The 128,490-nt window shown below is 34.1% G+C and overlaps 1 protein-coding gene and 1 long non-coding RNA gene across 6 annotated transcripts; one reads left to right on the top strand and one right to left on the bottom strand.

Annotated features, from left to right (window-relative positions):
• Positions 1-19,835: 19,835 nt before the first annotated feature.
• On the bottom strand, positions 19,836-123,941 carry Teh1 (tipE homolog 1 phospholipid transfer protein). Of its 5 annotated transcripts, none has more exons than XR_013001430.1 (5): positions 121,191-123,941; positions 118,450-118,783; positions 65,286-65,372; positions 61,266-64,738; positions 59,528-59,622 (listed from the first exon to the last, which is right to left on the bottom strand). XR_013001430.1 is itself a non-coding variant. In XM_076374323.1 (4 exons), the coding sequence occupies exons 1-4, from the start codon at positions 121,735-121,737 to the stop codon at positions 59,497-59,499; spliced, it is 1,059 nt and encodes a 352-aa protein (XP_076230438.1). In that variant the 5' UTR covers positions 121,738-123,941; the 3' UTR covers positions 59,362-59,496. The 5 variants fall into 5 exon arrangements, 3 of the variants coding, with proteins under 3 accessions (XP_031841912.1, XP_076230437.1, XP_076230438.1); XR_013001431.1 differs by having other exon boundaries at positions 59,550-59,622; positions 61,266-61,317; XM_076374323.1 differs by lacking the exon at positions 65,286-65,372 and having other exon boundaries at positions 59,362-59,622; positions 61,266-61,317.
• LOC143174188 (uncharacterized) lies at positions 50,658-51,803 on the top strand. The gene is made up of 3 exons (XR_012997924.1): positions 50,658-50,867; positions 51,019-51,198; positions 51,286-51,803. It is a non-coding gene; the product is annotated as an uncharacterized LOC143174188 (long non-coding RNA).
• Positions 123,942-128,490: the final 4,549 nt, after the last annotated feature.

Here is a 128,490-nt window from a genome sequence, read left to right as displayed (position 1 = left end):
GTCATAGAAGTCTAGCAAGGAAATTAATGATCCTCGAATTACGATGCACCAAACATAGTCACGAAATGCTATCCAGTGCATTCAGGTACAAAGTTCGCCGGGCATGTGCCTTAGGAATTTCGTGGATTAACATTCGTCGCGCATCGAGGATACCGCGTTCCTTGAGTTTTTCACCTCATCGTCGAGTAACGTTTCAACACCTTGGCGGAGGATTAATGACTCCGCTGCATTTCACCGCGGTTCCCTTTCATCCTCACACGATCCATCGTTAACATGATCCAGTGCTCCAACTACATTGCAGTGGCTTGTAAAAATATTCCTTGCCTTTTTAATCTGAAGCATTCTTAGAAACGGCCAAAAGTATCATAAAAAATATTGTAAAATGTGTAGCTTAACATTGGGTTTACGGACATTTCTTGTACGGTTTATCCTATTGATCCTAGACAAATTTATGTTCGCCCATTCGGATTTTGGAATGTAGATGTTTAACAATTGATAATTGAGACGTATACTGGTGTAATTGTATCAATCAAAGTCAACGTTAGCGTTTAGTAAATAATGTTTATAAAATTCGATATGCGTCAAATTAACACCTTCCGTAAATCTAGTGTTAAGATACTTACGTATTTTACGGAACACCTTTGTTTCCTAACTGAAGATTAGGTCGGTTACTTGGGTGAGGTCTGAGTTAGTATTTATTTAATATTATAAGACATTATTAATATTTTATTATTGTTACCATGATTATTACTATTATTATTGACATTTTATTTCTTAAAAACAGAAGTAGTTCTTACGTTCGACTTACTCGTCCCAAATCAAAAACTAATCGACAATGAAACGACTTAGAATAATTTCATAATTACAGACCAGGTGCGCGAGCGCTCAGAAATATCGCTAATTTTTATGATGATCGTCATAAAACATTTGGATGCCACGTGTGACGCAGCGACAAGCTGCAACCTTAAAAAAACCGTAACCGTAAAGACCAAACAAATAGTTATAAGTTATGATGATGACGAAACGAAGAGTTAGACTTTTGACAGTTTCGCACTCTAAGATACAAAATAGACACACCTATGACCAATAACAAAACACAACTCTCCAGCACCTAAAAATGCAACTAGCTTGAAGTGCGCGTATGTTTCTTCATTTTTTTTACAGTTCTTATCAACTTACGTGGAATTAGATTTTCCAGAGGTACACTAGCTGTTCTTCTTCCAGATGTCCAGAATTATTAGTGAGAAATCATAAGCTTCCGGTGAGCTCCTCGCAATTAAGTTGGCTCGCGACAAGGACTGTAAGAACCGGAACATCAACAGGCTAGTCGTGACAGCAATAAAAGCTGTGGAGCTCTCTTTTATCGCGCGGAGGAGGCTACTCGACGTGTTGGGCGATGCGCAAGGCGGAACTCGAAGCCCACGGGGTCAATTTCATCGGTCTGGCCAATTGCATAGGAGAAATTAGCTAACTTGATTAGCGGGTCAATACAAAGAGAGTCTCCACGGGAACGGTTGACAATTTTGCATGATGATCGCTTTATTTCAGTGCAAAACAGTTCTTGGTTCTTGGGCCTGGAAATTGAAGTGTAAAAGTGACAACTTTCTACATAACACGTTTTTAATATTTTCTATAAACAACAATAAATAATTCTAAAGACACATCAGCAAGCGATTTTAACAGTGATAAAATTTGAATTCTAACTATTTTGTTACTTTAAGTTATTCTATATTTAAAATGATAAAAATGTTGCGTTCTCATTGCTTAAAAATGAAATACATACTTATTTTCCGTTAATTTAAAGATATGATTATAAATGTATTTATTTGTATTTGTCTAATGTATTTATTTCATTCTAACTTTCTGCACACTTCATTTCGTATAATGCTTCGATCGGAAATTCTTTTAGCTACATAGCATGGTTCAAGGAGAGATTTAAAATGATTCTACCGTGTTTTTCATCAGCCCTTTTTCCAGAGTTATCGAGGTCACTTTCAGTTTTTTACAAGTACACCTACAATTTTTATACACCCATCTTTGGGGAGATACTGAGACGAATTCGACAAGCATCGTAAAAAATATTTTCATCTGAATCTGAAGAGACTGAAGAAAACTCTTAGTTGGAAGAGTTTTGCAAGATTCTTAAAAATTATTCAAGAGGAATAGCAAGCCACACAGTTGTACTCTTTTTAGAGCTGTTGACAGATTAGTATTAATCATTATTCACTTGATCCCGCGCGTACTGTTTGTAAACATTTCATTCTGTACTTTGAGACACGTTTAATGACATCGACCGTGAACTGTTCGTAGCGTTTCGTGATCTGCGTGTACCGAAGGTGACCTTGACAACTCTGGAAAAAAGGAGTTAACAAAAAATTTGGTACAATCATCTTAAAGCTCTTCTTGAACCATTTTAGCTAAGAAAATTTCCGATCGAACCGCTAGCAGCAGAATAATCTGAGCTGATCACGCTTCATGGTCTACCCTGTATAAGATGGTCCCGCTGTATTAGATTTTCGATTTTGGCCTACGACAAAGATTGCTCAGCACTACCCTATTGTATTCCCGCGGACTCGCGGCCAACCAGGGGCCACGGTGTCGCTTCTTCTCCGTTTTTCGCGTTCCCCGGCCTGCTGGGATCGATAATTCATGCACGCTCGGCGCGATGGTCCGCTGTGAGTCTTCCCTCGCCCTTAAAAAACTGGAGCGCCAGTCGAACGCTGCGCGACAGCGGAAAATCTGAAATCGATATTCGCCGACATGGCCCGCGAAACTCGTTTATTTGTGACCGCGGCCGAACCTTATCCGCGAGATCAAAGTGGAAGAAAGATTTCTGATAGCGCGGAAGCCTAGACCCCTTTGAATCACCTTTCCAATTGGTCCGACCGGCTTCGCTCCTTTATCCACCGATATTTCTGCTTCTCCCACTCGTTCTTTTTTTTACGTCGAATACCCGATCACAGAGAACACCGATCGAAAGCAGACGCCAGCGAATCGTTCAGGTATTATTTGAAATACGAGTTAGATGAAGGCGGAGATCCCTTTGGAAGAAAGAATACGTTTGAAAATATTCTATTGTTCCAAAATTTATTGTCAGTTGTGATATACAGACTTTGTGAGAGAAAATGAAAGGAAAACTAATGTGATTTTTCGAAGATACTGAATAATTTTTTATTGTATACTTTTGAATGTTCTTCGTTTTAATAGAAACTAGTGTTTCTTTGTAATGTATTTGTGTAACGTAATTATACTTTATATGTAGTCACAAAGAATATGAATTGAAAACAAGATTGAGTTACAGTTTTTGAAGTATAGTTTACATAGCAACGAAAATCTTTTTCGAAGAAATAATGCATTTAGTAATATTTTATCATTCGAAAATGTATGATCAATTGTAATATTAAAAATGTGTAAAATGAACTAAAAAATAATGCAATGCTTCAGATTTATTGAACAATTTTAATATTGCATACCAACAACGCACTGTTTTATTTCATCAAAAGCTATTGTTGTTTTGTACCTTGTTATATTGTAGTATGTGTTTCATGTTACTCATACTGTAATAATGCTTCGTCTTTTTATTAAATAATTAGCTTTCCACGACAAAATAGAGAGTTCTGTCGTGGATGAGGACGTAAAATACTTTGAAACTAAAACTGGTGAAACTTTTGAGCGTCAGTATATTTCAGCTATAATTTTGCCTTCACTTTGTCGAACTTCATTCTACCGTAACAGTCGTAAGCGCACTACATGTTTCATTCATTAGTAAGAACAGGTATATAAATTTTGAACACTAAAAAGTTAATTAAAATTTGAAAGCGTTTAGCACCTAGTGGAACTTTTATTAAGTGGAAATTTTATTATTAATTTTAATTTAGTTTTAATTAAAATTAAAACGAAATGTCTTACATCACGAATTTAATAAATTTTTCTGTAAATTTGAAAATATTAGGGAAACAGCCAATTTATTATTGTAATATATATCATGTTTCATCTCTAGTACTACCCCACGAGTAATTGTATATTCGTGTTAGACATAACTCGCATTTGAATTACGTACAAGCCACATTGACTTTCGGCACGTGACGTGACTGGAAACACGTTACAAATATAATGCGCATTGAATTTACCATTGGATCCATTGTGTGCGCTGAATATATAGCGTTTCGGACAGCTTCATAATTAAAATTAATTTTTCATAAATTACCTGAGAATTTATTGTCGATCTAATATCGGTATTACTTTCATTTTCATAAATACATGAATATTTAGTTAATACTAACTTTGTTCGTGAATAAGTATTCTTAAAATATATATAAAATTTAAAAAATTTTTGTAGATTATACAATATAAATATTTATTAAATCTGTTAATATCAATTTCTAGTTACATTAATATGCTACGCAATTATAGTATATTATCAATTAATAATTTTCTTAATTTTCTTTCTACAAAAATATCGTACACATTATTATTGAAATTTCTCATAGAAATTTTCTTAATAATTTCAAATTGATTTATAAATTATGAAATTCGTACATTCATACGTATATTTTTTAAGCTAAATGTATTTAGCTATTGTACACATAAAAGTGAAATAACTGTATGCTTTCTCGATATTCTGTAGACATTGAATGCATACGACAGTTCAAATCATTCCATTCTAAGCCAAACACAGTAATACCTGTCGCAAAAGGGACCGTGATAAATAGCAGGCTATCTTTGAGCTTGCATTTCCATATGACCGGAAATCAGAAGAATAACAGAATGGTTCGACGGTTCCAAAGCGATGCTGATATCAGAAACATTTCCTACACTTTGATCTCGACACGAGTCATCGAATCGAAAAAGATGTCGAATAAAAGAAGGATGCGTGGGTACATTATAAAGAACATTCCGTATTGCAGTTTTGTTTGTTCTGCTCGCGGTATAAACTTCCATTTCCAAATTTAAAAAAAAATGCTCTAAATTTGTAAAACTTAAATTTGTATACATTCTAATTATACATTTATGAATAAGGATAGATGTTGTACAGTTTATGTCACTAACTGTTGAAAACAGTTATTTTTTACTTTCCCTTTATATTTTCTTCAAATGTTTAAAAAGTTCTTCCACCCTTATATTTTTCAGGTAAATAGTAACCCAGTATGCAAGTACTGCGAAAAGGCTGTTGCAACACAGACCAACTCGAAAACAAGGTCATATCGGAGATATGTATGTTTATATGAAAATGTTTTTTGTCATTTTTGTGTCCTGAATTCAGCCTTGCAATACTTCGTGCATAGTGGGGAATATCCTGTGCAAAGTGTTTGGAAAATACAAAACCTTTTCAAAGTATGGAAACATCTATGGACTATTGACAAGCAAATTGTAGTCATCGTGTATAAATCGACATACATACAGCGAATAATATTATTAAAAAATAATTTATAAAAATCTCTATAACTTGATAACCTTTTCGATAAGCAAAGTACAGTTTTACTTAATCCATTTATCTTGCAGCAATCAATGATAATGTTATCTTGCACGAAAACTCAAGGCACAGTAATATAAAGTGCAAGTAACTTGCATATCTATAAAAGCAGAGGTTTAATATTTTTTTGAATTGGTGAAAATTCTTGAATATTTTGATGTACAGACACCAAACATGCAATTATTATTTCCACTTTATCTGGATTAACTGGAGCATGTTTAAGTATCAAGGAAAGGCGATTAGCCTAGGTAAAATACGAGTAGAAATATGAACGTATCCGCACATACGAAACTAATAACTACGTGCGGTTTCGTGTACGCGTTGAAATTAATCGGACTCGTTAGTCGGTACACGAGATCGTCAACTTATACTCGCAGACTTGTATGTTGCCTAAAACACATGCACTTACACAGAGTTGCTCGGGTTATACCGTGGTGGAATGTGTACTATAAAAGTTCCCTCGTATTTTTCCTGTACGATGAAAGTTAATTACCAGACCCAATTTATAAACTTGTTAACTTTTATAATGAAATTCGAGCAACATTCATCGAGAATTGTGGAAGTTGCAAAATTATCGATTCTGGAAGAATTTTTCATCGATATGAAATTTTTCCAATATAATTTCTGTATCGAGCTTTAAATGTTTTTAATTAAATCATTATAATTCCACTGTAACATTCAATTTTTGTATAGTAATTTTTCAATGGCAGAAGATTTACGATTAATTGTAATATAAAGTTAATTCATTTATACTACAATTGCAACAAAAGTCGATCTCTTTGATATCTACACTTTATTTATGACTTACCTTAAAAACACATGTAAAATACAAAAAAAGAGTTCATTTAATTTCTATACTAAACTTGAATGTTAAATATTCTGTTAAAGTTAACTGCAGTTTTTGTGTCTTGATGTAATCGGTCACAGAAAAACAATACTCAAAAATGAATGACAACATCGGCAAAACGAACCTTCGTACGTCCTCGTCAGCGGCGTACGACCAGCTTCGTATTACGATTATAAAGCAATTGCACGTTTATCGTTGCGTGCACTTACATTTCTACCTATGCGATGTTTTGATGCACATCAAGGCGCATAAGTGCATTCATGTTCACGGTGCATATCACAGACAGCGCGGACCAAGTCATTTATGATAGAAAGTGATAGCGGTCAGCAGTTATGTGCGGCCAACGCAAGCGATCCAGGTCAGAGTTATTCGCATCGTGACAGCAAACTATGAACCAACCGCGTTTCATGTGAATATTGGAACCCTACGTTTGACACTCTTTACTTTTTAACTTCCGTTCGGCCAATACCGGGTCGCTTGTGATTTAACTGAGGATCTCTATGCAAATTCCCTTTTTTTTACGTTTTAGTTACCGGGGTTTCAATGGTAAATCAACCACAGCAAACCAAATATTTTATAACAATATGACATTAATTGCCATTGATTTTGAACAGACCAATTCAACTGCTGTTCAATAATTAAAAAGTGTAATTATCTACAAATCAAAAAAGTACTACACCTGTTCTATTATTTTATAATTTAATCAGTCTACTTGTGACACGATTTGATGCAACTAATTATCATAAATTGATAAAAATACATACACATCTTTGTGACGTTCGCAGCGTAGTGTACAAAATATAATTACGGTATAATGCGCATCCTGAAAAATTTCACACTTTCAGATTTTCCATAGATGCATAAAGGTCCACGAAAAATCTCTACGTTACATGTGCAAACAGCATGCAATAAAACAAAATACAAAAGGAAAAAGAAAAAGGAAAAGAGTATTATTTATCTCATATGAAGGGGTGAATGTTAGTTCAAAATTAATTCGGATGACCGATCCTATACTACTGTATTTATAATACTTATTTCTGCATCACAATGCTAAATTTATATTGAGAAGAAACGAAAAATCTGTTAGACTAACTGAACATAATCAGAAAATGCAATGGTTCACCACTTCGTTTCTTTAACAACATCGCGTTTTATTCATTCCTAAAGTCTCGTCTTGAAGTTCCGAATCGTTCACCCAGTCGTTTCCTGTGGTGTTGCTGCAATTCCATACCGGATAGCGTCTTTGAGGCCATCGGTCGTCTGCAACTTATGTTTGAAAACTTCAGGCTGCAGATGTCCCCAGACGAGAAAATCACAAACGGCGAGGTCTAGTGAGTGCGGGGGTCACGCGACGTCATCACGTAACGAGATGAGACTGGAAAGAGTTCTTTCAGGACTTCCATGGATCTTCTTCGTCCTATGAACCTGCAGTTCTGGCCCCAGGAAGTTGCGTAACATTTTTAGCAATTGAAAGTCACTATGAACGTAAATATATACGTTTTCTAAAGAAAGAATGAAGTGATTACTTGAGTATTTACAATAATAAGTTAACATGTATGTACAGAATAATAATCATTTATTATTATATTTATTTTAAGTCACAATACACCAAAATTTTTTTCTATGCTATCTATGCTTCCTATACTGATTGTATTGATACCTGTTATTTATTCGAGTTGCATAGTTATAACGTTACAATATATAATTCTAACACATATTATTGATCTAAATGGTGACTAAACCATAATGATGACATCATCGATATCTTCGTTCTCCTTCTATTACAATATGTAATATTGTTAATAGTTAATATTATTATATAAGATAATTACTGTAATAATATTTATTGTAAGAGATATTCTATTATAATATGTTCACTATTTGTTGTTTTATCCTCCAATACTGAATCTATATAGTCCACTTACAAATACATATAATCAAAATGTGTATTAAAATTTAATTAAGAACTATTACATCATTAAGCATTTTCGTTAAATATAGGGAACTATAAAAATTATATTAAACTGTGTTAAAACAGAATGTTTAATGTTTTCTTTTAATGGTATAGTAAAAGATCAAATAGTCATTCCGATGATTTGTCTATGTATCTTTCAAGATCGATTAAATATTCTACAGAATTCTTGCTGATAACCTTGTAAATAGTTAATGAACTTCAAGTTGTATTTTAGAAGTGATTATTTCGTAAATAATAAGTTTAACTAAAATAGTTAAACTTGTAGGCAAATCGGTCCTTCGTCACCTTGCATTTCAATTTGCATTCCGCTCACGGCTGGATGGGAACTCGGTTGATAACTTGATTGGCAAGGTAAAGAGAATCGTGATTCACGTGGCAAATGCGAAACGGAAATATCCGGAGAAGAGGTTCCTACCTTCGCTTATTGCTGCTCGGCGCAATAACATTGTAAATTTTTCTGCAGCTTTGGAACATCGTGTATTTGCAGTTGGTTATGTTGCGTCATAACCATAAGTAAATCTCATTTAACATTGGGAATAACTCGATTACAGAAGGAAATCGAGAAAAGTTGTGTGCTTCTCTTGAGAACGATTCTAATAACTCTGATAAAAGTATATGATAGAAAAGAAGGAAATAAAAGTAGAGTCAAATAGCTGTTTGAAGATGTAAATCGTGATTTACATTGACAGAATTATATCCACATATTTTTATGCTATCTTACTTACCTATTTTATCGTGTAAAATAAATAATATAAAATTCTTATATTCGTGGCGAATGTGAAATTATACTGTGAACATTTTAAAACAAAATATAATACTTAAATTGATACCTCCATATAATAATTAGATGCTAATTGAGTATCTCTTTCTGAGTTGGTAACAAAATATCGTAATCTACTTTCTGTTGTAGAGAAAAACTTAAGATTCTTAATAAAACTGGATGTGTATCCTCCTCTAGAAGCTAAATCTATTCCAAATGGTATAATACAGTAGTTTAATAAACAGAATATTAACTGATAAGATCTTCAAGCTTTATTAGTGAGAAAAACAATGGAAATTAAATGTTATGAATAATAATTGTAATAAAAAATATGATTATAAAAATGATTAAAATTGTTTTGGTTCATTTAGTAGAATAAAATCTACAGTGAAAAATGAAAAGTAAAAAAAAACATGATTTTTCGTGGAATAGAATTATTTGAATAATAACAAGTATTAATGATAGTATAAGACACGGTATTTTATAGCTCGTAATATATTTTGGTACACCTCCGCCGAAGTTAAGGTAAAACATGTTCTACAGCTTCCGGAGGAATCAAGAAAATGGAGAAATATCCCTGCATGACCAGTTGGGACAAACGTGACAAGAATTTCTATTCGACCACCGAAATTATTGGCCAATCTATAGGAAACTGGATGCAATTCCAAGCAGTAATATTGAGAGTGCATTACATCTCATACTTGAAATAAAACCAGGTTCGATGAATAGAGTGTACGTGGAGTAGGTGAAATATGAGTCCCCACAGGATAATACTGAACCACAATGTAAAATGGTTCAACGAAGAATATTTAAACTTATATTTCACGAGGAAAATATAATAAAATATTAGTAGTATAAATAAGTTCATATAATTATTTTAAAACTTTTCGTAATCATAAGAAACAGAACATATTATAAGAAGATCTCACAACTTTTTATTAATAAGTTTTACTATTCTTTCATTATCTCAGTTTCCTTAAATGTTCTAAATGTATTGATTGAAACTTTTAAATGTAAAGTATTAAAGGAAAATATAAGTTTAAATGAATTCATACATGCTAACCTATTAACTGATTCCAATTATTTATTCGTTTCTTTTTTATTATAACATCCATTCACCAGGGAAAAAAGCTTTTCCACGTTTATCAAATCACGTCATCATGACGGGTCTCGTTCTACTTCATCCTTATCTTTATGGTGATGCAACATTCCCGCTCTTAGCTGCAAATACATTTTTTACAACATTCATTATATTTTTACTATTCACTTGATATTGCTAAGCGATAGATCCTATCACTTCAAACGTCGCCTTACTTAAAATTCAAAATACAAGAGTGCAAGAACTTGAACAGCTTCACGTTCTTATTTTAATGATATAAGTTCTTCATATATAGGAAACTTTCGTTTATACATAAAAAATTGAATTCTTCTATAACTATATTATTTACCAATTATTTTTAAATTTCACTCAGATACATCTACAAATACTAAATGAAAAAATTAATGCAAATATGAGGAAATGTAGCTCTATTATAATACTATATACCATTGTACTACTATTCTGATTAAACAAAGAATAAACTATCTTTATTAATAAACTGAATATCACAAATAACATTGAAAAAACTTATAAAAATCTACATTTTGGAGGAATAATTTACACGGTGTGGAATTGAATAAAAATCGATTGCCTTCATTAAAAATTTTATATTCTACACGTATTCATATACCACCGCCATTGTCCTGCGATACCATTACTGGTGTTTACATGTTATCACAGGTCGCGTTCTACATATTTCGCACTACCGACGAAAGACCGCAATTACTCTTGTTCTTGCCACGCGATAACGAGGTCGATTCTTTCGTTCAATATGTATTTCCCGATGTCGAATGGCTTCTATGTTCGATACCTGAGACACCTTTGTATGAATCTGGCGAGGATACAAGGCTGTCAGCAGTCGACGAGACTTCAAAGAGGCTACTGAATAGAATACAGTGCGAATCACGTAACTAGGACAAGTTATTACGTCTCTTTATTCGTGCGATAAAAAGTGAACTTGTTACAAAGCATCGGTCAAATATCGCAATGAAACCACTGGATACGAATTTGTTATGTGCATACGTTCACGTAACAAACAACAAAGAATTAAATAATAGATACTTTGCCCCACAATATCATTAGACTCGTAGCGAAGACTTCAAATACAACATAACAACTATACATGTCACTCAATTTTTTTCAAATCCAAACTGAATATTATTTTTCTATTATTATTAGATTAGAAGAATTACTCCTAAGTGCAGTTGTGAAAGAAATTATAGTGGAAAGCATTAGAAGAAAATGTGACAATTTAAACAAAAATTATTTTCAGTTCACTTGAATCTTTGTATGATCCAAATTCATATGAGTCTTTTTATGAGAAAAAATAGGGTGACGGCTTTAAAAATGACTTTTCTTTATTCATTTATATGAGAGTATCATACGCGCGGTATGCGGCCCACGTAACGCCGTTGAATCGCTTCACCAGCCATTTTCGTTCGCCCACAGCCAAACAGGATGTCTAACACGTCCCACTTGCGCCGGTTCACCCTCTTATAAACCGGATACGTCTTTCACGTAGACTCAATTTCCCCTCTTCCAGTGTGTCGCGGCTTTGCTCTGAAGCACGAATGAAAAGAACGTGGCTATTTCGCGCGCCGCGGACAAAGACACGCGGTCCGCTTTTTCCTTGGCCGTGAGAAGGCCGTACTATATCAGCGACGAGTCCCGTTCGCATACACGACAGGAAAGCTTACTTTTAGTGATGGGCTTGACACCAGTGTTTTTTAGAATGGTTAACCCTTTGCAGTCGATTTATTTTCAATGTTGTTGGGCGTAAACTTGTATTTATTTTTAGGGAGATGAATTACAGTGATTCACAGCGGTAGAATTCAAGGTTTTATATTTATTTTATTTATTATTATTATTATAAGATTTAATTTTTATAATCGTTTAGGGTGTGGTACTGATTAAAACAATTTCGAACGTGATGTACGTGTTTTCGAGTAAATTAGTGTTGTCATTTCCAGCATGACATACGAGTGCAAAGGGTTAAACCTCATCGTACCATGTCTGGGTCTGTGCAGACCTTGTGCTGATGACTATTATATTTTCTATAATCTTGGCATTGTTCAATTGTTTAGTTAACATAATATTCCGTATCAATAAAAAAAAGAAATAAAATAGCAAATTATAGGTTTAAAATGTTTGTGTCAAGAAGCTTTGATTATTGGTCCGCGCTGACCTAGCCATAACCGTCTGCACTTAGGCAATTAGATAATATAGGTCAAGTATTTCTTCTGAATATTTGATGCGTATCAGAAAATTCTTTAAATATTTGGTGTATTGTATTCTTTTGATACGATTAATATTAAAATAAGTACTGAATGATATTGGTGTCACATGTTCTTTATATCTTCTTAACATTGTATTCATGTTTGCTCTTTTAAGTAATCCTCTTTTTCCAGAAGAAATTGACTAAAAATAAAATAACTGTATCGCCACATGTGACAGAAAGGTGAATAGAGTGTCAAAATACCAAGTAAGGATTGTAGAATACAATTTAAAGTGGAATGTTTGATGTGTACAAAGAACGATAACCGATTTGATCCGCTTATCCGATTTTGCTTTATTTTCCTCCAACTCGGATTTACTGGAATCATCTCAATTTCTATTGTAGGTTAGCAACAATTGACTGTTGATTAGTAACAATCGGATCTTCTATTACAGTGGAACGCCCTTCATCGGAGCACCGATTATCCGACTTCCGATTACACGAATAACTGGTTATACGAATTGAACTACGTATCCATCGATGTTTACATTTTAAATATGTATCCTCCCTACTAGTAGTGCCCCATTTTAATGTTCACTTTGGTCCTTTCAAACCCATTGTCAAACTGAATTTGCCTCCCAATTAGTTTAAATAATCGACGTTCTACTATATATTTGAATCAACAATGATGTGTAATCAGTAAATCGTGAACGTTTATGCGAATTCAAATTTTTAGGAATATAACTAGAAAAATAGAGTTACGATAGAAAATGGTTTTTTCTAAGAAACGTTACAAAAAGTATTTTCAGATATTGTCTATATTTGTTCGTGTAATGTGCATTCTACGTAATTTCACATTTCAAATTCTCCATAAATGCATAGAAATCCGCAGTCCAGTGATTGCATTACATTTTGCTCATCTCTGAATATGACTCGAGCAGTATCATTTCCCATCACTAGTTACCTTAAAAGTCCCTGTGGTCGGGTTCCGGCAGCCACTTTCCCGCTGGATCTCCCCCATTGCTCGCCTCCTCCGCGAGCCGTCCCATTGAGACCGCATCTCCTGTTCTTTTTTTCATAGATTGCATGCACCGAGAGGAAATAGAAACACACAATGCCTGTGAAACGAAAAATGAACGGAACTTCATGTGCTTGACATCCAAGTCCGAAGTGGTCGGTCAATGTTTGTTATAACGTTAACCTATTGCACTTCACAGAGCTATTTGTTTATTTGAGAGGAAAATGTTCGGCGTGTTGAAGAAGCAGACCTTCGAAACAGTGTTCCGTTGTTCTAAGACCGTTTTTTGCTTAAATTATGAAAAATGAAAGTGCTCAATATTTTTCTTTTTATACAGTAGAGTACTTCATGATTTATTATTCGTTTGTTATCTTGTTAGTGATGGAGTCAGATGATTCTGACTTCGAACGTGATTAATTGTTATGATCTATTTAAATTAGTCTTGGAGATTTTGATATAATAAAAGTGAGATTGCTAGTGAATTTTTGCATTCGTTGATTCTCTTCTAGTTCCACGAAATTTAATTCAAACTTTCTGTGTTTCTAGATGAAGACATTTTCAGTTCAATTTCAACTTTATAAAATATGGATTGGATTCTGGGATTTAAGTTTTTCCTTCATTAAAAATTGTGGAAGTAATATGTGAATGGTTGATACATATAAAAATAATAACTAGTCGATAGCAATCCATAGTTAAAATATTAATATGCAGTATACACGTGTTGCCCTTAAAAATGAATAAGGTTGAAACATTTCTTTAAATCAATAATGTTTAAATTTTATCTTATAGAAGTGTCTTTAATCTTAATTTTCTTTATTAAATACACGCTTAATTAAAAAACCACTTGTGCGCAGCAAAATCTTTTACGGACAAGAGTTTCGCAGTAAGATGATAAAATTCAGCACTAAAACATAAATCTGTAAATCGTAAAACTGAACGATGATTTTTCCTATCGAGTTATAAAAATTTCGTCGGTTCAGTTGAACGTGGGTGCGATTTAGTCGAGCCGTAACTCCTTCAAGCTGAAGAGCAGTTATAAAACTTGAACATTTGTACTTCATCGTACGAAGGGGAAAATGGAAGTGCTTATAAAGTGTCGATCAGCAGCAGCTGAATAGGTACTAAAATTATACTTTAAAAAAGACATTTTATCGAACATTCACTCTGCACTTTTCTACCTCTGAACCAAAGACTAACGAGTGGAGTACAATGTAAGTAAGCGGAATATTATTTTGTGTCAAGAAAGAAGGCACGAAATGTTTACGTATAATAAGTAAATAAATAATATTCCTGCCGCTATTATTTCTCAACGAAAAATAATAATGAGCTATTTTAAATCTATCCTGAAATGCACGCAAGTTATAAAGACGCAATCAAAAATAGTATTAAGGTACCAACACGAATGAAATGTAATAAAACTTATTATGTAGGCATTTATTTTCTTACTTTATTATTTCTCATTGAATTAATGAAAAGTTTAACAATTAAAAAATGTGTTCCTCACAAAATATTTAGAAACAATATTGACTAGTTTTGAAATAAATATATAATTTAATAATTATAAGTAATTTACTTAGTAATTTATCTTATTAGATCATAAAATTTGTATAAGTTTTGTAAATGAATTGAATTAGTTTTCTAATGAATACTAAAGCTACTGTTATGATCAATATAATACAAGTGCTCGTAAATAATTAACCATTTTTCAAATGTAATGTTACACTTAAAAATGAACAGTATTTTAAATGTGGATATTAACAAGTTTGCAACACAGTAATATCGTCAGACGCAAATAAACGTTGGTTGTGCTAAGAATCGATTAGTGGCTCGTTTTTCCACATTACAAATGGCTTCCTGAACGGATGTGCAGTAGGATACTGGCCTATTTTGTTCTGTCGACTTCAGCTTCGACCACATTGAGGTAAGCTTCGAACGTTGGGTGTAATTCCAATGGAAAAGCTTTCGCAATTACTTGAAACAATGTTGTACTTAATTTAACTACCAACACTAAGTATCAGAGAATGTAGAATAAACTTTACTGCGTTCCAATAACGCCATAATTGAATCGCATAACATAAATTTACTAACTTAGTAAAGTACAATATCTAACATCATTTATTCAAATATCTTCTTTTTAGAACACTTGGTACACTTTTTAATAGAAAAATCTAGGAAACAAGACGATTAAAAATATTTATATGAAAAATTCGTATTTATAAGAATATCAGTATGAAAGAACTCATCGAATTTTCTGTGGCAAAAAATTAATAAAGAAATATTTGTCGAAAGATGGCAAACAATAATGAAAAATATTCATGAAGTTCCTTCCAAAGTAATTTTTATATTTGTAACAAAATTCGGTCACCCGGATCATCAAGCTAACAAAACTTTTACAGAATAACAGAACTTCCTTTGTCCAAAACACGGACTTCCGAACACCGTTCAATTTCATTTCCATGGATTCTACTTTCCACTCTTAGCGATGTCAACCTCCACGACTTCACGGGTATCCCAGTTTCCAACACTTGGAGTATCCGGAGAGCCAATTACATTTGTTTAATTTATAAAACTCCAATCGAGAAACGCTTCACTTGTATGCTACTTTTACTGAGCAGAGAGCAGTCTTACTAACTTCATCGTTCATTGAACAACACATACAACGAAAAATAATCACTCAATACAAAACCATTTTGTGTTTCTAGCCTTGACAATATCGCTTGTTCCCATTCAAATATTGCATTGCATCAAAATAGTTAGATAAACCATTTTCCTCTTGCAAAATTGTTTCCTCTAAAAAATTAATATCAAACCGCATGAGTTCAAAATTATTTAGTAAATCAATTAAAAAATTTGATACAAGAATTAATAAAAATTTTACGCGTCGATCAAATATTAAAATTATTTACAGTGATTTTAATTAGCAATTTAATCAATCTTTCATTTTTGTCTATAGAATTTTACGTCACATCAACTTATGGTTATAAGCGGCAACTCTGCGTTTTACATCGTACTTATTAAATTTCTTCGTTTGAAAAATTTTGTTGTTCTGTATATGTTTCTCGAAATGGTAAAAAACAGCTTCATATTACTGTTCCTTTCTAATGTTTCTAATATTTCTTATCCACGTTCTTTCGTTCGCTTTCTTGAAGATTTTAAACTTTCACCCTTCATCTTCACCTTTCAATATCAGCCGAACGATAATGCAATAATACATGAGTCGTGCCCAGTCTGAATGAATGAAGGGATCGATAAGCATCGACATACCGCAATCGTCGAATGATCCAAACTTAGCAGCCGCCGTCTAGTTCACGGTCAGCTCATAATTTATGGATTTACATTTCTGGCACGAACCGATGGGGGTTCATTGAAGCCCGCACCGCGCCCTGAAACTGAATGGCGAAGATAGGATATACAGGGTGAGCTCGCCACGCCCTTGCAAATAAGTGACGCAAACCCACGATTAGGTAGGATCAGTGCTGAAAAAGGGTCGGTGGCTGTGTTGATGGAGGGTAAAAGAGAGCGAAAGAAGAGGAACGGATCAATGGCGGCCGCGGAATGAAAGGAGGACGATTATCGAAGGGTGACGGGAATGCTTTGACGGTTTAATGGCCAAAACCCTGATAGTATCGTAATTTCGATCGGAATTGCTGTTTACGAAATGACAACTCTGAAACGCTAATTGAAGAGCCTTCTCTTGAATTCGATTGTAGGACTTTGGCTTCAGATGGTTTAAAAGAAATTGGAGAGGCGAATGTGTAAAAATAAAACACTTAATGTTTTAGTATTTGGTTTCAAGTAGTTTGAAAGAAATTGTGAGAGTAAGAAAATACTTAATGTCTGAGTATTTTGTTTCAAGTAGTTTGAAAGAAATTGTGAGAGTAAAAAAATACTTAATGTTTGAATAGTAGCTGGTAAATAGACTCAGAGAATTTGCACGTTTGCAGCGTACACAGTCGCATAACGTTTAAAATGGTAAAAGATTTAATAAAATTGCAGCAGAATTTTATCATAGCTGAAGCTTATCTTTAATTTATTAAATACTCCCGTGATTTATTTTGGTTTCCATAAAATCGTGTATGAAAATCTACTAGTATATGAATATCTACAATCTAGTTGATTAGTAATAATTAAGATGTAACTAGTTCCTCTTAAAAATTAAGAAAATTATTAAAGCTGAGAAGTAATTCCATCATATTTCATCGCTATGTTTTAACAATAAAATGAAAAATATTTTCGTATTGAATAATATTACTTTATAATAGACATGAAGTGTGGTTATAATAGTTTACAAATTAAATAATAAATCAAGGTTTCTTATACGTGAATAAATGATGATTATTGTACAGCGATGAAATTTTCCACCGATTCAAAGGAAATTTTGCTGGAATGGTAAACGCTGTTTGAGCAACGATCATCGTACTCCTCCTGGAATTGCGTCGCGAATGAAACTCCCACGGTTCGCATACATTTCATAGTACTCCTGGGATACGTCCTGCGAAAGAGGAACAAGACAGACTATTTGCCATTCTATGGAAAATATGCAATCGTTCTGCGGGAAACTCACGTTGTACGGATCAAATTCATTTATTGGAAATTCTTTAAGGGATAAAAGATATAAATCAAAGAAACTACAACGAAGTGAATAATACATTTTTGTTCTCAACCACTTCAAATCAGCTCACTTTACGAAAACACAAACTAAATGAATATTTATTTTCATTACACAATTATTTTATGAGCAGTTGCAAAGCTTATACAAAGCAAATGAAATGCTCTACACTTAAATATAAAATGAGAGCAGTATTTTTAAAAATTTCAAAGGAATTATCAGGAATTATTATTATGTAGAATTTGTATTACTCGTTAATATTATCTTCTTGTTTTTATATACTTATTCTCCCTCAGTTATTACTCAGAATTTTATAAAATATATGTACTTACCTTGTATTATTTAGTATGCAGACTTCTCATTTCTATATACTTATTTTCTGCTCTTAAATTATTTATTTGCTCATAGTTTTAAAAATAATAATTAAAGTTTGAAATACAAAGATTATGCAATATATTTATTATTTCTTTCTCTCGGATTGTAAAGACTTTTTAGATCACGTCAATAATACACATCTAATAAAAAACGTCATTTCATGTAAAACATGTATAAAAACAACTGACACTATCACCTCTCACGTTCGATGCATCGTTAATGACGCAGTAATCCCCAAATGAAAACTCAATTTTAATTTCATGCGAGGCATTCGTTGAAACTTTTTGGTAAACTAACGCATTCGAGAAATTTGCATTTGTGGTAACGTCGAGATGCTTGAAAGTGTAGCAGACATGATCAAAGTTAGTTACCATTTTGAGAAAGTTGGAGAGTTTGAAAGTGACATTGAAAGTGTCATTAACACAGAGTACGTACAGAGAGTTATGCCAGAAATCCTTCAACAAACACCTAAAACATTTATTAGTTTGTTAATTACTTTTGTTACTAATTAAAAAAAAGAAAAATGAAGAATCATATAAAGTTGAAATAATATAGCTTTGTGTCTACCATTTTATTGGAAATATCGAAAGAGTTTCATTTTGTGTTTGCTGATTGAAAGTTTCGTGCAAGCTCTGTTCTGCAGGAAATTAAAGAAACCGGCGAATCATATGAAAAAAAAAGAAGCGGCGCCTAAAAAAATTTGCAGCGTAAAACTCCAGAAAATTCTAACTAAATTTGCTTTCAGATTTTCCTTAGTCAGACTACGATAATTCCGACCCAGTTAAGTGGCGAACGAAAGGTTTGTTTACGCATTTTATGCTAGAATGGAAGCATATCGCGGAATACTTTAGGATGGCGCGATTTTTCTGGCAAGTTCCCGCTTTGAAAGTTGATGCACAGATAGAAAAATTTCCCTTGAACCTGCTGTAATGCGGGCACTAAAGAGAATAGGGAATGAGGATAGGCAAACGAACGTTGTGTTCGAGGAATACTAATGTTATTTCTGTTCGTGAATTCATATCAAATTATATTAGTCTTCTCATTCTTTCTTATAAGTACGTACATAATACAGATTTATGGTTTTAAGGTAATTTATAAATTGTTTAAACAACTCTACTAAGTTTTTTGAAACTCATCAATCTAAATGGAATATTTTTTCCTGTAATTGTAAAATATTATTGGAAAATATCTTGAGAAAAATTGAAAGAATTAAATAAATTAAATTGTATGGAATTTTTAAGTTAAATTTCTATCGCGACTCATTGAAAAATACGAATGTTCTTTTGAACGAAACATGTGATACATAATTTTCATCTTGACATGTTATAAAACAAGAAATTGATTTTATTGGGCATGTGTGAAAATACGCGCATGTCACTCGAGAATGCGAAGGCGAAGGGAAAATGGAGCGGAAAAGTGAGGGAAATAAAGATCACGTATCTCAGAGAACCAGTTCCCTTTTATAAAACATCATAGATCACCTTTATTGTTGTTCTATGTAACACGTGTCGCTGGTTTTACAAAATCAGGAATCCCGTATGTCGGTACACGTACATATGTATAACTTTACATACAATTTTTTACGCTTGCGTCAACATGTATACAGTTTCTATACATATAACAATCTCGTTACCTCAGGTAACAATCAGTCGCCCTCTCGCTCGACAGAACGTTCTGAATACTTCCCTTCGAAACCAGCCATTGAGCGTGTACAGCCAGGTATTACGATTCCTGACTGCTTTTGCGGGGAGAATAGATATATCATTGTAGGAAAAAAAGATATCGATGAAAAAACAATTGATTACAGCAAAGTAATTCCTAGTAAACGTTTATATTGGATGAATTCAAATTGCGAAATAATCTCTTTAGAAATCTTAATGTTTGCACGTATGTTTATATGTATATATATATATATACATGTATATTATGTACATGTATAATTACTTATAAATGTATCCATTCATCCCTGTGTAAAATATATTTTGTCAAATGAAGTAGTTTTTTTTTTGTTTTAGTAAACTCTACCTATACAACTTTTTTATTGAATGTATTCCAACTATAAGAATATGAATCAAGATTTATGGTAATATAAATTGGTAAATTCAGCTTTAATGTTCGTTAAATGTGGAAAATATATTACATAAATAGGTCGATGGATATTTTTGTGAGTGAATCTAAACGAAATTGCAATATTTTATAGAATTTCATTCCCTTTCGTAGGAATTTTGATCTAGGTACTTGATTTTTGTAGGAAATTTGTTTAGTATAAAGTTATATTTTATTAGCATGCTTTCAAGATGTATGTCAGGTATGTCAGGTAAAATAACGTGTTTGAAAACCAAATTATTCGTTGATGCATTAAAAACGATTAATACCATCTGAAGTAAAAAAAGTATTGTGAAGTGGTGCACATGAATATTTCCATATTTCCATTTGACTTTCATTTGAAATTGTTGTTGGAACGTTCATTTGCACATTTGTTGATAAAAAAATATTTCTCTGTAAAGATTCCTCGTTCAAGTTCCACTCGTTCTATTATTTAATTCTCAGAGATGAAATGTAAATTAGTCATTTGAATTTTTAATTTTCAATCTGTCGTTCGTACGTTTCGTTGTTATTATGTTTCATAACATATTGGTATCATTATGTTTTATAATTTCTCAATCTCATGAAGCATTTTAATTTATTTCAAAAATTCATTACACTTGTTTTCTTTTCTAATAATGTCAATCCTACAAATGAAAATCTGATAAAATAATATTTTCATCTTTAAATACAAATTCGAATAATATTAATATTACGTTGTCTCATTTTTCAAAACCATTTCTCATATTTCAGTATTATTAACGTGAAAAGGAAATTAATTATTATGCAAATATTACATGAATCTTGACTATAGTTAGATAAAAATTATTTAACTGGTATTTTAGTATTTTAATATCTCTCTGACGAATTTATAAGCAAATAGCAAATACTCTGATTTGTTATCTATGTTCAAATAATAATTTTAAACATTGAAACATTTAAAGAAAAATGTTTCTTTTGAAATTATATTCTTTTGATAAAAGACGACTAGCAATGTATTAATTTTATAATCGTTTATCCCCTCCTTGTCTTGATTTTCACATATTTTTATTGATAATACTATAAAATGCAAATTCCTTTTGCTTCTGTAAATTCTCGAAGTTATCCTCCGGAAATATTCAACAGAGATTTCGTTTTCTCGGTACGAAAAACGAGAGATCTCTCAAATCTAGTGACGTAGAACGATTCCAAAGGATTTCCATGGTAACCAAAAATCACTGTCAGTAGTTATAATAGTATTTGTTGTGTAGTAGCCAGAAAATAAACTGATAAATCAGTGTCAATAATACTTGATTAGCAGTAATAGACTGAACTAAGAATTCTGAGCAGTTTATAGGCATTACTCAATTTATCAGTTACGATTGATCAAATTTTGACAAAATGTCTACAATTTACACATTTATGTACCAAAAAACAAATAAATAGGAAACCCAAAATCATGAAATCTACTTATTACACATATATTACAGTTTCCATGAATACATTAAAATGTACAAAACTTGCTATAATCGTCATATTTATCATAATAACAATAATAACAACATAAAACAATAACTATGTTCTCCTGAGACTATATTTACTCATGCTTTCTGTGCAGTAACAAACAAATAAGAACCATTAATAAATTATAACTACTAAATCAATGAACATTCACAAACTGTTCAAAAATCATTGCCTATTGTATGTAATAATTGATGTTCGTCAGATGTGCGTGGAGTATTGCGACTGATTATCGGTAAATAGATCCATCACATCTGTGCATTAACGAGCAAAATCATTAGCCGAATGAACAATGGCAAAATTGCTTCAGAACATTACACATTTATCACAGTTTCTTATAATTTACCTACGCTACTGACTTATGGACGGCAGTGCGCGCGGTTCTACGCCGCTATTCGCGGTGATCACAGAATGCTCGTTATCGAGCCATCTGACGACGCCCCACGCGCACACATTGGCGTACCGAGCACCGCGGCCGAAAAACAATATCTCTCCACCAAAACGCTAGTAACAAATGTTCCTTTTCATTTCTCTTTGAACGCGAACGCAAATATTTTATTATCCTTGCTCGGCGTGGTTGCAAAATGAAATTTACTCCGGCAGATACGATACCATTTGAACTCCGGTAGAAAAATTAAAAAAAAAAAGAAAAATGAAGGAAGAGGGAAAAGAAAAAAAGTGTGGTATCGAATCGACGAATTGAGGATTCGCTATCGTCTCCGTTTCATTTTATTTATCTTTTGAATTTACCCTATGTACATTCGAAGTCGATCGCGATGGGAAAGGTGAAAATACTAAAAATACACGATCCTCGATTTCGAGAGGCTCGTTCCGATACCGATACATTTCCACGGAATATCCGCCTGGAGTGCTGTCTCCTGGCTTTTAATCCTTAATTGATTTTACATTTCGCGAGAAACCGTACGCGCTGTCATAAAGCTCGCTGAAAAATTGATTAAGCTTGTTAACCCGCGATCCGCGATCCAATGTTCACATGTCTCGTATTTTTAAACAGCGTTGAGCTTCGGATCCGACGGGGAATGAGATCAAACAGCATTAATTTTATGAATTTTTCTTCAGCATTCGTGGTAAATTATCGGTGTTCTGTAAGTTTACGATTTAATGAATACTCGTCTTTGCACATTTACGTATTTAATAACAATTCAGATAGATATGATCGTTAATTGCTCGAGTATCTAAATTCTATAAAAATTATAGTACGATGAATAAGTTTAGATAGAATAGAGATAAATATATTTGATTAAATTTATGAGTCTTGCGTTCCTTTGTATTAGTGATTTTTGGCAATATTTCGTTTGATTTTAACAGAATAAATTGTGGTCACAGTATGTGCAGAAGTATGAGAAGAGAACATTTATGAATACATGTATTCGGCAAATAAATTATTAACAGGTTAGTTAGTTGTGAAAAAATACCTATAAAAATTTATATAAAAATAGAACTACGTATTTACGAAAATATAGAAAAAATATACTTCTTGTATAACATCCTAAGGGAGTAGTTACTCGTTGCAGTTTGCGCTATCTCTAATAACTGTTTTAATATGAAATACAGAATTCAAAATGAAATGAAAGTTGTTCAATTATTGTTAATACTATTCCTTCTGAAGAAATTTTCAGTGTTCATTCTGACCATATCAATTCTTACAAAGCAATTAAGAATATATATATTTATTAACTCGGTCTTGAAATTATAACCGTGAATCACAAGAATAATCGCTTAATACCATCAGATTTAAATAATGAGTCACTAACGTTCCTCCGATTCCAACAAAAATATCACCATTTGAAAATATCTTTACTTTCTTTTCATTTTCCCGATAACCAAAAAAAGTTCATTCAGACTTCAACACACAAAAAAAATAAATTTTCCTAGAAACAATACACAAAACCTGAATCTCTTTTAAAAAAACGCGGTACATCGCGAAGAAGACCATTTTAACAAATAAAATGTTTATTTAACAAAACTCCTTATATCCATTTCATTCTTACCTTGAAAAATCTCACGTTTCCCGTTACTCAAAATTAAAATAATCTATAAAAATAACCATCATGTTCTTCGTGCTTTACGCTAACTGTAGCTAGCACATGCCATCTCCTAAAACATCTTTTGATCGGATCTTTGGTACAAACTGGAAAAGCTCAAAGGACAAACGTCGGAGCAAGGCCGCGGGGACGTCTCTGCCGTGACGAAGACAACCTGGCAGTAGTAAAATAGGGGCGAAAAGGGTTGGAGAAGGGGGGCAGGGAAAATTAGAAAAGCCACAACAGGGCGCGGTGATCCGGGTCTTTAATGACAAAGCTGTTCAGCCGTATCTTTTCTGAGATTGTTCGTTCCGTGTTGCCCCCACGCGCTTCCCAACCCTGTCTCCGTTTCCCACTCGGCTTCTGTAATCTGGGTTACTCTACAATTAAGGTCAGGACGGTGGGACTGCGCTCGAAATAAGACAGCGCCGGAACAGAGATTGTGCCGCGACGACGAAACGATGCACCGACGCGCATACGTTCACCGTTTGACGGAAACCCCGAAGATTCCGGGCCTGATAGGGCGAATGACGGCTGCGGAACCCGCGGGTACAATGAATTAGTCCCCCGTTCCGACGTTGCCATCGCTGTGACAGGTAACCTGCTTCGGAAACCTTCCGCGAGACATTTGTCGGTTACAGAATCCCTCGAAGGGCTGGCAACTGTCTACGTACCATTCAAATTATTCATGAGTCAAAGTAATTAACGCTAAACGTACAACGATCGAATTGAAAATTCTGCATTCTCTTTCGTTCATTTAACTTCATATCGATGCTTGTATTATCGGATTAACCCATTTGCATCATTAATGTATATATGTATACGCTCAATTTTCCTGGACGCTATCACCTTTTTCGTACTTCCTTATGATGCAAATAGGTTAATCAGGTTTTCAATCTTCGTCTTTTCCTTTGTTTCTATTTCCATTAAGACAAATTTATGTGCGACTTGTTTACTTTTATTTTTACAATTATTTAACAATTATTTGACTGGCTACGGTAGAGAATGGTACATGCAAAGTGCCGGTACATTTAGTGTTAATGCATTGACTGCCATGGTGGTAATCAATAACCAGAACTTCATAATTACCTGGAAACATTTATTGTTTGGGAGATAACTGATGTCGAATTAAAATTTTTAACAGGGTAGTTACCCTATTATATAATGGTGTAACGTAAGAATTGTGATATCAAATAATTAATAATTGTTTCTTTTTATCTTTATATTATATATTATACATTATAGTAGAACTTGAACGAGTGTTTCCTTCGAAAAATATATACACATATGTTACTCACTTTTTATCTTGTATTGTTCACTCATTCCTGCAAAAATCATGTATAATTCGACGAAAATTACTAAATAGTTTAAATTCAAGTTACCTGTCCAATAAACGAAAACAACAGTAAAACACAATGTAACCTATTTACGGTTAATTAAAAGTTTGCATGAGCATCCCGCGAGTTTAACGGGTCTGCAGTCAGAGGGGAAAACGAGATTTCTATAGATCACCGTGTTCGTCATTTAATATCAATTTTAGCTCGTGATAATTTGACTTTCATGGATATTCAGACCGTTCTGGACCAGCGACGGGGCTCGATCGATTTCAAATTTCTCGTTCCGCCGCAGTTCTCCGGTTTGTATGCGCTTAGAAACGGTTCGGTAGAAATATCGATACCCGGTCGATCTTTCAACGCAACGTTCCACACTATAAAGTGTCTCTCATAATCGATAAAACTCAACAGCATTATATATTATGCCGCGTGTTCGAATTATCTGAGAACGATCAGATACTATATAAAGCGTTAAACATGTGAAAGCATTCTCCTGTTAACAGTTTTCTGATTTCAAGGGGAAATTTAAGTAATGCATAACGAACAACAAAAGTTTTCGAATGGCACAGTAATTAATGGTTTACTGGAGATATGAAAAGTGTATATGTATATTAAATTGAAAATTGAAAAAGAACAATGTCTGACGGATATTAAGAACCAATATAATGAACAAAAAATTAAAATGCAAAATTATTTTCCCTTCCTCTTTTCAGAAAGAATTTTGAAGGGAAAAATTAATTTATGTATGAAATTCCATTGTGGTATAAAAATATACAGTACACGTATATTAAAGAATAAAAATATGTTACGGTACACTGGACAAAATAGTATTAAATATATATATAAATAAGTTTAAGAGATGATATTTTATGTTTATTAAATATGAATAATTTATCATGTAAACATGAGAACCTGTATTTTGAATACTTTCGTTACTCGTTCTGAGTAATGTTTCTGTGGACGCACGGTCGGAGAGATTCTAAGGCGAATTTAATGTTTTTTCAGCGCTGCACTTTACTTTTTTGCTTATAATGTGATAGCATTTTCTGTAACCAGTTGAATAGAATGCGATACAAGGTAGTTCCATTCAATAGAAGGTCATAAATTATTTCCAAACGATTAGGTCAACGTGTCTCTCGACTCTTCGCCTGTCTGCACCCCCATTGATTACTCGGCTTTCAATCCAATATCCCTGTTTCGCCAAAAACAAATAAAATGAATATTATTACATTGTATCTTATCAAAAATATTTTATTATTAATAGTTTTATTAGTACCTTTGCAATAAGTAGAAATGCAAAGTGTTTTTAGACAATAAAAATTTCAAAAACGTTAGTAACAATTTCCTCATAATATGATAATAGGGTTGAAAATTAAACAGTTCATTACACAGACAAGGAAAAATCATAATATGTAATTAATAAAATATAATCCCTTAAAGCTTCAATAATTTTCAACTTTCTATTGAATATAAATAAATAATTTTTTATATTATTCATATATTCTACAAAAAAAAGGAATAAAACATACTACTTAAAAAATATAAGTCAATCTTAGAATCTTTCCCATTATTAAATTTGCATAGAAATTATAGTCAATTAATATAAAACTATGTACAACAGTGAATAATCCCCTTTGAAGGAAACAATTTTTTTAGAAGAATTTGTTCACATATTCGACGTCTTGCAAATAATTTAATCATTCTCAAATAAATCATACACGCTGTACGTATAATAAGTAGAAACGAACCCTCTGTGATTTAGACCAGCTAAATTTCAACATCGGGCGGCTATAGATTACTCTTAACTCTCGACTGATAACATATCATCACGTTTATTATAAACTCCATTCAGAGGATTTCAACTCGGTTTTTCTTCTGGTAGCCTACAGCTCTGCCTAATTTACATGGCGTGTCTGTAGTGGGAAGTGTGCGCGCACATTGCTATTCGTACACGTGGAAACTTCCGATCTCGAATGAAGATTTTAATTTAAAAACATATTTCAATAACTTTCAATACACATATGTCTGAAGACATTTATTTTGTATTAATTATGAACTCAACTGGAACAACATTACACAGAACATTACTTTATTTATGTAGCTTTCAGACATTTATTAACTGCACTATATGCAAAAATATAATTAATTAAAAACATGTTTCACTCGTTAAAAGCATGGTTAGGTAAAAAGTAAAATCAAATTTGTATGTAATCATACTACAGATTTTATTTAGTCTTCATCATTATCGACCTGTATAAATAAGTGTATTAAACGAATTTATTAAATAAGATGTGGATACTATCAGTAATCATAACGTTATCAGAATATGCATCAATTTTTTCACGTAAATTACTATGGAACGATAACATCTACCTGTTTCTCGTAATAACAGCTTTCACGGGCTAATAAAGATGAAATAAGATATAGTTAAGTAGTTTCAGCTGTTTCAATCCTAGTAATTAAGCTCAAAGCACGTTGACGAAATCGTGAAGGACTCGTGACATTACAACAAGGAAATCAGCAAGGTTTATTGTCGGTTACGCGTGCACGAAGGGCAGTGTACGCGTGTTTGTCAACGAATGACAGTGTGTACATGTCTGTCGATAACTTTATAACGCTACGTAGTTACGGGTACAACGCGTTTAAACTCATCCTTTCTCATATTCTATCAGTGAATCACGATCGACGAAAAAAAGCACTCTTGAACCACGAAATATTCTACAATGTCGGCTCACCGGCAGCGCTCCTAACGTTATACCGGGCAAATCTCGTTTAAAAGTCGCTCGATCCACGAATTACTTTTCTGTACGCCGATCGAAGAAGCCATTGATGGTTCGATTAAAAATAACAGTTCTTCTAAAGTCACCCTACTTGAGAGCTCTCAGGGCAGCTCCACGAATTAGCGTACAAAATTCTTAACGAAATTTCGGCTTGTTTATTCGATTAAATACTTCTAGATTTAACGTTTAATTTCCTAAGAGTTCTCGCCATCTTTTCTCTCGCCGCTCCGGCCTTTGGTACATTAAGCTCGTGACCGTTTCGCGAGTGGTCGTCAATGAAGGTTGGTCAGAGCTTCACGGCGCATCAGCGTCGACTTCTGTCAGAACTTGTCTGGTTCTCTTCTTACTCTCATTCGCCAACGGAAATCTATTTTTTTTCTCAATTAGTGTTTTCTTTTTCTCGTTTTTTTACCTCGTGGAAATCTGTTCATTGGTCATGCCGATTTATCCTTTTGATTAGATTTGCAAGCTTGGCAGTGCCCATATATAATATAGGTATAATTAATTAACGGAACACCGCACAGCGTACGATTTTAGCAAACTGTACTTTCCTCGAAAGTAGGGTCCCTGTTCAGCTAAAACGTTTTTACACGTGGTTGATTACAGATTCGAGTTAGGTGAAAAATCTATTTAAATGCCGATTGTTGTGAAAACAGTTCTTTAAAGGTTCATAACTATAGTTATGTGGTAAATGTTTTTCAGTTTGCGTTCTTGTATAATAATTTTGTATACTAACTAAGACTTATTATTTAGGTAATTCTTCGACACTCTACTATTGCAATCATGCACGGTGATAGTCAACGACTATTGAAGATTGTCGCTATGCAAAATTTGCCTGCGCAATTTTCGCACTTTAGGGTAAACTCCTTATGTGTCATGCATTCATATATTACACAAATTTTAGAAATCATAATTATTTGATCGAAATATAATAAACATCTTAAAAATTAATGTAAAAATTGTCGCGTTAATCCATTAACAGGCGTAGATTCTATATTACTTCATAACACATAAAGAAAGTGAGATTATTACTAAAATCTAATTAAAAAATAAAATATAACATTTTGCAACTTTACAAACCATACAATTTCACAAATAGCATTACATATTATTTAATAAATCAAGCCTCACTACATGCAATTTCTCGAAAAGGCGTTATCAATTTAGTCAAACTGGATTGCTAAAATCGCTCACTGTGCATCGGTGACGAACGTCGTTCACGCGCGTCTCCTATTTTTATCATCTTTTTCACGTGTGTTTGGTGCTCGTTAGGTTCGAGGAATCACTTACGTTATTAACAGTTTCGAACGGAACAACGTTTGCCCTCGAAATCTTATTCTCTAGCTATTTACTTTTAAGCTATCTCTTCTTTTATTCTTTTTTTTATCATTCTCTACGGCATTTACTCTCGGAAGGAAATCGAATAATTAGCGACGCGGGATCGGGAGGATCCTCGTCGCGAGACTCGCCGCCGTGAACGAAACACTAAACTTCGAAGCAATTATATTTTTTTCTCAACAACTAAACAAGCAGCTTGAGGGTTGCAGCTTCCTTTTAATAGCGGTTCGACGATGCTTGTTCGGGAACGGAACTCGGGTTCGCTTTCGCTCGATCGATACTAAGACGAAATACGACTTGTTCGAGTTACGTGTACACGGTGATTGAATTTTCCGTGCCGGAAAAGATTTGCCTCTCGTTGTTCGGCGATTACAATGTTAACATTCAATTATTGCGATGTGCACGTTGCGACAAGCTACCGGTAATCAGGAACGTTCAACGAGTGCAACAGATAGTACTCGTGGAAATGAAAGCGGTCGAACGAAAAAATGCTGCTAGAAAGAGTATGCGATTTAATGAAAACTTCACCTAACAGCAGCTGGAAGAAAATTGCCATTAAATGTTAATTGTCAACGTACAAGGGGATCGTCGAGTGATATATTTCATTATACAGCCGATTTATAGTTTACTTTTTGCTCAGATCATCGAACAATGTTCAGAACAATTATTTACGAGCACATTGTATCATCGGTTTTCCTCGAGGTTATTTAATTTTGGTATAAAATAAACAATATATTAACATTATTGAAATACTAACGTAAATGCTTGAGATTCTTGATAAAATTTCATTTTGAGGATGTCGAGGAAAATATTTAATAAATACTAAAATATAAACTCGATTCATAGGAAGATGCTGTATTTCCAAAATCATGTACTAATTTTTCCTCATATAACTATGTTTAATAAACTTAAGTTTACTATTACTTAATTCGATATTACATAAATAATAGGAAAGAAGTAACAAAACAAGAACCTTACATTTGATATTATTTTATGCCGATTTTCATAGTATCAAATATAAGACACTAAATCAATAATTCTTTTTGTATCAGGATAATTATTCCTGTATTAAGCAATTCAATAGTGAAAATACCATACATGAAGATAGAAATATAATATGTTCATTGATTAATGGAAAGGAATGACTTCAGCATATTTTCCAAATGACTTCCATCGATTTTGTTCGAAGGTTAATTATTCGATCAGTTTGCCATGCTACTGAATGAATTCTCTGACGTATTTTTCCGTAGTCACGAAAATCTTTCAAAGCGGAATTTTCTAATATCACTGAGAGACGCGCGGAAAACGAAAACCGGAGCGATAACTTAGAACGTCGCCGTGCAACAGAGAAATGAGCCTGAAGCGAAATTAATTCCGTGTCCCTGGCATTCTTTACCGTCGAAACGTAATGCCAAAAATCAATCTTCGAGCATCGCGAAAGCGTAGAAACCTACGGACCGGTTTCTCGGTAATATATTTTTCAACGAGCAAGCAATCAGTCGGTCCGTATTTGCTTTGCATGAAATATATTACTCAAATTTCGATGGCTCCTTCCATTTAATTAAAGGCGAGCACCATAATCACGGAAATAGAGAAAACGTTGGGGTTTCAAAGTGATTCTCTAATAAATTTCTCGCTGTGCTCCCCTTTTAGTTTTAATTAAACGACAAAACGATTAACAACGAAGTTACATTTTCACTGAGGAATTTGTGACATCGAAATACAAATATAAATCTTTATTCTATGTTAACTCTCACTTATATGCTGGTTACATTAATATTCAGTGAATTAAATTGAATCGACGAAATACATTTAATTAAAGAGAATGCTTATCTATAAATTAAGAAGAATTAACTATTTAATATATAATTCAACAGATTAAATATATTGAACTAAATAATGAATGAAACCAACTTGATATATAACAATTTAATAAAATCTACTTGAACACATTTTATCATTGAATCAAATACACCTGAAAAATGCGCAAGGGATAAATTTTTTGTTAAAGTGAATGTAAATAAATTTTTACGATATTTATAAGTGTCATAGAGTAATAATAACAAACTGTATACAAATAAATACAAGTATAAATAATTCTTTAATCTCATCACCATTTTCTTATCATTTATATTTTCTAATAATTTCAATATTGTAATTATCCGAATCCAAATCAACTGAAATATAACCCATCTTTCTCCATGAAATTACATAATTTAGCAGCAAGGCAATGACGGAAGTGATTGTCTTAATCAGTCACAGTGTAAATACAGCGCAACGAACATGTCCAGCGACGTAAATTTATAACGCAGCTTAGCTCTGCAATAACAAAATGCTTCAAAATCAATTACGAATATCCAGATACTGGTGAACATTGACGCTATACAGCACCGTGGTTAACTACAAGCGGTCTGCATCGTTAACGAAGACAATTAAACCAATTATGTGCGAATTAATATGTCCACGAACCTCATAAACGATGTTGCGCGCATGAATCAACGGTTATCGACTCGTATATTGATCAGTTGACCGAATTTTCGAATCTAAAATACAGTAGTTCCCAACCTGGAGGACGTGTGCCCCAAGGGTATCGTGTTGAACATTTAGAGGGGCAAAAAAGGATTGCACAATACAGGAAAAAGATACACTGGCGATAACAATGAAATAAAATATAAACTACTTTTTGGTAAGGCTTTGTAACTGTCGTTACATTTGCAAATACGATATTGGTACAAATAGCTTTTTCCTTATATATCTTTGTAAAAGATAAATATGAATAAATGCAGTCATAGATTGAAATTTTATATCACTTGAACTATTAAAAATAACACTGTACTTCAGAACAAGCTTAAAGGTAGCATTAAACATTTGTCTCAAATTTTACATATAATAAAAATTTCAAATATTACTAAATAAAATGAATACATTAAACGAGTATTACTAAATTAAATTAATAAATTAAACAAATATGGCTAAATTAAATTAGTAAATTAAACAAATATTACAAAATAAATCAATAAATTAAACAAATATTACTAAATTAAACAAACTTTAAAGTATCAACTAATGCAAGATAATTTTTACGTTAAACAAACATCGACTTGTTCTAACTTCGTCTTTCGAATTTTAAATGTAAACACCCGTGTTTGCCTTATCATTCCACTGCTTCTCATCGCATTATTGAACAAACATGGCAGTCTAATTTAGGGAAACCAAGTAGCAGGCGGGCGCAAACAGATTTGGGAGTCACTGTTGTAATGTATAATGATCCGATGCGAATGGCATTTTGGAATATCGGCGAAATTCTGAACGGAACAGAGATGAAAATAGGCAACGGCGAAAATTACCCACGGTATAGAATAACAACGGAGACGTGATCGCTAACTCTTCGCCGATTACGAATGGAACGAGCGGCGTGGCACCAGTTTCGAGGCCTTCGTTTCGAATTATACGCTCGCACGTGCTCGCTCGTGTGGAAACCGTGGGGCTATACAAATTATTTGCATGCCGGGACGAATTTCACTGACTCCAAAACCTGCCTCCGCCCCGCTGAATAAAAAGAAGCACGCGAGCTCGCGAACCTCCCAACCATAAATGTCAGGAGGAAAGGGGAAAATGGAGGGGGTGGGTCAGGGGAAGAAAAAAAAGAACAGAAGGATTGCACGTTGTTGCAACGCCGGATTATTGCATGCAAAAATATTTTTCTCTCATTCCGCGTGTTTCGCGTTGTTTCTTTTTTAATTGCCGCCAAGCCCATTCCGTAATACGAATTTTAACTAAAAATTATCCCTCGCGTTGTATGTTTTCTTTCCAGTTGCCGGAGCTGCGTCAACCTCGCGTTATTTCTGTAGAAAAATTGAAATACTTTTGGTTTACTTTCGAAAAAAGAATTCGTTACGTTTAAAGGAAAGGAAAAATTTGTGAGCTGACAGGGAAATTTCTCTCAGTTTGCGAGGTTGCTAAAGAACACGAAAGAAGTTAATTGAATTGTTCTTCGTTGAATCATGAATTAGTTGAATTTTCAATAACCTTCTGGGAACTTTTGGTGTGTTTATTTTTGTTTGTAATATCTCTTCTGGTGTGCTATTTTGTAATTGTTCTAGTGGATGAAGGAATAGACCTCGTGAGAAAATGATTTATATTGTAGTCTGTTCAATTGCAACAAACGCATTCAAATCGAGTATTAATAAACTGTTTCATCTCCAAGTATAAATATTTGTCATTATTTCTCAGCCGATTAGCGATTCTTTGGATAATCGGTAATAAACTTGATATAATGTTCTTATGTCAAGGAAATTTACGATCCAAGAAATACAACTATACGAGTTGGATTGTTAACGAAGTTAAAGTTGATTCCCACAAATTCTACGGTAAAGTTAATCCGATTGTGCAGATATTCGGGCAGGTAGTAAAGTTTAGGGACTGTAAAACGCTGATGTGTTCTCGTTGGAATCATGTCATTTTGATCAAACGTGAACTCAGGAATAGAAAGCGAGTAAATAATGTGAGCCAACGTTAATTTAACTGTTTTACATTTCATTGTAGAAACATTGAACACGGTAAAAACAGCTTTACAGTATTATGCTATAGGTATTTACTCAAACAGCTTAAATTTAGAACATACATAATGTTACATTAAAATTACAATGTTCAGATTTATTTATAAAGTAATCCTATTTGTATGAATTAATTTATTAACTTGAAGGAAAAGAATTATATAGATACACAAACTTAAATAAATTTGAACCCACTATCGATTCTATTTTTCATTCCAATTTGTACTTTATACGAAAATATATATGTTTGTATAAAATAATCATATAATCGATATAATAATTTCATTACAAGGTTCCCGCTATAATACAATTTGTATTAATCGTTTGATTATTCAAATTCTATTATTCATAATACGTGTTTTAAAAAATGTATTATAAAGAGCAAAAGATTAATTTTCGATACGTTGTTACAATGAATAACAAAAGATGAAGTTCTGGTAAATTTTCATATATTATAAATGACAAAATATTAATTTCTTGTAAGTTGTCGTATATTATAAATAACAAAAGCTTGATTCCTGGTAATTTGTCAAAGTCTTGAACGTTTTACTTCAAGAGGTATATTTTACATTGCAACTTTCATGTAGTCCTCGTGAACTTCCAAGAGATAAATCGATTTTCTTTACGGCGGATCTCAACGATGACAGGTCCGCGGAGGAACACAGCAGTTCCGCCAAGTTTGCACAGACGCTGGCCCACGTTAATATATTGTCGCGTGCATCAGGTTATATTCCTTAATGTAGTATAATGCCTCTATAACGGTGGCAATTACATCCTCCTAGTCACCGGACGAATTTTACACGCGACTGCATATCCCACTGGCGTACTTAGTGGTAATATCCACTAGTCAAATTATCTTTTCGGTTTCATTCATAAATTTGCCACTAATGACCACGATTTTTGGCTGAATTTGCATCTAATGAAACTGCAATCATCTATAATCGTCGTTTTTAACTGCTACTTACACTTACTAGAAATAATATTCAAATGATTCGAATGATTTATTCATATTCAGTAGAAAATGTTGCTAATTACTCGCATATTACTTTACTAATCAAATGCCATTATTGTCTATCATGTGATCTGAAATGTACAGGAAAAGAGGATATTTAAAAATATTCAACTCTTCGCCCTTATACATTGTTCGGTTATTAATTTTAGCCAAATCGAAAAAACACTTTGAACCCGTAAACGTTTATTAGTAAATTTTAGGTTTATGATTTTATATGCATTACTACACACTTGTAAAATAATATATTGCCTTAATTATATATTAATGTTAATGTACGTCAGAGAATACGAAAATATTCAGATTATTATTCACACAGTGCATGGCATTGTGTTGGAAATAGTAATTGAAGAGCAATGTTCATTAAAGTTTTCTTTAAAGTGTCTAAATAGAACATAACATTTAAATAAATGGAATTATAATTATCCATTATTGCAGAAGTATTTCAAAATGAAATACAGCAATCAGTTCAAAGAATTTTCAATGAATTCTCGGTCTCGAATTATTGAAAAAAATGTAACAATAGTAGTAAGTTCACATGATTTTCAACGAAATAGCATCGCTCTATCCTTGATAAACGAATTTAAATATCCTCGAGGAAATATGAGCTCGAGAGAAGCAATTTCTGCTTCCTCCTTCGATTCCCTTTTTTGGATCATTGTTCCGCCCCGATACTCAAAACTATCGAAGACGGGGTCATATGCTCCTTACCGTTCTGTTCAGGATACCACGACGATCCCTTTTACTTTCTCATTTTTGCGTTTTGTCTGGAATAATAACCTCCTAGTGGCAGGAAAATAAATTGACTGTCGAGAGGTCTATGATCGTAACGATCGATTAACTTCTATTCCATTTTTCCAGTCTCCTTCTATCAACCCTCCTGACACCCTTATCAGCATGATGTAACCCAAAAACGTATACATACTATTTTAGTCACGTACGATAAATATTAATAATATATTAATTTTTTACATACTTCATATTAATTCTTACTAGGCAACGAAAAAACACTAATATGAAGAAAGGAATCAAATCTTACATCGTGAAGAATTTTACTCTTTTTAAGTTAAATGAAAATTTTTTATTGATTGTCAGCCATACTATAATGAACTCCATTTTTAAAATGAAATTAATATTAGATTCTGTAACAGTTTTTAAAAATTGAATGAAATAACACTTGCAAAAATTAGATTTCATGAAAACTGTAGAAACAAATTAAACAACACGAAGTAATAATAGTACATTACTCTATATTTATATAGTAGTATACACAGATAAATAAATACCTGTTACATAATACTATATAAATTTAGAATAATATAGTATAAGTATTTTATATGATATTAAACTCCATAATACTTTGAAACCTACGAATTGAATTGCACGATGTTATAAGTTTTCAAAAATTTAAACTTATCTTTCTTCTCGTTTGATCCATAAGTAAATAAAATGTCCAAATTTATGGACATTGTAACGGAGAAACTTGTAACTGATTTTCATCTGGTTCGTTCGAAATCTTTTGTTAAAATTTCGATGTTTTAACTAGATTGCCCCATCGCAGGATACACAATTGTTTTAATTACAGATGGGTGGTTCCTTTTTAAACACGTAAGTGCATTAATTCTTACACATTCGCGGGTTTGAACGTGAGTGGAAAATTTGTATCGGTAACAGACAGCTTATTTGCATATTTCCGGGCAAATTCTGCTATAAAAATGTATAAAAAGTAAAAAAAAATTTGTTCACTGAAAAGGCACACAAATTCAGAAGACCAAATTCCTGTGCATAGACGTTGAATTGGAAAAAAGTAATTCAGTTTCGTTATTATCTGATGACATTTTAAATCGAATTTTTAATTAACTCTTTTTGATAAAAATATATATATATATATTTCGACGGTGTGGTATTATTACAGAGATGTTTGGTTCCCCGCGATGTACGTGTGCAAAATTACACTAGCACACCCTGATATCTCGGAAATTTCTCTCTCCCTTGACTCCACTCGTGATTCCATTCATTCGAAATTATTCCGAGGGATCACTTACCAAGAAAATTACGGTGTTCTAAAATGTACACAAATGAAACCATAAAAAAACCAAAACTAATGGAATATCGTAAAAATTGTGAAGCTGAAAATGAATGTACAATAATCAGGAACGTAGAATGATAATTATACGATACTGTAAAATTAAACTAGTAACGATAACAGTACAGTAGAGAAAAATATGAACTGAATACTGGCGCGTTCTCGTTACGCCTTACTAATAAAAATAGTAAAAAATTTGTATTTGATCCAATCATTAAAAGTTCGCTGTTAACCTATGCAAAAATAAGTTTTAGGAAGAACAGTGTAGAATAATTGAAAAAGTTATCTCATTCCAAACAACTCTCATTAATGCAATGCATTTCTAATGCAAATATAAACCTGAACATCATGTAAATGATCTTTCACAAATCTGTTTTCATTTAATTTCCTGTAGCTCTTTGGACTACAAAAGGAATTTAATTACTATTCTGTTGACTGTATACATTCAATTAATGTAACAACATTTGATATAAATAAGCTAAAAATTCTAAAATGAAGATAATTATTGCTAAAAATCATTCTCGGCGTTTAAATGAGAAACGTATTAATTTTTATATCAATATTTTACTAATTTCTCTTCACTGTATATTCTTCATTCTTAATCCAAATATTTTCTACATTCAACAGTTGAATAATTCTTATAATAGATTAATTTATGGGACCGAACTTTCATTAGGAGTATTACAATTTTAAAAAATTCCACTGAATTCAAATTACACCATGACGCTTAAGAAAAAGTAAACGAAAAAGTGAAATAGGTTAACCGAACGCTAAAGAAGTTGAAAAGATTATTCTCCTCAAAAGGGTAAGAATTATTTCACGAAGGCCGTTTCTGTTATGAATCCCTCAATTGGCATGTTATAGCGGAATATTTGGCGCAATTGGGGCGTCACGGTTTCGCCCGTCCGCAGCGGCGCATAATAAAGGGACGAATCCTTTTTTTTCGCTTACCCGCTATCGAAAGTTGCGGTATCAACAATCTCGAGCAGAACCGCGGGCTTCCCCAATTCTCTTCGCTCTTGGCAAGGCTCCACACTCACACGTGCGCTCGCGCGCAACCGAGCCGCCCTGTAATATGCAAATGAACATAATCTCTAAAAGGTCGAGCGTCGAGACGGCGGAATGTTATTTTTTTCCCTTTCTCTGTCTCCCTCTCTCTCTTTCTCTTCCTCTTCCTCTTCCTCTTCCTCTTCCTCTCCCTCTTTCTCTTTCTCTCTTTTTTTCGTGACGTGCACCGACTCGATGCACCCGGCGACGTGAATCCTACTAAAAGTGCTGACCAGTGTTCTTAACTCGTAACTGGCGACATGAATTTTTCAAGCAAATCGTGAATTTATTAAATCGCGAATCCTTCAGACGAGTCCGAATACATTACACGAATGGAAAATTATTAAGCAAACCGCGAATCGTTTGAGCAAATTTCCTGAGTTTCTGGAGAAGTTCCCGAGTGAGTTCCGAACTACTCTGACAGATTCCTGAAAGCCGTTTTTTAAGGGAACGTGAAAAGACCGATGAAATATAAATCGTCGTAATAATATGGTCTGACAATCTTCTCGATAAATTACGAATTTCATTTAACCTAAAGTTACTGTTTTCTGATTCACTTGTGAATTTCGTGTACCAGGTGACATATAAACAAATAAAGAATTATATATTCCTTTAGAAGTACTTGTAATATCTTTTTGTTACGTTTGAGAAAAAAATAGGAATCTAGGAATTAAGAGGTCAAGTATGAGTATCATTAAATTGTTGGTAAGTTTTAAATGATAAAATGTAAATGTAAATAACTGACGGAGACTGAAAACTAACGGAACTTTGCTCTTAACGCTGACTAACTTAAGATTTAGATTTATTTAAATTTTAATCGCGTGAAAAATGAAATCTGCGAAAGAAGGATTTTCTTGCAGGAAATGGTAATTGAAGTTAATTCGACCGCAACCATCTTGACAGCATCTTAATATTTGACAAAAGAATAACTCTTAAGATAATTTTCAATCTACTCTCCGATTGTTCTTTCGTCCAACTAATTGGGCAGTTATGCATTTAAACTATCGCCATTTACATTGTCTCTCTTACTTTGTAACCTATCTTCTACGTAATAGTTTCAGGACACTTGATCCTGTTTTATTATATTCTCTTTTGCAAGGAAACGATCCCTCGATATTTTTGCACTCCATTGAAGTCTATTCACGGGAAGTTAACGTTTGACGTGTTCACGAAGATGTGTTCATATTTCAACAGTAGTGTATTTAATGTTATTGGATTGTAACATGCGAAACAACGATTTTGGGTTGAAGTATTAACAATGTATGTAAGATATGGTTCAATATTATGATTGTAGGTTCTGTGGGTAGAAAAATAGTGTCTTTCGTAACTCTTCTAAATGGAAACTGAACATTCATTTATTACAGTCCTTGAATCTTACTATCTTCCTAAAATTAAACGAGAAACGTAAGAATATATATGTTTTGTACGAAAATATGTAAAATATTTTTAATATTCCATTATCAAAATAAAGAAAAATATTCTCTAAGATTTCACATGTTATCATCCAATAAAATGAAATTGAGTAGTTCTTAAATTTCGTAAATATTCTTTACAATGTTAATAAAAAATATTTTCCTCTGAATACTTACGTATTTAATCGAAAAGAAGGCTAAACTATTTGTCGCTTAAAAGTAACGCTTCAGCCTTTGTAAGAATGAATCATTTTCAAACCAATAGGCCAGAGTCGTCAGCAGACGATTGTGTTATCGAATGAGAGAAACTGTTTTTCAATTTTTAGGCCAGGGACGTGCCCCAAGAAATTAATATAGAGCATTTCGTATTTGAATTACTGGGAAGGTAAAAATATTCAGATGAGGAGATAGGATAGACGTTGTTCTGAAATTGAATTTCCTTCGTTTAAAACGTTGCAAGGCAATCAATTCTGTGATAGAAGAGGCTCTACTTTAATTTTTCAATGAAGAAACTTGCCTCACAAATGTGAAATCAATATATTCGCCAAACGTCTTCATTTTCAATCAAGCAAAACTATTTTCAATATACTAGGCGAACGTCATCGTTAATTACTCCTTTTCTCAACCACCAAAATTGTTATAGTATCCAAATTCTCAGGTGAATGTTACCGTCAATTACTTTTTGAAGTAAAAAAGAACTGATTAGTCCAGTAACTAGTAAAAAATTATTAAATTATCCAGTTTCTCAGAACAGAAACATTACTTCTGAACTATAGAGGACATCTAGGAAGTCTTCAAACACTTGACCTTTAATCTTTCCTTCTCAGAAGACTAAACTGGCAGGAGCAAGACACGTTAGCGAACTATCTCTGTAAATTTCATAGCTACGTTGATTTTTACGTCACGTTACAAACTTCCTTCCATTATTTGATCTATATATATACACATCTATATATGTATATCCAATTCTGTTTTCATACGACCTTGATTTAACAAATATAATTTTTCCCTTTCCATACGATTTATAACATTTAAAATTTTCTTCTTACACAGTTTGGTTTAATCTGACACCATCACCCAAACTCTAACACGAATTTTCCTATAGTTTATTGTATTATTTTACTGATCTCTTCGACCTGGAACCAATCTCTATTTTCCAACTACTAACTACGTACCTTTTTACACCATTTTTCACGCAGAACGTATCTATCATATAAAAACAGAATTCAATGTACATATTACTGCTATATAACCACGATTCCAAATCCAAACACTATGCAACACCGAAATCTTTGAAAACTTCCGAGACACCCAATGTAGCCAAAAACTACCGATTCCCTCGACAAAGGCGGGACTTGTTCTCGGTCAATTTTCCCTTGGTCCAAGGGAATCGGTGGTCGCCGGAGCATTTTCTATGCCTTTCCGGCCTGCGGCTTGCGCGAGCCCCCTGGCAACAGAACTTCGATCAATCCAGGCATGGCTGACCCGCCGGCGAAGTTACATACATCGCTGCGATCGTTGTTTACACTTCCTTCGCGCCATCGTAAACGTCACGGGCAACAACGGCACTCGTTCGCCGCGTGACATCCGGCTGCTTCGAGATATCAAACGTAATTGCAGCCTCGGACGTTTTCGTGACGCCATTGATTCGTGCGGCGGCAACATGCTCGCTGTCAACGATGTCGAGCCGGGCTATGCACACAGATTTTGTACATCGCGCGATGCACGCTTGCCAAAGCCCTCATACGCGTTGAAACCAGGTATCGCTACAGGCGACGGGTTTAAGTCTTCTGAGGTTTCGCGATGCATGTTGCACACGGACAGAAAGTGAAAGGGGCTTAAACTCATTGCTTGTAGCGATGTTTGCATCAGTGCATGTTTCGACGTGTATGACGGCCTTTATGTGTATGGCACTTGAACTGATACGCATTGAGTAGAACCGTCTGATTTAGGGTACGTTTTTATTATACGTTCAGACATGTAACGTTTCAATTCAAAGATTCTTGTAAGTGATGCCACATCAAGATTTGATTCCCACTAGCACTCTTCTGCAACGAGTTTTCTCATTATTTCACTGTTATTGACAAATTGGTCGCATGACATTATGATACGACACAATGATGAAACTTGGCGTCATCATCAGTCACGTGACCGATCTGGTAGAGGTAGTGGAAGTAATAAAAAAATCCATCGTTGAAGAGTAGAGTGATAGGGTAACTGTATACATCTCCATTTCTCCTATCTGGCAACTCTGCTTGTGGGTAATAAGATGGTCCATTTATACGTGGCATTTCTTATCCGTTTAGACACGTCGTGCTTCAAACTTCCAACGGACAGCAGATGGAATTGGTAGAATATACTTGACAGTCGTAAATCATTCAGCCTTTCTCGACCCTTGGACTGAGTTAAGGTTCAGGCTCGAAAAACCATTCTTGGAGGGAAAGCTGACGGTGCTGCTCTTTGTTTGAACTGAAATGTTCCGTGACTGACAGTATGAAGAACATTTTTGTCTAAATTGAAATGTTACATGTTTAAACGGATAGTATAAACGCAGCCTTATAGTTACTCGCTAAAGTATCTGTGATATTCACACGTAATAGTATATTTCACTAAATGAACCCTTTGTGGAAGAGGATTTTCTAAAATGGTAAAAACATTTTCTACGAAAAACTAAATTATAGACCGAATGTTTAATGAAAATACTGGATGAGTATAGACTGATATTTTTTTCGTTTAAATAATGATATTGTATAAAGCTTATATGAAGTTAGTCAATTAACGAAACAAAAACTGGCAAGTAATATTTTTTTATTTCGATTGCTATGTCGATCTTATTGCATTTCACAGATCCATCAAAATTTGGTACGTTGGATATGCCAAGCAGAACATTAATTTTTACATTTATTCAACAAGTACAAGTATATAAGTCAAGGTTTACGATAATATAAATTATCATTGACAACTCCAACTGTAACATTTAATACAAGTGTAAAATATGTTATATAAATAAATGGACGAATACTTTTGAGAGTAACTGTACGACGGTTCGTCTTGCTTCGCGAAATTCGCTTTTATCTTCCACCGGAATGAAGCACGATGCAAATATTTCTACCTAGATAGTTACCATTTCTAGTTATTCTCTGGCACAATGGGAAAAACATAACCGTTGGACGATGGGCAAGAAAAATTTGATGAGTCGCCGAGAAAAACACGGCCGTACATATTTCGTGTTTATGGTACTCGGGGGATGTAAATGAATTATTAAGGTTAGGTACCAAAAGAAGGTCAAAATGGTAACCATCGAGAAACTTTTACGCGACGTTGTAATTCTCTTGAAATGGTTGACAAAAGGAGGTCACCGGCTAACTTGCAATATTTTCTACGCAAGTTTTGCAATCCGAGGCATCTAAAGATAATCGTTACAAGCATTATTACATTATACTCCGAGGAAAAAGAAGATACGTGCGTCAATTTCCTGCTCTCAAACGCTTACGAATCGTACTTTCTCGCCCGAAATTACTCAAACCGCAAATAAAACTAACACGTGTAATTAATTTTAAGAAAAATAATTTCGTGCGCTAGGTTCAAGTTCAAACAAACATCTCGCAAGCTCTACAAATCCTTTCTAAGCGCAACATTCGCTACCTCAAATCTGAAGAAAAGGAAAAACAACTGTTCCGATAGAAATCAAGACGTTTCCGACTGTTTAACCATTTCCTAGTCTTCGATACCTCAACAGACCTCCTCTTCGTAAATAATATCTATGTTGACCGTCTTTGCTTGTCTCCATTTCCAAAACAATTTTCCATAATTCAAGTTCTCGCCGTACCAGCGTACCGGGCATGTTTCCCGCGCAGGCTCAGCTCGAAGAAGATACCGATGGAGGAATAAATAATGTCCGCCGCAAATTAGATTCAACTAAAGCACACCCGTGGCGCAGAACATCTTACGGTCACGCAATGAATCAAGGGGGAAAAGGTTGCCTCCCGACGAGGCCACAGTTCGCGAAACTTACATTCTCGTCCGATGATCTTCTCGTGTTGCGTCGCGAAGGAACTTTTTCTCTACGCTCGACGGATCGTTCCCTTTTCTTCCTCTTTTTCTCTCCGTGTGTCTGTGTGGAGACACACGTTCCTCCCGTTGCACGATGTGTTGGACGCGTCGGTTTGTACATGCGTGTCTGTGTTCGTGTCTTTCGGTGATAGTGACAGGGAAGGGGGGGAGGGCGGGTACAGTTTTCAGTTGTCACGTATTAGGTGCGATGGTTTCGAGATGGGAGAATGGTGGACGATAGAAACGGCCGAGGGCAAGGAAACTGGAGCAGAGTGGGTAAGGCCTAAAAGTCGGACTGCGACGTGGCCAGGGCACTCTCGGCCGTTTCCTCGCGTCGTCATAAGGGCCTCGTCACCTCACCGCACTCGCAGTGCATCGGATGACCCCGCCGGTCCACGCGATTGCTTATCGAGTGATCGCTGGAACAAAGAAAGAATGGTCTTCGGTTAGTTCAGTTTACTTTTTGCGACGACGAAATGTGGTTCTGGTTGGGAGAAGTTGTTTGGGAGTTTGGGGGAATGTTTCGGAGAAGTTTGAACGTGATAGGAGAAGGAGTTTTTTTTAAGGAACGTTTGCGATTTAATGACCAACATTGGCGATTCTGAGTTTAATAGTTGCAAATATTTTCAACTTTTAATTTGTGGGTTAAGAACTTAATTATTAGGGAAGAAAGAAATGAATTGCCAGTAGTAATAACTGTAGTTGTTAATGTCATTGAGAGTTACGAAAGAAAGGAAAAGAAGAATTCTGTTGTTTATAATTAAAATATGTTAATTAAATATTTATTAAAATATAGACGTGACTATGAATAGTTTATAATATAAATACTTAAAGAATTTTTGAAGTATTGAACATTAATTTATCCTACTTATTAAATCCATAAAAAAATTAAGACTGTTATATTTTCTGGTACAATAATTAATATCCTTCCTCATAACAATCGCTTGTACTCGTTAAGTAAAACTTCAAATTTGATTCGCCCTAGCGGGTATATGAAATACTTAACATTCCGTAACATGAAACTTTATAAGTTTACGATCCAATATCCCATGCCCGAACATCATAGCTCTGTTAATTTACAAAGTTAATTTCACTCCATAAAGTGGATTTTATGAAAGAAATTTTAATCGTTTATAACGTGACGAAGTAGAATACTTTTGAATTTCGTTACTATCAAATTCCGTTACCCAAATTATTCATCTTACTAAAATTTGACGTTCAACATTAAATTTTGTATAACATATTAGTATATAAAATATTATAATAAAATCGTTGTACTCATTAACATCTCGCACTTCAATGACCACTCTCAGTGGTTACTTGATTCAATATATATAAAATTATAACATCTAATATTTAACATTAAAATTTTTATAATGCATTAATTCATGAAGTATTGAAACAAGTAGAACCTTGCTTCTTAATCCATGCATTGATTTAATCTATGATTTAATCTTAACCCTTAACGTTCGACAATATTTTATTAACACTTTGAAACTTCTAACGTTTTTTTTCATAAAAAACTGAATTATACACCGAAGTCTTAAATATTAAAGACAAAAAAACCACATGTCAATTTCTCCTTAGTTGAATAATAAAATTATTCATTTGATTCTTGATTTAGAAGCTCGAAGTCGCCATGACGGCAACATTCAACCGTAAAGGGTTAATCTATACCTTCTCGCTAAATTACTTCTAGTCAAATACTTCTAGACTGCCAAGGGTTAATTTACTTATAATCTCACTACGCATCAGTTATATAGGAGAATCAGAATATTTTGTTTGTATAAACAATATTTTCACTACACCACTTCCAATAAAACAATGATGAAACAATTAGTACACATTCTAGAACATTCTATCATCACCATGCATTAACTTCGCGTACATTTGGAATATTCTAGATTCATTTAACATGAACGTCATTAACATATAAAAATCAATATTACAGAAAACCAACTCAGTCTAGAATATTCCAATGCCTTGGACATTATTTAAAATACATGCACACGCACAGTCGCGCCGTTCATCTATTGCACACACGACCATCGTTCATCAATACATCCGTTCCCACAGTTATATACAAAGTGTCATCAATATTTCATCAGAAAACATGTCTATCGAAAATACTTTGTAAAAGGGTTAAACCCCAGTCAAGACACTCCGATACCTGAAAACATCGTGCACACCGGCAATCTCGAACATCGAGCGATATAAAACTTGCAAGCCAGTCTTTCAGAAATCGAGCGAAATACAATGCGCGCTAAATCGCGGCCGTTCTGCGGATCCTAGAAAGATTAAATTCCCAGAACAAAAGTGATCCGCTCGTACGAAATGCAAATAATACTCCTCACCGGCGACAGTCGTGTCTCATAAAAGGCGGCTGACGAACAATACGTTAGGCTCTCTGGGCTCATACTTCAAGGAGATCAATTTCGGGGAACAATGCTTGCGCGAAACGGGAATAATTTTCTATGCCCGCGATCCGACGGTGCTCGACAATGGGCCGGCAGTTGGGGACCGTGGTCGAAATTAACTTTCGCCGGTGTCTTGGCCTGGCCAGCCCTCCGGAATTTCTGTCAATCCATTCAACCGGCTCAAAAATGCTTTAACCCACATTCCGTGGATCGGTCCTACCTGATTACGCCCTCCGGGCAAAGAATAGAGGCTCGCCGAGCTCATCGGCTACAAAAGGGTCCATTGTCGATGCGAGAATCTGGCGGACACGTGGCGCAGCCTCTTCAGGAATTAGTGATGGAATCGAAGTTCGATATGCGCACACGCGATGTCTGTGATCGTCACATCACAGTCGTTTTTACACGAATTATTTTTCAGTTTTTACAAGATCTTGATGTAACACGAATTGTTTTCTTTTTATACGGTTTGATTTAACATGACTTATTTTGATGTTTTTACGCAATTTGTTATATTCTTCAACACACCAATCAGAAAAGATCTATTCCCTTTTTACACGATTTAGTTTCATTTCACATAATCATGTAAATTCTAACATGAATTTTCATGTCATTCATTATATTATTTTACCTATTTCTTAGCTCTAAAACCAATATCTATTCTTCTATAGGAACAGTACATTTTTCACATGAATATTTTCACACAGAACGTATGTATCATATAAAAACAGAATGGCGTATATCGCCGTTTTCAAGATATTCATTGGCATATGTTTGATTTTTACAATTTCCCTTAAATCCCTGAACCAGAAAAAAAGTATCCCACACGACCCGATATTTCCGAGTTCTCGCACACGTCTAATATCCGATCGTTTCATCGTGATAAGATGTTCAATGGCATCCTTTTGTGTACTGTGGAGATGTATGTTGGCTGGGGATTTTATAATACCGGGAAAAACGATTGCCGGGGTAGGAGAAATCGGGAGAGAAACGAGGCTGGGAACAGAAGATAGAGAACCGGTGGCCGGCGGTGCAGAGGGCTGGCAGAATTCACCGGCGGCGCTGTTAAAAATTCTGAATATGATGTTACCATGACCTACATTGATGCGCCGTTGAAAAGAACAGTGAATACAGGCCGGGCCATTGTTAGCGGTTGCAGACCGATCGTATCAGACGGAGCAACGAAGCTCGCACAGTAGTTACGACCTGATAATGGTCAGACAACGGTGCCGCGCAGTTGCGTGCTCGACTTCGTTATAGAACGCGCTGGAATTTTTTAGTTATTTACTTGTCCCTGCGCCCGTGCACGGTAATGTTTTCTCAAGAACCCGTTACAAAGTTTATTGCAATATTTTTATTACGTTCCCAATAAGTGATCTCGGTTTCTCCGTGTACCGTAGTGAAGTTTGAATGGGATGAGAATTTGAAAACTATTGTGACATACGTATGATTAACACTACACGTACCGCGACTGGTCAAATGACCAATTTGAAAATTTTATTTAAAGTTCTACGTTTTTTTTCGTTCATTTAACTTTACATTAATTCATATATTGTCCAACTAATGGGTTCTTCAACTTTTGTCTTTCGTTCTGCTTCTGTTTGCAATAAGAAAAACTGATTGTCTGACTTGTTTATCTTTATTTTATAACTAATTATGTGACTGGTTACGATAGGAAGAAGGAATAGGTATGTACAAAGTGTCGGTGCGTTTACGTTTTTTAATTTGAATATTGTAATATTCACCCTTTGTACGCGAATGTTTTTAACCAGAAATATTTAACATTTTCAAACGAGATATAGAGGACATTCGTTGAAACTACCTAATTCGAAAACATACATGAATTAAGAGACAAAGCTATTTCATTTCAATACTTCACACATCGATACATTACAGGAAGCTTAACGTTACATATAAAACTTGACAAATTTATTCTATCAAATCAAACGGTGATTAACAATCAACTCTAACCAAAGGGTTAAAATATAATTATTTACGAAATGTGTTAAAGTATGTTGATATTTAAATATAATTATTGGAAAATGATTATAACTGGTATTTTGTACTCATTTAAAGCTACATTATGCAAAGTTTCGTTTCATTTTGTATACAATTAGTGAAAATAATGTCTTCTTATTAATCAGGATTTTATTGTATAAAGTTATTTGATGAAAGAATGAGGTGTTATTAAACAACAAAATATTAAAATAATATTGTTGAACCATTACAGAATCATAGGGAGAACCCTCGAGAAGTCTTCTGGAAAGAAAAAATATATTCCTTTTCACTTATCTTCTGTCGTAAATCATGGATATTAAATGTAGTTGAAAATGTCTGATCGTTACTTTAATTTTTACAGTTGACCTTAAAACTCGGGATACGTCCAATTAATTAATTTTAAATTTTGCATGCAGTTTTGTAAATTTAGAATATCTGAAATAATTAAATAATTAAGTATTAATCCGAATTTCTACTGTTGTATTCGAAAAAAGATATTTTTCAAAGTCCAAAAAATTCATTACTCTACTATGTTCCACTTATAAACATATAGCTTTAAAAACACATTTAAAAATAAATAGAATTACCTTATGATACTACAAAAGCATTTATATAAACATAAACATTAGGTATAATTAAGAAACTGAAACAAACAAAACCGTTCTGGATTCACAGGCAAATAATTACCGGCTAATTAAAAGGTTCCCTTGACAAAATAACTCGGAGCGACCACGTTTTTCAGATTCCCTCACGACTCATCGGCTCTACCAGCCGAGAAATGTGACGCTAGGTTATACGTGCAAAACTTTTGCCATAGTTCAATCTAACTAGCGTTTAGAAGGAATCGTTTTAAACCGGCAAATAGTATGAGGTCGACCGTATATGGGCAGTAGTCACGGCTGTTTATGATCAGACCGCGCATACACCTCGATACCATTAAATCGATAACGAGGGTCATGGCCATGTCAATTCCCTCTATATCTCTTATTAAATCGTCTAAATTTTCTATCGGTATTTTTTGCTATTGTCGCGCGGTCGTCCCGACTTAACAGCATGAATAATTTTCATATATCTACGTGTATCAATTTGACTCGTTCGATCGGGTATACCTTTCGTACGCCGTATCGGTTGTCCCGTATTATTAAAATTTATATATCATAAATCTCCAATACGATAGGGGCCGAAGGTGAGATGGAAATTGCGGCACTCGGCGAGGCCCGTGGAAATCCAGCATGACCTATTAATGGTTAATAATCGATCTGCTTGAACAGAAATTCCATTAGCGACGGGATGCGGAAGCAATTTTAGCGGTGCACTGTGAAACGGCCGGTCTGTTAATTTAAATTTTTATAGCGTCGTCGCGGTGCAACACAAAGTTACCCGAAAACTGTTGCGCTGAAATTATAATGCCGATAGATACACGATTTACGAGTATGGCACGTATCTTTGTATTGATAAATTAAATATATTAATGAAACGTGAATATATAATTGGATTCGAAATAATTGACAAACTGTGAGTGTTTTCGCGGTTTTCGATATTGGTAGATTGTATTAGATGATTTAGGCTGACGAAGAATTTTAATTTGTTTGGTTATGATGAATATTTGGTTATTTCCTTTCATTAAATTTTACGTTCCATTCTTGGTTATTCATTTATGAGCATTAAACACGTGGATATAATATATAATTTAATGGTGATATATTAATGTACACTTAACAAATAATTAAACATTAGTGAAATAACAAGTTGTCTAAATAATAGTCCTAGTGGTCTTATGTGCTAATTATGTTTTGTGTGTCTGCGTTTATGCATGAATAACCTTCACGATTGTCTAGAATCTACTACAATTAAAATAAAAATTGAATAAAGCTTAACCAGGTTTTTATTTGCAACCTGTTAGAGTCCTGTCCATATAGTATTTTTCAGTTTCTGAAAAATGGCCCTTGAATATCCACATTTTTTAGAACACGTTTAGTAATATTTCTATCGAAACTAAAATTAATATTAAAAGAAATTCAGGAATGAATGTGTTTTCCTATCTATAAAATACATTTAACATTAGATTTTTTGGTACAACTGACATAATTTCCAACCCTTGAAATACAAATAAAAATAAAACACAACAATGAAATAAATTCGGAGAACAAAAACATATGAAAGAATAAAAGTTGAATACACCGCATAATTATGCAATGTTATCGCGTCTCCTGTGCCGCATTATCGATGACAAATAAAAGATAGTCCGCGCTAACTATAAAATGTTAGATATAACCATACGTCGCACGATCGTATCGAGCCCCCGCTTCATTTTGCAGCAGCACCTATTAAAATATCGATCCCCTCCGTTGAACGGAATTTCCATTTAGAGCAAAATACGGTGGCAGCCGTTCCTGTCGATTCCTGTTGCCACTTCGTATTTTTACAATATCACGCCGCGAAAATATTGGCGCGCAGGCAACAAGATACCGATAAGAGTAATTATTGCGGCAGTCTCGATACAACTGCGGCGAAACAAATTGTTCGTGACTGTCGCCAGACCGGGAAGATCGATCATGGAATAGTTACGCTCGTTTTCCTTCGGCTTGCAAGTTACGTGTTGACGTTATTATACCGGAGCGGGCCGGCCACTCGTATATTATACGTTCGTGGAAACGTGCTGGTGTGTAAACGAAATTTCGAGAGAAAATTACGCGCGCATGGAATTCATGGAATTGCACACGACAGAATTGTTAATCATTTGTTTGTGTGTAAGATGTGTCACAGAGCTCGGGCAAATATGTATTGAGTGACGGATGGTAGATAGGAATTAAAAATCACAATGCATTCGTGCTAATGCGTAAGTAATTAGTCGAATAAGAATTTATTTGAGTAATTAATTATTTTTTTTTAAGTTGGAGTACTTCAGTTGTGTTACGTCTTGTTAATTTCGATAAATGTTATAGTCGATACTTGTTGAAAATAATAATTATATTGAAAATTATTAATAGAATACCCAATTAGTGAAATCTAAAACATACTAAAGACGATAGTATTGTATATAACAATAACATATCTCTGTTGAGCGCAATTAAGAAAGAAATCATAGGGCAAGGGGTTAGTTTATATCCACGACGGAACCGAGCACTGTTTATTAGCGTGCAAAGTTGCATATAAACGGAAAATAATTGGTAATTAATAATTAGTAATTTACAAATATAATTAGTAAGAAGTAATATAGGAGATAATTTACTATACACTTTTTAATATGTTTTTAGAAAAGATTATTACACTTAAAGAGAATCTACAGTTGGTGTAACATAAGAGAAGAGTACTTTGAATGGTAATCTTGGAACATTTAAAATTAAAACTTATAAAGTTATTGATTTACTTGAATTTACGAAAGAAACTTAGATTTCAGTTGTTCATTAGGAAGCAGGAAAACAGCAAGAAACCCTTTTTCAATCCCTACCGTTCTGTTTCTCTTACCTGTTAAGTCTTGAGAATGTTCGCTGACATTCTGAAAAGGTCGGAGTCGAATTTTACGACCATCCTTGTACACAAGGATCCATCTGCAGGATTAAAGCCCCATGGAATCAGCGAACCGGCACCCGAATCGAACGCTCGGTGCCGCGACAAATATATAACCGTGACAACGTAATTGGATATTGAAATACATTAAATTGACACGGAACGTTCATGATTCAGACGTATATAATTTATTAGGTTATTTCGTATGTGCGCGTGTTATGCTGCGCAGGGTATCGATGTATTCATTATGCAATAAAATCGCACTAGTATGCTACCAAAATATGTATTCTATTGTTCCATAAGCCTATGATTGTTGTTTCTGGAAATAAAATTTATTTACGATGCTATTGTGCCCGTAAGAAATTTTCTGTTATTTGATTGACTTTTTCTTTCCTTAGAAAAGTATATGATATCGAATCTTGTATTTTAAATTAAAACTAAATGCCCCCATTGAAGTATAAATTTATTTTCATAAAACTTATACTGGTGGCGAGGGACAATAAATGCTAAATATATTTTCTGTTTTATCTGTTATTCCATCTGTTCTTGAAAAGTATACCTATATTTTCAGCTGAAACGAAGATTTTAGTAAGTCAGTCATATATAGGAATAAAAGATTCAGACAGGAATTGAAAAAATCTAAAGGAAATATAGTGGTACGTTAAAGATATACTGCTTAAATGGAAACTATACGAGTTGTCATGACAAAATTGAAAGCTGCAGAGACGGACGAAACGTTTTGGTTTACGTTGTCGCTGTTTTCTCGAAAACAAAGTCTTATATGAAACAATTTTATTCTTTATTTTCAATGTATTTTTTCATGTAGATTCAGCCTATTTCCGGTTGTACCAGTTACCGAACATCCTGTATAATCAGATTCGAAATTCACTGTAGTAGCACCTAGCAATACTACGTTAATAGTGCCGAACATTGTCGCCCTACTATCTCCGATTCTGTTTAATAAAATCTCGTTATTTGAAAAGTATGCTCCTCGAAATAGAGAATAACGATAATGTATGAGAGTGAGACTATAAATTCTAGGTTCAATTTCACACGAAAACCACAGTACAAGCCACCGGTCATGTACATCAGCTGAGACCCTTGCCTTCCATCTATCCAGCTTATCTTAATCTATCGGATTTTCGGCGCTAGTGCCAAGAACGATGGCAGCTTAATGTATTAGAATCAGCGAAGTACATTCAAAACGCTCAGCTGAAAAAAAGGAACGAAAATATCTCAATTCCCATTGCGATATCATGAAAAGGTTCCCTTTCACCCGTCAAAGGTTAATATCGTTAATTAATTTTTATTTCGCTGGTACTGAATTAAAAGAATATTGTCGACCACCTTCAATGTTTATGATATTTATAATCTCTCAGATAAATCGTAAAATGATCCAAAAGAAATTCTTTTATATCGAAAATATTGATGTTTTGATCGAATTTTCTGATTGAATCGATGTATTATATACACTCATTTCTGAAATTGTTCGTTAAATTATATTAGTCGTCAACTAGTGAACATTGAAGTAATTCATAGTTATTAAGTCAACTGTGCAGCCTGCAGCATATCTTTTTGGTAATTTCAATGTCCCTTCATTCTATTATTTTCTTGGTCTTATCATTGCTTTGTTACCATTTTATTTTGGTCACAGTATGAAATACTTTCTTCTATATTTCATCTTTTAAAATATGAGTGAAAAGATAGAATTCCTTAATATTTCGAAGAAGTATAGGAAAGTACATGAAAGGGGTAGTATACAATCTTATGAGACATTCTGAGACACTATTCTCTCCATATAATCGTATGACCCGGTTCACGTAGCGCGGTTATAGACACTATTCAATACGATTTTGCGTTCGTCTCATTGGCTGGCGGTCCGCTCTTACCCTTTTGATAGGAGCAACGAGAGGTAGCAACGATTAAGTGAGAAATACTCTAACGTGATGGAAATAACGATATTGTTACAAGAAACTGAACTAAATAAATCTATAAAAGAAAATGACTGTTTCAGGTAAAATTAACTCTTCAGGAACGGCACCTAATTCTCGGTTTCTTTCAATTTTTCCAAGTTCTCCTTTCCTCGTTACAGATATTACCATAATCTGTTGATAATGTATTTGCTCTAACGTATAATTTTTAATAACAGAAGAATAATGTTTAATTGGTATTCGGAAGACTTAAGTAATATTTATCCGTATTAAAGTCTCTTTAAAATCTTCACCGCGAGTTTGACATGTAGTTATAAGCCAAGGGATTAAAATCAAGTTAACCCTCTATAGGCCGAATTTTTTCCTCGTGACTATACAAAAATATACACAGTACAAAATTAACAAATATCGACCTTTAAATACAAATTAACAATGTATTCAATAGTGTCAATAATTGCATTAAAGCAAAGATACCTTGTAATTTTAAAACTACAATGCCGTTGAACTTACTGAACGTATAAAGGTTCAAGTTAATTAATTACTTAATGTCATTTGCCACTTTGTAAAATATAATAAATCAACAAGATGCCGATATATTGGAATGTGACTTCAAAGTCACACGGGTTTATAGACGGTTAAAAGAAAAGAGGGAAAATTTCAAACAGAATTTAATAAATATAAATATCACTTAACTCTTCCAAGTCCGTATTCAACATTATATTTCTATTATTAATTTTACTGCTTCTGAGTAAATGTAAACATAGAACAAGTGTAGAATTTTCCTCTTTTTGTAATTATGAACAATAACATATCTCTGTTGAGCGCAATTAAGAAAGAAGTCATAGGGCAAGGGGTTAGTTTATATCCACGACGGAACCGAGCACTGTTTATTAGCGTGCAAAGTTGCATATAAACGGAAACCAAGGGCCATTAAAATGACCTAGTCCACGCAGAAGGATATTTCCTTTGCCATTTGCGAAGTTCCGCTCCTCGGAATTGGCATGATGAAATTCCATCCGAGTGATAGGAGGTGATTGTCCTTGCCCTTGGTCACTCGCACGCACGTCGGTCGATGAACATGGAAACTCGCGTGACAACGCGGGTCTAAGAGACTCGGCGCACACGGTGTACACTGAATTCGGCTACTCTTCTGCAGAAATTCCAAGCACGTCGGTGGCGCCGGTGACGAAAAGGCCGGCTCCGTGTGTTCACGCATACCTCGGTTAACGTGATCCTGATAAATTTACCAAGCTAAAAGCTTTATGCTGGCCGGGCTGCGTTGGCCGGCTGACGATACTTTGCACCGTGTTATTAATGTCGTCCGGTATTTAACACGCTTCTCAATATTCGGCAATTTACGTCACGAGAAACTATTACGCAACATTCAGATTATGTTTGGATAACCGGGCATGCATGGGTGACGCATGAACCGTGTGATAAAATCACTATGCTGGCGGAAAACCAGTGACGGGCGGGAAAAATGACTGAATTGTCCAATGCAATTGTTGAAAGTAATGTGTGGAAATTGTATAGTTTCGATGTTTTATAAAACAATAATTGTGGAAGACATTCAGTCGCAGGTTGGATTGATTCGTAGGGATGTTTTTGAAGTTTTATTTGGTAATACTTCACAAATATTCCACGTATTTACAATTATTTTCATGGAATATATAAACATAAAATACAATTCTCGTTAAGAATTTAATAAATTTTTATCATCGTCGATAATAATGCCTGTAATATCTGAAACATTTCAAATCCAGAAGTAATACATTAAAATACATCTTTCGAGATTCACGATTTAATTGTTAGTGGAACTCTAAATAACAATATAAATATAAACTTCACGAAGAGACCCAATTCTGAATTATTAATTATATAATAATCCATTGCCACATGGTAATGGATAAAAAATAAAATAAGCGACGAACGGACGAACATTTCCTCAGTCTATCGAGGAAATCAAAATTTCTTGAGCTGCGAAGAACATTCAATCTACAAATAATTTATTTCGATTCAGTGAATGCTTACCGAGAAATGCTTTCACTTTTCTCGATACCTCTGGGCAGTCCGATAGCGGATTCTAAATGGTGAAAGTGTGGATTGCCAATACCGGTCGGGAAGGTCCGGACCGTTCGTATCGAGAGTTAAAAATAAGTTCAAAGCGTTCCGTTTTAATTCCGCGATTCCCGATACCGATACCGGGCGGGTCGTTCAGTTTTCGCCAGCCCCGAACCAGAAATTATGAGGTGAGACCCGATATCGCATCGCGATATGGCCGCTTGTTTTATTCAGCCGGTGTGGGTCGCCTCTGTCGGGAATCCCCAAGGTACACTTTGCCTTTTTTTCCTCCGCTTCTTCTAACCCCGCCATTTCTTCCCCGCGGCTTCTCATAAATATTCAGCGAAATGAAAGCGGTCCATCGCCGTAAAATTTTTCAGCCGTAATTTGTTCGTACGCTTTAACGGGGGCCAAGCCTTGGGTGGCGTGGAAGATGGCTCAGTTTGAATCAAATTAAGGAAGCCTTTCCGTCTTATCGCCTTTACGACGTTAGAGACAAAGCCGGGGTCGCGGGAGACTTTCAAATGGAGAGAATTTCGGCTACGCGGAACTCGGTAATGCAAACCGCGCGCAAAGGAGCCGAGCGGAAACGTAATAATTATCAGTGCCAAGTGAATTTTATTCCTTTATTACGCATGCAAATGTCCGAGGCTCGATGCAACATGAATTTTAAAAGGTATTAACGGAGCTTTTTATTCTACTTTCAGGGAACTGTGTTTCTGATTTCGCGAAATACTGCGTGGTAATTTATTAATCGTCATTTCGACTTGTGAAAATCGGGATTTGCTGTATTTACGATCGTGTACTTTATCTCTTGATAAAATATACATTGAATATGTATCAGATATTATTTTACGAATAAATTTGGAATAAAAACGATTGAAAGTCATTTGTTTAAACGTTAACGTTATTTAATGTAAGTTTCATATTACAGGAATTTTGTATTTATACGATTTTTTTGGTGAACAGTGGGAATATCGTTCTGAGTATTTTTTTTAGAATTGATTGAGAAATATTATCAAGTTCAAAGATCATACTAACACGATTTATTGTACATTGTATAAATAGTAAATATATTAATCTGTAATCGTCTACTTTGTTATATTAAGATAACAAATTGTATGTATCTGTTATTAAAATTGTATGTATAAATGTTATTAAAATAGTTAAAAGTTATTGATTCGAATTTATTTAATAGTAACCATCTAATATATTAATCCCCATGTTGAAAATAAATTAGATGTACATTTTTTGAAACATCCTTGAAACTGCAGATGAACGAAAGGGTGCGTACGACGTGTGTCTAACAAATTATGGAACTAAATCAGAGTTTAGGCGCATGAATTTTCGTAGTTCTAAAAATTAACGTCAACGAAGTTTTGAATGATTGACGTGTGTTTGGAACTAATTATTCCAGAAAATTGGTAACTGTTATCAATGAATACATACCCGTTGTTTAAATACAAAACTGGTAGGTGTTCGGTATTAAAATCGAATATCATTTTTAATCAGCTAAAGGGAAGCTTTCTTGACTTGAGTTTTCCCGAATCAACATCTCTGCATGTAGACTTCGATTCTAGTTCACATCATGATTAGACATTTACACATTATTTTTTGTTAATCTTTATTTTATAAGCAGTTTGAGTAAAATTTGAATTTTTTAATTAATTACAGGTTTGTAGATTTTTTCAATTTTCTCAAGATGATGTGATACTATACAGAATTTATGATTATACAGTGATAGATGTTAAAGCATAATCATTGAAACACAGTATCTAACAATGTATGAAGAACAGGAGAACTGAAGGATACATACTATGTATAAAAAACCCCAAGGTAATCTATCAGACCATCATAGTTGATTAAAGCTGTCCAATGTGATTGATTAAAATAGTATGAATGATACTTCATCTTTTTCATATTATACATATTAAATCATGTACATAATAAATCATCAAACGCATACAAATGAGACGAATGGAATTAATTGTATATTTCTATTAATATTATTATTACTACAACACTAGATTAATTAATTATTAATTTAGTATCTAAAAATTTTACTTAATTACAATTATTCATTAGTATTCTTTTAAGCTATTATCCACACTTTCCAGCCATGATTCTTTAAGCAATTTCACAACAAATTTATTTATGCTTATTATATGAATATTATAATACAAATACTAGGTATTATTATATTTTATGTAAAATCAATGTATCCAATACTATTATTTTCTTGTATACATACTTCTAAACTTGTTAAAGTGATTCCATTTACTGTTAAAAACACAGTGTAGCATAATTCTGAACGTACTAATAAATAAATAAAATTATACATTATTCGTTAACAATGTACCAATATTTTATGAATATCTAACATTTTTTATATTAACCTCTTGCACTCAAGAGGCAATTCACAGACCCCTCTGCAAAAATCATAAAATTTGATATTCATTATTAAATTTCGAGTAACGAAATAATACAAGAAATATTGAAATCAAAGGTCGAAAGTAGTATTGAAATTAGTCTCTTAATTCAGCTATAATTTCTCATTACACGTCACTTTTAGATAGTATCATCGATATTTCATCAGAAAGTCTTCAAGTTACCGTTTTCCTGTAACAAAAAAGTTTTCGAGTGCACAGGATTAAATTAATATCAAAGACCTCGCTTTCCAAGAAACAATAAGCTCGGTAATTTATAGTATAGAATCATCGCGGAACCTCGTAGAGAAAGGACGGTACAATGGACCTCTCCCTTTTTCGTCATATCAGGTTGGGCTCAGTCCCGCGTGCGTACACGCTCCTATCAGCGCCGCCATGCAAGCGCAGAAAACGGGCGACTTTTATTTCCGATAAAAGAATCAGCGATAACGGGTGCCACGGCGCCGCGGAAGGGGAAACGGGAGGAGACTCTGAAGAGGATCGATATATCTGCCTATGCTTATCCGATATTCTGCTTGTGGAATCGAATGGAATGGCTGCTGTCAGTCGGATTACAGAGTTCCGCGGGGTCAGTTTCAAAGGCGCAGAACGCAAGGTATGAAATATGGAAATATAGAAATTCACTAGGATTGAATACAGGATTTCTTTTATAAAAATGGCGCAAGTTTAGCTTCCTTTGTAAAATCCAATGTTTACATTACAATACTTCACCATCAACAAAATCTCAATAACTAACGATTTCCACTCACTAAATCATAAAAATATTAAAACATTCATCGTTCAACTACTAAAAAGAAGACATTACTGTAATAAAATACAACAAATACCGAAATGCTTAGCATTATTTCTACCGAAGGTGTCAAAAGATACCTTCTGAATTTTTAGCATAAAATTATTTTCTAAGTTCAGTCATATATTCTGAATTGACTTTCTGAGTTTTCTAATAACGATTATAAAATTAACTATAGAAAATATTCAAACCTCAATTGAGGAAAATGATTAACCTGAGAGAATAATTTTAAGTTAAAACTTCAAAACGTTTCTTTTGATACCTTCGGTAGAAATAGTGTTAATATCAAAATGTTAAAACAGAAAAACAACAAAACTCAATTTCGCTTCCTTTCAGTTTAGACTTGTTCCAAGATAAAAGAACGACAACGATAAGAAACATCATCAAGATCCACCCAAAAAAGGAATAAAAACAAATAAATTTCGGCATCGTGATAAATTGATTAACCAGCACACTGTTATTTGTACAATTCGTTTATTCGTATCCAATAATATACTATAATATACATGTAGTCGTTGGAATAAGAATGCACGCTTCTCGTCGATACGAGTTCCGCTGGCCTCGCGGCGTCTTCCCTTCTCCGCCGCCATGTTTGTGAACGAGTGGCGGCGTAATCGCCGAGACTTCGCGTTCCGAGGTCGGCCGCGTGCTTTTAAACACTCCTGTGCTCCTGCTGCGGCAGCGAATCGCACGGCTCCCGTGAAATCATCGCGGAACGATAATCCCAGTTCATCTGTGTGTCCCCATGTCGGCGCGACAATGAAATTCGTTAGGGTTTCGGTGTTGCGCCGCGGCGGAGGTTTCCCGGCGGTGCGCGGCGTCGGGTTTCCTGTTACGACGGGTCGGAACATCGATCTGTCGAGAAAAAGGAAAATTCCGCCGGGTTTCATTCGATCTCGATCGGGTTTTTCGCTAGATTTTGTTTATCGTAGCGACGTAATCGAGCACAGCAAGAACACACAGCACGGACACGTGCACCGATTCGCGACTTATCCCCTGGGCGTGCAGGTTTACATCAATCGGCGAGCTTACGTAAGATTTCTAACGTGAGCCACTCATTGGGCGAATCGATTAACTTCAGAAAAAGAAAATTAGAAAAAAGTGATACAATAGTTATATATTACTTTTTTGAAATTTTCCTTTAACCCTTGCACCTATAATATCGTGTCAGACTTGTGACGAAAATTTTCAATCGCATTTGAAAAAAGTAAGTGTTATTTATTTCTGTCAAATATAAATTAGATATTATTTTTCTATTATCAATCGTTAACCTCTTTAGTACACACAGACAGAATAAGCATCAACATTTTTTCGTTTTCCAATAAATTGTTAACGATAAAGTATTTTTATCGATCATACTTAAGAAATAAATCATAAATCAAGGGGTTAAATGCAAAATCAAGTAATTATTATAAAATATATTTTACCTTATTATTACAGGTATAGTTTAAATCTAACGAATATGTAAAATGTATAAAATAGTATGTCCTCGAAGTAATTTTTATTATTATTGCAATGTTTACATGGCCAAAAGATTTTTGATTGTTTCGTGGTACCAAACCCAGTGCTAATGAAATTTATTTTAAATATAAATCATTAAGAGCCAATGAAATGCTTTAATGATAAAATCTTAAAAAAATTTGTAAAGTGGCGTTGATCGATTTGACCAATGAGCTACTCATGTAATGCAGTCGCGCCGAGCATCGTTACAGGAGACCAACGGCGCTGTTCGAATTGTACAAAAGTGGAAATTGTAACATTTTATTAATACTTTGTTTATATTCGTTTCTCTTTCGTTTCTGTTTCATTTTAAACATTGTAAATGCTCGAAAAGTGAAAGCGTAGAAATAGATCGTAGGCAGTATGAAAGGTACAGTCGTCTACATTTTGGCCCCGTGTAAATAAACAGTTGTTTAGTTCTCGCATGCGAAAAGCACGAGTATACTTTCCGTCGCGCAGTGCTGTATGAATTTCAGTGGAATATTTCGATTTGGCGTTTGAATTCTTTGACGCTTACAAACATTCAATAGTTATATATTTAATATATAATATATTTATGTTAATCCGTCTAAGGATACCACACTTGATGCTCGTGAGACTTTATAGAAATTACTGCGTAAAATTTGTATTATTGCTACTATCGTGTAACGTTATTATTAGTTTTGGAAGTTATTTGCATCTACTTCGTAGATTGTAAATTTTCGTTTCGATATTAATGTTTTGTATAAACTTACGTGTTGTATATTTGGAAAAGTAACATTCGTTTCTTATGCACAGCAATTTCTACAGGATTCGTATACTCATAGGAAGAAATTTTATTTTAATGGATACAAATTATTAGGTATCAAAGTTTTACCTAGGGTTTCGTTTTCGTGTATCATCGGTGCAGTGCACAAAGAGAAAAGCGAACAATGGACAACAATTTCGGTGCATATGCCACTCCATACATTATTGCTTGAACAAATCACAATTTATACAACGTTGCTCCGTTGGCTTACCAATAATGCGCGGTCGCAAGTCGCACGATTTTGGCAATGTCGATGGAAGTAACTGAAAAAGAAACCCCATGAGTAACTCGAGAAGCTTTCACTCAATGGATGGGTGCACACTTAACCAGTTAACTGCGTGCGACGAGTATACACGTCATTTTAAAATGCAAAATGGTACTAATTTTTTTGATGACCAATTGTTTATCTTTTCAGATGAACGTGTAATTCTTCTTAATTTTGCTGTAGTTCTACGTTAGGATATAGTATAGATTCATTTGCCCTGCGTTTGAGAAGTATACACTTTATTATTTGATTTTATTGCGCGCACAATAAGAGATTTTTCAAATTACATTCCACAATTAACTGGTTAAACAAATTGTCGACGCATCGCTTTTTATGGAAAAATATACGAATATCGTGGATCATATCTAAATACGTTTTTCAATCGATTAAACAGACGAGAATTCGACGTGTATAGTATAGTTCATGTATAGTTCTTATTACAAAGGCATATTAGAACTACTTTTGTAACACGATTATTAACAACAGAAGAGGCCCATTTCAAGCTATAAATATTGCAGGCTGAAAAAGTTCGTGCAATTTGTTTCATAGTGCTTGAATAATTTAACCCCTAAAAGCTATCGTTAAAGGAACGTTAAATGGACTAGGTCAACGAATTGATTTGTCATCTAACATTTTTACTACTATTATAATAGTTCAAACAGGTATCAAGAAAATTTAACTTTACAAGTTATTGCGTCCTTTAATAATGAAATCAAGTTTCATTGACAAAAGTCATCAAGAAGTAATACAAATTAAGTGAAATTTTAAAAATTCAATTTAATCCAGAATATAGTTTTGTTTTGAAAGTGTTCTAAGAAATTAAGTACCTTCTCCTTGTCCGACAAATATTTCCATACAGTTTTTTAAAACCGTAGCCTTAACAAAGTGAGTGTTTTCAGCTTATTTTTTCATGTAGACTTACATCCGTTTCTATTGAAACATCAGTTACAGGACATTTTGTATATGTGCCACATCAAAAAATGGCAGAACATGTTCTTCTTCTACTCTTATCACTTTACCACTATTCCCGAGAATTATATGAAAAGTAATTTCATCCCAAAGATAGGGTCACTTAATTAAAAAGGGTACTACGATAAATATCTATAATATTTATAATAAATTTCCCACTGTTACAAACACGTGTTCTGAGTCGATGTTCTCAGTCGCTGAGTGGATCGTATAATTAATCGTATTCCTTCCTTTCATCGTTTCGCGTGTCAGTCCAGCTTCGTTCCGATAAAAGCGAGAGTCTTCGCCTACCGTCCGGTCCCCTTTTCATGAGTCCACGATTTTATCTCGATAAACTGCACGAACTTTTTTCCGGTCACGTGATACACTGTCCCGAACGTGACAGCTGTCGGCCGTCGAGGAAACGTTTCGCGCTACCATCGTTGGAAACGTTCCATCGGCGGGATTTAAAGTGTTCTCGGGATATTCATATTCACATAAAGATGAGAATAATATGAAACGCGATGGTATATCCGCGAAACGGGTCATTTTCGTATCGCGGCAATGCGTCCATGGTAAGCAAAAATTTCAGAACGACTCGCCATGAGGCCTCTTTGCAGTTCGCATTTATGATTCGTATCTACATAAGGGTTGTTCCCGATGGTTGGCTTCGTGTCCACTTTGGAATAAGTTCTTATGATTTATATTCTCGAGAACAGAAGGGGCAGCCATTGTTCAACGATTCCAGGGTAACTCTCAAGAGCAACTCCCACACTTTTATTCACTTGAGAATAGACCATTATGAATTACGCTAGGAACGAAAGCAGCTGCTAGAGAATAATACTACGTTGACTTCATTCCACATGAAATTAAATCTTTGGCGGTACTCTCACACCTGAGCTCCGTTCGGAATAAATTATTATGGTCACGCAGTTGCCAGCCGACATTTTCTTATAAATGATAAATAGTAAGTTGCTACGTGCATACGAGGAAAGAATGGAAGAAGATAAAGATATAGTGTTCTATATAACTAATATAGTACAAACATTTGAGGATTATAAAAAATGATTTAATACAGTATTGAATTTTGTAGTTTGTAAAGTATAGAAAGGATTATGATTTTGAAGAAAGTGCTTGGATCGAGATTGGAAAATGCATTATAAAGTTACGTATAGAAATACGATATAGTCCACAGAACTACGAAATGCATTGAAATATTATTTCTTCAGAAATATTGCAGATGGAAGCAAATTAAATGTGCAGGGTATCATTTATGAATACTAATTGAATTATTTTCTGTTTTATCCTTTTTCGTACATTTATCATTTATGAAGAAAACATTAGCTAGTAACTGTATGAATAACCAATATATTTTCAAGGGGGAAAGCGACAACAATTTAGCAGCAATTCTACGTGTTCACAACAGAGTATGCATCTCTCAAGTGTAACTTTCGCATTCATATCCACTGCAAATTAATCTTCTACGAGTTACAGCATAGAAAATTGGAGCAACGGTTATTAAAGATTAAATCTAAGAATAACAATAAATTCTATCTTCAAACATGACTTGAGAGCAACACTCTGAAATCCGTATGTAGCATTAAACAAGCGATACACATTAGATACTCAACATATCTTATATTTTCTATTTTTAATAAACAATTTAAAGATTTTATGTATATGAATATGTACAGTCTTTTATATATAAATATCGGAACTTTAATACTATTAAGAGGAATCCGTAGAAGAATATGAAACATTTATCCCTTTGGAAGTTCTCCCATTAAATAACATACAACAGTATTTTATTGTATATCGATTACTTTTTTTATGAAGAACATTAATATGAAAGACAAGGTTTATCTACAAATTTTAGCCAAGCAGAATGAAGACAATCGTTGCTAACAAATGCGAGATAGAAGTCTTTTAGCTTCCAGTATAAATTTCTTGGTATAGTAATGCTGTTAATACGTTCAGCAACTTATTAATTAATTCTTTTCATTTTTATTTCTTATTAATTTAATTTTTCCTTGAGAAATGTAATATCGAAAAAGAATCACAATGTAGTGAACTTGAAAAATTTACGATAAAGTTCTCATGTAACCCTGAACGTATTAAAGTCTTATATGCGGTATCTTTAAAATAGGTAATAAAACTTTCAAAATGCATTCTATTAATACCAAGTATAAAAAAGGTCCTACGAATACAGCAAGTTTAGGAACATTTTATATACGAAAAGTTTTGCAGTTCTTTAGTGCTTTACTTGCCAGCAAATTAAAAAATAAAAGTATCTACATACGTTCACGGATTTTATACGTTAATATCATGTTTGAATGTACAAAATGTATGAAAATAAGATTATTAATAACATTAAATAATACTTTCAAGAAGCAATTTTTAACATTTAATGTATCCTCCACACCAAACACTTGGACGTAATCACTTTGACCGCAACTGCTTGCTGCCAACACCTTAACAATGAAAAATAATCGATTATAAGGCTACTTTAAAAAACGATTGAATATGTCTTTAAAAAATCGATATTTAACAGAATGAACGAGGTTCTAATATTGATGGTATTAAAATAAGTTTAAAGAAATGTGAACGTCCATTCATGTCCGTAGTCTATTCGCGATGAAAATAAACGATTAACAGTTCTGTTCGTGTGAAACAAAAGTGAAGCGCTTAAAAAAAAACGTTAAAAGAGATCCAAAGTCGATGTACATTTCACAAAAGTATAATAAACAAGTATCCGAACTTGCGCGTGCTCGTAAAACACTCCATCCATTCACGTATCAAATAGATTACAAAACATTCGAGTAAACGATTTGCGAAGGAACAAAAAAAATGGTCCACACGTAGTACGAAAAATCCTCTGCTCGACATCATCCGCGAAATTGAGCTTGGGACGCGACGCTGTTCCTGTTTTTATTATTTTTTCGTTCAGCGACGCACGTAAAGCTCACACGTACATATCCAATGGACGAGACAAAACGAACTCACAAATGTGATACTCACACCGAGCTGGTGTATACTCACACCGAGTATTTAACAGTGACGTTCTAATCGCCGATATGTATGTTGCAGAATTTACATAACTCGATTCTGAAAAGAAACATGAGCAATATGTAATTTACGATTGGATATTCGCGCGTCAGAGAGAAAAGCGAGAGATGCAGAATATATAGCGAGATAGATAGATAGAGAGAAAGAGAGAGAGGGAGAGAGAGAGAGACAAAGATAAATAGAGGCAGACAGCGACAGAGAAAATATTTTTGAAATTTAGATTTCATTGGCATAGAGTTAGAATTTTCTACGATTTCTAATTAGAATTCATGATGATTATTTATTTACAATTATCGAATGCGAGCATTAAATTGAGAATGAATTATTTAACAGATTAATTGCTGAACTATTTATTTTCACAGCAATTTAGAGTTGAGTTTGCAAAATTCATAATTTACATTAAACTTGAGCTTTATTGTAATAATTAAGAGTTAATTTATTTCATTCTGAATTCAGTGTTGAATACCGTTTACGTGATTTCGATTCGAGAATAAAACATTTTGGAAACCAATAAATATTGGAAATCAATGGGTCTATTAAAAGGTTTCCTTAAAAAATATATGAATATATGAATGTTACCGAAAGAAATATTTATGCTCGATCATTCATCCTGGCAGATAAACTTTGTTACTTTCCTTTGTTTTGCATAATTGATTTATAAATTTATTCGGAACTGTCGCCATCGGGACGGCGCATCGTATTATGCAAACTAGTTCATGTAATCGGTAACGATTTTTAACCGTGCGTTAAACCGATATCGTGCCGTCGATACAGTATGATTGGTTGGAAATTCAGCGAATAACGGGCGACACTTTTTTTCAGATATTCGACCGAGTTTTCGGTTCAGATGTCCTAACAATAATAAGGACATAATTTTTATTGGGTTTCATCCGCGATGAAATCTGGCAGCGTGTAATGCTAATTGATATCCTAATATTGAAATATTGAACGAAAAATAGAATTATACCAGCGATTAAATAAAAAAAATAATTTCGTTCAATTATAAATACACAAGATTAGTAATTTATTCGTCGATTATTTAATCTTAACGATACACACGGTTGTTAAATTCTTATTCGTTTTGCATTTTTCCGTGCACACTTGAGAATCAACCGAACAATCTTCGAACCTTTAAATTGCAAGCATGAAATTCTGTTAAGGTGTGTTTCAATGGAAAGTAGAATGGAATTTATGGAACGAAATAGGAAATTACAATGCACGCGAAGATTACATGAAATTCCTTCACGCAGAAACGAACTTGTATCTTGGAAACGTGAAGGTCGATGTTATGTAAATTAATTCCCTTATCAGGGAGTATAACCTTCGTCATTCTTCGACGTTGAGAGGAAAAAGAACGAATCGATACGAGAAAAAGGGAAATGAAGCAGCTCACGGGCAATGAAATTACGTAAAGACTAACTTATAAATATCACATTTTTCTTACATTTCACTCTGTACATCCTACATTACTTTCCACTATTTCAAGTACTGTAAGAACTTACATTACGAATTTCAAGTGTACTATTCAAATTATAAAATTCTCTTCGAAGGTTACAATTTCATTGACCAACAATTCGATTTATTGTATATCACGTTTTCCCTAACCATAAGAAAATAGAAGACACTTTCACTTTCCAACTTAGGAAATTAGGTAAACGCATCTTCAAAGAATTCTCCCATAATAAACAAAATTGTAAATGTAGTTCATTGTTTGCATTTGTAATTTGTAGTCACATACGAAAATCAATACTATACAACCAGTCTGTATATTATCCATGAACAGCAATGATTGTAATCATACATAATTTCCAATCCATAATCCATAATCTCCTATTTTAGAGAAGAAAAGATTTGAAATATTGTGAAAATAAGCTTTTTATTCTCAACAAGATTTCATTGGTCGACGACGAGCGTGAAACTTAGAAAAATTCGGGTTAACCGCGGATATAGTGTAGAAGGTCGAAGCCTTCACACGGATGACCTGACGAATCGCTGACCTATATCCCTTAAAACATCATATTGCCATTACACGTACAGCAGGCTGCTCACATCTTTGCTCAATACTCTGCGTTACTCAAGAACCGACACCGGGACAAGATGGATATCTCACTATGTGTTTTATTCTTAGTTTTGATTGGTTACGTGTAACCGTAACAGGACTGACAAATTAGTATTAAAAATGAAACGAAAACAGATGAAAGCCGAGCAATTAAACATTAAAGCAAGTGAACGATTCCTCTTGCTCCTGTGGACTTTTAAATAGTGAGTAATTGGCTAATACAAGAATTAAAACGAAACAGAACGCGATGAAATGAGACATAAGATATTAACGTCCATTTGTATTCTCTACTGTTATATCTCACTTTATTTCATTTTGCTTTGCTTAAGGTTTTTGTCACGCGATTGGACCAATAACAAGAATCTATTAAAACCAAAGCATCACTGATATTATAACCATTAAGTCATCCCATAAGTTAATGTCACGATGTGTTTTTCCTTCTCGCGTTACATTTTGTAATCACAGAGCAATACGAGGACTTGGGTGACTAAACCTTTATGCTTCAGTTTAGTCAGTAGAAGGTATTCGAGAACGACAGGTTGTAAAGTTATAAAATTTTGTATTTAATACAATATTATTTTATATATATGATAGAAAAATAAACGGCACGAACTTATGTTACTGACCAAACTAACTCGTATTTCCACGACCCCGACTGTTCATGAATTAAGTTATATTTCGCTCTATTGATTTTTATCTGAAGGTAATATAGGTCTTTATAAAAGTGTTTTAGATCGTATCTATTAGATTAAATGGTTTTAATCATTTCAACATGTACTATGTAAGTAAAGTATGAACAATGAAATTTAAGGGAATTATCTTCGGCTAAAATTACCTAAAATTCGGCTAAAATAATTAATTAATTATTTGTTAACAGATTCTTGTTATCGGCCCAGTCGCATAATAAAAGAGCGCAAAGAAACAAAATGTGACAAAATGAGACATAACGGTAAAGAATGCAAATGGGCGTTAATATTTTATGTCTCATTTCATCACATTCTGTTTCGTTTGCCTTCTTTGTCAGATGATTCAGCCAATCACAAAATCTGAGCATCGCGAATGATCGTTTCCCCTTCGCTCTATGTACCTTGGGATTGTGGGTAGTCGGCCAAAAGAGGCCTACTATAATATAATTGGTCTGACTCTCGCCAATCCAAGAAATGCGTGTGCTTTTCCTTTTACGTGTCTGTTCATGGAGGTCGTTCCAACGGATTAGAGGCAATAACAGCTGATTGCCATCTCCTGAGCTCCCTAGTATACGTGCACCAGTGACAATGTGGATCGTCCGCGAGGGCCAGATCCTCGGAATCAGGGCGCACGGTGCGCGCCGTAAAGAAGTCTCGTTTCCGCCGCGGATAAGGGAACTTCCGCGGCGGAAGGCCGGCAACGTCACCGGTGAAATTCGATAAAAGTCCGGTTGGGGAGAATTTTGTGGCTGGCATACGACAAAAGCAGATCCCCGGCACTTTGATCCCGCGGCCCTCAGTAAATCTGATTCTCAGACGGAACAATTTTTCCCGTGTGACGGTTTAGCCCGCGCCGTAACGAACTCAGGCGGTGGGAAACTCCTTTGAGCCCCTCTCGCGTTTTAACTCCATTAGTAAAAGACGCAGTAATATATCCGTTATCCTCTTAAGACTTTTCTCGTATCCTATTTTTTATTGTGTTACCTTATGCTTCTATGAGAGTTACGATGTATAATTAGTTTAAACGGTAGAGAATGAGGGAAGAATTGAATTTGAATTGTTAGTACGAAAGAAAAGTATAGAGAACGGGAAGCTATATGTGAGGTAATCTTAGTAATGGTGAGCTTTTCAATGGCAATGGTGGGTGTTGATTAAGTTTTTTCGTAGTAAATCAATTTTGTGAATTAGTTTTTGAATCTGTTGTATCAAGAACGAAGTTTTATGTTTACTTTAGTGTTTGCTGGATTGAAATGTTTTTTAAATTCTAATGTATTAATATGTATGTGGTTTAGTATCTACAATTTATTAATATTTTTTTTAATTTCTACATGCAAATGAATAAGAAGATAGAAGGAAGTATTATAAATTGAATTTTCGTTTCAGTTATCCTCCAGGTCAAGGCAGAGGGTTGAAATTCGGTATAAAATACTTTTTTTCTGTGGACACTATTCAGTTGTTCGTGGTCGATTTAATTTGGTTCACAAACACTTTCAATCTTATCCTGTACATATTTTAATATTTTAATTTTCTTTATAATAGTACACATTTGCACTGAAACAAATGAATTTTAAATCTTTCAAAAATAATTATACATCAGATGTAGCATGAATTCTTCGACATTTAGAAATTAATTACAGAGGGTGGAACGAGCAATTAAGAATATTACATTTTAAAACAAAATTTTAATGTTATCATTCTTAGAATGTAGAGAATTCTACATTTAAATTGTTAGTTGTGACTTTCATCTTCGAATTGATTGTAATTTCGCTTTTGTACCATTAACAATTACGGTCACGTGATACACAATGTATTACTTGGACCAAAGTAGGCATTTTAGCGCCCTATTTTCAGACATTTTGTATGATATATAACATAATTGCACTATTCTCGATGATTCTCAGCTTACAAACTTTTATTGCTTTTGCGGTGAAGGTGGAACGTGGTAACAGAAGTAGATTTCTCCGAGCTTGCGGTTTCGTTCCCCTAGAAATGCTGCTATTCGCGGTCTGACGAGAGGAATTAGAATTAGCTGAGCGAACATAGGTTCAGCTTTTTCCTTTCTCGGCAATTTCTGAGAACAAATACTCTGTGATTTTTTACGCAGACCTTAACTTTTACGAATTTGTTTATACCTAATAATTTTCAAAATTCGGTTATTACAAATTTTGAGAAAACTAAGTCTCCATCTTCTCAATTTGGTTGAGAAAATTGTAAATAAATGTTTAATGGTGATTATATTCAAATTGTATGTATTAACGACTATAAACGAACTGTAAACTGTAATTAAGTTACAGAAGATTAACTCCTGTTTAAGGATGTTTTCACAACATCATGACCTGAAACTTCGCAGACGAAATTCATCGTTTCATTTCCGCGTGTCAATCTGGAACAGGGGAGAAGTTAAATAACATTTCTATATTCCGTGCATATGCAAAAGTTAGCCTTAATCAAGTTTAATTAAATGAACTAAACACGATTTCCCAGCGCGTTCTGCGCTTTAGATTTCATATTCGTGTTCCTCGTAAATCAAAAATCAATTCACAGGTAAAAAACTTAAAAGATTATAACCTTTAATTTTCATCTAACGTGAATTAATGCAAACAATAAAAGAATTTTAATTATATATATTACTAAATTTTTTGAAGACTTTGTCTACATCTCTAAATAATAAAAATATTTACAAAATACACTATTACACTAAGGTCACGAAACATTAGGTACTAAATAAATTTTTCTGTAAATATATGCTTATTGCAAGGCAATTCTGTTTCAACTTGGACACTAGTACTCATTAATACTCTCCTTTATGATGATGAAGCCTAAAACTTTACATAATTATTTTTATATTCAATGATGACATGAAATATAAAGAACATCAAAGATGTTATTGATCTTTTGAATAATAATAATTATTATTGTTGTAATTGAAACATTTACCCTAGTGTAATGGAACATGTCACACGATTGAAAATTCAATTGACTTCTTTGATAATTTTACTGTAGGCTGAGAACATAATACTTGATTCATACTAACGATCAACGGTACGGTCAGATCACGATCAGCCACGATCACACACTTTACTGAGATATTTACATTCAAGGATTAAAAACAATCAAATCCAATCAATATATATTTTATATCTTTTCATTCGCTCCATAAATGAACAATATTTTCTATACATAATTTAATAATAATCGAATCACTTAATATATAACATAATATTATTTCCTGTACAACTATTTCATAAGAATTCTAGTTAGTACAATAAATAAGTGATTTACTTACCTTTCGTAAGTTTAGTTCCGATTTCCATCCACATTCTCATTTTATGCGATGATTCTCAATATTTTTTGCAAATAAAATCGTACAATTTACTGTACTGTTTCTTCGAACAGATAATATTAATTATTCGTCATCCATGATCCTTTTTTACCGTCAGCCGCTCATAATTGGTTGATTAGAACTAATCTGATCAATAGACTGTGGATTTTTATGCACTTCTAAGAAATTTGAAATTGCAAACGTACACAGATTATACACGCACAATACTAATAAATATATAAAATACCCAAAGTGTATTATTATTTATATTATTTGTTAAAAAAATAATTTTCCATCGTAATTCTATTTTTTTAATCATATTTTTTAAAATCTAAATTTGCATAAAAATTCACAGTCCACTCATCAAGAGTGCCACTGTCTTCATCAGCAAACCGACTCGATGATTAACAGATTTCGATTTGACTGGATAATTTACATTAATAATTATTACATTTGCGACGATCATGATCGGTTGTGATTTTACTTGATCTGACCATACCGTTGAGCACGAGTGTAAAATAGGTCTAATTGCGAGTATATACACATACTCATGCATTCGTTTCCGTGTGCATCCCACCCTATTTGACGGAGTGACAATAGTACAAATTTACCAACGAATGTCTAATTAATAAAGCATAAATGTTCTTGCACACTGCCGCGAATTAATTATTACGTCTGCAGCTTAATTAAAATCCCAACGTGCAGGGGAGATATCGCACGATGTAATATGATCGCCGATTAATCATAACGAAACGATACTTATTGCTTCTCTGTGGCTAGTTAAAATTTAATTGCATGAATTAATTATTCAATTAATTAATGAAACCAATTCAACATAACCAAATTTACATTTACCCAACGATTTTGTATGAAACAATAAAACTGTTTCTAAAAGTATCATTATTATTAACGACTACTTGTAAAAGGAAAACTGCACTTCAACTTTATAACTGGCGATAATAGTAACAAAAAAAGTTATATTTCAAAATTTCACTTCAAAAATTTAAGTTCCGAGACTTGCAGTATTTTCTACGAGATCTCTTCAAATAATTCCGCCGAGAAAATCGTTTCCTCTGGCTAATGACTCGCATTTTTTTTAGTAAGGGAGAAAAAAAGGCGCGTTCCTGTTGATACGGAAATCGGTCTTGTTAAATTCTTCCGTGCAATATGATTCCGCAGCCATATTATTTCCCGGGATTTTCCGTGGTAATGCGATCCACGCTGTGGGACCAGATAGCGGGGAAAAGTGAATAGAAGAAGAGATCAGAGAAAACTTGAGATAATTACGTCTTCAAGAATAACTCGCGTCCGATATCAGACCGCAAACGGAACAAGAAGTTGAAACTCAAACGACGCTGATCCTAAATTGGAACTTGTCCAGGAACTTTCGGCTAATAACAACTACCGGGAAGACCTTTGACTGCCATTCGAAGTTTATTTCATCAACGGAAGTAATTTTCTTACTGTGGCCGTTGACGATTCAGATCAACTTCGATCTCCCGCCATTCGTCGGTAGGAAACACTGTATTGGTACTTCACGGATATTTTGACCTCGAAATGTACCAAACATCGAAATTTTATTAGATACTGATTTTTATTTTGAGTTAAGTATATAATAAAATAATAAGATAATTTTCCTTGACTATGATAATATAACTCGGACTAGAAATAATGAACAAGCGTGGAATGTAGAAATATTTACTACTGACCACTTGATGTTGAACTTTTAAATATATTTACAAAGAAAGTAAACATATTGTTTTGAATAAATTTGTATCCTTATGGGTTCATACCTTTCCTTGTTTACTTTCTACTAAATAATTTATTTAATTAGTTCGATATTTATTGTAGATAGAAGTGATGAATAAGCTGATCATAACAAAAAAAGAAATTTCATATGTAAAAAGAATACTTTGAGTAAGTTATTTGTTTATTTATTATTGGTACACGAAGAAACTGAAATATGATAATATTTTTGAGAGAAATTTTTGATTAATGAAAATTCAATGATATGAAAAATGAAACTTCAAAGATGACTTTATTAGATATAAAAGTTAAAAATCAAGGCAGATGAATGAAAAGGCTTTTAATATCTTTCCAATTTAATTTTATGTCTCCTTGAATATGAACCAAGCCACCTGTTCTCTCATTATATAATATTAATACCTTATCTACCAGACGTTTAATAACACTTTACGAACGGGATACGTTGAGGACATGAAAATCCCAGTAAATGAAAGTTTCAGTAAAACAGAATTATTCAACATATTAATCTCATTTCTCCGCCAGTAAATTGTATAAAAATCTATGCAGTTAAAAAGCTTATTTTATTTACATAATTAAAAATGAAGTTGATATACCGTAAAACTTGAATATAGAATATTTTCCAACATTGTACATAAATCCTTCAATTCAAATATTAATATTAATAGTATAACATAAATTAAATTAAAATATAAATTTCTATTGACAATAGTTACTATATTTTTCAATGAATACGTTGCATTAAAAATGATACGTGACAATTCCTCTTCAGACACTACTTTCAAAATAAATTCTTACATTATATCACCAATTACTATCCTTTACTAATACTACCATTACAAAATATATTACCAACACTAATGAGTGTTGAATTATGAGATAAATTAAGCAAATACCAACTATATCCACGATTAATTATATTATTAGATCGATCTACGGGCCAACTATTCAACGGTGTCAACTTATGCACCAATTTTTTCAAAAAATACAATCTAAAAATATAATGTTAAGCACTCAATTGATTGTATTCTATAGTATTCTACAAAAACTGAATTGCAATACCCTAAGTAAATCTCCAGTATAATTTTATAACTTTCTGCTGAGAGTTTGACATAACTATGTTATCGTTAATATTTTATTAGGGAAAGAACAAATTTTGATACTTGTCTATATCTACGTTTATCTAAAAGGTTAACTATTTATAATAGAAAGTCAATATTTAATTATATCAAAACAAAAATAAATATCGTGCAGATTTGCCAAATACAATTTAAAATATTCGCCACGAGCTTGACATGCTATTGTAGGTCAAGGGATTTAGCTTTAAATTTAAAAAAAAGATACCAACGCTATTCCCATTCTCATTGAAAAATACGCTAACAGGAAATCCTCGGAAAACGTTGGTTTTCAAAGAGCTATTAAATAACAATCTGTAGGTAAATAAACGAAGTTAATATCAGAGTCAATTAAGTGGAACGATAAATTCTTACTGAGGATGCTCGGCTGGCGTTCCTGTCGTCGCGTCGGTCGTACCAAGGAAATCACGGATAAAATTGTCTGGTAGATGAAATACACCGGGCGAAGATGCATTTATGGCTCGGGATCCTCGAATCACCATAGACTCGCGAAAAACACTCGGGAGGAATCTAAGAACTTCGAAACGTTTCGGACTTACATAAATAACCTTCGGAGACTTACGACGCCGGCGACTCCGCCGTTCGGAGGAAATTAACGGCGCCGTAATGCGAGGCGGACGACAAAGATCGGGAAATATTGTCGCGAATACCGTTGTTCGCACTATTGAAAACGTATTTCGACGGTTGTAAATCCTCCCGCTCCCCCGAGGTCGATCGCCGAAGAACACGATCCAGCCTCGATTATCGCTGACCCCTTTCCCCGAAATGAATTATTGAATTATACGATTGTAATTTGATACGTTCGGCAGATACGAACAACAGTCATGAACATTCTGTGTCGGCATTGAAATTACCGATCAGCGGAAAATTAATTCGATCATTGACCATATAATTGATGCGTGTGTATACTACCGATCGTTATTACTCGAACGACAAATGTTTTACATTTAACCTTTGCCTTTCAGTGATTAATGTGAATATCGTGTGTTGTTGATTGCATAAATGGTACTTTATTAAAATAATTAATACACTTTTCATTTTGCTATGAATATACGTATCTTTGTATACTTTGAATCTCGATTATGAGGTTTTAATTTTGTAGAATTTCTATGGGGCTAGACAATTTTTATTCTAAAATTACGATTAAATTTTCTTTTTAATTTTTGTGAAATCAGGCTTTTCTAGATTTAATTTATTATCTAAAATTGAATCACTAATGTAGATTATAATGTATGCTTTTACAATGGGTATTATCAATGTATAATTTACGTGATATAAATATTTCAAAGGTAGTCATGTAGATATGCTATTTTTGATAATATCCTTCTTGGTAAATGTAATATTAATTAATGACCTGTGAATAAAATATTTTCTACGTTCAAGAATGTCTTCATATCTATCATTAATTTAGTTTCATATTCAAGAAGTACTAAATAAATTCTCCATTAAAATTTTAATAGCGTTAAAAGAAAAGTGTTAATGGATTTTATTAAGTATTACACATTTTTATATAAATAATATCAGAAATAAACTCATGTTTGTTTGCGCAGGATAGACGCCATCAATCAACGCATTATAGAAAATGAAGTGCAAACGTACCAATGTAGTTACACGTACCGAGTAATAAGGTAACACAAAGATAGGGTGCATAACGTTTCGTATTTGAAGACTTGGCATGAAATCGACGTTAAATTTGCAACAGCTTAACGCAAACCTAGAGCAAAATCACTCGGTTTGAACGTGGCGCAGCGGAATACTTAATCACGCGAACATCGGTTTCCTAAGCGAGCTCTCAATTATTCAAACATCCATTAACACTTTGACTGAGCAAATTACAAGACGAAGACACGTATTTGCCAATTTTTCGTAATTTGAAGTCATATGAACGTACACCATTAACCGAAGTTATATATTTCGCAGAAATTTTAAATTACTCATATCTTACAGAAACATCTTTCATACCACAACAGTGTTATCTAATTAAGGATTTACTTCAAATTTCTTATTTTTTTATTACAGAGATCATAAAAGTGCCTCTACTAGAAATTGTTAAATAAATTCATCTACTTGTATGTGTACCACAATAAAAGCGGTGTTAAATTTTAACCGGCGCATTCTTTTAGTTGTTGTAAAAAAATTAAAGACGGTGCGGTTAATCGCACGGTACATCTAGTGTTAACCTGTTAACTGTGGAATGTAATTTCAGAAATCTCTGATAAGACTCACAATGAAATAAAATAATGAAGTGTATACTCGTCTAACGCAGGCCAAATACAGCTATAATATATTCAAAGAAAAGCTGAAGCAAAACGAAGAAGAATCACGTGTTTACCTGAAAAAATAAATAGCTTATCGTTGAAAGAATTAGTATCATTTTGATTTTAAGATGGCGTGTATACTCGTCGAACGCAATTAATTCGTTAAGGATGAACTTAACAAAGTTCATTTACTTTTGACGACATCGAACACCCTATTTCAATGGACCAGAAAGCAGATACACGTGTCCTGTATCCCGTGGCTGAGAACATAACATCGCCACGAACAATGGCGGAGCCTTAACTGATTCGCGCGGCCGTGAACATAACATAATTAAGTGTCGAAAATACGAGTAGCTGCCTGACTGGTGTTCCTTTCATTTCAACTGACACTTACACCAACATAAGGCTGATAGTACGATTAATCTAGCAGGCAAACCGCAGAATTTCATTTAGGCATCTCCAGCTCAGTTGCGCGTAATACCTCCATCCCAATCCCAAGCCCGACAAATAGATTTGTATTTCTATCGTTCGCGTAGATAGCCTTCAATTGCACAATCTACTGTAATTAATTGGAGATATTTTTCTTGGTGAAAACACTGTAAGTGCCAAAACTGATAAATTTTCTTTTTCTATTCTTATCCGGCAATACATCAATTATTGATATAATAAAAATAATTTATAATAATATTTTACCAATCAAATACAAGGGAACTACGAACGCCACTTATATACCATGTGTTCCATTTTAAGAAGACTACCCAATTTATGTATATAATATTTAATTAATATATAATATTATAGATATAATATTTTATTATTGTTACATGTTTATATCTTAGAAAATTTCATTTTGTTGAAGAGAAATACTATGTTTCTATTACCAATATTTAATCCTTAAATTAAATATATACTTATAATAAACTGTGTCAAAAAGCTAAGGAACTATATTGTTAAATTCACTACACACAGATCAATAAAGTGTATGATAAGATAAAATCAAGCGTCGTGTCTATTTCGACATAGGAAATAGTTAATTCGACATCTGAAGAACAACGGATCAATCATAAGCAACCCATTTAATTCCATTCGGTCGTAAAAAAATATAACTGTCAAGATGTTGAAATGATGCTTGAATTACTATTTTTATCATCACTCTATAACTGACACAAAATGCTTCTCTTCATTGTTGTCTATCGTGGGTAGCGTAGAAATGACGTAACACAGACTTATTTAGAATTGCATAGGCTGACTGTCCGAGAACGGAGTACAACTCCTTAAATAAATCAAGACCGAGGAAACGGAATATGCGTGCGAGTATATGTATAGCAATGGCAATACGTTATTTCCGGAAGGCGACCTCTACGGTGAATCATTCGTTGACTGATCGAAGCCTGCAACGAGGTACAATAACTTTCACCTTCCACTTTTTATGCGTTAGGGTCACAAGACTGTTACTTCCGGGGTTTACCATTGAAAATGAGCTTCACCAATACGCAGAGAACTGAAAGCAAATCTCTAATAGCTGTCAGTAATGAATGACATACAATATCATTGTTTCCAGTCGTCCCAAGCAACAAAGCCACCATACTATAATTGAAATTCTCACGGTCGATACAGATTGCTAGCGATATTTTTGTTCATCTTACAGTGATATAATGGTAATTATACAGGATAAAATAAAAAGTTTCGAAAATTCATATGTTATTTGTTTTTTCCTAGTTATTTTCAAATGAAGAATAACTTTCCACACGCCCTATCATCCTCAGTTTTAATTTCAAAGATACACGTATACGTAAATATTTTTAGTACTGTGTACTGTATTGTTTGAAAATTGTTAAATGTTCACTTAGATTTTTATTGCATCTTATTTCAAGGACATATAATCAGTGAATAAGCTATGTATTATTTGTTACTGCTTCGAAACATAAAATGTTTCTTTAAAGTCAACGCTTACTAGCGCAAACACGAAGTAAACATTAAAAACTTTTGAAGCTAACGTAGGTAAATTATGGTCACGAGACGCGAAAAGTGAAAGAACATCGTGCAATTCCAGGTAACTATGAATACACTTAATAATCCACAACCTTGAACTAATACGATATGTATTGATGGAAATATATTTAACACTAGAATTACCGTGCCAGTCAAAATGACTGGTTTCAATTTATTCGTTTCGCAATTACTGATACTTTAAAAGCATTAAATATTCGAAATGATTTTGAAAATAGATAATTTCACTTGAATATTATAATGAATGTCTGAAGAAACTGAAAGTAACTTATTATTACAATTTTTATAAGGATTACATATTAATCGTATTAAATGCTTGGTAGTTCTAGTGTTAAACATGTATTCAAAACTCAATAGTAGTATATTGGATTCCTAACATAGTGGTAACTGAAGTAAGATATATTCTGTATAATTACCAAAATTTCGCGTGTAATACGATGGTCATTAAAATTCGAGTCGATAACTCGATTTAGTGATCCGGTTCAGTAACGGAACCTCAGAATAAGCCGTTCGTTAATAAACAACCGATATATCAGGCTAAACGCTATGCCGGCGAACAGTTCATCAAACTGGCGACCCAGCAACGACACACGATAAACCAGTTAGTCCCCCTGCATGGCTTTGTCGGTTCTATCACTTTAACGCGTGAAATTTGGCGGTCACGTCTAGATGATAGACCGATCGGCACAGTTTACACATGATTCTCCCATTATCCCAGTGATCAGGTACGGTGTTTGCTGACGCTGTGCACAGAGATATTAATTCCATCATTACCGAATGCATTTGCCGAAAATTTCAATTTATCCATCAGATATGTAATAATCATTCAAAATTCGAATCGTGCCTTTTAATTAACGGATCATGCAAACACACGTGTCAATCCTCTTTTACATCTCAACGGTAGAAGTTCTGTTTATCATTGGACTACAAATAATTATGCATTTATCTATGTATGGTTGAGTAAAACACATATTTAATAATTAAAAATCATTATATTCATATGTTCTTTATTTAGATATACACAGATGAATTGTATATATCTGATACAATGGAACAAAATTTACACGATAAGTGTATTAACATATTGTTGATCGGCAATTTTACGCAGAAGGTATCTCATGTCACCGGTGATTATTCCGTAATTAAATATGAAAGTGAAACAATAAAAATGAATTTCAATACACTTTATTTATACATGATGAATTGAAATGAAACTTTGGACATATCTTTTATTATAACTTTGAATATGTTGCTTTTGCAATATTCTGTATTGCTCTGCGTTTCAATAATTGAAATGGCTAATGCAAGCGTAAACACGAGTCAACTCGTAACCGGTAGAAGTCTACCAGTCTTTAATAATTTTCTTTGTAGCTAACTCTAGACAGCCCGATTAATTTTTTATTCGCGTCACGTGTATTCGCGTCGATTACAATGTCAACGGTTTTTAAGCGACTGACACAACAGACTAACATATGAAAGCCAACATCTATATTAACAAGCTTTTCAAGCAATTTTTGTTTTTATTTTTAAAACTGCATTCTATTTTTAACTTCAATTACCATATAATTAACGGCCAAACCTTAATGTAGATATTTTCTTAATATTAATATTATATAACCAAAATAAAGACGTTTAAACTCTTCAGATTATTAATTTAGAATATTTTCTGAATATATTGTTTAACAAATGTTCTATTGGGTTCGGGAGAAAATATACGAAGTAATATCAAAATAAAATAAAATCTTGATTTCCTTAGAAATAAGTACGAATTTAATGTAATATTGTATTAACAATATTTTAAAGAAAAGAATGTATTTTTTTAGTAAAAAGTTCTCACACTTGAACCTTTCGATATAGTTAAATACATTAAGTGTAAATATTTACAAATCCACTATACTTCATCAGTTTTGGTATTTGAAAAATTCATTTATATAAATGGTAGTTAAATAAGTGTGTTTTTCTAAAACACATGAATATTGGTAACTCAGAAACAATATGCAGCAAATACTGTAGCACTCGAATACTTAATCTACTAAATTAAAACCGTAATGAATAAAAAAATAAGTAAATTCTTAGACGGAAATATTGATAATGATATTTATTTTATCTTCGAATAGATCACGATCAAGGAATGATACCGAATCCACCGAGGACACAAACTTACGGGAACACTATAAAAAATTCAGACTCCAACTGAACTCTCGGTATTGTCGAAATCATTGATGTTTCCTTTGGGTCGTAGTTCCGAATTTCCTTGGGGTTTTATTCAATACTGCATTATCAAAGCCCGTCTTGATATTAAGCAATTCGATCTGCTTTGATATTTGAACTCCATAGTGTGAGAGGAGGAATTGTAAATTCCACACAATACAAAATTAATGATATTGCAAGTTATACTGTCCCTTTTCATGTAGTTTTATTATACGATTATACATTTCTGTCAAAGTTTACAAATTTTACTCTATACTATTGTAGTAATTTGAGATTTATGTCAGAGGTGCAGTGGGCAGAAACAGTAAAATTACTATGGAAAATAAGGAGTACGTTTATTATGATACGGTTTAAAGTACAAGATCTATTCTTCGCGATGGTTCGGCTATGACTGAGTACAACCCCGCTTTCGCCAGCGATGGGACACTTAATTTATGGTCCACCATCGGACCACGTGCTTTAAGCACTTCTCAAAAACAGTCCCATATCGCGCTAGGCGCTCAAACCGAATTTCCTATTACGACCTTAGAGAGATCGCCTCCTAGCACGACAACTATAATTAACCCTTTATCTTATAATATCAAATGAAAATTTTAATAAAAGCGGTAGATGGAACTTGATAAATATAACTATTAATATTTACCATAAAATTCAAAGAAACAATGAAAGCTAATTAAAAAAAGTATGTTTAACTTAGTGGAACATATTTTCTATAGATAAGTAGCCAATCATTAAGAACTAAGTTTTCAATAAAGAGCAAATGGTGTTTAATTGCATTTAAGATATAATTTTCATCAAGAATGTTTGACACGACAAATCCAACTCCCTAAGCGATAAAAATAATTTCACTTATTTTATGACTTTCAGTATATTGAATAGATACACGGTTCTAATGTACCCTCTACTCGCCGACGGGGTAACCCGTAAGCATTAAACACGTGCGATGTAATTAATAAGGGTAATGGCCTAGCCAGGGTGTATCAAAAGCGATTGTCACGACTCATGCAACTACTACGTAACAAGTAAATTCAGTTTGGTTAATTAATACTATACAATAAAGATGATTAGTTTTTTCAGATGAAATATTTTTGATAAAATTGATACCTATGAGTTGCGTTATCAATCGATATTTTAATTGAAATATTGTCTCTGTGTATTTTGTACATTGTGATGCACTGTACGCACTCAGATATATTTTGCATATTCCAGTGTTTTCAGCGCATTAGAATGCATCGAATATTCCCCTTGTTCCGCTTATTTTAGCTTATTCTGCACATTTCGAAATATTTATCATACATCGATTCATTCCGCATACGATGCATATTCGAATATATTCTGCATACTCTAGTTTATTGTATGTGTGTGTGATGTATATATATATATATATATATATATATATATATATATATATATATATATATATATCTGCGTGGTTAGCATATTTTGAACATGGTGATGAATTCTTTATATTTTTAGAATTCTCAATCTTGTGTGATTTGTTTAAAGTGTAAAAGAATCGGTTACCTATTTATTTACGTATTGGATACTCTAAAAAGAGAGAAAAGTGTCCGACAAAATTAAATACAAGTATTAAATACTGGTATTCTAAGCATTTTTATCTCGAAAGTCACTACAAATTCTCAGAATGTGCTTGTGAACAAGATGAAAAGAATTGTTGGCAAAGGGCGAACTTGTTGGGCGAGTTGTTTGCATTTTCTTTTGTATCCATCTCGTAACTAATATTGATTGTTGAATGATATGCTTTATTATTTAGTTGTGTCCTATAATATTAATCGCAGTTCATACTTTGCCCCATTTTCCTATTGACATAACTTGTATCTAGTTTACATGGTCACGGGAGGAGAGTAATTTTCAAGTTAATTCAGAGTTTCAAAGTAAAAAGCTTTCCATTATTACTTACATCTATATATGCCTTTGTAGAAAGATATACAGGCAATGTTTATAGATTTCTTTCTTATTTATAAAATTTCTACCTTATCGTCCTCCTTTTTGTGTTGCTTAGCTCGCGAAATTCAAATAGTCCACACAGATGACAACATTAAAACTTAAGTAAGTATATACTCGCATATGATTCTAACAACAATTCCAACAATACTTTATTTACTACATTTTATTAGATTCCTTTCGTATTAAATATATAATGATCGATGTATTTATTTCTTCACTCTTATCACTCATAAATCATTGAAAAACTAAATTCTCTGTATCCTTTCAAACCATTCTTATTACATTTACAACATCACAGCGATTCTTATAACATAGATAGGAATTACGAAGACTAACAAATAACTGGACACCCTATATAAGAATTTACTGGACGTGTAGTGATGTAGGAATCGAATTCCCGTTTACAAAGTCATGGCGCAACCGCCGGAAACGATTTTCAATCTGCCGCAGACGGACTCTGAATGGAACTGTTCGGATGTCGTTACATTGCCAACATACAAACTGCATGAATGAAAGCGCAATTGCGTCAGGTAAGAACAATCTAGGACATTCCTCCTGTCGCTAAAATTTAACGTAGCCCAAAGCGAGTGCAATTTCAAGAACAACGCACACGCAACAATACCGAGGATAAATTATTTTCCCAAACAGATCGATTAAAGAAAACTTGTTTTATTCAGACACTGTCCTCCCTTGAATGCCAGCTCTTTCTCTCATGCTATATTATTCATTGAATCAAGAAGGTGGCCCATGACAGCACTTTTGTGTTACGTGAGAAATAAGAACAATTTCAATGGAAAGAAGGGGAAAAGGAGTTGATTGAAGTGGAAAAGAGATTTGACAGAATAAAGAAACATATTTGACGAAAAATTATGGGAAATTATTTTAAATGTTAACACTAGAACTACCGAGTATTTAATACATTCATATGTAATCCCTATAAAAATTGTGACACTGGATTATTTTCAGTTTATTCAGACTATTTATTTTCAAAATAATTTCGAATATTTAGTGCTTTTAAAGTATCAATAATTGCGGGACAAAAAATCGAAACCATTCATTTTGACTGCTACGGGTAGTTTTAATGTTCAACAGTGTTTCGTGTATTTCTGTGGAAAAATTGAATCGTTATTTTGGTTAAATTGTGAACTAAAATTTTGCGTGGGTGACTTAAGGTGAAGTTTAGATAAATCATGAATTTCAGTAATTTACGAAAGTATAGCTATTAATTGTAATGCACTTTTTATTCGTTTGTTCAAATGTCAATTACAATTTAATTTGTATTCAACCTTTTGAGATTAAGACTATTTTCGTCGACATTGTTTGTATATCGAAAAAAAATATATTTTTATCTACCAGCTTCAAAGTAATCTAAGAATATCTAGAAATGAACAGTAATTTTAGGTGTTACTTTAGCATGCCTTTTCTGTATGTATCGAATAACGAAGTAGCATGCAATTCAGTTCTGTACATGACCCATTATAAATATAATCACTGTAGATCCTATGAGGTGCTGCAACGTGTAATTTAGTATTTAATCACGTCGAGAAAATTTAATAGAAATATGAACACTATGTTGATACAGAATTCTACTGGTAAGAAATTATTAAAGATAATATTCTACACATAAATGTTACTAAATTATATATTTTCAAATGACCGTTACTTAAATTTAGATTTAAGTTAATGTTGCAAGTAATTTTATTGATTTTTTTCAATATTATACTTATGTAGAAAAGTAAAAGTAATATAAATCATAATCTAATGTTAAACAATAATGAAGTAGCAAAAAGTTAGCTTTCATTTAACATGTTGATTTTTAACTAAAATAAGGTATTCTTTGTAGAAAATATAAAACTGGCTCGTTATTTATACAATTAAAAATAAAATTCTTAATTGAAAAAACAATGTTTACAGAATTCTATTGTTCAATTCTGCTTTGACTTTATTTTACTTTCATGCAATGAAGTCGTTGATGAATTTTATTCGGAAGGAATTAACGGATAACCATCGAATATTTCTATCCACATCGCCCGCTTTGTTGTTCTCGTTTACAAGGATCAAGGCTGCAGAGTTTTCAATTCAGCTTATGCACCTTCTTTCGATTGATTACATAATGCCGCCGTCGCCATAATGTAGTCGGGCTAATATATTACGTGTATTCAAGGAGGAAACTGGCTAGGAAGCTTTAGAAAATGAACAATACCGAGCGCTGGATGCGGTAACGTGTGCATAACCTCGATACGGATTTTAACTCGTACTTCAAGAAATTTCTTGAGCAATTATTGACAGTCTTTTCAGTTCTGTTACACAAGAACCCGTTGCGACTGGAGGTACTCCTTATACACCAACGTGTTCAATGGATGCCCTAAATTCCTAAACATTCATCTGCTACTAGATACATATAACGTTAAAGGCCTAAACAAACTGAAATTTGAACAATGCTTAGAACAGACATAAATATAAATGTTCTTATATATTCACGTTTTACTAAGTAATTTATTTTTTAACTCAAGTATAAATATGTATGTATTTTTTCTGTAATAAGTTCTTATTTAATTAAAAGTAAACGGAAGGTGTTATAAACATCAACAAAAATTTTGATTTTTTGTCAGTGAACGAAGAATGCTTGAAGTGTTAACGTTATATTACAAAAATAATCTTCACAATTGCTCTTTCATATTATCAAATATTTTTGTTAGTAAACACAAATTCATTTAATCTAAATTAGAAACACCAATAGAAAAAAGAAGATCTCCAATTATTCGCATTATTAACGTGCCAAGGATGATTATTTTTTGGAAGAAGCATATTCGACAGCTCTTACGAACATATAATTGGAACAAATGGACGAAGGCTCGAAAGGATTGCCTTCACTAATTATCAGTGTTATTTCTTACTTCCTGGAAACGTACGATCGTAATTTCCAATGGATTCGATCCTGCAATGCGACTCAGCATTGAACCCTGCTGTCCTGGATTTCCAAGGAGTCGTAACAGTCAAAGCTTTAAGTAAGACCCTTTCGCCGCATGAGCTGTCGCTGAATTAAATTTCTCCGCTTGTTTTTACGGCTGACATGATAACGATCCCTTCGACGCAACGAACGTTCGCTCCGATGGCGCAATTGAACTTTCTATCGAGCAGCTAAATAATTTGGCAGTAATCAGAGAAGTAATTTCCCTACGAATCGGAAAAAGGAAATGATTGAAGGGAAGCCAGTCACTGGAATTATTCAAAATGAAACGTCACCGCCGTTTTAATCCTCCATTGTCCCAGAAATATGTAGGCGAAAATGACGATTTGAATTCGTACTGCTGACTGTGCGAAATTTTATGGAACCGTGGGTGCATACTGCGTTAATCGATTACAATGTTTTTGTCTTCCTAGAATTTATATAAGATTCGAACTAATTTATTCAATGATAAGGAATAATTGTTAGTTTTAGGTAAGCATTCGAATCAGTGCAATAGCGTACAAAATTGAAGTTGATGTAATATTAGATACTTCGAATAAAATAGTATAAATTCTTTTTATTCAATGTAATGTATTAAATTCGGTGTTAATTGTTCCAGAAATGTTTCTCCTTTTCCTAGCTGTTTTTGACAAATTTCGGAAACTTCTATTGATGTATAAATTCTGTTTCATTCGTTACTGACATTTCACTTGTTACAATTAAAATTTCATACATTAAAATTTGTTATTCGCAGCATAGTATAAATGTAAGCAAAGTTACTGTTGTTACGACAAATATTTGAATAATTTTTAAATAGTCTTAAATGCAAAAATGTTCCGTTACACAGACCGAGCGAATCCACGTTGCACAGAGAAAATGAAATTATGGAAACAAAGTACACAATCCTAAAAAAGGTGATGTAAAAAATGCAGGAATGGAGGTCCATAAAAAACGACGAATGAAACAATAGGAAAAGAAATTCACGGAGAAATAAAGGAAAACCGGAGAACAAAAGTTGCGCTACGATTGAAAGATACGTAGGCTACGAGAAACGAATAAAGGAAATAGAAAAATACATCGGAAAACAAGAGGAAACGCGAAAAGAATGGAATTCTAGCAGAAAACAAAACACATTGCGAGCGTCGTGGTAACTTTCTTTCTTTTGAAATGCGCTGGCAGTTTTACACCGGTAGAGAAGCAAGTTTATCAGGAAACTAACAAATGATTCTATCACTAATTTCATCGTTAACTTTCAAATAGCATTTTGTATTTTCCCTTAATATTTCACATGCTTTTCCTATAAATTCAAGCATAAATAAGAGCATTTTCTAACAGGTATTAAATAATATCAGTATTTTACTTAGACAAAAATAAAATTACAAAAACCACTATAAATTATCAAAAACAGCTATTTAAGACAATTTTGATACACAAGTTCCGTTGCACTTTAACATCTTTAACACAAGATTTACTGGACGCGTCAATTTTATGCATACTGAATTCTTTCAAGATTATTTGCTAAACGTTTACATCGATTTTTATAGATGCAATTATATTCGCATATGTATTCTAATAGTCTATTTGGAAATCCCAAATTTCCAAGACCTAAACGAACGAAAATTAATTATTCTAGGATCAAAAGAACAAACCGTACAATAAACATCTGTAAACCTGTATTAAGAATCCTCTATAATCAAATCATTTAGAGGAAAACAATGATTGACAGGAAACATCTGGTAATTATTCAAGAATTATAACTTGCTACATATTTTTCCACAATATTCAATATCGTATGACCAATGTCCAGCAAAAATGTCATCGTTAAAAATGAAGGCGACATCTTCGACAGCAATTTAATACAGGAATTCGCTATACGTTTCTTCAATGTCGCCACTGGTTCATCAAGTGACGTTTGAGGCGAATCTGACAGGAATGTAATAAACAGACCGAACACGTTCACCAATAGCTGGATAGGGGCAACAGTAGACTGTTTACGAAACGTTGCTTGCACAAGCTGGACATCGACCAGATACCCTAGACGTTTCAGCAATTATTATCGGCAGCGGAGGACAACCAATCAGCTTGACAGTTGACTTTATCACATTGACTATGAACTAACATCTTTAAAAGTTTACTGAAATGAAACTTGTTTTATGAAACAGAAACATGTAAGCTTATATTCATTCCAAAAGTGAATTTTTTATCCTTCTTAAATCATATAAGCACTACCTAATCTTGTTACAGTAAATAACCCCTTTTAATAGAATGTTTTGAGCTATTGTCAATCACTAGAAAAATTGAGTCTTAATTTAACATTAGGTTTACGAACATTTGTTGTATAGTTTATTCTGTTCAGCATAAAAATTTTGATGTTAGTTTATTTAGATTTTGTAAGTTAGAGGGTTAAAGATTAAAGTATACATTTGTGTTACTGCATCAATCAAAATCGACAGGAACATTTACTAAATAATATTTGTAAAATACAATATGCGTTAGATTGACGCGTTCCGTAAAGTTATTATTAAAACTGAATTACAAGATAATATTTAGTGAATTTTTACAATAATATTCAATATCCTCATTATTGATCAATTTTTTCTAAAGCAGAAAGAATTGATTCTAGTAGTACGAAATTGTTGTATATTATTAGTATATAATTTTTCATGAAAATTTGTTCAATTTATAAAATACATACTCCGAAAATTTATGATTTGACTTGTGCAATAAGTCATCTTTTTTATCGATCCGGTGAAAATACTTGCGCGAGAAACATTGGCATAATTTCAGGCCTCACAACAGCCTACCCACAATTGGACACTGACGTGAAAGCTACTATCGAGACGTACTCCCACGTGGATACGTAGTATTACCAGCGACGTTCAGACCATCGGACGAGACACCGCAATAAAATTGAATGAATAAAACTACCTGAGAGAGAACTGGAATACGTAATAACCATCAGGATATCGAGCAAAGTGTTCTTGTAATTTACTTACGCTATTGTAAGGAAGGATATCGTGATCATTGCAATACCCCTGGAATATCGTGAAAGGGAATCATGTTTCCCTTTAGGAGGATCATTTTGCCTGAAGATTTATTTAATAGATTACGGTTTTGTTTCTCGAACGATAAAGAACTTGATAAATCTCCTCTTAATGTAATTCAGAAACAAAAGGTCTTATATTTCATACTGAAAAGGAATATTTTATAAAACAATGCAATATACATATAGAAACTAAAATTATTTTGTTACGATACGACGTTGAAAAATTGCATTTAAAGATAACTGTTATCTTGGGAAATAGAATAAGAGATTAAATGTAAATGCAATTGTATATTCTGTATCGTGTTATGAAAAGACGAAGGTAATAGAAATGTAAAACGATAAAAGGCATAGTACATCAAACTTTATACCTGAAATGTTGAGGAACTACAGCAAATAACATGCATGCGTTATAAATGTAAAAAGCTGTGATACAGTGATCTTTCGTACAAACACAAATAAACGAGTAATCACAGGAAAATATGGATAACTATAAACATAACTCGCAAGTCAATTGTTGATCGATTTGAGAAATTTCATGAAGCTTTCATACGAAGAATCGGAGCTGTTACATCGAAGCTCGAAGAATTAATAAATTTTTAAAGGTGTTCAAAGCGCGGGAAAACTGGAACAGGAGAAACTGTGAATAAAACAACGAATGAAGAACAATTTTTCCCGCGAATATTAACGGTAAACAAATTACGAGCACAATTTAAGTTGCAAATTACATTTGCCCGTCTGGCGATGCACTGCATGTCATGAAATTTGCAACCTTGTCCGGATTCGGCCTTTAAAGTGCTTCAAAGGTAATCCAGGCCAATATTTCTGAAAGACGAAGTGCAAAGAGCAACGGCTATGAGGGCTCTTTTTCTACCATGTGTCAAAAGGATATAATGTTAAAGGGACCGACTTGAATAACGTTGAAAAGTTTTAGCGCGTTTTATCTTTGCTAGCCAAAGAAAATGAATCTCTGTTCCTCGTGACACCATGAATCGATGCCATAAAACACGCTCGAAAACTTTTCTATAGCACGTGATCAAACATAGGTCGAATGAGGGTGTCCTCTGGCTTAGAGACAAAAAATCGATTTCTTTCCCATTTTTCAATCCTCGTACTTCTCCAAATGTATCATAAAGGTTATGTTATATTTCTTGCGAAATTTTAGAGTTATGAATTTCTATCGTCACATCCATGTGGTAAAAAAGTTTCCATTTCCCTCGGTGAATCTATGTAACAAAAATTTAATAAAAATTGTATTACAATTCTTCAATTGCTTCTACTTTCAGCAAATTTTCAAATTATTCTTTTAGTCCCCATAATGATCAAACTTATAACGAACAAAATCGTTATAGTTTATTTACTATTAAATATTAAAAAAGTAAGTTACCGGATATATTTATAGTAGTATATTACAGCAGTCACGTAATTTTTCGTTATTATAACTACATATTCCACTTTAGAATTCTAAACACAAGATTTGTAACATCAGAAGTGTGTATAATAAAAGCATATGTTGAGGCTTCGCATGGGCCTGGTTTACGACGGGGGACAGAAGCGATGGAGCACTGGGGGTGTTAAGCCGGGGCCCTCGCGACAATCAGTGTTCCGCTTTTCGTTTCGTTTAATACTATTTCTGCCGAGGGTGTCAAAAGACGCCTTTCGAATTTTTAACTTAAAATTATTTTCCAAGTTTAGTCGTATATTCTGAGTTGACTTTTCGACTTTTTCAATAACGATGATAAAATTTATTATAGGAAATGTACAAAATGCAATCGAGGAAAAATGATTAAACCGAGAAAATAATTTTAAGTTAAAATTTCAAAAGGTGTCTTTCGACACCTTCGGTAGAAATAATGTTAAAGGGTGTTCCTGCCATAGGCCGGATAATTCTCCAGGTAGTGGAGAGGATCGCTCGTGGCCATGTGTGAGTGCACATGACCCGAGGTAACGGGATCTCTCACCATTGTCAAATCTCTTAGTTTTTCCCGTAAGGGACTCATTGGCGTCTTAGACCTACTCCTCGGTCGCTTCCCTTTCTATCATTCGGGAAAGAGTGAAATTCGTTTTCCTTAGGGGTGTAAGAACGCCGGTGAGCATAGTCTTGTTAGCGCAACCACTGAGCGTGGTCTGTCCTACAGTCTCTTTAGTACAACTGGCGAGCGTTGTCTCTCCCTTTACTCCTAGCGACGCGCAGAATAAAGTCGAGTTACAATTGCATTTTAGTCCCAGTTGAAGGAAGGTGGTCCTTCGAACCTTGCACAGAATTTTAGTCGTATAAATTTACGAGTAGCTCGAATGATCCACTGATCGACCATGAGCAATCTTCACAGTATATAAGTCTTCAAATATATACGTTCATACAGTTATTCGTAAGAGCATTCCAAAGATAATATTAAGAAGACGCTTTCAGAACAAAAGCCCCTCTTAAAGAGCACCGATCGTGCATCATTCATTCGCATCTACTCCATTAATAAGTTTCTATCAACTCTCAAGACCTGCGAACAACCGCTTCAGAATTAATGAATATTCCACTCTTTCTGCTCCTCCTCACCGAATCTCAATGCAAAATGAAACGAAAGTTTCGTACCGTTTCCGCAATTTACTTGCTCTCTTTGTGAGCCCGTTGAGATCGTTATTACGTCTGCGATCGGAGACTGCAGACTCCATTGTCTTGTACATCCACAGATTGAAAAGGGACGTTTAAAAACTCGTTTTAGAGAGAAATGCAGGGTGTCTCGAAAGCCGTAACACGAGCGTAAAAAAGATGGTTCTGTATATATTAAAAGCTTAAAATTTTAAAACACAATTCAATCTTCTCCTGTAGTGTTTCATTTCTATTTTGAAGGAATACGAATTTCGATGATGGATCAACTTTTCAATCATAAGCATTTTTATCAAATGAAAAACAATTAGTAGTTATAAAATTCTAATTATTCTTAATGTTGATATTTAATTTTCACATTTAATAAATGAAAATTTATCTTATTAGTAGATCGATTCTTTTAAGCACAAGCATTTTAATAATCGTTATAACAAATTATAATCATGAAATTTAATTTTGTCCTGTAGTATAGTAATTTGTATTTTCGAGATATCCTGCTTTTATCTTATTACTCGGTTAATTTTTTAACGACGAGTATGTCGGTAAACTCTATGGAATAGAATTTAATAATTTTGAATGAGATTTTCATTTCAAATGAAAAAACGTTATTAGAACCCCGGACTCAGCTCCTTTCAACGACTGTCGAAAATTGAGATCAAAGACGGATTTGCGCATAAAGCGATATGAAAGTATTCAAATCACGGTGTATTCATAAAATGAAGTTAAACACTAAAACCATTGCAGTTTCATATTCTCACAGAATTTCAGGATGAGTTTTCCTCTGAAGGAGAGTAGAGGAAAGGCAATATTTACGCAAAAGTATATATCTAATTACTTTTACGTATACAAAGTATGTACATATATAATATTTAAAAAGGAGATTCGTAATAAAATTTTGTTCTCTTATTAAATAAATATTTGATAATTAATTATCAGATAGAAAAGTATTTATACTTTTATACAATATTCGAATGCTTGTATAAATAACTCATTTAATTTTCTGAAAAAAGTGTTACACGAATGCAACGTATTTGTTCATTTTGCTACTACCTCAATGTTTCATTTTTGAATTTATATTCACATGCTTCATATTTTAATATTACATTATCCGACAAAATTATATTAAACATGAATATTTCAAGAAATGAGAATAAAGTGAACTAAATGGAAAAAGCTCCGAGGGATTGAGAATATAATACAGAGGATCTCACCAGATCATATTTTCAAGTTATCTTCGATTTAACGTCCTCGCAGACGTTAATACCCGCATCCATCTTTCTCTATATTTTATTAGAAAACTTCTTACCTTGCAGAGCTCTATGATTTTCTGTAACAAGATTAACTGTTTCCGACGCCGTAAAATTCTTCTACTCGGGCACGATATCCGCACGAAGACCAGATCTCTCATGAATACTAACAAGAACTGATTATTGAACATTATTACCACGAATACGCTGCTCGTCTTCTTTATTGCGGGGACAATTTTTCTATTCTAATATCGTAACAAATCTTGAATATGTATGAAGCATAATTTATCACATTTCCCTGGATAATTATAAAACTTCTGTTCATTAGTGGTAACTTAGGGAAAAGAAATCTACTTCTCCCAGAAAATATCAAGCTACTTCAAACTTAATTGAAAATTATTGCTGTAGGTATATTGTTTCTTCCAAGGAAGTGATTTAAGCATTATCTAAAAATTATGAATATTTACAAGTGAGAAATAATGTAACGTTAAATTGAGTAATTAAATTAATTTAAAATCATTATTACAGGTGTATTGTTTCTTTCACGGATGTGTATAATTTAGGAACCATACAAATTCACAAATGGTAAATACGGTCACGACCAATTAAATTAATCGACTGTGGTTCAAAACCACACATAGTTAACTATTAAGGGATTTAGAATTCTACAAAATCCCAAGTGTTCTTCCTCTCTATTGAGTACAATCGAGATACGGAAAATCTGACACTAAATAACGAGGTCCTGAAGTCGGTAGACTGTTAAAACCAACACTCTGCGAATCCAGTTCCAATGGATCGGGGATAGCTAACAAGACAGAATCCTGGTCAGCCAACGCAGCAGGATGGACGTATTGGTTGTGGTCGCTGTGCCAGTTTTGACCGCCATCACGATTATCCTATTATATTTTCAATTTAAAATTCTAAACCGAAATTTCCCTTTAACATTCTATCTACCAGTGATTATTTAACGATCTTATAATGATCAATTGTAATCGTGAATCGGTAAATCATCTCGTTTAACATAATATCTAATGATTTTTTTCAAAGCATTTCATATTTTTTGCAAAATAAGAGTAAATTACATTTACATGTAGTCCTATCCTATATTGTAACGCATGACATAATACACAGAAAGTCGAGATTTCTTTCCTTTAATATTATTTATACTTTATAAAAACAATATTTTATTTAACAAAATATTCTAACTATGAAGTCTGCTATTGCAACAAATGTCGGTAGCCACCGGGTCAAGATCATTATGTAAAAGGAAATAATGAAACTCCTTTTTAACATAGTACACTCATTAAGAAGCCTATTAATAGACTTTCGCTAGACAAAGTGTTAAGTGAGACAACCAGTGCATGCACACGAAGTATCTATCTATTCCATTCTTTCAGACAAGTGCAACTTGGAATTACTGAATCGTCGAGATTTCTTTTCTTGAATATTATTCCTATTTTGAAAAAATAGAAATTTTATTAAATAAAATATTGTAGTCACGAAAACTGCTATTGCAACAAACATTGGTAATGACCGGGTCAAAATCATTACGTAAAAGAAAATTAAGGAACTCCTTTTTAACATAGCGCACTCACTAACCCTCTGCGGACCGAATGAATTTTTCCTATTCGTAGTAGTCCAGTCCGAATGAATTTTTGATTTTTTTCACTTCATTATATACCTAACAACTTTGTCCCAGTTTTAATAAAGTTATAAGCAGGATGAAGTATAAAATAAACTGAAAAACAATTAAAGACCTATTGACTGCTTTTAATATAAATTAATTAATTGACGTGCAGAAATAATTAAAATAATTATAATGCTTAAATTTAAAAACTATGTCGAGCCACACTCGACGTTAGACCTGCTGCAAGGAAATGTTATGTCGAGTCAGACTCGACGTTGGACCGCAAGGGGTTAAGAAGCCTATTAATAGACTTTCGCTAGACAAAGTGTTAAGTGAGACACCCAGTACATGCACACGAAGTGCATATCTATTCCATTCCTTCAGGCGGGAGCAACTTGGAATTACTGAATCGCCGCAGATGCTACCGGGACTCCGGTTGGCCGATTTTTCTCGGCCCTTTTCCGCCCACCCACTTTCCGCCCACGGACTTGGGAATATTTTTACCCCGATGCTCGCGCGCCGCGGGCATATCAAGCGTAGAAAGCTCCCAACATTGTAGACGCGTTCGTTGTCGAGGACGCAACAGTTTCTCCGCGAGACGTAAAAAAGAAATGACGCGGAGTTAGAGGCGGCGGCGAGTGGTTTCCCTGAGTGCGCTTCGACTTCCTTGAAGGAACCTCGTGACCTGACCTGGTCGTGATCGAATTAAAGCCGGGACATCTTTTCGTCGAGGCTCGAAAACATTTCGAAAGAAAGGCCGAGGCGAGGGCAAATGAATGAAATGTAAATGAGAAAAACAATCTTCGTGGAGAATGAGGACGACCGTAGCTGCAGTTCGGAACTGATGGCGCGAATAATACAGTGCCGCTCTCCACGGACACGGGTTCGAACGTTTTCTAATAGTTTCGTTGGCTGATTTACTCGATTGCCCTTTTTCATAGGATAGTCCGATTTAATTAAAGTTTTAATCGAGTTTGTCGTGACTGATACGGTTTTCACATCTTTCCTTTTTGTAGATTGTATGAAAACCTTGATGTGTTCGACATTTTATTTTCGTGTTTATTAGACACGTGTGGAGTTATTAAGTTAATTCTATTTTTATTAATACAGCGAAGTGCTTAAATGTTTTTATAGTAAATGATTGGATGTAAAAATAATTATTTTTCATAGATTATGTAATTGTTTTTTAATTATTACCAATATTACATGTACGTATTTAATATGTGTTTTCTTTTAATATAATGTTAGGTTTTATAAATTTAATGAATTTATTTAATAGTGAGTGGATTTTTGAATACTTGGGAATATTTAGTGCCTAATAATTCATAGAAATTATTTCACGTTTTTACTGCACAAATAGGTGTTCTTGTCTTTCACTGTGTATCTTCACCTTGAGTTTAGATAACTGAATTTCTTTTTATTCTTTTCTTAGTTTATTTACAGTTTGTTACGTAATGTAATAATAAGCAATTTATTCAGCTGTATAGCTAAAATAAAAACAGTCTGGAATGTTGATTTTATCATGTTTTATACATTCATTTATACTATAGGAGCACGAAACCCGTAGTAATTAATTACTTTCTTAAAAATTCACGAGAGAATCGTTTTTTTACATCATGCTGTGACCATAAATCACGAACTACGATACATCAAAGTACTCGTACACACTATTTCAATATTATACCATATTCTCCATAATGAATTAATTTCTCCTTGTCATTTCAACACTCCAGCAAAATCCAAAATTTAATGTTTACAACGATGCTGCAAATATTGTAAAATATCTCAAAAATGTAAAAGTTCATATTTATCTTTTATAATATTGAAAACCAAGCATTGCAAACACATGCAGTATACCCCTTACTCCAATTTTAGTAACTCGCAAATATTTGCGCATCTATTAATTTCTATAAACCAATTATTAAAACCAAGGATTAAAATCACAGATTTGATTTAATCGCAAGTGGATACCACATTTGCTTAAACTTTATTCAATTTTCTACTTACACCGCGAACAAATGGGATCCACGATCTAATTACAAATTACTGGAGTATCATTTTATCCGGCTCGAAGAATCGCGCGAAAGGTTTCAATTACACGATAAAAACTTTTTAATAAACTGGAGAATCGGATCTTTGACACAGAGAGTTTCATATCCGTTCCGCATCTTTACTTTTTAATATATTTATCCCCGACGCAGACACTGGCGAGGACAAAGGAAAATGGGTCAAAATCTTGCTCTCACACGCGGCTGCAAGCACGTATCTCTCTCCCTAGAATAGAAACGCATTTCTCTGTCCCACTTGACGAAACATGGAGAAACCTTCCTAATTCATTTGCACACGTTAAACGCGTTTCCAGAAACACTTCTTTCGCTGTTAATTTTAATAACCACGCGTATGCGTGCGTGTTAACGTTATCTACCTTTCGCGACCTTTTTACCACATTTCAGTGCTATTTCCGTTCACACATTTTTTCCCGTTGTTTCATTGCAAAAGACGGATGAGGAATGTTGCTACGTTCTTCGTTTCCACGTGCTTTGTAAAAGTGACACCATTAAGCTCGTGTGTGTTCATTATGTTTAACACTAGGTTTGCGAAACGGAGTCAATATGAGGCAAATTCAATTTCATAAACATTAATTGATGAATGTTTATGCCAATTTTTATTAATTTGGCAATTGTACGAATATCTTATTAACATATCTTAATTATACAGCTATTTTTAGATTTCTAATTTTCAAGATCTAAATGAACGAACATCAGTTTTCCTGGGAGCAATAGAATAAACTTGACAACAAATATCTGTAAACTTAATATTGAGCAGAATAATGTATTTTTTTTTAAATCTGAAATAAATACATGCGATGGGAAGAAAGTATATTATAAAATCGTCAAATAGTGGTTCCAGTTAATAAGACATTTTTTAATGTTTATGATATTCTATTGAAAGTTTATACTGAAATTCGTCTTAATCAAAGCTTTAGCCAAATACTGAAATTGAAAATTTATGACTGTCTAAATTTTGGATGCCAATCTTCATTTTGCCAAAAGTTCATGCCTTTTCATTTTAAGTTCACAAAATATAGAGGAAGATACATAATACTGAAGAATTCCGTTTAATTTAACTAAGAGGCTACAAAACAAATTGCATCCCCTTTTTTTACGTCCTTCGCGGCGAACTCTTCCGCGACTTATTTATTTCATGTCGCGTAACGCATTCCTCTACCCATTCACGAAAAAAACCAAACTGAACTTCTTCTATCGTCGCTGCTCTTGTTAGCATCGAGACTAAAAACGATCGAGGAACAGCGTTCATAATTTTGCTGCCGCCAAAGTAAATTCAAAAGAAGCCCTTCGTAAATGCCGGCGTGTACTATAAACGACGTTCAAAGAAGTTCTTAATCACGAATTTTCTTCGATGTTCATTCCTTTGAATACTTAAAACTGGGTGCAAACACTTGGTCGTACTCTGCGTAATTTAAGAAGATGCCCGTGTACATAAAATATAGAAAATGCTCCCTTCATCTTTTCGTTCCGTAGAAAAGACATGAGTGCAAAATTTATTTTCATTGCTCGTAACTATATTTATAATCCGATTGCAAATGTTTTTACATCTAACCATAAATTAATACTCAAAGATCAGTTATTAAAACAGTGAAACAAACACTTTCTGTGGACCATAAACCATTTTTATAGAATATATTTTATCTCGTAGACATTTATTCTACAAAATCTAGTGTTCATTGAAATTAAAAAAAAACTATTCAGTAGTAGTAGATATCATCAAACTTCCTTTGTAACTAATAGTCCAGATTTCTTACTTATTTTTTGCCGACATACCAATATTTTGTCACGAAAATGCAACTATTCGAAAGGAAATTTGTTAACTATTAATTCAAACAATATAAAAATTAAAATATGTACTATATCCACACTCTAAATGTATACCATGAAAATAAATACTTAACTCTAACAGGTCACATTTTCAAAATGATCATGTATCCGCGCTCGATATTTTATGTATATTATGAACTTCAAGAATAATCAAGTCCCTGTACAATATAAATTCACCATCTCTTCCCAGGAAGAAACATGAATACATCTAACAAAACATAAAAGTGATTTCATCGCGACTGTTTCCCAGAACGGCAAGATTCGAAAAGCGTACTTCCGGGTTAAAAAATACTCGAAACGTGCAAAATGCAACAGGTTAATCGGACGCATTCGTCTGCTTCTCGCGATATCGCGAGATTAAATATCACGATATAATATCAAGAATCTCGGCGAGCTTAAAAAATTCCATTGTTCCCTTTGTGTCAGAGATTTCTGGGATAGACCAGTCGAGTCCGCCATTATAATTCATGAGCGTTGTCTGTTAACGAAAGAACGTAAAGAAACAATTTCTCCAACGACCTTTTGATAGTCGACATTAACGAGAAAACCTCTGCTCCGTGAGACTGGTCCCCACTTCTCTCTCGTCTCTAGCGCTCTGTGCCAAAGTAGCCAACGCACAGTGTAGTATTTGTCCGATCTGTGTAACCAAAAGTTCATTTTACAAATTTTACCTATACTGTAAAATGCTTGCTATTTGAGATAGCTGAATATGTGAGGAACAGTGCCCCAATAATTTTTACGCGTTCGATTACGCATTTTACTGTTAAAATTCCTCGCAGCACTTTCCATATGTTTTGAAAATGTACGCATTTTTCTCCAGTATCAAAGTTTTTCAGATAAGTATATACTACGGCTTTAATAATTCGTTACCCAATTTCATTATAGAAATTTTGTGATCCTTTACATCCTAGTATACAAAATATACAGAAAATCAGTAAATTAAATAATTGTATATTATTTACGATACATTATTGTGTATTATATATTTATATTATATCATGTAATATATCATATATAAGTATACAATTTTTAATCAAATATATGAAATTATATATAATTTATATTAATATTTTAAGATAAGAGAGTGCCATTTTTGGGACATTTGTTCTATAGTCGTCTCATAGACAACATTTACAATAAACTCCAACATCTATCTTTGAATCAGTCTTTATTTTACATCCACACCGTAAATTACCTAATGCGCGAATTAATACATAAATCACAATTTAGCAGTAATCTTTAGAAATAATCGTAGCATCTAGAGTCACAGACTAAGCCTAGAAGACCAGAACAACGCAGAGCTCAAATCTACACAATCCATCACACATTATGCTACCACAAGATAAATCAAATATTGAATTACTTGTTCCTATTCTGAAATTGTGGAAAAATAGGTTCATCACATTGCAACGATGAATGGTGTAATTCTTTCGAGAATTATATTAAATTTCACTGCGTGTAGAATTCTGTTTCGTTTTCTCCACATCATAAATTTAATTTTTCGTTGACGCCAAACTGCGCTCAAATGCACCGGTACTTGTCCACTACTGCGAAATTGAACAAAAAAAAAACAATAAGAGAATATTTTGCAAAACTAGTCTATGAAAGTTAAATGGCATTTTAAATATAATATTTCCCCTTTTATATATAAAGCAACGTCTGTAAGGAAATACATCTTCCAAGAATTGTTCAAATAGATGGTCTTAAATAGATTAGTAACAACTAAATCTACACAAAAGTTACATAAAATTGAAAATGTTAGCGAGAACTGTAATTTGCCTTAACACACTTGCTTTTAACTAGTCAAAAGTCTCAGTCTCTGTCACTGAGTTTATTACAAATTTTGACTGAATGTCAGTGGTTTAGATTAGCGTCAACATATTTTTACATGAAGTTAAAGACAAGTAGCCATTCGCCACTCAAAAACGAAGTGCGCGTGCTGGCGAACGTCTAAAGTCATTGAATGAACAAGCAGAAGCTTATCCGGAATATTGGTAAAAAGTATTCCTGTTTCCGCTGCACGAAGATGAGAACTAGGGGCTTAGTATAAATATTCTGTTTTAATGAAAACGGCTTTTGTTTTACTAAAGGTATTTATGAACTTGTACGTTTTTATAGAAAATTGGAAATGTAATGAGACGTGGATAGATTACATATTTTGATGAGTGTTTTTTCTACGTAAATACATAAAACGTGATGAATTACAATTATGTAACACTATAATATTTTAAATGACACAAGATAAGTCATCTAATAAATCATCCTGAAGTCTGCTGTTTCGCTAAATAAATTGGCAATCGGTTATTGTAATCCAATCATTCGTGTATTTGCGTATTAATGTATATGTTTGTTAATAAATTAGAAGATATAGGCTTTATTTCTGTATATTTGTTTAAATGTTGTAAAAAATGCGTTAAATAAAGGATACTAGCTAATGGAATATACTTATCCACTTTAACAGTTTCCCGCTATACAAATACTTCTTTCACCATTGTACAGAAGCTGAAATTTCGAAAATCCGAGAACTTCAACATTACTCTTTTAATATCTGTAAAAATCTCAGCTGAAGTGAAAAGTATGTTTTTCTGCATTTTAGTCCTGCGGCGTAAAAGCAACCGTTAAACGTTAATGAAAGCTTCCCTATTTCCTTATCCACCGCAGAAGCTATAACTGATATTAAAAAAATTCTGGTAACAGAAATTTATTGATTCCTTACGTTCTATGAAGCTCCATAAAATTACAAAGTAATTTCATCACAGATTTATTAGGGTATGCAGATGTGGTAAATTTTCCTTATATGGTTCCTTTTATGTCTATTATACACGTCAAGACACGTTGGAAAAATTCGTTAACCTTTAACTCGTTCTCCTATAATATCGAGTCAGAAAATTAAAATTTTCTACCCAATTCGACAAATCTAAATGTTATTCATTTATTTTTCATATAAATAAAATATTTCTTGTGTATTATTAACCTTTAATCTTTAGAATAAATGTGGACACAGAATAAGCATCGAATTCTTTCCTTTTTCTACTAAATTATTAACGATAAAGTAGTTCTATCAAGTACAATTGTAAAAGAAATCATAGGAGAAGAGGTTAACGGGTCTTTTCATCCTGAAAAACAAGAAGTAATGGAAAAAAAATAGTTGTGCGCCATTTCTATCGAGGTTCTGTACAAACATTTCGCGGCGTATTTAATACTATTACCCCGAGCAGCGTCCTCTTTTTTCCTTCAATCGGAATAAACTGAAATTTCCAGTACTGTACTACCGAAGACATAAAAAGAACGAATTAGCAACAGAGCTTCAGCTGCGCAATGAACATAACCGTTCTCATAATCGAGTTAGTGAGACTTCTGCAGGCTCCCCTGCCTCTTTTCGCTGCGTGCCAAAGTACCTGTAGAATAAAAATGGATACGGACACCTGCAACAGTCGCACTTGCCAGCGACAGACTGTCGAAAGGTAATGAAGTAAGACTACTTGTCTCGACAAAGTCGTCTAATGAAGAAATTCATTGCAGACTGTGCCCTGGTATCGGCTTGGCAAGGAAACAATGTTGGTTTTCAATAGCGGCAACAGTTCCCATTAACTTTTTATTATTTTTACATCGTTCCTGACTCAATTCATTTCTCTTATTGAATATCGTAAAGTTGCTGATCGTTAAATTTGTCTTGATGCCAACTACAATGTCAACCCATAAGAAACAGGTGCTAATATGGAAAAAATAATGATGATTAAAATACTATTCAAAATTCCAAAATATTTAGGAGATTATTCTTATCATCAATTGAAGATTTCAATCATATATTGTCTTTTTTTGTGTTTTCAATGGCAACGAAGGTAACTTGGATATCTAACAAAGGAATCTTTTCAACCAGCACAGGCTGATTTTAATGAAACTTATGTGAGACATTGTAGTTCTCAAGAAAATATTTGACATGTATTTTTTCTTATCCGGCAACATCCATTTTGAACGGGTGAAAACACCCCTCAAAGTTGAGGGTTGACAGTGTATTTTTTACAATATCGGTAAAACTAAGGGGTGCGGCAGAGAAATTATCTTGTTAAATTGTTCGCCTCAAAATGAACAATTTAGATTTCTTTTCTTTGCTACGTTGAACATATATGTTCAACCCTCAACTTTGAGAGGTGTTTTCATCCGTTCAAAGTAAACGTTGGCCGATAAGGAAAAATACGTGTCAGATATTTTCTTGAGAACTATGTTTCACATAAATTTCTTTAAAATCGGTGTCTGCTAGTTGAAAAGGTTCCCTTGTAAATTAATTGAAACACGCTGTATATTACGAAGATTAAAGAGATAACACAATATAATAAAACAATATTTTATTATATTATTTTTTCATACGAAACGAGTAATACATGTTCATGTTCATTAAATTCGTGTTGAATCTTCGTTTCGAGTTCTACTTGCTCCAAGCATGGAAATAAAATACTGGCTCAAAATAAACCACGCGAAAGGATGGTACGAGCACGAACGGGAGCAGAAAGAATTACGAAAGTTACGGGAAAGTTTACAAAAATCAGTCGGAACGATACGCGGGTATGTACAAGAGAAATCTCCACTTAAAAAACTTTCTGCTGAGGCGGAACGATCCGTTTGAGCGGTCTGTACATCGTGTTAGAAATGTGCTTCGCCCTCGCCATCGTGGCTCCGCCACTTCACTACTCTTAAATACCTACGACCGCGTACACTTCGTTTTTATTCTTCGGGTACTTTGGCACGGAGCAGAAGAAAAAAAGCGCTGAGGTCGAGAGCATCCGCTCTAACTCGGCTATCAGAAAGTCGTCCGGAAAATGGTTACTCCTTTACTCTTGCCAACCGAGGAAATATCATGCCTAGAACCGTGGACTTTTCACCTTCAACGACAATTCTTTGATATCCAAAATATACGAATAAATCGGATTCGGGACAATTGAAATTCGTTCTGAAGTTTTCGTTAAGAAAAAATATTATAGGTATATTATAATTTTATGCGTAGTAACCTTCAATTAGGTAGATTTTTTTGGTACGTTTGAATACTATAAATAAAAACATGAATTAGTAAATGAATAAGTATAGTAATTTGTAATATATACCTGCTACTATATATGTAAAAGTTAGAAAAGACTCTAATCAAATTAATATTTAAACAGATGTAAAAGATAAAGTTTATATACCTAATAATCAGTTTACATTATTGTAATTCGAACAGAAATGTCATAATCACATAAATGACTGGATTACAATATATTGATTACAATATAATATTTGATTTTATTTTCGTATTCACTAACAAATTTCAAAACGTATAATCACCCAATCCAAAATACTACAATCTTATTTTACTTTATACTATTTAAATTAATTACTACATTAATATAACTTGAACTTCGCACGGTTAGTACCATAAAGTAACACACATTACGAATATCCTACGATATTCACCAAAATATATTTAAAATTCAAACTACCCTCGTTAGATTCTTCTCACTACTTTCATCAACCATTGTATGTTTAACGGATTGACGAATGTTTCACGAATATCTAGAAGTAAAAACAACGTAACACAGATACTATAACCGTGGACAAGCGATTTGCCCCGTCACGTTGACGTTCACCGATACTTTTCCTCCCGTCGATCTACAGGGGGCTGTTTGCGAGCAGGCGGTAAGACGACAAGCACGGCCGATCGATGAGTCTCGTTTCGCCATCTGTTCTCTTGAACTACTTCGGAACTCGATTCGCCGTTCCATACTTGCCGCATAACTTACTCAGGCCTGGCCCCGCAAATTGCATTAGGACCGTTTTTACACTCGACCGCCTACGCGCGGGATTTACAGAGGCGAGATTCAAAAGAGGAGGATCCCAACTTGTTAACTTAGCCCGTTCGTATTGTACGCCAATACCCAAGCGGACTATTGTGTACGTATATACAGGGTGTCAAGGAAATAGGCGATCAAACTTTGGTATCGTATTCTGCTACGAATAAGGAAGAAAAAGGGTCAAATAAATATAGGTACGAAAACGTCTTTTCTGATTGTGGGATCTGGAAAAATATTGTAGACATTTCGATTTTGGAAAAGTATTGTAGACGTTTTTGAAACTCGTTCGAAGAAATTGTTAAAATGTCGGAAACTTTGTTAAAGGCACTTCTAAAATGTTTAAGACTTAGTCAAAGAAATGATCGAAAATGAACTTTTTTAATGAGCCTGCAATTAGATTTACAACTGATATAAAAATTTTAATAGTGTTTGAAGGAAATTCTGCAGCATGAAATAGTACAATCGTATGATGTCGCGTTGAGTAAAGCTTTCGAAGAATATTAATTAAGGACAGTTAACTTGTAAAATCAGTATTACATAAATGTATAATCAATACAGATGTTGAAAATATATGCGAACGAAGGTGTTACGATTAACACTTAATGACACCATTAATAATTATAATTCTTGGTTAATCGGAGAATTTCATCAGCTGATACGGTTATTATTCTTGCTGTGATTTTCATATTTATGAGGGTATAATTAATAATCCACCAGCCAAATTGATTTAAACAGTATTCGGCGAGAAACTAGCAGAGAAATTCTTTTTACTTTGCATATAAATGAAATCGACTCGCGTCGCTTCGCTAATTATTCCACATTGATTTATTCGTGTCGTTTAGCCCAGGGTACAACGTTTTGCATCATCGATCACCGGGGCGAGACAGGGCAAATTGAATTTCTTTTTAGGGAGGGGCGGAGTTATTATCCGATTTTCTTGGATTGCACCGATGAAAAAAACATATTTTTCAAGATTTTATTAAGACCACTCCTGGCAGCGAGCACCATCTGGCCTATATTCGAAGGAAAACAATGCCTTCCCGGAGAGATTGTAAGAAAACGAGCTTCCCAACTATCTTTTCGTTTTTACAAAGTCTCGTATTGCACTCATTTCACGGCGCTTTGTTGAAGGAAGAGAAAAACACTGATTAAAAACAACGGGATACACATGAAATTCAATGATTATTCTAGAAATATTGTAGCTAAGCTAACAGATTAAAGTTGATTTTATTAAATTTTTAATAAAATAGAGACAATAAATAATAATTTAAAATAATTCAACGAGTTATTTAGATTGGCACTTATTCCCATATGAATATTGAATATTAATATAAATAAGTAACAAAAAGCGGTTAACGAAAGTTTCATCAAGAAATAAACTAAAACAAGAAATTATAATATATCATAGTGAAAATGAAACATATGAGAATAATGTATAAATTTCACAATGACATTTAACAAATCCATTATTTACAGGCTATTTATATGCTTAACGTTATACATTCATAAACTTTTTTCATTGCTTTTCGACTTAACAAGAATAACTAATTAGATCATGCGAAATTTCATTGTTATTTAAGGCGAGTAAACGGAAACGAATGAAAATTAAGTTTAAAATTCCATTTGAGTAATCAGTTTACGCCGATAATGCTCGACTCCGTGTTGCGCTGCAGTTTATTGGTGTTTGGAAACGTTAAAACGATTAAAAGCTCGTTGAAAAGTTCCTTCGTGTCGGTATTAGCCCGAACAAAATCCGGCCGATGCACTTCTCCCTGATGAAAAATTGCCTTGTTGGTGGTCCGACCGGCTACGCGGAAGAGAAACTATTCGTGCGCGCTATTTTGATTAATTGAAAAAAATGCGGCAGTCGCCGGCAACAGCGAAACAGAAATTCCGAGGCAACGATAAACTAATGGGATGGTGATAATTAGTCCGTGCGTCGTCGCGGGGAGTCGATATATTAGGCGAAGATTAATCGTCCCAGACTGATACGCTGTTGCGGAACCTGTTTGTCCGATATCTTCGTGTATTATACTAATGAGGAAGTCGTCGCTAATCTGTTGGACGACATCCAACACACTTCAGCCGGCTTGCTGTACTGTTACAGCTGTTCGACTCGATAATGAAGAATGATGGCGAATATCCGGTGCTTCTTCTCCTGATACTTTGAAAGTGTACCGGCATTCGTCAGTTAGGGGAAACTCGAGTTGATAAGGGTAAATTGATGCAATGGAATGACACATTCAGCAAGTTAAACTTATTCATTACTTAGACTGTGTACTAATATAAGCCCCATACAGGTCTGTGCCTTGCAAATAAGTTTTAGTTCTTTCTTCCAACACAATCGATTTATAATTTATTGCTTTTTTTTAGAAAATTATAAATGATATTTTTTATATTGACAAGTCCTAGTTCTATGTGTTTAGGGGCTAAACAACTTTCTTGAGTTATGAGTATGTTATATAATGTTATTAAACGAAGAAGGAAGTATACATTTCAAAGAAACTTAGATGAAATTATTTTGCCAAATGTATGTGATAATATGCAGGACAATGAATTTTACAGTGCCATACTTATCATTTGTAATGATTCTATAAATCTTAGAAATCGTTTTCTTAATAACATCATATTTTGAAGTACATATACATTTTGAATCCTTTTTTTAACATTCGATCGTCACTTATACCTTGATACTATATTTTGAGGTGAACTCTACGGAATCATAGGAATAAACTACATTCAGGTCGAGTTTAATAATAGCAGGGTCTTTTTGTGAATCCTCGCTCTTTCGGCAACAATGTACGATATACCATTTTCATCCTTATAAATATAATTTCATGTTAATTCACAAATTAATTGATTTATCTTTAATTTGTAGTTACAAGAAGTTAATTTATATGCATTAGACACGATGTAGGTGAATTAAAAAAATCATTTTGAACGTTAATTATTATTGTAATCACTGATAAAAACATATTAAAGCAGAAATTAGCCAGATTGTTTCAACTGAATTTCATAGAAGGAACGGAAACAATGAACTGTTATAATTAGCGAAAGGATTAAAAATATATAAGAAATTATTAAAAGCACGCCAATATGACGCAGCCTGTAATTATTAAATCGCTCATCTGTTTAACCAAAGTAGAGATGAATCCACTCTGCCTTGCCACTTGAAGTTTGACCTTATTTCCACAAAGATTAAAGTTTCATTTATCGAGTAAAAGCACTAGCTCCTCGCGACCTTGTATGCATCGGCATACGTGCAAGCCAAACTCCGATTTCATCTTTTCCGAGCTCACAAACGAACACTTCATTATTTATTTTAGGCGTTCGTCCCGCACCAACTAATAAGGTTAATTAAACGATAATTCCCTTTCCAACGTACTCTGTTGTATTTTCAATCGAATATTGCAACCGAATCGACATTTTCGTACCAAATAAATATTTTGCATTTAATCTTTTGCAATAAATCCTGAAACTTTACTAAAATCCCTTTCTCCACTTTCATAACTTCATTCTATTATAAATGTTAATCTTCTTATTAAGTTTCACAGTAATCAAGATCATATGACATTACTTAACAATTGTAAACACTAAATATATAATAATTAATTTTTCTTTTACAATAACTACTTGAACTGCCAATCTTTGCGATAATATGAATTTCTGTAAATTGATTAATAGAAACATATATCGAACAAATAATTATTTTCCCTTTTCAAAAACTTTGAACAGTTGAAAATAAATTATATAAACAAAACTAACAGTACCATCGTTACTTTAGGTAAAACATAATATTATTTACCATCATTATTAACCTCTTCCCTTAAAATATCGAGTCAGACTCGTGGCGAAGATTTCAAATAGAATTTAACAAACATAAACGTTATTCAATTCTTGGAATGAAAATTACATATTATTCCTCTGTTATCAATGATTATACCTTAGAGCACACATTGACAAAGAATAATACTGAAATTTTCTCTTATTTTCAATAAATCATTAATAACAAAGTGCCTAGATCGATCACAGTTCACAAAGAAATCATAGGGCAAGGGTTTAACAAATATTTTTACTCACACACGAATCATTAACATGGCTCGCATTTCCCCCTATTGCTATCCACATAGTTTATCAACGTAAAAAAAGTGCAACGCAGGAACACAGTATCTTTTATTTATTTACCGATTACCAGTTTCACTCAAACGAGACACATCGTTTTGCACGACCCCAATAGAGACGAAAAACCGGCGGAATGGTGAAATAAATGTCGGACAGTTACAAAAAAAAAAAACAGAGGAAGAGAAACGGGACAACGCGCTGAATGTTTTAGCGCGGTTTAAATCAGTGGAACGTGTTGGTTTTATTGGAACAAATCCGTGAGTCGTCGCTCGTCAGAAGTAATTAAACTACAATCGTGACTAATGGTGGGCCAGATAACTGGTTCCATGCGGTCCGTACCGAGCCACGCCGTCTGTAACTGCGTTTCGACGACATGTGGGCGGAAGGATTCGTCCCTGTGAAACCACGCCACATTTCTACCCGTTGCTGGTGCACGCTCGTGTGCGCGCAGCCTCGAAGCCGCGTCGTGGGACTGATTCAGTTTGATCGAAACCATAATTCCGCGGGCCGGGCATAAACCGTATGGCACATAGGATATATCGAATGGCGCGTATTGTAACGTGTAATACGGATGCCGGGATAGGAAATAGAACAATCGGGGACGGTGCACGTTACTTCGAGTACCCAAGACCGGCTCTTCTACTTTCCCTCTGGCTAGGGGATTACGCTAAGACTCCATTATCAATGGCATATTTTTCGGAAATTTTCGTTTTTCTTGGCACAGGTTGTGATGTTAGGTAGTTGAAAGAACAATGTTAACATTAGTGATAGATTGAAACCAGAGTTCACTACGTACCAAATATATTACCCAAAGTTCACATCATAAGGTTCGAATATCATTCACCCCTTCGGTACAATAGATGAGAAAGAAACGATGTTACAGTATCATTTCTTCGACATCGAGAAACCGAGATATACCGTCCACTGTAGTAAAAGGATTAATAAAATATGAAATCTTTGTGGTATTCGTGAAGTATTCGGGTTTGACGAGCTAACATCAAACTATAGAATGTACTTGTAAGTACTTCGAGATTAGAATGAGTTGAATGTTTTATACGTAGTAATTAAATGAGGGTCAAAAAAGTACTGTGTATCGGTGACAATGAATGTAAACGAGGAAAATTTTGCGAGGAATATGTCAATATATACAATATTTCTAAGAAAATTCAAGAGGGATGTCAACGTTTGTGAGAAACGACAAGTTTCTTTAATGTATTAATGTTTCAATTTTCAACAATATGGATAACTTAAAAAACATTTTGTTCATGAAGAAAATGGTTGTTTATACGCCAAGCTTTATTAGTTTCGCGTAAGAAGAACAGTTACGTCACCTTTGAACGGTAAAGCAGTACGAAAACAAGCTGTTTATGTCTCGGATAATGTTAATGAAAAACAGAGTGAATAGGAAAGCGGAACGAGACAGATACTGTTATGAAGTTATAAAGTTAAGCTCACACCAACTTTCCACTCGTCGGTGTTGTATTATTCCTTTTGTATTTCAGAGTTATTACGTCTTTATCGCGAGCGTTTTGGAATTACAAACATTCGAACTTCGTACTTTATGAAACAGGCTAGCAGACGTGTTTGTTTAAAACAACTGACAGTTGTGTTTGCCTCGCTTTGGATTTCACTTTAATTCGCGAGTGCTTTGGTTGTAAAATTGTAACGGCGGAGTGTATCTTTTACGAATGAAAAGTTTGTTTCCATGAAATGATAGGTGTAAAAAGGAATGTATATCCTTTCTGCCATAACTTCGAATATAAATATTCTATAGTACATTATAACGCATCTATAATTCAATTTAAATTAAAAAATGAATGAAATAATACATCATAAAACACAGTACATCATAAAAGTTCAAATGAATTCAATTCACTGTGTTCAATAATGAGGCGCGAGATACAAATATTCTAAAATTAGACTTTCTTAATTCGTCGTTCGTTTAATTTGTAAACAGTTTCTTAAATTACATAGCTCTTCCACATGAAAATTGATATCTGCTAGTAGAAATCCAACGTTGCATTCTACAAGAAGCAGCAACTTGAATCAGGTTAATTCAAAATCGATGTACCCAATTTAGAACGATACAAGTTTCAAAGATTTGAATCGGATTAAGATGAGAAACAAAAATGAGAGCTACTAACAATAAGGTATAGTCGATAGATTCTAATGAAATTAACTCTACCTCAATAGAGTTGAATGCGACAAATCGGGAATTAATAGATTTGAATTGGACTGAACTACAATTCAGTTCAGAAACCAAGAAACTACAGATCTGACGGCCAATATAAAATAAGTAAAATGTATGCAATAAATTATATTTTTTGAAGCTTTGCTTTCCAGAAAATCGTGCTTAAATATGTTATATCGGCAGTTATCTAAATGCATAAATAATTTTCTCTTAAATAAGTTCATAAATTTAATATAATTACCCCAAAGTAAAGTATATCATACTTTCTAATAAACAGTCGTTTAAATGAGTAGTTTTTTATCTTGCGTATATCACCTTGCGTGTGTTCACAAGTTGAACTCGTTGCTTTGAGGCTTATGACCTAGGGACGATTCTAGTCAGTGTTTGTTAACTTTGGATCGATTCAACTTCGACATTCAATTTTCGACTAATTCAACTCAATCCTACGATAATCTGATCTGAAACTGTTGATCCGGGATGGATTCAATGAGAATCTTTCAATTCGACCAATTTGTACACTTAATCTTAGGTTGTTCTGATCCACATTCCTTAACTTCGTGCTAAAGAGATCCAGATCGACTAATTTGCGAGTAGTTTGACCCGTTACGGTATGCGTATGCACTCCAATTTCCTGGAGAGAATTGTAATAACCACCTAATTGTCTATTCTAACAAATATAATCTTTATAAACTTTCTGAGCAAATGCATTTATTTAACGCTAAAGCAATTATTATTGAATGTACAGCTATTCTTATCACATTCAATCAAAATAAAAAACAATTTATCAGTTGAAAACAACTTTCAGTCACTAAAATTGTTCACATTTCACTTTCAGTTACAAACATTGGTAGTATTTCACTATTAGTTACAGTAATTATTAACATTTCACTTTGAGTTATAAAAACTGTTAACATTTCATGGAAAATAAATTAGAATAAATACTCATTCATTTATTTTGTCAAAAGTCAACATAAACTCCAAGAAAACGCCATCACAGTTTTTGTTAACTTAAAACAAGAAACATGAAATTCGTCATTTCAACAGGTCGGATTATTCCAGTGTTTGAAAAACACGAATGACGTCTCACACACTTTTCATCCGAACTCATTCAAATTTTTGGAGGATGACACGGTCAGACATGGAGTAATCCCCTCTTAAAATAAATTTCTCGGTGCCCGGTCCCTTTTTTACATCGCATGTCTGCAGGACGTTGCGCGATCCTTTGACACGGCATTCCAATTAAAAGTTCGAGAGTGTTTTACGCCTCCTTTCTGTTGCTCACCCCTTCCTAACCCATAGTTCGCATGTTGAACGGATCCGTAAATGTTCGCGACCACACTCGCGATCGTTTGCTAGAAACATCGCAAGACCTTGATTACCCGACCGGCTAAACATCGCTGTACGCGAGGCAAACAGAAACGTCGGACCAAACTAATAAAAGTTTCTCCCTCGACGAGATTTTCGGGCACTGGTGGATACTTTTGTGTTCGACGACAATGCGGTCAAAGAATGAAAAGTGTGCCCAACTGACTCTCGAATCTCGGTACGACGAGGAAACTAATGATTATAAAATCGGTGTATTTAGTGTTCAACGTTACTTCAGTTCCTTGTCTTTCAACCGTTAGAGAACTGGGAAACCTTTTCGTCAATAGAATTGTTTTATTATTTTTTGAATATACGAATATGTTCGAATAACTTTTTAAATATTATTTTAAGATTTATAAATCTTAAATGAAGTAAGGTAAAGAGTAATAACATACATTTATTAGAGAAAGGGAACAATGAGACTTGTGTATCAAAGCATCGTTTGTACGAATGGGATCACTGTAATCACACGTATATCAGTAAAGATTATACGTTACAAAATACATAAACCACTAGGTGACTTGAAGATACAGTTTCCATGCACTGTTTTATTTTGTTCGTAATTCGAAGTTGTAATTTTGTTAGACAGTAGTTCTCAGTTTGAATAACATAAATAAATACATTTTTTAATGTAACAGAAATTGAAACTATATTATGTAGTTTAATATATTCCAATTATTTTATAGACTTTTAAAAACAAACAAATTAAGTTAAATGTTCATGTAGTAAGTTGAAAATTTAAAGCGTTATGTTAGAAAAATATGTAGCTTCTATAGTTATTTTATAGACTTTGATGTATGTTCTTCGAATGTAGGACATTGTCGTAGTGCGCAGTCAATATATTGAAGTACGTAGCCGCGATGACATTATGGATTACACATTAAACCTGTTTGAGTAAGTGAAAAGGCATGATTGTAGAGTTCTGATTTGTAACTGTCGATCGTCATTGTAATTTCGCATTGATGGTTTTTATTAGTGGTTTCTGCTTTTCTACTAACGCGTTTAATTCTCGTCCGAGACAAAATTTTAACTAGATAATATATAACAAATAATAGCTGATATGAAATAATATCATATATAAATTATAGAATTTTATGCATTTGCAGCATCAAAATTCTACAAAAATGAGCACTTTAAACTTAATTTCATTTTTATTTGTAGTTATTCTTCATCGTTAACTGAATTTAATTTCATCAAATGTACATCTATAAATATTTTTATAAAAATGTATAGTATGATCTTCTACAGTCTAATCAGAAGTGTTCTCTGATAGCTTTTGAAATCGTTGATTAAGTGTAACATCTGAAATCCGATAAAACGATTTTGCAAATTTAGTGTTCAAAATATAATCATATACTCCATGAAAATACTTCAGAAAGTAGAATTTCAAATTCTATTCACTAAACAGGTGCATTGACGTCAATAATTTTGTATGAGTACATTATAATGTACGCTGTTCCGACATATTATTCAAATCGTAGTTATACACAAACGTAGCTTATCTGAAAATTGAATTCCTTACAGAAAAATGTGAATTCATTAAAATAATAAAATGTCAGAACATCCTCAACTTCTGTTCTTAATACAGAATAAATAATTAAATACTTGATATACATATTAAGTTCATTACTATTATTCTTCTCTAAATTTCAATATTTCTTTCTTCACTTCACTAATCATAAAAAAGTAAAAATATTTTTGCCATCAGTAAACTTTACAAATCAAACACTTTTATTCAATCATTATTTCAAATTGTTCTAAATAACAAAATATAGTACTCAAACAAATCATCAAAAAATAGTTTAAATATCAAATAAGATTTCGAAATTATTTTTCTTCAGTTGTGTTATTATAAACTTCGTTACATAGACATTATATACCTACTAAATATAATATCGCCAGAAATGTGCACCTCTAACATTGCATCGTACGAGACAAGTAAAATACGTGCAAGTTTCTGCCTCGACCTGGTATTGTGTTATGTGTCGACTTGAGGATGACTTAGAACTCATAGCATAAGTCTCCGAGACTTAATTTTACAAGCTGCAGGATGGCTTGAGTGCCACTCCTTGAACCTTTTCCCCGGAGTATCTGGCTCGATCTCGCTAATACAGACACGACACAGTTCCAGCAGCCGCTATAAAGATAACAAACGGGGCATAGCGGAAAAATAAGAATCTAGGAGCCTCGATGAGCCCGGAGGACGCGCGACAAACGATCGCGACATTTAAAATGGGCATATCTCCGAGTTTCGGCTGGGATCACGACTCTTTCATACCGCCATGCTGGCACGATGTAACACATATCGTGTAACCAGAGGCTGTTTCAGCAAATGACTCTGTATATTGTCTCCAAATATCTAGAATGCACTTTGTTCTTTTGATAAATGCAGATTTTACGTACGTGTTTATGTTGTTATTACCCAGCATTTTCGTTTTGTACGTGATAAGTGTATGGCAGAAATGGAACGAAGAAAAGTTTTCCCTTTGTTTGTGATAAGTTTGAAAATCTAAAAATCTAGAATGCAGTTTGTTCTTTGGATAAATGTTTTTAGATTATATGAAAATATGTGTTAATACAAACGTAATCACGCATGATACGATGATCTTCAAGTGTTTTAAACTCTATAAAATTCTATAGAGTTACAGGAGATGGGATCAATCAAGTTTAATGGAAATCAAAAATATGTCAGCTGAAGACTAATTTCTTAGACCGCATAAAACGTTGGTTTCTCTTCTATATTACGAAGTGCCCTTCGTGCTCGCATTATTTTTATTACATTATTTCAGGCAAAATGAAGGTATTTCGAGCTAGGAGTGCTCAGAAAAGTCAAAAGACACTAAAAGTGGCTTCTGTGATGCAGTGGCCCGTAATGGAGTAGGCTCCAGTTTTAATGCTGGAACCCGGACATTCATCTTTTCTGCGAATGTCGTAATAAAAACCGTACTCGTATGCAGATTTGTTATTAAACATGAAGTTGTGCCTGTGCTGGGAATTTAGTAATAAAGTTCAACAAAATACGAGTTTCAAAGAATATATTCAACCACACTTGGAGGTATACGAACTTTTTAAAGAAAAAATTTCTACGCCGCAGATGGGCAAACAATTAATTTTTTAATACCGAGAATTCAACAGAAGTTTATTTCCTACGTAAAATGCCTTACTTAAAATAATGATCAAATTTTTGTTTTGTATTTTGACGTTCTCAATAATGCATATTCAACCAAAATTATTGCATAACTATTGTGATAATTATTTAATTACACTTTACGAATCAACGGCACGTCATTTAGATACTGTGTACATAATAGTTGAAAGAATTTGTTTTTTACAACTTATTTTTTAAACTACTTGTGTGACTATTAAACTACGTATCTCTATGAAAATTATTACTTTCTCGTAGATTATTTTATAAAAGTTAAAATAAGGGATAAATTCTTTTCTCTCACGAGGATATATAAAATATATAAATATTTCTTATTTTATATTCACCAATATAAATATTTCTTATTTTAAATATCATAGTTCAGATATTAAATGCTACAAACATCTACATAAATGATATTCCAACTCTAGCGACCACCTATTCTCTGAAATGTTCAATTTTCATTTCAAAGAAACCAATATCAGGACCCGACAAAGTGGCAAGAATCATGTACCCAAATGCAATTGAAATTTTCTAATATTCCTGTCAAAAAGAATTACTTCCTGTTTGGAGATATTTTTCTTCGCGAAACGAGCACCAGTACAACACCTTCTCCCCAATACCTCACGCCGCCATGATCGATCACAAGAGTTTCCAACATAGTGAACTGCGTGCAAGTCGACGAAGTTCGAGATTATTGTGAAGTACTCTATCACTGCCGGTGATCCGATCAATACCTTTCAAAAGATACTTCGTCTTTTTTCGTATTCGTTTAGTCGTGCGAAAACTGTTTGACGGGTACGGGCGCTGCGCAATCGCCGATTGGAAGATTCAATCAACTGCGTTTCGCGGTACGTTTCGGTGACCATTACATTGTGAAGTGATGTCGCCAGTTAATAGTTTGCCAGTAGTTTTTCACTAGGACTATTATGATACTTTATATTTTACAAGAAATTAGAGTTATATTAGAACGCTTATATAATAGCTTGATAGTATAACATTAATCAAATATTTTCAAATAATTAATCAAATATAAAAACAAGATATTTATTGCTCATTTTCTTCTTCTAATATTTTCTACTACTCTGTTTATATCGTTTTCAAACTGCAAAGTCATTTCAAAATCACCTGAACATTTAGAAAATACTGTTAAAAACCTGAAAAGTAATTTTAGACAATATAATATTTTACATCCTAATTCATTAGTTTCCCTTATTTCTTATATTCGATCTCAATAAATACAGTTTATTTTTGTTATACACGTCCGTACAACAAAATTATATATTCATCTACTTTGTTCGAATGAACTGTTAATACGTTAACGATAATTATTAAAACAAATATCAAAATTCATAAAACACTCAACACTTTAAGAAATGTCACTGTCCTCTTCTTCAAACTCCATTTATATTTCATAACCCCCAGACTTCATACAGAATGCAGAACCGGTAATAAATGACAGTCGAACACCCACGAGCCATAAGACAAGACCATAGGATTCGCGACCAAACCAATATCAATGAAAGTTTCTTGGGACGTGAAACGGAATGACAGCTGGATCCTTCGATCATTGTAAATTCACCCTGAGTAACGGGCAAAGTCCGAGCTGATGAATAAGAAAGCATCCTCGAATCTCCGAACGACATTCTGTCGAGCCGATCCGGCAAATCCGGCTCGCCTATATTTACAACGCTGCTTTTGTTAGACAGATTCGGTGTTTTCGAAGTTCTTCAAACTCTCACGCGCGCATGTGTGTGTGTGTAATGATGCATTTAGACCAAACGAACGAATGCACGTTGGCTGCCCACACCGATGACATTCATGTCCAAAGGAGCATTCGTTGAACATAGTAGATATTCAGGTCATTGAAATAAACGGGAAGATACCATTTTACATAAAAAAATATTTATATAAAGTATATTAATTCTTCGTACTCGAAAGTTATTTCGGTATAAATATTCGTAGCTTTTCGATAAAATATCAGTGACATTTTTTACAATTAAAAGAAAGGAAAAGTGTACATGAATTAAAAACTGAAGTATTTTATTTCAGTGTTTCGTGTATTGAGCCTTCGAGAATTAATGTCATCATATTGGCGACATTGATTTTTGGTATCTATAACTGAAAGTTACAAGATGTAGCTTAATTATTTAAGTTATGAAATATCAAAGTATGATTTTCTTGTTTTCTAATATTTAAGAATCTGCCTGTGAAGGGACAACACGTTAAATCAGAATCAGTACTCAATATCAAATTTTATAATTTTTAGCAAATCAAATAGTGATTAAAAGTTACTTCATGAGTACAAAGGGTTAATACACAAATTTGCAGTAACATAAATTACATAAATGAACAAGTAGCAAAAGATCACCCTCAATCTAGCAATACTATATGCATTTCAGTTCTGAAATTATACTTTCTCATATTCGTTCACGTTTGCAACGAATATGTCCTCAATTGTCGTTTCCATTAATCAAGCACGAATTTGTTGGACTGGAGAGCATTCGTCTATTTAGACTAAACACACCGTAAGGCAGACATCAACTACGAAGAAAATGTTTAACACGTTCGGCATAGATAGGAACTGTAGTTCCCAAGAGCGAACCCCGCGGTCAATTTGGTAACTACCGTATTTCCTTGTAACCTACAGTCTCGCCTTAAGATACCGAACAAATGTTTGTTGGCCCCTTATTCTGACAAAATTCAACGAATATTCAACAAATGCTAACTTGAGTTTTGAAACAAGTACTGAAAATACAATTCGTCCACGCACCATTTAAACTCATTGAGACCAAGATCACGTTGTCTTATTCTTTAGCCTAAAAAATCTATTGTACACATACATATTTACTGATATCAATATTTATTATAGTTTAAAAGAAACTAGTCTAAACAGTTCTTAAACATAAATATTCAAATATAATAAGCCTCATAGATTAAGACAAGAAATAATTAATGAAATCCGATAATATATTAGAAACAATCACTTCGTATGAAGATTGTCGCTGTGGGGTCAACTATATAATCAGACTTCCACGTTCACTGTAAACATATATTGGTTACCGTTCACGCCAAACAAGCACAGATATGTTAAAAACAGGAGCAAATTGAATATTCTTTTAGTTGGTATAAAAGCACGGCATTGAATTACAACAGTATCACCTGTAGAACTACTGTCCATCCACGACTTGATGGCTAGACAGAGAAGGCGGATCTAATTGGTGAATTTTTACCTCATCTTTTATTTTAATTTACCCTTTGTCAATACCGTTACTCGTAACTAATCAAAATTACATACAAAACACACAGCCACAGGTCTCTTTACCCCTGTGCCGTCCAGGTAGCTACTAAATACTGTACCGTACAGTTAGAAGGTGACTTCATGTCTAGCAGAACTACACAGGGGCAGAAGGTGTCTTTCTTGTTTAAAGTTCTATAGTTTAGATTGATTAGATATAACCATATTATCAAATAGTAAATTAATGATTGAAAATATCAGAAATCAGGAAAATAAACCAACAGAAGGTGAGAAAAAATGGAACCTGATCAGTCTGACAAATTCCTTAACCTAGCCATCAAGTGATCTCCTAGCAGTGCAGTTAGAAACAAGAAATTGGAATTCGTACATTTTGGAAATAGTTCCCATCTGTCCCGAATGTGTTGGTAGAGTAATTATTTGAATAGTTTACCTGAGATCGTTGCCTCTGCCCCTTCGGATCCCGCGCGACGAATGTCGGGGCGGCGGACTGCACCTACAGTCACAGTGCATCACACACAGAGCGACGCTGGTCGCGAGAGTCACTACGAACGGTGCCGCGAAGAAGTGTATGATGGTGGTAACCTGCGCCTCGCGGTCATAGTTCGCCATCACTATGCTGCCGTTCACACGGCTATAATGGCAGGGGAACTTCGCACCCTCGTAGCCCAATTCCCGGGTGAAATTGTCGCAGTCAACGATCGGCGGATACCCGCACCCTTTGATGTTCACCAGGAGGGCCGCCTCGACGTCACCCGGCGTCGGCACTGTTGAGATATGTTCTCGGTTTAGTAAGGTATTGACACAATTTGAAGGGGGTTTTCTTTTCTTTCTTTTTTGTTTCTTTTTTAAGGTATAATGAGTGAAAATTAATGAATTGTATCGATTAACCCATTTGCATCATCATTGGTCTTACGTCACGTTTAGACCTCATTTGGATGAATTCAACATGAATGTATTACTGTTATTTTTATACTGTGATTGTTGTCGTACTGTAATCATTATTATTTAATTAAATGGTGTCAATAAGAAATTTTTCTGTTAGATTCCAAGTGCCTATTGTGATTAATTTTTGGAATGATATGTGTAAGATGCCATGAAGGTGCATCACTTTTTGAAGTTTAATATTATTACTATAAATAGTATATTTCATCTGCAGTAATAAAACTACATGTATCGTAATGAATTCTACTTTTTTTATGTAAATACAACCTTTGATTCTCCATAACAGAAGCACTTACTGATCATATGAAAATGAAACTAGAAACATTGGCATTTTTGAGATAGTGCAATTTCAAAGTGATTTCTAAATAATTTTCAAAGTTCTTGCATTTTAGATGTAATACAAACAAATTTCATCATCAGAGTATACTTTTCATGTAATCATGCAAATGGATTAAATTAACCCACAAAGCTTTTTATTTGTCTTCTGATACAATTTACTGTTGTTTATTATAAAACCTAACAATTCGTTATTGAAACAAAGACAAGTGATTAAATGAGGTAATATACTTTCATAAAGAACATTTATATAATTAACGATTTTTCTAATCTGTAATGTACTCTACAATGTAGGAATACATTGTGATATTAAATATACAACTAAAGAAATATTAAATATACTGTCGTTCCATACAACGGAGTAAGAAACTAATAACGTAGAAAAACTATAAAACTGTGCAAACTTAAAAGTAATTCCACTTTTCATATTAAATTTTCACAAGACGAACTTTCTTATGTGCAACACTTCTTAAACTTTTATAACCTCGTTAAAGATAAATTGGTGAAATAGAAAACCTCTTCTCATGAGTTATGACGCATATATTATGTATTTTAAAGATTCGAAATAAAGTTGATTTTACGTCTAAAATATTTATTGAATTCTTATTATCTCTGATTAACCTATGAACACGTGATACCGTATAAAATCTTTCAGTTTTGCTATGAAACGGAAGAGAGGGTCCAACACCACTCATAATTATTCGAACGACAGAGATTTCGCTTTACCCCGCTTTTGAGAGGCAATTATAAATGTCCCATGGAATTGCTGGTATAATTGTCTCTTTACCAGAGCAATTAGCACTTTGCACTGTACAGCGATTGTTAATTGCACGCACTCTGAGTATCAGTTGTCAAATTTTATTTCTATTAAATTTTTATCAAACACATTAGATAATGTGATAAGAACTGTGTTTTCCACCAAGAAAGGAAACGTCAAAACAATTAAAGACACATTGAATTAAATACGAGTAGGAAAATTAATATAATTAATTCGACGAATGCCAAAAATCATTTAAACCACTCATCAAAGTAGAAGGTGAACGTTTTCTTGAACATCATTTATTAATAATTAATAAATAAATTTTAAGTAAATTCTTATATACTTGTAGTCTATAATATTGTAACACAAAATGATATTGTTTTTTAAATATAACAGTTATTAATCAACTTTTGTTATAAACAATGTTCTTATATATGAAGGTACCATAATATCCTTTGTCACCCTAATTCAATAGCAACTTCACAATTTTATATACTTGAACGTTTGAATCAGTAAAAATAGAAATTATAACTTTAGGCACTCCTGTTGGAAAACACCTTTGTTGTATATGCACTAAACTTAATAAATTTACCTCACTGTATAATTAACAAGATTATTTACCCAACACAGAGAACCATCCAAATTGACATCTTATGTTAACTTCACTTCAACAATATACAATTAATTTTCAAATATAGGTAAACATCTTAAACAGTTCATAATCAAAGAACTAATGTTAGAAAAAAGTTGTTCACGCAATAAATTTATTGCTGTGCATCGAAGTAAACAAAAGTCCCAGAAAACACAATCGTGAAGGTAGCCATAACAGCTACATCTACCCCAAAATCTTTCGAACGTTTAACCCCCATAAACCGTTTAATTCAATCAAATCCAAAATGTTTACTTAACAACCAACATTTCTTCGTTCTACACAGACTTGTAAATAAATTGTCAATAATCACTTTTTACGACTTTCGATATAATTGTTAATCATTACATTCAGACTCAGTTCCTTCAAACTCCCACATATCCTCACAGAAACATCATTAACGCATCCATGAACGCGAGACACGTTGGTCAAAGACGTCCGAATAGTTCCGAGTCAGCTACAGTACGCACGAGGTGATCCTTACCGGGAGTGGTGGAGGTGTGCACGACGCCGGCAGAGCTCGAGGAGTTCCCTTTACCGCCAGTGTCGTTCTTCATGCTGGCGTTGCTCCATGGCGTATACGTGACGTAGATATGCGTACACCTGTAGACATCGCTGGTGCATCCCTCGCGGCACGAGCTCCATGTGCAGTTGAACAGGCCGTAGAGCTCCTCGCGCCTGGACGTGGTGCAGATGACCGGCTCGGGCGAGAAATCGGCTGCCAGTGTGCTGATCGCCGGATCGACGTACAGTGGCACCAGGAAGAGCAACGCCGCACCGCCGGACGTCGCGACGAAGGCCAACGCCGAGGTAGCATAAAAGTTGAACCGCTGACGGCAGGTACGCCGTGGCGGTCGGCGCCGCGAAGCGCCGAACCCGAACTCCAACAGCTTGCGACGACGTAGCTCGCGCTTCTGGAAGTCGTGCTTCTCGTTCAGCTGGTGCTGCTGATGCCTATGCTGTCCGTGATGATCGCTCTGACACTGGACGCAGCTCGCCTCCAGCAAGAGCTCGGAGCTGCTCCCGCGCATCACCCGACCGCTCTCAGATAGGTGCCAACCGGATCTTCTTCAGGCTTTCGTGGCGAACGATCGAGGGTGCTCGAGGATCCTTATCTTCACTAGGACTCATCGAGTGCCGGCGGGGCTGCTTTGTCCGCTGATTTCGGGTCAGAGGCTGGATTGATACCGAGGCCGGGCGTCCTGGTTCGTCAGGCTGCACAAGACGGAGATTGCTTTCTGGACCGCTTGATTCACTCGTTCCTTGATAGGTCTCATTTAGTAAACACCTTTCTCGTATGCTAAATATTTCAATCTTACAGCTTGGCTCCTTTAGGCTATTATCTAAAATAACAAGGAATCTCTTTTGGTTCGATCCCTTTTCGACGTTTATTGACTGAATCCTCACTCCGTTGTCTTCTTTTCGTGAATAAACCCGTTAGGCTCGTTCTACAGTTTCGTTGATAACGTTAGTCCGAACGTTGGCAGCAAGCTGTCGTAGCGAACTGGAAGAAACGGCGAACGTTATCGTCGCCTCGGTGCATACGACCGTGTCATCGGAGTCTCGTGGAAAGCCTGCGAATCGTTTACGGAGGCACCGTGATCGGCATGCCACATTGCGTTAATACCGGTGCGTTCCCGTTTCCTCTGGTGTCCTTGACACGGCATCGCGCGGATCAGCAGATCCCGTTATCGCGTCATCTGAACCGTCTCGAAGAGGTCCCTCTCTTCCCGGGTGAGACTTACTATGTTCTTCTCCCGCAGATAAATAGGTCGGCTAGGCCTCGCGAAAGTTATCCCCGCGAAACAGCCGAAATGTTGGTTCTGTGTCCGGCCCGAGACGAACTCCTTGCAACTCGATTCACTTGCACTTTAGATTGTCCCCGTTTTCTCGGTATGCATAATGACCTTGCACGTTTAAAGTTCTTTTAGGCCATCGATGCCGAGCCGATCGATCACGACCTTTCGGCTGTAGTCATGATGTCGGGCCTAGAGCATCTCGGCGATGTTCCGAGTCAGCCCCCTCTGATCCGCACGGAAAAGTTTCAAGGACGTTATCTTCGCGCTAAGCACACCATCGAACGCTTTAACCGATTACTATCACTGGAACTTGGACTCACGATATCGGCGACGTGCCGCGAATCCCTTAACAATCGAACTTTACGCTAGGCCGTTTAGTGAAATTCATCGCTTTCGAACACCTTGCTAGATCAATGATTTTAAGAAGATCTCTGTTGAAACACTGGTTTGTTTCAACTTGAATTACAACGACGATATCACGCGCACACCAACCGACTCGAAAATGCCTACCAGGCGTTCCCCTTTGTACACCCGCTTTATCTTCGGTTTCGTTCAACAAATCAACCCAGCGTGCGTAATCATCGACGAAGAATCTCCCTGGCTAACGAGGTCGATGATCGATCGACAGCCGTTGCCATTAGCGCTTCTAATCAACAGGAGGCGCGTCCTGAACGCAAACGAAGGATAATACCGCTCGTGTCACGCGTCAAAAATCGATCGAAGCTTCTTCCTTCCCTCCGCGAAAGGATACTCCTTGTCCTCGCCTCTCGATACTGTTTCTATAACCCTGGAAATCCGATCGGCAATCGCGCGATCCAAAACCAACGCCAGATTCCCTCCTGGAACTCTTTAGAACCTTGCTTTCAGTATCTCCAGATAAATCCGAGGTAGATTAACGCGAACGCACAACGACGACTCTCTCCTTTCTTCCGAGAACTACGAACAACACGTCTCGCTGGCTTCGGTTACGATCCCATCCGCAAGTGGTTACCCTGTTGCTACCCGCTCGGAAATTTCCTCGATTTGTTTACCACAAAAACCATCCGGGGATCGATGAATCCTCGATCCGCTTGCTACCCCCTCAAGCTTCCTATCACTCCGCTGAATCCTCAATCAGCGAACGTTTCTCAACGACGACACGAAACCCGTTTGTAGCGAACTTTTCCTACGCGTTACACCTGACACCTCCACCTGCCTCTAATCGAAGACCAATAAACCCCCCGTGAAGCGACCGTCCGCGCCACCGCGATTCCGCCACGGGGTCCCCGGCACAGAGTGCAGGAGAGCTAGGAGTAAGATCCGTGTCTCGGCTCTTGTTACATCGGTTACCCACACCTGCGACTCTCGCGCGTTCCCGGTAGCATCCGCCTCGCGGATCGCGAGTTAAAGCGTGACTATCCGTCGAGCCTCAGCCTGGAGTCCTCGACGGGACAGGCTTTCGGTCCGAAGCGACAGGGCGGGGTTCCAGGCGCGCATGAGCGCGCGCTCACCCCCTCACCCCCTTGACCGCCAGCCGCCCCCACGTTGCATTCTCCTTGTTTACGCTCCTGCCCGCTTTGCTCCCGTTTTCCCTCCCCCCTTTCCATCTCCTCGCGCGCTCCAACCCCAGCGCATCCTTCTCCGACCATTATCATCCTTTAATTGCGACCCATAATTAAGCCAATTTTTAGGTTTCTCCTTTTTTTTACTCCTTTTTCGAGTGTCGTCTCTTTTTCGATTGGCGTTTCCCGTGACTTCACTTCAGGAAACACGATCGCAGCAAATCACACGCGCCACGAGATTCTTTTGCTTCCCGTTTCTGACGAACCTAGCCTTTTATTTAACGCGTCGACTGTTCCGATAAGGCACGGATAATATTGTTTTTCTTTTTTTTTGTACAGATTTCAACGTGTTTATTCTCTCTCTTTTCTTGGTTTTCGTTAGGCTTTTGGGTGAGAGAGGAGAATAATTGCTGGGAATGTGAGTACTGAATTTTCAATTTCTGTTTCGCTGAATAAATTAATTTGAGTTTTATATGATTTTTATGGGTACTTAGTTAGGAATTTTTTGTGTATCTTTTGTAGTAGATATTGGAATTATATTTTATAATAAGGTGTCATTCTCTTTAATACGTTGACAGGTATGTTAAACACATGATTCGGTTAAAATTTTATCAATTTCAGTCTGATGGTATATGTATACAAATAGATCAGAATTGTTCTCTTTGATGAGAGTTTTTTAAGGAACTTTATATTAATTTAAAACGTTCTAAGAGATTTTAATCTGCTGCATTTTTAATAGGATAAAATACTCCGTAAATATTTTTAACTTATTATTTGTATAAAGACTGGAAATAATATTGTGCAGATGAATTTTTTCATAAGAAATTGCTGACCATCGTAAGCACCTCTTGGGGACTTTAATACTACATTTCTAAAAACTACATTTTTCAACATACCTTAGCAGAATTCAATTCCATATAATCGTATACGTTTTGCGTAACTATATAAATATGTGTTACCTATACAGCTTCAAGTAAACCAAATCATGCTTTCGCAGAAAAGGCTGCCAAGTACGTAATAAAGGTTCAAAACTTCTTATTTCGTGTGAAAAAATTAAATCACAATATTTTTTAAATCCTATTTGTAATACTATAACAATATAATTCTAATTAAGTTATCCCCATACTTTTTAATACATCGAATAAATCAAAAACAATTTTGAAGCTAGAAACATATCTTTTAAATTATTATGTTTTATTATAAATCTGAACTTTTATACAAATTAATAATCTTTTAAATTTCAGAATCAATAATCTTAAATTTCTTAATAAATTTATTATCAAAGAAACATGTTTTATTTTCATCTTTTAACATGGCACAGACATTAAAAACGCCATTAACCAGTTGTCTAATAGTTTCGTTCCTGCTTAGGTAGAAAAGCTTATCATTAATGATTCCTAGCAGTATCTATTCTGACAGCGAATTCTATTTCATCTATTTTTTCGCGATACTGTATCATACTAATTACTGTATAATAATAAGAAAAATTTTTATTATCATATTTCAAAATATTCGTAAGGATAGTCTGAGGACTTTGTCTTCGTTACGCGAGACTGATGGAGGATCAACTTTTTAAGTATGACCATTATATCGCCCCAGTGATTCTTTCGTTTTTTGTAACGCAGGAAACAGATGGGAACCCATTATAAATCGACTTCGCCCGGGAATTGGATTTAAGTTTTTCTCCCCGTCGTTTTTTGGACACGGAGAACTTGAAAGTCGAGAGGGAAATCGGATTAAAGGATTCCACTGTAGCTGTTGCATTCTTTAATTCAATGATCGCTGGCAAGAATTCAGAGGAATTGTGTTACAAAGTTTCCTCGCTGAAAGCAATACCGATTATACGATGTTTTATAGTATATAAAAGACAAATTTATACTAGACTGAAATTAAAATGATAAAATCTCTTGAAATATGTATATCTAAAGTTGATGTGATTAATTTGTATATTCTACACAAATCGAGAAAAGTATATCTATAAACTATTTGCATTTATTTAATATAGTCCCCTTGTCGTTATATTATGAACATTAGTAATATTTTGTATTCGAAAGCTTAATGCTAGAATTACTGGATAATTAAAATAGCTGATACGTTACTTTTATAAAACTAAAAAATGTATATATTATCTTATCTTTAAAAGTTTGTGCATCATTTTCATTGCTCTATATAGATAAAAACATTAATACTGACAATAATTTCCAATATAAACGCTTTCATGACTTCAATACTAACAAAATGAGAATGAAAATTGCTTTATATGTTGAATACTTATAAACGTGAAATAATATTTCTCTCAAAATGATTCGATCTGAATAAAGTTCGCATTAATTAAATTCAATTTAAAATTTACTCATGTGCCCGGCATGACATAAAACAACAGCTTACAAGCATAAAAAACAAGGACACTTGTTTGACGAAAATAGTATTCCATAATTTCCATGCGTGAGTCAATCAAATAGTGTGAATCTTGTCATTTCCTCTCTGCCAGGCAGAAACAATCGTTGTCGTTTTAACGCGAGACAATGCGAATCCGCGTACGACGCTCGCGTATAGAGGAAGCCGTGACCACGGCGCAACAAAAGCAACAGTTTGCTCGTAAATCTCGGGTCCATTAGGTTCGCGAAACGCGACCGAAGGGGAGGAACGCGAGCCGGTCGCGTACCGTGTGTCCCAGCATAAAATATTAATTACGCACCACGGTAGCGAATCTCGAGGAGATCAGAAAGTGTGTAGGCTTGGTTCGCAGCAGGGGTCAAAGGTACGGTTAGATCAGGATCAGATACCGAGGGTTTTACCATCCACACAACGTCCGAAAACAATTACAGCAAAACACCTATTATCCGAGTTAAATAGAAAGCAAATCTGTCCGAATAAACGTTTTTTCGGATAATTGGTTTCAAAGGGGCAAAATGAACATGTCGTAAGTCAATTAACAATTAAACAATTTTTAGATGTGCTTTCATATTTTTCGTGCGCGTTTAAACCTTTGACCTACAATATCGTGTCAGGATTGTGACGCAAACTTTAAATTGAATTTGAGAATCGTAAATGTTATTTATTGCTTTTAAATGTAAATTAAATGTTACTTTTTTATTATTAATCGTTAACCTTTGGAGTAAACTTAGATGTAGCATAAGCATAAAAATTGTTTCTTTTCCTAATAAATTATTAACGATGAAGTAGTTATATCAATCATAATTACGAAATAAGTCATAAGGCATGGGATTACTAATATTTATAAATACAAATGAAGTCTAATCGTACAGTGGAGGAGATTAGGGTGCAACGGAACGGACAGATGGAACGGAACACCAATCCTTTTCGTAGATAAGTATATGCTTAGCCCTCGATTTACACGGCATTCGAATTACACGATTTCAATTTACACGGCATTTTCAGGGAATTAATCAACCGTGTAAATCGAGGGTTAGGTGTAGTTTATGATCAGCTGCAAATCTACCTACCCAGGTATACCTAATTCTTCCCTACCAGACTACCACTCGATGGCTTAAGGCCCCCATACACGCTGAAACATGCGGCGATGTAGACATCGCTGCAAATGATAGATTTGAGGCTTCTTCACTTTTTGTTTGAATGTAATATGTATCATAAAACTTTGGAAAGCTAAAACCCATCACTTATAGCGATGCATGCATTGCCAGAGATTTCAACGTGTATGGAAGCCTTAAGGAATACGGGTTTAATTGGTCAGTTATCATCTTGCCTCTCCTTATTTTCGATATTAATTTTGCTATTGTCAATACAGTTACAAATCAAACAAAACTACAAACAACACATCTTGCTCCTGTGTCTTCCCAACAGCCATTAACTGTTAGACAGACAACGCCTTAAGTTAGGAGATAATTCGATGTCTGGCAGGATAACAGAAGGCAAAGGAAGGCTTATGTGTTCTGTTTATAATTTCAATTAGTCACATCTAACAATGGGCGTTATAATCCTTGAATTACACTATTATCAGCGTAGTTAGGTTATTAAATATTTTCATTCGTCATTGGTTAACTTGTATATTATGATTGTTTTCAAGTAATTCAGAAGCGTCGGTCATCAGTGACTAACATGGTACTTAACGTGTTAACAGATAGCAACTTAATATCGTAAATAAGACAAAAATTGATCAGACCCACATTCCTCAGCCTAGCTATCAAATGATCTCCCAACAGTACAGGTGGGTCTGCTTCTTCGCGACGCGAACGCCATCAACTGAGGTAATCGCTCTAGCTCCCGTTTCATCGACGCTTGTCGTAGTCACGGGCACACGTCCTACTTTCCCTTCTCCCGGAAAATAGCTGTTGTTGTCGACGAAACCGTCGAAGGTAACGGATTCAACCAGTTATGCCCCGTATTCGCTCGCATTTCAAATCGCCCCGATGTTTGCATGATATCCAGCGTGTCCTTGTGCCTGCTCGAGGTACAGTGTCGA

Source organism: Nomia melanderi, chromosome 2 (assembly GCF_051020985.1).
Source record: "Nomia melanderi isolate GNS246 chromosome 2, iyNomMela1, whole genome shotgun sequence".
NCBI classification, from domain to species: Eukaryota; Metazoa; Arthropoda; class Insecta; order Hymenoptera; family Halictidae; genus Nomia; species Nomia melanderi.
The sequence above is the reverse complement of the archived record's forward strand: the minus strand, read 5'-3'. Positions and strand labels throughout refer to the sequence as shown.

Bases quoted from the DNA above. Each gene is read 5' to 3' on its own strand.
- Teh1 (XM_076374322.1), bottom strand. From the start codon at position 121,737: ATGCGCGGGAGCAGCTCCGAGCTCTTGCTGGAGGCGAGCTGCGTCCAG. The intron at 118,784-121,190 runs GTAAGGATCACC...ATATCTCAACAG, and splicing joins GCACACCTCCACCACTCCCG to TGCCGACGCCGGGTGACGTC. The intron at 59,623-118,449 runs GTAAACTATTCA...TTTTCTCGACAG, and splicing joins GGCAGAGGCAACGATCTCAG to ATCGATGTTCCGACCCGTCG.